Genomic DNA, 121,912 nt, shown 5'->3' on the forward strand with positions numbered 1-121,912 from the left:
GGTGGAGGAGTTTTCCCGCTACTGCCAAAACAAATCGCCACAAACATATGGCTTGAAACAATACAAATGCAATACACGACAGGTCGGGAGGTCAGGGTCCCCGATGAGTCTTAGGAGGCTGAAATCAAGATATCCATGGGGGCTCCTAGAGGCTCTGGGGAGAAGTCCATTCCCTGTCTTTGACAGCTTCTGGAGGATGCCCATATTCCTTCGCATTCCAAAGCCCCTTCCTCCATCTGCACAGGCGGTGTAGTATCTCAAAATCTCTCTCCTCTCCCTCTCTCTCTCCTTCTCCCTCTTTCTCCCTCTCTTTCACTCTCTCTCCCTTCCTCCCTCCTTCCCTCTCTCCCTCTCTTTCTCTCCCTCCCTCCCTCCTCTCCCTCTCTCACACATACACACATACAAACACACACACATTTGCTCCATGGATGGATGGATGGATAGGTAGGTGGATTGGTGGGTGGGTAAGATATAGATGGATCAATGGATGAATAAACAGGTAAGTAGATGTGTGTATTATGCTTTGATAGAGAGAGAGAGAGATTGCTCTCATTCTCTAGATACATTTCTCTCATTCTCTCTATCCTCAATTTCTCTCTCTCCCCCACCTCTCCCTCCCCTTTCCTCTCTGACCCTCCCTCCGCTCCCTTAAAAGGACTTTGTGATTCCATTAGACCTACTCAGATAATCCGCAATAATCTCCTATCTCAAAATCTTTAACTTCACTGCACTTGCAAAGCCCCCTTGGCAGTGTAAGGTATATATGTACAGCTTTCCAGGAGTGGGATATGGACAACCTGGTGGGAATTAGGGGGAATTTCATTATTCTACCTACTGAAGGTGGGGTCTGGGGTCCTGGTGCGTGACTGAGGATGGCAAGATGCCAGTCACCCTTCAAATCCAAAAGAGGTGACCAAGGCTATGAACTCTGGACCACAGAGATCCTCCAGGATGAGGGCAGGTAGCAGGCGTGAGGGGAGAAAAAAGGGAAGGAAATGCACAATTGGAGCCACATGGCTTGCAGAAGCCTAACCCCTTGTGACTTTCCCAGCAAAGAGGAAATTGAGAGATACTCAAGAAGTCATCTGAGGGTGTAATAGGAAAGAACAAATCTGACTCCATATTAGACCTGTTCCTTTTACTTTAACCTTTGTGTCCTGTTGTTTTCCCTGAAAGAATGTTACCTAGAGCCTGAAATTCATCCCCCAGCCTGCATAGTCTCAAGCCTCTGACCTTTAAGAGTATAACACGTTTCCATTCACATAGAGATAAAAAGTTGCAGAACAGAGAATTACATTTGTTTTGTTGGAACCTTACAGGAACATCGGTGACCTGACCTATGCAGACAAAGGACTCCTGTACCAAGAAGGCTGCGACAACCAACCTGCCCTGCCCCACTTCCCCTGGCCTTTAAAAATGCTCTGCTGGGTATTCCCATTGTGGCTCAGTGGTAGCAAACGTAACTAGTATCCTTGAGGACTCTGGGGTTCGATCCCCCAGGCCTCACTTAGTGTGTTAAAGGATCCAGCGTTGCTGTGAGCTGTGGGATAGGTTGCAGATGCAGCTCAGATCCTGCGTTGTTGTGGCAAAGGCTGGCTGCTATAGCTTGGATTCAACTCCTAGCCTGGGAACTTCCATGTGCCCTGGGTTCCGCCTGTGGAAAGTAACATAATGTCTTTTCTATCAAAGGAAATCTTGGTTACTCCATTTTGCTCAGGTTTCACCTTCCTGCGACCCCCCCCACCCCTCCCCTTTCCCTCTTCTCCCAATAACAATTTGTTTCAAATTAGCCAGCCGGGAAGAATGTGCACCCTGACCTGACCAATGGGAAGGGGACAGGTACATCACCTGCGTTAGGGATAAATAGGGGAGGGTCCTTTGTTCGGGGCGCACACTTTTTGGAGTGGCTGTGCCCTTCTGCAGAAGTAAAGAGCCTTGTCGAGATTTCTCCTTGTCCATGTGTCTCACTTTCTGACACTGACGACCCAGCCCGAGCTAGAGTTATTGGAATTTCCAACAGGCCTTAAAAAAAAAAAAAAAAAAAAAAAAAAAGACAATAAACATGCTTTGCTGAAACCCTTTGGGAAGTTCCGGGTTTGGCAGTGGCGGGGGGAGGTGCATGAGGGCCCTTCCCCTCCAGCCCCCGCCCAAGTCTCCTTGCACAGCCCTGCAATAAACCTCTCTCTGCTCCCAACTCCCCTGTTTTGTATAGTTTGGCCGCACTGAGCAACAGGCACATGATCTGAGTTCGGTAACAGAGAAGCCCGGCCCCAGAGCATCCCTGGGTTCATGCTTAATGAGGGTGTTGGAGGAAGGGCGGCTCCTGGGAAGCCCTCCCTACCCAACTGGACCGTGTTCCTCTCTCGTTCCCTCTAAACCCTCCCCTGGCTCCCTGTGACCTTCGGGATGAAGTCCAGTCTCATTAATACGACACTCAAGACCTCACTGAGTCTTATACTGGTGCCCTTCTTCCTTATTGCCCCCCCTCACAAGTCCCAGTCATCCCAAATGAACCTGCAGTGCACACTGTCGCTGACCTGTCCAGCCATCCTTCAGCTACTGGAGCACCATCCCCCCGCTGCTGCGGGTGTTGCCTGCTAACAGTTCACAGCTTCCCCTTCTCCAGAGAACGTTCCAGTTCAATGCCTGCATAAACCCTCAGGCCCATCCTGCAGCCAATAAGCAATGGGCACAGGGGTCAAAAGCCAGCGTTCACCCCAAGGTGACTTCAACTTAGTGGTGTTATTCAGGCTCCGGGTGTTGGAAATTACAGTAACTCTGGCTCCGGTTGTCAGTGTTGGAAAGTGAGACACATGGACAAGGAGAAATCTCGACAAGGCTCTTTACTTCTGCAGAAGGGCACAGCCACTCCAAAAAGTGTGCGCCCCGAACAAAGGACCCTCCCCTATTTATCCCTAACGCAGGTGATGTACCTGTCCCCTTCCCATTGGTCAGGTCAGGGTGCACATTCTTCCCGGCTGGCTAATTTGAAACAAATTGTTATTGGGAGAAGAGGGAAAGGGGAGGGGTGGGGGGGTCGCAGGAAGGTGAAACCTGAGCAAAATGGAGTAACCAAGATTTCCTTTGATAGAAAAGACATTATGTTACTTTCCACACTACCCTTCCTCATCCTCTGCTAAATGTCCTCTCTCAATAAACCCTGAAACAAACATCCTCAGGGCAGAGTCTGTTTCCAGGGGGACCTAAGAATCCCTCCCAGCCATTAAACTCTAAGCTGTCTCTTGACCTCAGGTTGCACATGGGTACTCACTCCATATTGTAGGCTTCCTTCCCATGTCAATATCACCTCCTCTTCCGTGCCTTCCTTTGTCAATCTCACCGCCTCTAGGAAGCCTTCCCACAAAAATATCACCTCCCCCAGGGAGCCTTCCCATGTAAAATCACCTCCTCCAGGAAGCCTTCCCATAGAAATATCACCTCCAGAAAGCCCTCCCTGACCTCTCCTTCAGGATTAGGGACTTCTTCTATGCTTTCCTAATCCCAACACTTAATATGATCTTTGCTTGTTTCTGGATTTGGGGGTGGGGGTATGCTTGCTTTTGGTTTTTTCTGGGGTTTTTGGCCGCACCTGCTGCATACGGAAGTTCTCAAGCTAGGGGTCAAATCAGGGCTGCAGCTGTCAGCCTACACCACAGCCACAGCAACGCCAGATCCGAGCCACATCTGCGACCTACACCACAGCTCATGGCAACACCAGATCCTTAACCCACTGAACGAGGCCAGGGATTGAACCTGCAGCCTCATGGATGCTAGTTGGATTTGTTTCCTCTGGGCCACAACAGGAACTCCTGAAAAAACTAAAAATCTTAAAAAAAAAAAAAAAGAAAGAAAGAAAGAACCAATGAGGAAAAAGAAGAAGGAACTGAAGAATCTCCTGACATCCCCCCCTAAGCCCTCAGAACCAAGACCAAGAATGTAAGGGGATGGCCGATGGGCAGCCACTGCCCTCCCCCTGGAAGGAAGGAACACGAGTTCTGCAAGGGGCAGCACTTGCTGAGGGGCAGAGTCCCAGCTTGCTGGGAAGGATGCATAGTTATCCAGGCTCCTAAGACCCCTGGCAAGTGGAGAGGGGGGGTTGTTGAAATTCCCCTAGAACCACACCCAGGTCAAAGATTCCCCAGGATGGCTACACAACTCAGTGCATAGCCATCCTCAGGCTGCTTTATTACAGCGAAAAGATACAAAGCAAAGACACAGAGGAAACCAAAAATGAGGAAAGGGTTGAAATACATACAAGCTTCCAGCGGAGAGGTTCCCAGGAGAATGGAAGAAGCAGCCCCCATCCATCAATTCCTTTTGCTGCGCTGATCTCGGTATGAGACTCCGACCCCAACCATCCTCTCCCGTTGTGTGATTTTTTTCCTTTCCCCTATAATTTTCCCTGCCATGCCACCCCTCCCCCAAATTGTGTGACCTTCCTTTCATTGTCCTTGCCACAAGTTCCCACCATGACCCTTTACAAGAGTAACATCTCAGGCGTTCCCGTCGTGGCTCAGTGGCTAACGAATCCGACTAGGAACCATGAGGTTGAGGGTTTGATCCCTGGTCTTGCCCAGTGGGTTAAGGATCCGGCGTTGCCGTGAACTGTGGTGTAGGTTGCAGACGCAGCTCAGATCCTGCGTTGCTGTGGCTGTGGTGTAGGCTGGCGGCTATAGCTCCGATGCAACCCTTAGCCTAGGAACCTCCATATGCCGCGGGAGCAGCCCTGAAATGACAAAAAGAAAAACACTAAAGTCTCCTCACAGTTGGAGCTGCTACTCTCTTGAGCTCAGCCCTTTGGTTCCGGAGGCCCTAATAAATCTCTCTTCTTGACTGACTTGGCCTTGGGCGTTCTTCCTTCGAGCAAACCTAACACCAGGGTGGCCTGGAACCAGAGGGGCAGGGCGGGAGGGATCACAAGAGAGCTCCAGAAAATTTAGGGAAACAATGGAAATGTTCCGTATCTTGAGTGTGGCCAAGGTTGCCAAACTCATCCAATTTTTACACTGAGAAACGAAGCAGTTTGTTGTATGTAAGTCACCCTCTCGTAAAATGGATAAGCTTGGCTCCAAAATAAAAGAGGACCCAGCATTCCATCAAATTATTTTCTTGTGCGTGCCACATGAAAGGACCCAGTTGTGTTATTGTGCAGGCAATATATAAAGGGACCAGTTTATTTTATGCTATATAAAAGGGAACAAAAGATGGGCATTTTGAGTTTCTCCAGGGAGGTGTGGGCTCTTTTACATTTAAACATTTGGGTTTTTTCGTTTTGTTTTTTTTTTTTTTTGCTTTTCAGGGCCACACCGGCGGCATATGGAGGTTCCCAGGCTAGGGGTTATTTCAGAGCTACAGCTGCCAGCCTACACCACAGCCACAGCAACACCAGATCCGAGCCGCATCTGCGATCTACACCCGACAGCTCACAGCAACACTGGATCCTTAACCCACTGAGTGAGGCCAGGGATTGAACCCACGACCTCATGTTTCCTAGTCGGATTCGTTTCCACTGCACCATGATGGGAACTCCTAAACATTTGTTTAAATGGATAGCTTATCTTATTCCACAATAATAAATACATTTGACCTTAAGAAGCTTAGGAATGATCTAAATCTATACTTCCTTCAAAATTAAAATGAAACCAAAAAAAAAAAAAAAACTAGTACAGTTCACATTTCCTAACTGCACCCTGACAGATAAGAAATGTTTCTTAGAATAATGCCATTTGCAGCAATATGGGTGGACCTAGAGATTATCATACTAAGTGAAGTTAGTCAGAGAAAAACAAATGTCATATGATATCACTTGTGGAATCTCAAAAAATGATACAGAAAATTCCTTCGTGATTCAGCAGGTTAAGGACCCAGCATTGCCACAGCTCTGGCATGGGTTTGAACCCTAGCCCGGCGAACTCTGCATGCTGTAGTTGCTGCAAAAAAAAAAAAAAAAAAAAAAAAAAAATTAATTAAAAGAATATTTTAAATAAAGTGTTAAATGATATAAATTAACTTATTTACAAAGCAGAAATAGACTCACTGACATAGAAAACAAATTTATAGTTACCAAAGGGGATAGTGGGGGTAGGGGGGAGATAAATTAGAAGTTTAAGGGTTAACATATACACATCACTATATATAAAATAGATAAGCAACAAAGACCTACTGTATAACTTAAACTATATTCAACATCTTGTCATAACCTATAATGGAAAAGAATCTGAAAAAGGATATATAAACATATTATATAAGTGAATCACTTTACTGTACACTTGAAACTAACACAACGTTGCAGATTAACTATACCTCAATATTTTAATTTTTTTTTTTTTTTTTTTTTTTTGCTTTTTAGGGCTACACCATATGGAAGTTCCCAGGCTAGGGGTCGAATCGGAGCTACAGCTGCAGGCCTACACCACGCAACACGGGATCCCTTACCTTCGGGATATTTGAGGGACATAAGCCACCCGTGTCCTTGCATGGCCCTGCAATAAATCTTTCTCTGCTCCAAACTCTGACGTTTTGGTTTGTTTGGCCTCACTGTGCATCAGGCACACAGACTTGCACTAACAGAAATGGCCCAAATAAAAGACAGTATATTCTGTGAGCTTGGACTATATTGGCAGATAGAACTAGTTTCACTGTATTGTTTGCTAGGGTTGCCAAATCCCAGTCTAGGTGGCTTAAATAACAGATACACATTTTCTCACATGAAAAAAGTAGAAGTCCACAATCCAAGCATCGGTAGGGCTGGTTCCCTCCAAGACCCTTCTCCTTGGCTCGTAGACGGCTGTCTTCTCCCTGTGTCCTCATGTGGTCGCCCCTCTTTGTGTCTGAGTCCCAATCTCTTCTTTTAAAGACAGAGTCCTAGGGCGTTCCCGCTGTGGTACAGTGGGTTAAGAATCTGACTGCAGGAGTTTCCATCGTGGCGCAGTGGTTAACGAATCCGACTAGGAACCATGAGGTTTCGGGTTTGGTCCCTGCCCTGCTCAGTGGGTTAACGATCCGGCGTTGCCGTGAGCTGTGGCGTAGGTTGCAGACACGGCTCGGATCCTGTGTTGCTGTGGCTCTGGCGTAGGCCAGTGGCTACAGCTCTGATTAGACCCCTAGCCTGGGAACCTCCATATGCCGCGGGAGCGGCCCAAAGAAATAGCAAAAAAAAAAAAAAAAAAAGACCAAAAAAAAAGAATCTGACTGCAGAGGCTCAGGTGGCTGCAAAGGTGCAGGTTCCATCCCCAGCCCAGCACAGTAGGTTAAAGGATCCAGCATTGATGCAGCTGTGGCCTTGGTCACAGCTGTGGCTCAGATTCAATCCTGGCCGGGGAACTTCCATATGCCATGGAGCAGCCATAAAGAATAAAAATTTTTTAAAAATGAAGACACAGTCCTATTGGATCAGGGCCCACCCTAATGACCTCATTTAACTTAATCACCTCTGCAAAGACCTTATCTCCAAAATGCAGTCACATTCTGAGGTACTAGGGGTGAGGACTTCAACATATACATGGGGGAGGGGCACGGTTCAGCCAATCACACTTGCCTTCCATTCCAACCAGTTAGCATGTGAAAGATGATAGCCTTTTTGACCCCCAGTGTTCTCATCTAGGAAAATATATATGTCTACTTTTGGAAGCAACCTAAATGCCCATCAACAGGAGAAATCGATAAGGAAGAAGTGGGACATAGATACAATGGAATACTACTCAGCCATAAAAAAGAATGAAATAATGCTGCTGACAGCAACATGGATAGAACTAAAAATTCCCATACTAAGTGAAGTCAGTCAGAGAAAGATAAACATCATATGATACCGCTTATATGTGGCATCTGATAAAAATGATACATATGAATTTATTTACAAAACAGAAAGAGACCCACAGACACAAAAAACAGGTTTATGGGAAGAGGAGGGAGGGATAAATTCGAAGCTTGGGATTAACAGAGCCACACTACTGTTTCTAACATAGATTAACAACTAGGACCTGCTATATAGCGCAGGAACTATATTCAATATCTTATAATAACCTATAATGGAAAAGAATCTGAAAAAGAGGAGATATATAGATACAGATGCAGATAGATATAATGGAATCACTTTGCGGTACCCCTGAAACATTGTAGATCTACCATTCTGCAATAAAATAATTAATTAATTAAAACATGTGTATGTGTCTATTTCAAATCGTTATTATGAGGACTCAGTGAAATAACACACCAAAAGCACTTGGAGTAACAAGTAAATAGTAAACACACATCAGCTCTTATTACTATTACAATTCACTACACACATTTACATCCAAGTACATACATATTGTTTTTACAGGACATGGCAGAAGGGTTCTCCCTCATTACGGCTGCGGCCCCCACATGTGGGAGAACAAAATAGAAAGCAACAAAAGAGCCTTATCCTATCACCCCAGCAGAGCTGGCAAAGGAGATGGTCAAAAGCCAGTCTTGTGGAGTTCCCGTCGTGGCGCAGTCGTTAACAAATCCGACTAGGAACCATGAGGTTGCGGGTTCGGTCCCTGCCCTTACTCAGTGGGTTAACGATCCGGCGTTGCCGTGAGCTGTGGCGTAGGTTACAGATGCGGCTCAGATCCTGCGTTGCTGTGGCCCTGGCGTAGGGCAGTGGCTACAGCTCCGATTGGACCCCTAGCCTGGGAACCTCCATATGCCGCGGGAGCGGCCCAAAGAAATAGCAAAAAAAAAAAAGCCAGGCTTGTGACCTCTTAGCTCAAGGGGCTGCAACTTTTTCTATAAAGGTGCTGGTAGCGCATATTTTCCACTTTGGAAGCCACAGGGTCTCGGCTGCAATTTTTGCCATTATAGCGGGAAAACAGCCACAGATGGTAAATGAGTGTGACTGCGTACTAAGAAAGTTTTATCTGTGGACATTGAAATTCACATTCCATATACTTTTCATGTATCTTGAAATATTGTTCTTCTTTTGATTTTCTTCAACCATTTAAAAATGTAAAAACCGTTCATCGAAGCACTAGTCCCAACAGCCAAAAGGTGGAAACAGCCCAAATGTCTATCGATAGATGAATGGATATGCAAAATACAGAATATCTGTTACCAAACCAAACCAGGGTCCAGGCCATGGTGTGACTATATTATGTATAATTTTCCACCATTTAAAAAATTATAAATGTTTTTAACCTTCGGTAGCCTCCCACAGTATCCATTGATGGTCTGCAAGAAGTCTTTGTGAGAGGAGTTCTCGTCCTGGCGCAGCGGAAACGGATCCGACTAGGAACCATGAGGTTGAGGATTCCATCCCTGGCCTCGCTCAGTGGATTAAGGATCTGGTGTTGCCATGAGCTGTGGTGCAGGTGGCAGACGAGGCTTAGATCCTGTGTTGCTGTGGCTGTGGTGTAGGGCCAGCAACTGTGGCTCCGATTCGACCCCTAGTCTAGGAACCTCCATATGCCGTGGGTACAGCCCTTAAAAAAAGCAAAAAAAAAGTCTCTGTGAGAATTAGAAAATGAGCGCCCACCCCCCGCCCCCTGCCACAGCTGCAACCCCACTCCCACAGTGTATGGCTTAGCTTAGGATGAGCTTCTATCTCTCCTTGTCCCCCTAACCAAGCACTGTTGTGCAGAATATAAGTATATACAGAAGTCCTGGCTTTTCACTAAGGTCAGAAAAAAATCCCAAATTTTTACCATGTTCTATCCCTGACGACCTCTTACTTCTCTCTCTACTTCAGACCACTCCAGCTTTATGACAATTTCTATTTTTTTTTTTCTTTTTGCTTTTCAGAGCACATAGAAGTTCCCAGGCTAGTCAAAAAAAAAAAAAAAGGGAGTTCCCGTCGTGGCGCAGTGGTTAACGAATCCGACTGGGAACCATGAGGTTGCGGGTTCGGTCCCTGCCCTTGCTCAGCGGGTTAACGATCCGGCGTTGCCGTGAGCTGTGGTGTAGGTTGCAGATGCGGCTCGGATCCTGTGTTGCTGTGGCTCTGGCGTAGGGCAGTGGCTACAGCTCTGATTAGACCCCTAGCCTGGGAACCTCCATATGCTGCGGGAGCGGCCCAAAGAAATAGCAAAAAGACAAAAAAAAAAAAGAAGTTCCCAGGCTAGGGATCAAATGCGAGCTACAGCTGTCGGCCTACGCCACAGTAACAGCAATGTGGAATCCAAGCTGCATCTGCAACCTACACCACATCTCACCGCAATGCCAGATCCCTGACCCACTAAGTGAGGCCAGGGATTGAACCCACGTCCTCATGGATACTAGTCGGATACGTTTCCACTGTGCCACAACAGAAACTCCATATGACAATTTCTTGATTTTACTAGCTCCATAAAATGGTTTTTAAACAGAAAAAGAAAATCTGTTCCTTGTCTCACTTCATTGCCCAAAATTCCATTATTAGAGAGTCATTTCTTTTGCTAAATAATTTCTCTTCCAGAAAATACAGGGTACTGACTCAACAGCCTCCTCAGAGCCTTGGCACCTGCTATTCCCTCTGCCTTAACACACATTTTCTCCTCCCCCCTTTTCCCTGGGCACTCTCTCCATTCACTCAAGGTCTCAGCTCAAATGTCCAAGATGGCTTCTCTGACCACATAGTCAATAATAACCACCCACCACCATCAAGATACTCTCTACCTTGCTCCTCTACACTAATTTTCGCCATGAAACTAATTCTAAGTAAACTCAAGCTGAGCCCGCATATTTGCTCAGCTTTTTCTTCTGCCCTTTCCTGCTTCCAGAGGTCAGTGCAGCCAGATCAAGAGGAGGATGCAAATTACATAAGTCCCTGTGGGTCATCCTAAGGATTCAATCTGCTGCCTGGACTATATGACTTGGGTTGTGCTTTTGCAGAATAGATTGGAAATGGGAGAGACTGGAGACCAAGTGATGATACTAATGAATGGAAATCTGCCAGGTCAAGTGTGAAATGGCCACACTGATTAAAACCTCAAATTGTCCACTGATTAAGTCTCCTTAATCCATGGCTCCCCACCTCCTGCAATTTAAGGCTCAAAGTTGTAAGCCTGACTTGGAGCCTGCGCTTTCAGTCTGGTCCCAGAACAATCTATGCGGAAAGCTTAGAGCCAAATGAGCGGTGGCCACTAGAGAGCAGCACACAGCTTCAAACTGATGAGTTTGGAGGCAGCGGGGAAAATATTTCATGGGACCTGAGACACTCCCCCGCAACTCAAACAGGAGTGCTGGCTCCCTGAGAACAGACTTTCCTCAAGTCAACAGTCCCCATGAAATGTGATGGGACCCCAAAATGAAAATCCACTGCAGAAGGAAACTTTGAGAAGTGATGGGTATGTTTACGGCCTTGATGGTGGTGATGGTCTCACAAGTGGATGTGTATCCCCAAACTTATCGCTATGTATACACTCAATATGTACAATTTGTATGTTTCAGTCTTACCTCAAAAAACTGTTTTTAAAAAGAAAGAAAATCTGCCCTATGCCTGACTTCATTGTCATTCCACCATTAGAGAGTCATTTCTTTGGCTCACTCATTTCTCTTCTAGAAGATACCAAGTACTAACTCAACAGCCCAAACCTAGCCCTCTGGAAGGGATTAAAGAATTAAGAAGAGGCTTTGTGCTACAGTAAAAGGCTTTGAGTAGAGCCCACTCCATCTACAATAGGTTTCTCTGCCTTTGCAACAGTATAGGCCCATGTTTACCCTTCAGAGACTTAGATCCAAACTCTCCCTCTAGCTTCCTCCAGCTCTGTGTTTCTACCTCTTGCCCCATCCTGGCTACATGAGGCTATGACTGCTTGTGTCCAACAAGACTCTGAAATGACTCTATAAGTCCCTTCTCTGTGCTTTTGGGTGAATGAATGGGAGATACCACTGGGCAGTGTGAGGATGCTACAAAGCCATAAGCATCAGGGGCCCTTTATGGTGCCCAAATATGGGCTCATATATATAGGCTTGTGAACAAACTCAGGTGCACAGATACACCTTTCTTTCTCTCTCTCCCTCTCTTTCTCTCTCTCTCTCTACTTCTTTCACCAAGCTGGGATCCAAGTATCAGCCCAGCAGTTTGGGACACTACTGATACTGTCCACCAGAGGGCAAGCTTGGCTTTACTTTGGTGCTATCTGCGTTGGAAAGCGCTCTCGCGTGTTTGAGAGTGTGTTGGGGGGGTGGAGAGAGAGAGAGAAAGAGATGTTTATAAAGAGAGAAAGAGATGTTTATAAAGGCCCCTGTTTGATTCAATGCCATATCTGCCTGGCTGTGTTTGAAATATGTCCACCAATATCACCTGTGGATGCCTTCGTCAGAGTTAGTAAGTCCCAGGGCAGGGTATGTGAGTGAATCTATTTGAGGGTTTGTGTCTGTCAGTCTGTCTGTTTGGGGTACAGTCTGTCTGTTTTGGGTACTGTCTGTTGTGTGTTTGGGGTGTGTTTCTGTGCCTGGTTAAGCAGATAAATGTCCCCATATCTATAGAAATGACCTTTATAGTTGCACCTGGGAATTGCCAGTTGGGTGTTTGCATCTGTACGTGTTTCTGTTCATATTTCAGTCTGTTTCCTTGTTTGGGGAGGGGAGGATTTGGGTCTGGGGTCTGTTGCCTGTTGCAATGGGGAGAGTATTTCTGTGTCTGGGCATCTCCAGAGCTGTCTGCTTGCTGTTGTGTGTGGGCAGATACTTTTTTTGTCTGTCTGTCTGTATCCCACTGTGCGTCTGCTTGCCGGTCTCTATTAGTGTGTATTTGCCAGGGGTGGGACTGGGTCTCTTCATGACTCTCTGGGCATCTGCTTGACCTGTTGCGTGGGGGTACCTTCCTAAGGGCCTTTGCGACCCTCGGGTATCTTATGGGTTAAATTGCATCCCTCCCCCTTTTAAAGTCCCCTTGTTGGAGTCCTAACTCCCAGGACCTCAGAATGTGACTTTGTTTGGAATTAAGGTCTTGGCAGATCTGATGAGTTCATTGGAGGCTGTGCCGGAGGGGGGTGGGGGGCAATCCTCAGAAGAGGCAGAAATCTGGACCCAGACACACATGCAGCCAGGACGCCACATGAACACTAGAGCTTTCCTACCATGAGCCAAGAAACTCCCAGGAGGTGAGAGACAGAGACACCCGGAACAATTTCCTCTCCAGCATCTTCAGAGGAAGCACAGCCCCCCTGGTGACACCTTGATCTTGGACTTCCAGCCTCCAGAGCTGTGAGCCAATACATTTCTATTGTTTAATTAAGCCACTCAGTTTGTGGCACTTGGTTACAGCAGCCTGGGCAAGCTAATGCAGTGTGCGTGTGGGGTGGGGGAGAGAGTTAGGGCATTGAGAGGATACCCTATGTTCCTTTGAATCTCTCTGTGCCAGTATATTCTGGTGAGAGCTGTTCCCTCGGACCCAGCTCTCCAGCCATCAGCGGGCCACTCCAGGGCACACCTGAGACCCCTCAGCATCTCCAGAAAGAGGTGGTTTCCTCCAGCAGGTGTCTGCCTGGTCCCTCTGGAGAGTCACGTAAGAAGGAGGGTCCAATAACTTCTCCAGCCCTTCCTGTCTCTTGCCCCCTCTAAGCAGAGTGAGCTCCTTGCAGTTTCCAGAACCCACCAAACTCACCCTCAAGTGCACTTTCCCCTAAACCCACCCTTCTGAATTGAAGTATAGTTGATTTACCACCTTGTGTTAGTTTCAGGTGTACAGCAAAGTGATTCAGTTATACATATTTTTTTCAGATTCTTTTCCATTACAGGTTATTACAAGATAGTGAATAGAGGTCCCGGTACTATATACTAGGTCCTTGTTGTTTATCTATTTTAGATTCAGTAGGGTGTATCTATTAATCCCAAACTCCTAATTTATCCCTCCCCCTCCCCCATTTTTTGTTTGGTAACCATAAATTTGTTTTTCTATGTCTGTGAGTCTGTTTCTTTTTTGTAAATAAGTCCATTTGCATTATTTTTTAGATTCCACATACATGGTATCATACGATATTTGTCTTTGTCTGAGTTACTTCACTTAATGTGATAATCTCTAGGTCCATCCATGTTGCTGCAGGCAGCATTATTTTATTCATTTTTATGGCTAACATACCATTGTATGTATCACCACACCTTTATCCATTTATCCATCTGTCACTGGACATTTAGGTTGCTTCTATGTCTTGGCTGTTGTAAATACTGCTGCTATGAACATTGGGGTGCATGTATCTTTTCAAATTAATTTTCTTCTTTTCCGGGAAGGGGAAGGGAGTGGGGTGATTGGGGAGCTTGGGGTTAATAGATACAAACTCTTGCCTTTGGAATGAATTAGCAATGAGATCCTGCTGTGTAGCACTGGGAACTATACCTAGTCACTTATGATGGAGCATGATAATGTGCAAAAATAGAATGTGTACATGCATGTGTAACTGGGTCACCATGCCGTACAGTAGAAAAAAAATTATATTGGGGAAATAACTATTAAAATTTTTTTTCTTCTTTTCCCTATATATACCCAGGAGTGGGGTATTAGGATCATATAGCAGTTAAGGAATTTCTCTACTGTTATGTCAATTTATGTTCCTACCCACAGTTTAGGAAAGTTCCCTTTTCTCCACATCCTCCCCAGCATGTATCATTTGTAGATTTTTTTTTTTTTTTTTTGGCCATTCTGACAGGTGTGAGGTGATACTTATTGCAGTTTTGATTTGCATTTCTCTAACTAGTAGTGCCTTTTTTTTTTTTTTTTTTTTTTGGCTTTTTAGGGCCGCATCTGCGGCATATAGAGGTTCCCAGGCTAGGGGTCTAATTGGAATTACATCTGCTGGCCTACACTACAACCACAACCACATCAGATCCAAGCCGCGTCTTCGACCTACACCACAGCTCACGGCAACACCAATCCTTAACCCACTGAGTGAGGCCAGGGACCTCGTGGTTCCTAGCCGGATTCATTTCCACTGCACCATGATGGGAATTCCCAATTAGTGCCACTGAGCATCTTTTCATGTACCTGTTGGCATCTGTATATCTTCTTTGGAGAAATGTCTAAGTCTTCTGCCTTTTTTTCTTTTATTGTCACCTCATGCCTTACAGAGTTCCCAGGGCAGGGATCAGATCTGAGCCGAAGTTGCAACCTATGCCTCAGCCATGGCAAAGCAGGATCCTTAACCCACTGCACAGGCTGGCTAGCGAAACTTCATCCCAGCACTCTGGAGGCTGCTGATCCCATTGCACCACAGTGGGGAATTCCATGCGTTTTTTTGTTTGTTTGTTTGTTTGTTTGTTTCCTTATCCACAGCATATGGAGGTTCCCAGGCTAGGGGTCCAATTGGAGCTGTAGCTGCCGGCCTATACCACAGCCATAGCCACAGCAACGCTGGATCAGAGCCGCATTTGAAACCTACACCACAGCTCATGGCAGTGCCAGATCCTTAACCCAGTGAGTGAGGCCAGGGATTGAACCCGCACCCTCATGGATGCTAGTCAGGTTTGTTAACCGATGAGCCATGATAAGAACTCCCCATGCCCATTTTTTGATTATGTTGTTTTTTTGATAGAGTTGTGTGAACCCTTCGTATGTTTTGGAAATTAAGCCCTTGTCAGTCTCATCATTTGCACATACTTTCTCCCAGTCCATAGGTTATCTTTCATTTTATTTATGGTTTTGCTGTACAAAAGCTTATTAAGTTTGATTAGGTTCCATTTGTTGGCTTTTGCTTTTCTTTCTTTTGCCTTGAGAGATTGATCTAAGAAAATACTGCTACAATTAAGTCAGAGAATGTTTTGCCGAAGTTCTCTTCTAAGAGTTTTATCGTGTCAGATCTTATATGTCACTCTTTCAACCATTTTGAGTTTAGTTTTGTGTATGGCGTGAGGGCATGTTCTAACTTCAGTGATTAACAGCAGACTGTCCAGCTGTCTGCAGCTCTTTCTCCTAAGAGGTATTCCTGCAGATTTACCGAAGAAGCAAATTCTTGGCTTTTGAACTTCAAAAGCCTAATTAAAGATCCTGGATCTTGGAGTTCCCTGGTGGCTCAGTGGGGTAAGGATCCAGCATTGTCACTGCTGTGGCTCAGGTCACTGCCCTGGTGTGCATTTGATCCCTGGCCTGGGAACTTTGGCATGCCATGGGCACGGCAGAAAAAAAGAAAGAGAGAAAGAGAGAAAGAGAGAGAAAGAAAGAAAGAAAGAAAGAAAGAAAGAAAGAAAGAAAGAAAGAAAGAAAGAAAGAAAGGAAGGAAGGAAGGAAGGAAGGAAGGAAGGAAGGAAGGAAGGAAGGAAGGAAGGAAGGAAGGAAGAGAAAAGATTGATTCTGAACTTTGGCTTTTGAGCCCCCCAAAATCGAAGCTCTCAAGGACTCTAGATAACTAAAGTCTGGCCAAAGTGGTGACCAGGGGCTGGGGGGGAGAGGGGAAAGGGAAGTTGTTGCTCAATAGGGGACAATTTCCCTTTTGCAAGATGAAAATTTCTGGAGAGTGATTGCACAACAGTGTAAATATACATCCCGCCGCCAAACTGCACATGTAAAACTGGTTAGGATGGTAAATTTGATGTCATGTGGGTTTTGCCACAATTTTTAAAAAATAATGCTATCAGTCAAAAGAAAGCCTGGCTCTCTATACAGATGAGCATTCAGGATGAGTCAACTTTTCTTGCAGCAAAATAGATCAAGGTTCCCCAGTGTGAACAGGAAGAGCTGGGCGGGAAAGAAGATGGTTAAACTCAGAGATGGGTCCAGACCTACGTTCCTGAATTCTGCAATCCCACCTCTCATCTAAAGGGCTTCAGGGTGATGTGAGAAAAAGAAGGCTCCCGGGAACCCCCACCCCCACCCTGGGCCCCAGGATAAAGCAGGCTGGGCGGGGTTTCTCCATATCCATCGTAAAGCAGCATCCTTTGAGTAGGACTGGCTGCAAAGGACTGTGCACACCCAATCGGCACCCCACCCATTGTGCCCCAGGACTGACAAGGTCCATACAGGTCGGCGGCTCCAGTATGCCTGTGGTTCTCTGGCCACCAGAGCGTGTACTGCCTACATACAAGCAGGTTTCAAGCAACACCTAATGGAAGTTGATGGATAAATACCCCAGTTCCCTCGCCCTCCTCAACTCCAAAGCTTGTTCTACGTTAACTTCCAGGTCCTGAATAAGAAGTCCCCATGGCCCACAGCTGTCACCTGTTCATCAGTGCTCCCTCTATCCCCCTCCCCTTCCCATCTCTCTTCCCCGCCCCCTCCCCTCTGGTTCCTTAGATCACCTCCCAGGTAGATTTTGCACCCCTCAATCCTTGTCTCAGGCTCTCCTTCTGGAGCAGCACCACTGAAGACAGGGACCACGTCATTTAGCATCCAAACCAGGATGCTCTGGAGAATGAGAAGGAAAAATGATTCATAACTAGACCAGGGCAACAGCCAGGACTGCCCCAGGGAAACCAGAATGTATGGTCATTCCACTCGGCATTCACGAAAAAACAGCCAGATGCCTGGTCCGTGCCAAGAGGGACACGGATGATGCAGAAACAGCAAAGTTGAAGCAGAAGCTGTGGCATCTCAGCAGGGGGCAGTGGTGTCTCCAACACTCACGTCAAAGCCCCTGGAATTTGAATGTGACCTTGGAGAGAACTGACTCCAGAGACCCAGATGCAACTGAGATGAAGTTTCTATACCATTTAGCAGAACTGGAGGCGCTCCAAATAGGAATTATGTTCTATTATAGAAAAAGCGAATGAGACTTTCGTTTTTGCAATCTGAAATCTGTTGACGTACAATTATTTTCTGCTCTGTGGGCGTCCCATTTCCTTCTTCAGGTCTTATTTTACTTTTATTTTATTTTTATTTTTTGGCCACTCCGCAGCATACAGAGCTCCCAGACTAGGGATCAGGTCCCAGCCGCAGCTGTGACCTTTGCTGGGCTGGGGATTGAACCTCTATCCTAGTATTGCAGAGACGCCACTGATCCCTTGTGCCACAGTGGGAACTCCAGGTCTTATTTTATTTTGTTTTATTTTATTTTTATTTTTGTTTTTTTCTTTTTGTCTTTTTAGGGCCGCACCCATGGCAAATGGAGGTTCTCAGGCTAGGGGTCCAATTGGAGCTATAGCTGCAAGCCTAGGCCACAGCCACCGCAACACAGGATCCAAGCCACGTCTGTGACCTACATCATAGCTCACGGCAAAGCCAGATCCTTAACCCACTGACCGAGGCCAGAAATCAAATCCGCGTCCTCGTGGATGCTAGTCAGGTTCGTTAACCGCTGAGCCACCTGATGGGAACTCCCAGGTGTTATTTTAAATGGTAGAGGACGGTGATACAGCTGGAAGGCAGGAATTGGCCAGGGAGTTTTGTCTGTGTCCCAATGCCCCTTCCCACCTTTAGCCTTCTAGGGCTTTCTAAATGATACCAGTCTGTCCAATTATCATTTTATTAAAAGCTATTGCCTTGAGTCCCGCCTTCTCAAGGGGACCCAGAAGGAAATCAGTGTGTTATAAATTAATTGCACCAGGGCAACATCCCAGGAGCCCTGCCACCTGCACACTGACTCTCTACCATTCATCCTGGGCTCTCAGCCCACCAGGACCTGTCAAAGCCACTGGCCCTGCTGCCTGTTCATCCTGGGCTCAGAGCCGAGAGTAGTTTCTCATCTCTTTGCCAATGTGCCAAAGCTCAGCAGTACTCAGAATAATCTTCTTCCACATAATTGGAGGGGAACCAGCCAACCTGGAAAGAGACAGGGAAGTGGTCAGGGCAGCCTCTGCATCTTCTCCTGCTGTTCCTTGTTTCTTCCTACCTCAGGACCTTTGCACCTGCCATACCTTCTACTGCAGAAAGTACCTCCCCCAGATATACCCTCAGCTGACCGCTCTCACCTCCTACAGTCCTTTACGTCTGTATCACCTTATTCTTAAGAACTTCACAACTATCTTATTAAAAATTGTAATATCACCCACCCCAACACTCCTTATCCCTCTTTCCTCCTTTCCATAAAACTTCTCACCACCTAATCGATGATTTATGTTACTTCCTTATAGGCTTGTCTGTCTCCTCTCCCTTCACTACAATAGGGCAAGGATTTTTGTCTATCTTATTGATCACTAAGTTCCAACAGCCTAGAATCGTTCCTGGAATGCCATAGATATTTAATAAATATTTACTGAAAGGAGAGAAGGATGGATGGATGGATGGATGGATGGATGGATGGATGGATGGATGGAATGAGGGATGGATGATGGATAGAATGATGGATGGAATTATAGATAGATGGATAGAATGATGATAGATGGATGACTGGATAGACAGGTGAATACTTTACAGCCCAGACCTTCCTAAATACTCCCAAAAGGCTCCCTCAAGTGTCCTCCATCACACACTGAATTTACCCTTCATGGTTCCTAAAACCATTCACCTGAGTCATTATCCAGGTCACTTTTCACGTATCTTTTCCTCTGGTAGAATTTAGGCTCCTAACCAGTGGCCTTATCTTCATTTAACAAATATTTTTTGAGAAACCCATACACCCCAGGCAATATTCTAGATACAAGGAATTCATTAGCACATGACACAAAGACCCTCTGCCTTTGAGAGACAAAAATAAGAACCAGGCAGAAACAAACTTTTTTGAGAAAACTTGAGCTCTCTCCTGAAAGTCCAAATTCAGGCAGACAGAAGAACCCAAAAGGCAAAGGCAGTGGGTCCCAGTTCTGCCTCTTGATATGATTCAGTTGAGCACCCACGATGCAACAGTCACTGCCCTGGGCACTGGTGATATGGCAGTGAACAAGATAGATGAATCCTTCCCTTCATGTTCCCTAAACATGCCAATCACTCTCTCACCCCAGGGCCTTTGCACATGCTGGTTTCTCTGCCTGGAATAATTTCCCACACCCCCACCCCCACCCCCCGCCCCCATGACCTTGTACGCAGCTCACTTATCTCATCCCTCAGTGATCAGCTTGGTCTCTTAGAAGGCATCCTGTCCTGCTCCCAGGGTGGCTCAGGAGTTCCCCTCAGGGCTCCCAGGGTGCCTTATGATTTCCCTTCTCAATCTTGACTGCTTACTATTGCAACTGCATGTGTACGAGTCTATGCTTCTCACTAAACTATGAGTTTCACGAGAGCAGTGATTGTGTTGGGCTCATCTTTGCCTCCCTGGCACCTGGCTCAATGCCCGGCACATAGTAGGTGCTCAATACTTAAATGCAAGGTGCAAAGGAGACAGTTCGGGGGGGTGGGGGGATGCGCTGGGGTTGTGGGATGGGAATCCTATAAAATTTGATTGTGATGATCTTTGTACAACTATAAATGTAATAAATTCATTGAGTAATAAAAAATAAAAAATAATAAATGCAAGGTGCATAAATGAAATCTGCCCCTCATCCCTTCCAACTAGAGACACCCTCCCCAGGACCATTGCCCACCTTCTTCACGCCATCAAGACGCCCAGTTCACCCCACGCCCTTTCCCTGGGGCTCCCAAACTCCACCCTGACTCACCCGGCCATAAATCTCCCCTCGCCACCAGCCCTGCTGCCCCTTCTTGTTCAGGATCTTGATGATGTCACCCTCCTTCAGGGACAGTTCCGATCGGTCCCGGGCGCAGAAGTCATAACGGGCTTTGGCTGTTCCAAAGTACTTGGTGCTTCCCGCTGTGTGGGGGGACAGCAGATGTGGGAAGGGGGTACAAAGCAGACACCCACCCACTGTCTGGGGATGGGGGCGAGGGTGGGCAGGGAATGCTCCCAGGAGGGTACACCAGGACGAAGGGCCCCTCGATGCTCCTTTATGCTGAGTGTGAGGCACCCCGTGTTCGGAGGGGGGCACACCTGTATTCCCAGAATCATCCTTCCAGCCCAACCAACATCCACATTTAGAAAATAATACCATTTATCATCTCTTAAATGTTTTGCATCTATTCACAGTAAAAGAAACAGAAGAATCATGTGGGGTTTTCCATTCTAGATAACATTCATTATATTAAGAATGTCCAAGGATTGCAAAAGAGAGAATCAGAGAAAGAAAAGCAAGGGGGAAAAAGGACACAGAAAACGTTTCAAATGTAATAAATGTCACAATATAAAGTGACATTATAGAATATAAAATTCTGGTTCCTGGTGTCCTCAGATTCCTAAATATGAAAGGAACCCCATACTCCAAGTCAATGGATATGCAAACCTCTCAAGTGCAAAGGGAAAGACTGAAAGTGGAAAAATGTTCAGACGGTTTCACCGAGAAGACTTCTCTACACCCACTGGCAGGAACGCCTGCGGTTTCCCCACACTTTCCCTCCACAGTGGGAGGAAGCTGGCACTGCAGACCCCATCTGGAGACCTCCTACCTGGAGGTTTGCTGATGGCTCTCCTCTCAGGCTCCTTGAAGGGGAACTGCAGGGTGGTGTCCAGTGACTTGAAGCAATCTTTCAGGGAGTTCTGTTGGTAGAATTCAACCAGCTCCTGGAAAGAGAACAGCAGGAAAGATGCTCTTCCAGGACAGCTTATTGGGTGGGGGGGTGGGGGGGGTGCTGTAGAACTGGAAGGAGTTACATCCATCTCATCACAGGAAACAGGTCCTTCCTTGTGGCCTCTCTGGCAATAGACTTCTTGAATGCTCCCTGTGATGTGGAGCTCATTTCCCTCCTGGTCAGCCAGGACCATTTTATAGGGAAGAAGTTACATGGTCTCAAGACACTTCCCCTAATAGCCAGTTCACTTCATTATATATTTATCAAAGAATCATAGTTCCCATCATGGCTCAGGGGAAATGAATCTAACTAGCATCCATGAGGATGCAGGTTCGATCCCTGGCCTCACTCAATGAGTTAAGGATCCATCGTTGCCCTGAGCTGTGGTGTAGGTCACAGATGTGGCTCGGATCCCACATTGCTGTGGCTGTAGTGTAGGCCAGCAGCTGTAGCTCCGAATGACCCCTAGCCTGGGAATCTCCATATGCCAGGAGTGCGGCCCTAAAAAAAAGAAAGAGACTTTAAGGAGATGAATGCAATGTGTGAGCCCTCTGGGAAAAACAGCTATAAAAGACATAATCAGGGCAATCAGGGAGCTTGGAAAACAGGCTGTATATTAGATAATAATTTTGTAGCAATATTCAACTTTCTGGCTGTGATAATGAGGCGAGAGAATGTTTTGGCTCTTCAGATACTCATGCTAAAGTGTTTACAGGAAAGATCTGGCTGCCTGCAAATTACTCCTAAATAGTGAAGAATAAATGCATGACTGGAGCAGGGGAGAGGTAGAAAGAGAGAGAAAGCAAAAGAGGCGGAACATTAACAATTAGTAAATCCAGGTGAAAGGTCTACAAATATTCATAACACTATTCTAGTAACCTTTCAGAATTTTTCAGAAATAAAAAAATGAAGGGGGGAGACAGGATTAAGATGGCAGAATAGAAGGACTGGAGCTCAACTTCTCTCCTAAAAACAAAATTCACAACTAAAGACGGAGCAATCTCCACCCAAATGGACCGGAAACCCATACCCTACTCCAGAAGGAAAAGAGGAGGCCACATCAAGAGGTAGGAGGGGTGATTTTGTGATATAAACAACCCCATACCTCCCGGGTGGGAAGCTCCACAGACTGAAAACTAACCGGCTCACAGAGACTCACCTACAGGAGTGAGAATTCTGAGCCCCACATCAAACCCTCACATGCTGGGATCTGGCACTGGGAGAAAGAGTCCCTGGAGCATTTGGCATTGAAGGCCAGCGGGGCTTGTGCGCAGGAGCTCCACAGGACTGGGGGAAACAGAGACCCCATTCTTAAAAGGCACACACAGACTTTCACGTGCACTAGGTCCCAGGGCAGAGCGAGGTCTCCACAGGAACCTAGGTCAAACCTGACTGCAGTTCTTGGAGGACATCCTGGGAAAACAGGGGTGAATGTGGCTTGTTGTGAGGGAAGGACATTGAAGGCAAAGCTCTCGGGAATATTCAGCAACTGTGCCTTTCTCTGGAGGGGGCCATTTTGGGAAAATCTGGCCCCACCCGTCAGTCAGCTGAGAAGCCCCAGGGCAAACAACAATCCAGCTGGGATCACAGCCCCACCCCTCAGTAAACAGGCTACCTAAAGACCCCTCAGGCACATAGCTGCCCCTAATCCCATCCAGAGACTAAGCCCCACCCACCAGAGGGATTAGAATCGGCTCCACCTACCAGTGGGCAGGCATCAGCCCCTCCCATCAGGAAGCCTACAACAAGCCCCCATACCGACTTCAGCCACAAGGGGGACAGACACCAGAAGTAAGAGAGGCTACAGCTCTGTTATCTATAAAAAGGTCACCACACCAAAAACCTATAAAAATGAAAAGACAGAGGACTATAACTCAGATGAGGGAGAAAGGGAAAACCCCAGAAAATCAGCTAAGCAAGGAGGAGATTCTCGGCCTCCAGGAAAAAGACTTTAGACTGTTGATGCTGAAGATGATACAGAGACATTGGAAATAAACTGGAGTTAAAGATGGATAACTTACAGGAAACACTGACCAAAGAGATACAAGATATAAAACTTAAACAAGAAGAGATGCAAAATACAACAACGGAAATAAAAAATTCACTAGAAGCAGCTACCAGCAGAATACAGGAGGCAGAAGAACGAATAAGTGAGGTGGAGGACAGATTAGAAGAAATTACAGATGCAGAACAGAAAAGAGAAAAAATATTGAAAACAAATGAAGAGAGTCTCAGAGAACTCTGGGACAGTGTTAAACGCACCAACATCCATATTATAGGGGTGCCAGAAGGAGAAAAGAGAGAGAAGGGGACAGAAAAAATATTCCAAGAGATAATAGCCGAAAATTTCCCTAACATGGGAAAGGAGTCACTCACTCAAATCCAGGAAGCACGAGTACCATATAAAATAAACCCAAGGAGGAATACACCAAGACACATATTAATCAAACTGACCAAAATGAAAGACAAAGAGAAAATCTTGAAAGTAGCTAGGGAAAAGAAACAAGTAACATACAAGGGAACCCCAATAAGGTTACCGGCAGATTTTTCAGCAGAAATTCTGCAGGCCAGAAGGGAGTGGCATGATATACTTAACGTGATGAAAGGAAAAAACCTCCAACCAAGATTACTCTACCCAGCAAGGCTCTCATTCAGATTTGAAGGAGAAATCAAAACCTTCTCAGATAAGCAAAAGCTGAGAGAATTCAGCAACACTAAACCAGCCTTACAACAAATACTAAAGGAACTTCTCTAGGCGGGAAAGAAAAGACAGCAACAGGAAACAAAAATGCCACAAATGACAAGGCTCACCAGTAAAGGTTTATATACAGTAAAGATACGAAAATCATCCATGCACAATTATACCATCAAAATCAGAAATCATGAGAAGAGGTGGGTACAAATGTGGGACACTGGAGATGAACTTGCAATTAAGAGAACAACAACTTAAAACAATCTCATATACATATAGACTCTTACATCAAAACTTCAGAATAACTGCAAACCAAAAATCTACAGTTGGTACACAAACAAGGAATCTCTGGAGAAGAAATATATCTCATAGTAAATAAGTGCATAATCCACCATGAAGGGGGCCATTTGACATCATTCTTGGAATGCTGAAGTCTTACATCTGATTCTGATTTCCTCTCCATCAAAGAACTTATGATAATTATAATTAAACAATGTGACAGTACAATTAAATAATACAGTTCTACAATTGTATTATTAATGACCACTTCTCTCCATGGTACAATGTAAGGTCTATAATGTCTTGTTTATCACATCACCTAGAATGGTGTAATGCCTATATTGAGGAATCAATAAGATGTAACAAATTGTGAGGACATATTTATACAGTTACATTGTCTTTTAACCAATTTATGCATTTTATATTTTACTTATTTTCAGAGGGTGTATTATTTTTGTTATTCTTACCAGTTAAGTCATTCTTTTTATTATGCTATATAAAATATTTAATGGTATATAAGGCTTTCTTCTTTATAAATTTTAGTTGCATAATGTAACAATTTTAATATAATGCTAATTTTTAAAGAAAAATTGAAATGTAATAGATAAAACTAAGTAGTAAAGATGAAAACCATAAAAATGGGATAACGTATAGAATAAATTTCCTATTTGTCTCAGCATATTTTCCATTCCACTTCTCCAGTGGGAGTCACTTAATCTGTTTCTTAAGATCCATGATATAATAATCTGTGTGAATGTAATTGTGTTTAAATGTATGTATTTTATTCTGTAAAAAATAAAAATAAAATTTCAGAAAAAAAGAAATTAAAAATAAATAAATAAATAAATAAATAATAATGAAGGAGGACATTTTTTTCAAAAATAAATAATATATCCCATTTCTGGGTATATATCCAGAAAAGATGAAAATGCTAATTTGAAAAGATACATGCACCCCAATGTTCATAGCAGCACTTTTTACAATAGCCAAGACATGCAGGCAACCTAAATGTCCACCAACAGATGAATGGATACAGAAGATGGGGTGCGTATATACAATGAAATATTACTCAGCCATAAAAAAGAATAAAATAATGTCATCTGCAACAACATGGGTGGACCTAGAGATGATCATACTACGTGAAGTAAGTCAGCTATTGAAAGACAAATGCCCTATGATATCACTTATATGTGGAATCTTTTTAAAAATGATACAAATGAACTTATTTACAAAATGGAACTAGATTCACAGACAAAGAAAACAAACTTATGGTTACCACAGGGGAAAGGGGGGGAAGGGATAAATTAAGAGTTGGGGATTAACAGATCACACTACTACGTACAAAATAGATAACCAACAAGGAACTACCGTATAGCACAGGGAATTATATTCAATACCTTGTAATAAGCTATAATGGAAAAGAATCTGAAAAAAAAAGAGTACGTGTGTGTGGGGGTGTATATACATATATATGTGTGTGTATGTGTGTATACATATATATAATATATAACTTAATCACTTTGCTGTATACCTGAAACTAACACAGCATTGGAAATCAACTTTACATCCTTAAAAAACTTAAAAAAAATTTTAAGTTTGATGAAGAAAAAGATTCGTAGAATGAACGAACAGTCCCTAACCTTCTGGGCACTCAAGGATCCAATGGATCAAGTGAAGGATCAAGTGAAGTCTGAGATATCTTCCTTAAAAAAAAAAAATGCAGATATATGCACAATTCTGGATTTTCCTTCAGAAGACTCAAAGCTCCTTAAGGATCTGCAGACCATGAGTGAGATCCAAGTGCCTTAGACCAATGGGCTTAAAATGTCTAACAGGTAACCTGAAATTACGGGGCACCAAACAGAAGCCAAAACATTTAAAGATGTTTGGATTCTCCATGAAATGGTCATTGAGCAGGTTAAGCAGAGCTGAGTCTTGATGCTTGACAAAAATAGAGGCTCTGGGAGTTCTCTAGTGAGCTCAGCAGGTTAAGGATCTAGTGTTGTCACTGCAGTGGCTCAAATTGCTGCTGTGGTGCAGGTTCGATCCCTGGCCCGGAAATTTCCACATGCCGAGGGCATGGCTGAATAAAAATAGGGACTCTGCCATTCTGTGATATGAGAATTAAATTTCAGTTTTCCCCATCTGTGAGATGGGAACTCAAGAGTGAGTTGAGGGGATTAACAGGAATCCTATTTATATGTGGTACTCAGTAAGTGCTTATAAATACTCACTTCTATTATGTTTATTATTATTATTATTATTATTATTATTATTATTATTGCTGGGCATTAGGAAAATGAGTTTAAAGCCAATTGCTCCTGGAATTCCCATAGTGGCTTAGCAGTATCCATAGTATCCATGAGGATGTGGGTTCAATATCTGGCCTCCCTCAGTGGGTTAAAGATCCAGTGTTGCCGTGAGCTGTGGTGTAGGTCACAGACATGGCTCAGAGCTGGCATTGCTGTGGCTGTGGTGTAGGCTGGCGGCTGCAGCTCCAATTTGACCCCTAGCCTGGGAACTTCCACATGGCACAGGTATGGCCTTATAGAGCAAAATAAATGAATAAATAAATAAAGTCAATTGCTCCTTAGTGTTCTTGGAGGGGCTGTCCTGAAATATAGGAAAGGGGGTGGTGGTCCTCAAGATAGAGCTTCAGGAAGGGTCCTGCCTAGATTCTAGAAGGCTGAGGTGATGGGTAGATCAGCCCTTACCGTAAGCCCTCGGAAAGCCTTCTTTTCTGTAATCCGGTAGAGTCCTTCTCCCGTCATGATTTTAATATGCTTGACTTCAACATTATACCTGGAAACAGGGAAGAGAGTGAGTTGGTCATGGGGCCCTGGGTATGGAAATTCAGGGCCATCTCCTGTCACCTCTCAGCCTCAGGCTACACACCACCCCCAACCATGGAAGAAGCATTCTTGGCTACTTCAAGGAGGGGGTGACCCCTGGAGCCCAACTGGATCCCTTTTCTGGAGCCTTTGCTGCTCTAAGCCTTAATTTCTTCCTCTGTATAACAAGCAACATCGTCCTTGACTCACAGGATCATTGAGTCAAGAGAATGTCGTAAAGAAAGCACTGTTCTAGAATAGATAGGACAAAACCTCCACTTGCACCACCAAGGAGCACCACAGACTCTAAAGGACACTGGAGAAGGAACCCACTTCCACCAATATGGTGCACCACGGACTAGTAAGGACACGGAAGAAACATGCAGTGACAGAACCATCTGCCAATCTGACCTAGATAATAAGAATAATAATGATAAAAAATCTCCTTCTCCAAGTCCCCCACCCCCAGAAATGCTGGGAAAAAACAGTGAACTCTCAAAAAAAGTAAGGGAAATCCCCAGAGGCCAAAAATGAGGGATGAAACTAAAAAGTAGGCAGGAAGCATCAACTGCCACCCTATAGGCTTTGCTGATCTTGGTAACCAAGGAGAACATGTCTTGATCACACAGAGACATCAGATGAGTTAGTGGGTCCTTGCAGGGTGGAGAGTTGGCACTGAGACCTGACCATGCTCCATAAGGCTGGATTGTCAAAAACTACATCCTCAGGGAAAGGGGTGGTCTTGAAGAATTCCACCCATCAGCAAAGCAGGGGCCATAAGAAAGCTTGTTTGTCTCAGACCCAACACAGAAAAGTCACTGCTGAGAATTCATAATCTCAGTCCTGCCCTCATATGGATTTAGGGTTTAAAATTAAACTACCTGTGTAATTGGGAACGAAGGAAGTAACCTAGAATAACTTTACCCGAAAAAGAAATCTACTTGTTGATTGCCAATGGAAAATCTCTGGAGACCCAGGCAGCAAAGATACCTGCTGGGAAAGCCCCACTTAAGATCACAAGGCAAAATTACAAAACCAACAAGGAAATGAGCCACCATGAGCAAGAAGCTTCACCCAAGAAACAGAGATGCAGGAGAGCCAGGGTCTGCAAGACTTGGGTGCAGGTTGCATTTCTGCCTCTTCCTGGAGTATGCAGAATACTCCAGGCTTGGAGCCTTGCTAAGAAGCATATCTCTTTCCTATGGGTTGTCGGTCAATTAAAAGGAATAAGAAAGATTAAAAACATGCAGCACGAGCTCAAAAAAATGTGACTATCGTGACTGTACATTCCCTTCTTCCTAAAGCATCAGCAGTGCCCAGGTCACAAGGGAAGATGAGTCAGAAAAGGAGGAATTACTTAATGCTGATGGCAAATTCTGCAGCATCCTTCACCCTCTGCCGCACCAAGAACGTCCCATCCGAGCGGTTGGTGAGGATGCTTTCTGCCCCAGCACGCTCCATGGGGCCAGCATACCTGTCAAGATACACCAAGGAGAGGAGATTGCCTTATTGAGGCTGCTTTCTCCCCCCAACCCCTGTGACTTTTATACTTATTTATTTATTTGCTTTTTAGGGCCACACCTGTAGCATATGGAAGTTCCCAGGCTAAGGGTCGAATCGGTGCTACAGCTGCCAGCCTACACCACAGCCACAGCAACTCAGGATCCAAGCCACGTCTGTGACCTACACCACAGCTCACAGCAACGCTGGTTCCCTGACCCACTGAGTGAGGCCAGGGGTTGAACTTGCATCCTCAGAGATACTAGTCAGATTCGTTTCCACTGCACCACCAACAGGAACTCCAAATCCCTATGATTTTTAAAGTTAATGTCAGCCTTGGTCCAGCAGCCCTTAGACACCAAGGTAAACCCTGGGTGGTGAGGTGGTGGCCAGAATCCCAAAGTATGCAGTGGCCATTGGACTTCTGTAAGTCACACCAAAATTTCATACCTGAATTGCAGGAGACGGCTCTTTGCCTGTGACTGTGTTTTAGAGTGATGCAATGAGAAATATATATTTGGTCTTTGTGTGCCTCTCCCTCGTTTCCTGGCATATAACTCTTAACACCTCTGGCATCTCCTAAGTGATCAGTGTCTTTGTGTATGCTGATGAGATGACGGGGTTAGGCGGGTGGCTGAGGGCTCCTCAATAGCCTTAGGATGGGGGCTGGTGACCAGAAGAACCTTTAGCCCCACCCTACCCCAATGTCTGGGGAGGGAAGAGCGGCTGGAGGTGAGTTGATCACTAATGGCCAGTGATGTAATCAGTCTTGCTTATGCAGTGATGCCTCATCCAAACCCCAACCAAATGGTCTTGGAGAGCTTCTAGGTTGGTGAACACAGGGAGGTGGTACCCAGAGAGGGGGCAGAAGCTCTGCCACCTTTCCTACACCTTGCCCGGTGCACCTCTTCCATCTGGCTGTTCCTGAGCAGGATCCTTTTATAATAAACTGGTCATTTAGTAGGTAAACTGTCTATCTAAGTTCTGTGAGTTTGTATGAGCAAATTATCCAACCCAAAGAGATGGTTGTGAGAATGTCCCCTTTACAGCCAATGGGTCAGAAGTAGGGGTGACCTGGGCTTGTGATTAGCATCTGAAGTGGAGGATTGTCCCTTGGGAGTGAGCTCTTAACTTATAGGATCTGACACTGACTCCAGATAGAGTGTCTGAACTGAATTGAATTGTACCACACCCAGGTGGTGTCTGGAGAATTGGAGAATTGTTTGGTGTGGGGAAAAAAAAAAAGAAAACATATTTGGTTCAGAATTGTTGAAAGTATAGTGTTAGTGGGTTTTTTTGTTTTTTTGGGTTTTTTTAATCAGGGATTGGGTGGTGGGAGGATGAACAGTGGAGCAGAGGATTTTTATGTTTCTATTTTTTTATTTTTTGGCCATGCCCCAGCATGGGGAAGTGCCTAGGCCAGGGATCAAACCCGCGCCACAGCAGTGACAACTCAGGATCCTTAACTTGCTAAGCCACAAGAGAATTCCCAGTTGTTGGGTTTTTTTTTTTTTTTTTTTCTTTTACTCTGAAATTCAGCATTCCTGGTCAGGCATTTACCAGTGTCCACGGTTGCCCATCTCTGTGGTCACCAGGATGGAAATAGGGTGAGGGAGGAAATCAAGACATTAGCCTCAGGTGCAAAATTCAAAGGGCAAGCCACAAAACTCAGTCATCGAGATAAATAATAAGTTGTATTTGAACGCACTATTTCTAAAAATCGAAACAGGAAGTTCCCATTGTGGCTCAGCAGTAAGGAGCCTGACTAGCATCCATGAGGAAGCAGGTTCCATCCCTGGCCTCACTCAGTGAGTTAAAGGATCGGCATTGCCATGAGCCGTGGTGTGCATTGCATACATGGCTCGTGTGGCTGCGGCAGGGGCATAGGCCAATAGCTGCAGCTCCGATTCAACTCCTAGCCAGGGAACTTCCATATGCCGCAGATGCAGCCCTAAAAAAAAAAAAAAAAAAAGCAAAATGACTGCAAAAGCAGCTGTAGGGAGTTCCTGTCGTGGCGCAGTGGTTAACGAATCCGACTAGGAACCATGAGGTTGCGGGTTCGGTCCCTGCCCTTGCTCAGTGGGTTAACGATCCGGTGTTGCCGTGAGCTGTGGTGTAGGTTGCAGACGCGGCTCGGATCCCGCGTTGCTGTGGCTCTGGCATAGGCCGGTGGCTACAGCTCCGATTCAACCCCTAGCCTGGGAACCTCCATATGCTGCGGGAGCGGCCCAAGAAACAGCAAAAAGACAAAAAAAAAAAAAAAAAAAAGCAGCTGTAAAAAGGAATGAAGCTCTGACACCAGCGGCAATGTAGCCAGACCTTAAAAACATGATACTGAGTGAAAGAAGCCAGACACAAAAGGCCACGTGGTGTGTGATTCCATTCATATGAAGGGTCCAGAACAGGCAAATCCACAGAAAGTAGATTAGTGGTTGTCAGGGCTGGGGAAGGGGAAGAGGTCGTGATTGCTAATGGGGGATGGGGTTTCTTTTTGGGGGTGATGAAAATGTTCTGGGGCTAGATAGAGGTGGTGGTTGGTGAAGGTATTAAATGCATTTAATATAGATGTGAATGTAAATATATTTATTCTGGAAATATAAACATATATAACATAAATAATATATATACTATATAGATAGTATGTAATTATATGATATAAAACGTGAATATGAATATATTTATGGCATAAATTTAAATATATATTAAATATACATTACATATAGATAAAACATAATTATAAATGATATGTAAATGTGAATATGAATGTGTTTATGCTATTAATGTAAATATATAATAAAGTATATTAATTACATACTATGCAATTATAGATAATATAAAATGTGAATATGAATATATTTATGGCATAAATTTAAAGGTATAATGTAAATAATATATACTAACTATAGATAATATGTGATATATAAATATAAATTATTTATGATATATGAAAATGTATGCGATAAATGTAAATACATAACATGTCAACAATATATATTATTTATACACTATATAATTACAGATAATATATAAATGTGAATCTGAATACACATGCTATGTGTGAACATAAATAATATGTTGTTATAGATAATATCTACTATAGATAATATATCAATATAAATATGAATAATGCTATAAATGTAAATACATAATATAATATGTATTAATTTTATATAATATATAATCATATGATAGGTCAGCATGAATATGTAATAGAAGCATCAACATTAACATAAGTGCCACCTTAAATGGTTAATTTTCTGTTATGTGAATGTCTCTTCAATTTTAAAAATAAATTTTAAAAAAATCCATGATGAACAAAATGTCAACATTTTAAATAAAAACAAGATCTGACTCCTATTTCACCACAATTCACCTTTCCCTACTCCCAGCCCAGTCGTATCTTTTTTTTTTTTTTTTTTTGGTCATATCTTGTCTTTATTTACAGTTTTGAGATTTTGCTCATCATGGATTTCTTTTGGCTTGCTTTTGATTTATTTTAAATATTGCATTAAAATAGTATGGATCTCGCTACCTGAGTTTGGGGCGCCCCCTTAAAGGTTGCACCCAAAGTTAAGGTCTTACTCTCCTCATCCCTGTCCAGCCCTGGTGACCACATCCCACAGGGCAGGGGCGGAGTGATTACAGCCTCAAGAGACCATGGCTTAAATCCTGCCTCTGCCCCTTAGTCCCTCTGTGACCTCAGGAACTGATTTGTTACTCTGACCCCAATTTCCTCTTCTGAAAAGAGGAGATAAAATTCCTCAATACCGAGGGACATTTTTGACAAATGACAATAATACATTTGGAGCCCCACATACTTTGTAGGACGTGAATGTTTATCATGCCCATTGGTTACTAATACTCTCCACAGGCAGTCAGGTCAGGCTTTGCAGGCAGGCAGACTTGGGTTCAAATCCCACCTCCTCATGTTCTCACTGTGTGACACTGAACAAATCACTTGCCCTCTCTGAGCCTCGGTTTCCTCCTTTGCAGAAAAGGAGTAAGAACAGCAGGTACTTCAAAGCATAATTGAGAGAACTGAACGTATCCTTAAAGCGCTGGCACATGGTTATAAAAACACCACCACGTTAGGTCAAGCCCAAGACGCCAACAATTGTAAACTGCACCGTGCTTTCACAAGCTATTATGAAATAAAAATTGCTACCCATAAAATTAGGCAGAAGACTGAGACTCCACTAATTATAAGAGCCATTCCAATGCCAGAGATGTTGAAACGTGAGGAGGGGGATGATAGGCACTTTAGAATGGATCGAAATGAGGTCATAACAGCTAACGCTAATAACAACAGATAATAAAGTGCTTTTTGTGTGCCAGGAACGGAACTAAGCATTTTATAGGTCATGGCTATGGAAGCCTAACAGCCCTATGAAATAGAAACTATTGTAAATCTGTTTTCAAGGAGTTCTCATCATGGTGAGTGGAAATGAGTCTGACTAGGAACTATGAGGTTGTGGGTTCGATCCCTGGCCTCACTCAGTGGGTTAAGGATCTGGTGTTGCCGTGAGCTGTGGTGTAGGTCATAGACACGGCTCGGATCCCGAGTTGCTGTGTCTGTGGTGTAGGCCGGTGGCTGTGGCTCCGATTCGACCCCTAGCCTGGGAACCTCCATGTGCCGTGGATTCGGCCCTAGAAAGCAAAAAAAAAAAAAAAAAATCTCTTTTCCAGAGAGGAAAGCTGAAGCATAGAGAAGTTGAGTTATTGGCCCAAGGTCACACAACAGGGAAATGTTGGAGTCCGGATTTGGCCCCAGGTCAGTGGGCTCTGAAGCAACATTGTAAACCCCCACCCCTCATTGCTCTATAAGCAGTAGGTGCTCAAAAAAGCAGGGGGAGGGAACTGCCATTAGCATCATCATCATCATTTGCCTTCCAAGTGAAACCACAATCTCCCAAAGTCAAGGACCCTCCTTTGTCTGCTCTGTCCTTAGCAGCCCCCAGCAGAGGGCTGAGCCCAGCAGTCAAGGCTCAAGGTTTGAAGAATGAATAACTTATTGGCTTGTAGCCCCCACTTCCACCCCCAAGGCCCATCCCAGGCATCTGCCCCAGAGCACCCCAAGCTGAAAATAAGAAATGTGGTTCTACTCACCAAAGATGAACAGACAGGTCCTGGGGGGGACCCTGGGGACATAGATAGAGATCGACACTTAGGGCAAAGGGTCCAGCATGGCAACAGAGGTCAGGGCCCTACATTCATTCATTCATTCATTCATTCCGCTATCACTGATTAGGCGCCTACTATACTCTTCATTGGACATACATACGGCCCCAGAATCCAGGAGGAGAGAGCGGTTCACCCTCAAATGAACCAGCTTTAAAGAGACAGCTAAATGTGCAGAAAGAAATTGAAGATATGCCCAGAGCTTGGCTTCTGAATGCCATGGCCCACCGAAAGGACCCGGGCTCCTTGGGTAAATGGTTGATTCCAAGATTGGGGCAGAAAAACTGCAAGGGAAGTCTGATATCGCGCTAGAAAGTAAGGAAGGGCTCAAAAGATGGGGACATGTCAAAAGGAAAGGCTAATCTGAAAGGCCCACTGGCCAAGGCTAAGACAATTTTTTTACAGACTTTATTTTTTTTAATTTTTATTTTTTGGCCATGCCCACAGCATGAGGAAGTTCTGGGGCCAGGGATCAAACCCGCACCACAGTGGTGACCCAAGTCACAGCAGGAATAATGCCAAGCCCTTAACCCACTGAGCCACCAGGGAACGTCCAAGGCTGGGACAAATTTTATTTTATTCTTTTTTTTTTTTTCTGTCTTTTTAGGGCTGCACCTAAGGCATATGGAAGTTTCCAAGCTAGCGGTCAATTCAGAGCTGCAGCTGCTGGCCTACACCACAGCCAGGGCAACGTGGGATCTGAGCCGTGTCTGACACCTACACCACAGCTCACAGCAACGCCAGATCCTTAACCCACTAAGCAAGGCCAGGGATCAAACCTGAGTCCTCATGGATACTAGTCAGGTTTGCTACCTCTGAACCACGATGGGAACTCCCTGGGACACTTTTTAAATAAAAATCCAGGAACATGAAGTTCCCAGGTGGTGCAGTGGATTAGGAATCCAGCTTTGTCACTGCTGCGGCAGAGGTTTGTTCCCTGGCCCCGGAACTTCTGAATGCCGTGGGCGAGGCAAAATCCAGACCATTTCCTGAGATAGATAACATACAGATACAGAGATAGATACATAGATGATTATTAGATATATAGATGATTGACAGATACATAGGTACATACATAATACACAAATACATGGCAACCACAGTTTTTCCTTACAATAGAATATCAACTAATAACTTTTCAGGGAATGATGGAAACTCCCAATGTAATTCCATAGTGGAGAGATCTGGACAACCCCAAACCAAAAAAAAAAAAAAAAAGTCTAAGATATTTCAGGGACAATTAGTAAAAGTATAAATACATAGTCTAAATATATAAGAGTATAACCTCTATGTTGAAGTTCATGTATTTAAAACTCATGCTCTGGTTATATAAGAGAAGGTTCTCCTTTTGGGAAGTATTCAGAGAGGAGGGGGAAATATGTCTGTAAGCTTAGACGTCTCAGGAAAAATAAATACTAGACATTTCAAAATTAAAATATGTCGAGGAGTTCCCGTCGTGGCGCAGTGGTTAACGAATCCGACTAGGAACCATGAGGTTGCGGGTTCGGTCCCTGCCCTTGCTCAGTGGGTTAACGATCCGGCGTTGCCGTGAGCTGTGGTGTAGGTTGCAGACGAGGCTCGGATCCCGAGTTGCTGTGGCTCTGGCGTAGGCCGGTGGCTACAGCTCCGATTCAACCCCTAGCCTGGGAACCTCCATATGCCGCGGGCGCGGCCCAAGAAATAGCAACAACAACAACAACGAAAAGACAAAAGACAAAAAAAAAAAAAAATGTCGAGAAAAAAAGCAAATGATAGAACACAGGGGACAAAATGTTAACACTTGGTGTATCTGAGTAAAGCATAATTGGGAGTTCTTTGCATTATTCTCACGACTTTTCTGGAAGTCTGGAATTATAGCAAATGAAAGCGACAAAAACGGGAGATGAGCTTCCCAGCAGATGCCAGTGATGGGGTCATGAGGGAGGATGAGAGAGGGCTGAGGTTTGGGGAGGGTGGGAAAAACTTGGAGTCAGCATAAAGACTGAGGGAGGGAGCGCCCCTGGGGCACAACGGGTTGAGGGTTTGGTGGTGCTGCTGTGGCTCTGATTACTACTGTGGTGCAAGAGCCAGCCCTGACCTGGAATATCCACTTGCCGTGGACGTGGCCAAAAACGGATGGGGGCGGGGCAGAGGGATGGGCAGATTGGCTCACAGGATCTGAGCCAGGAGGCAGGGGTGGAGGTGGGGGAAGAGGAGGATGACCCTGTACAGGACTCCATTCGGTGCTTGTGAAGGAAGCCAGGGGCTGGCCAGGCTTCTTGACCCCTGCTGCTCTCTTCATGCGGAGGAAGATGGTCGCACGAGAACCAAGGAGACAAGGATGGGCCATCCTTCTCCAGGTGGCTTCCCCTCCAGGCTCAGTCATCAAGGTAGGTAATAACCTGCCAGGATGAGCAACCTCCTCCCATTTTTAAGAGGGTCTCCCCAGAGCTGCCTGCCCTCATAGGACTCTCTGTGGACCCCCTTGCCCTCGCTCCAATCAGACTTGAGGCACTCACGTGCACGTAGGGCTTGACCCTGTTACAGGGAAACCAGCCAACTTCGTTGGTAGACGTATTCCTGCCCTAAAAAGATGGGAGGGAAAGATGTTAAGAGGTTACAGGCATCCACGATGCATGTGTGTGTCCGTCTGTCACCCAGTGGTCACTCTGCTTGTCCATTTGTCTCTCTGCAGCCTGAATGACAAGAGGTACCCACACTAGTATCAACTTCCTGGAAAGACCACCAGCTCAAAAGGCCCAGGCCAGCCCCAGAAATCCCCATGGCCATCCCCCTCCCCAGAGGGGCTTCCATTGCCAAAGTCCAGGGCGCCCAGGAGCCCATGCCCAAGGGCACCCACACCCTGGCCCCACGCTCGGGCCCTTCCCCATCACTCCCATGGCCCCAGCCTGTACCTCCCACCAGTTCTGTTCAGCCTCGGCCTTGGTGAGCTCCACGATGTCCCCAGGGCTGAGGCGTAGAAAGGGTCCGATGGCTCCGGGCGGTGGGGGCAGCCCGTAGTACTCCTGACACACCTCCATCTTGGGCAGGCCTGGAGGGAAGGGACGACGTGATATGGCGTGGCTGGCAGTGGAGGACTTTCAAACCTGAGCCTCACCCACCAAGATAGTGAAAATTTTAAAATCAGACAATACTGAGTGATGGTGGTGAGAATGTAGAGCACTGGAAGTTGCCCAGATTCTTGGATTCTTTTTTTGGTTTGTTTTCAACTTAAAAATGTTTTTGGAGTTCCCGTCGTGGCTCAGTGGTTAATGAACCCAACTAGCATCCATGAGGATACCGGTTCGATCCCTGGCCTGGCTCAGTGGGTTAAGGATCTGGCGTTGCCGTGAGCTGTGGTGTAGGTCACAGGTGTGGCTCAGATCTGGCATTGCTGTGGCTGTGGTGTAGGCCGGCAGCTATAGCTCCAAATCGACCCCTAGCCCAAGAACCTCCATGTGTTGCGGGTGTGGCCCAAAAAGACATTTAAAAAAAAAAAGTTTTTAACATGAAAATAATTTAAAGAGGGAGGGTAGCCACCACTCAACAGCCCATTCCTACACAGCTGGAAAGAATCCACTTTGGAAAACTGTTTGGTGATCTCCACAGAAGTATCCACTCCTGTATATATCAGCAAGGGAAATGAAAACATAGGTCCACAGAGAGACCAAGACAAGAATGTTCTCAGCAGCTCTACTCACAAGAGCCCCCAAACTGGCAACAAACCCAATGTGCTCAGTAAAATGGACAAACACAGCACAAAGCAATCATACTGTGGAATACAATACAGCAACGAAAAAGAACGTGTCATGGTGTCAAGTAACCATGCTAACATGCAATGAGACTACATGCTGTACAATTGGCTTATAGGAAGTTCAAGAACAGGCAAAACTAATTGATAGATCAGATAGTGGTTCCCTCTGGGAGGCAGGATGGACTAGCAGTAAGAACATCCAATAAGACTTTCTGTGATAATAGAAATGTTCTATGCATTGATCTGAGTGGCAGTCACATGGGTAGAAATTCAGTGAGCCTACACTTAAGATTTATTCTTTGTGGAGTTCTCATCCTGGCGCAATGGAAACGAATCTGACTAGGAACCATGAGGTTGCGGGGTTCAATCCCTGGCCTTGCTCTGTGGGTTAAGGATCTAGTGTTGCCGTGGGCTGTGGTGTAGGTCACAGATGCAGCTCGGATCTGGCACTGCTGTGGCTCTGGCATAGGCCAGCAGCTGTAGCTCCGATTAGACCCCTAGCCTGGGAACTTCCATATGCCGCGGGTGCGGCCCTGAAAAGACAAAAAGACCAAAAAAAAAAACTGATTTATGGTATACATTTTCTATCTCAATAGAATGTGTGTGTGTGTGTGTGTGTGTGTGTGTGTGTGTATACACATGGCCAGTATATATATATATATATACATACACACTCATATATATTTATATACATACATATATATAAAATGGATATGTGCAAATATATATACACACACACATACATACATATGAGTTTACACATATACTGGATATGTGTAAGTGGATATACAGTGGAGATATATATATATATATATATATATATATATATATATATATACACTCATCTATGTTTCCTCCTATTGGGAACATTCAGGTTGTTTCTGGGTTTTGACAAAGTTGATACATGCATTCTGTATGATGCTGATTTTGTACATATGTATTATTGTGATATATAGATATAGTACATATCATATACATACACCCACTATTGAAGACATTTGAGTCATTTCTAATTTTTTTTTTTTTGGCTGCACCCATGGTGTATGGAAGTTCCTGGGCCAGGGATTTAATTTGAGCCACAGCTGTAAAATTGAATCCTTTAACTCACTGTGCCAGGCCAGGGATCAAACCCTTGCCTCTGCAGAGGCATGAGCTGCAGCAGCCAGATTCTTAACCCACTGCACCACAGCAGGAACTCCTGTTTCTAATTTTTGACTATTGCAAATAAAGTTGATGTATCTACCTATAGATAGAGAACTATAGTTATCTATAGATACCTATTCCTATGCCAGGACATATATATATATATAGAGAGAGAGAGAGAGAGAGAGGAAACTGAATTTTTACACTGATTCTGTATGACTGAGCAAAGAGTTTCTTTTTCTTGGCTACACCAAGTTCTTTAACAATGCTTTGACCTCCTGCTTCCTAGCCTTCACACATGCCATTCCCTCTGCCTGGAACACTGGCTCCTCCTCTGAGAAGCCTTTCCTGAAGGCTCAGGTTCATCAGGTCCCCCTATTTGATGCTCCGGAAAACCCTCCATTTTGCCCACCTCAACTGTAATGACAGCCTAAGTTTGTCTCCTGCCACCAGCCAGGGAGCTTCACAAGGACAAGAAGCATGCTGTTTTTAGTCACAATTTGCCCAGATAATACACACAGTAAATGCTAAATAAAAATCACCCATCACAACTGGGATCCCACAAACACTATTAAAATACACATGAATCCACCCTTTCCCCTCTGCCCTGGGGCTAAAAAGACTTCTGGATTGGTCCAACTGCATCTCCCATTCTCCACTGTCTAGGTGGACCACCCTTTGCTGAAACCACCCCATCATGATAGGATAAACTGGGAATTGGGGATTAACAGGTACACACTACATAACATAGATAAATGACAGGACCTACTGTATAGCACAAAGAACTATACTAAATATCTTGTAATAACCTATAATGGAAAATAACCTGAAAGAAAAAAAATATGTATATATAACTGAATCACTCTGCTGTACACATGAATCATTGTAAATCAACAATACTTCAAACTGCATATGTGTGTGAGTTTGAGTGTGTGGGGGGGGGGGTGGAGGGAGAGAGAGGATGGGAAGAGAAAGAGCATCTGAACAAGGATTGCTATGTTCCACGCACGCCCTTCACAGCGTGTGGGCAAAGCAAGCAAAGAATTTCAGTTCCTCATTTATAAATTCCTTTCGGGTTTCTAAGACTGGCGCAAATGCTGTATAAGCAGGACATTAAGGGGTCATTAAAATCATTGTTGAGATCTGTCCCTGAGCGGGAGTGCTTTCTGCCCCACACAGCGCCCCCTGCTGACTCACCCAGCTCATTCCTCTTTTTGTCCTGAGCCCGGCGATGTGTCTTATCCTGGAGGGAGAGACCAAGAAGAAAGCAAGCGTGGCTACCTGCGCCCTGCCTGGGAGCTCATCAGCCCTTATCTGAGCACCTAGCAAAGGGCCATGCCCACTGCCAGGGTCTCCTGGGTCCAGCCTTCCTTACCCTGAACCCCCATGATTTTCCAGGCATAGAAAGGAGCATGGGGATCTTACCTTCTTCATAGTTCCTGCAAAATCTGCAAGAGGGTAAAGGAAGTAACTAGTGAGAATGGAGCATCCCTCTCGAAGAAGCAAGCCCACCTCCCACACTCAGTCCCCTGGTACCTTGCCCATGTCGACCACACGGAGGCACCCTCCCCAGACACTCCTTGTGTGCCGGTGCCCGGCACCGTTGACAGCGGTAGCCCTGATAGAAGGTGCCTCTTGGGTGCAGGAAGGAGAGAAAGGAGAGAATCAGTGATGTTGAATGGACACAGCCTCGTTTTGCCAACAATATGATGGGCCCCTTTGGGTTCTCTTGGGAGCAGGAGAGAGATGGAGAAGCTGAAGGTCAAAGGAGAGCCTCCCATCTCCCAACTCAGAGGCATGACAGCCAGGGGAGCAGCTCCACCAAAGCAGTAGAGCTGACCGACCCCAGAGCCCAGGTTCATCCTCCCAGACTCCCACCTCAGCAGCATCTGGCAGGCCTTGCAGGACGTGGTGTCCTCAAAGGAAAACATCTGGAAGTCGTGGCCGTTAGCAGTGGCATTCTCGGGGTAGATGTTGGAGCTGAGGAGGGAAGATAAATCCATGCAATGAGGAACAGCATTCAGCCATAAAAGGGAATGAAATACCCACACATGGTGGAGCAAGACTGCATTCCTTTTTTACGGCTGAATACTATTCCACTGCAGGACTATGCCCTGTTGTGTTTCTCCATTCATCCACTGATGGGCATTTGGGTTGGTGCCACCTTTTTTGGCTATTGTGAATAGTGCTGCTGTGAATGTGGGTGGAGACAGAAATTGGATTGGTGGTTGCCAGGGGCTAGAAGGGGGTGGTGAATGAGAGTGACCCCTTCATGGGTGTAGGGTCTCCCTTAGGGGGATGAAAATGCTATGGAACTGGGTAGAGGTGGTGGTTGCCCAACATTGTGACTGTACTAAAAACCACTGAACTGTACCCTTTAAAATGGCTAAAGTGTTACGTGAATTTCATCTCAAGACAAAGAAGGAAGATGAAGACAAGGAGGAAAGATTTCAAAGATGGTGGCCGAAAGTGATACAGAACCTTGGCATTCTGGTGGTGGGGTCAGCCTTGAGAGACTGCCCCTCCCATTTCCCAGATGAGGAAACTGAGGTTCCGAGTGGTCCCATGGCAGAAGTGAGACTAGAGCACAGAATTGCCTCGCAGATCCTCTATCACCCACGTGACAGAGTCCTCTGAGGATAGAAAGATGGGGGTCTCACATGGCCATCTCGAACTGTTCCATCCACTTCTTCTTTAATTCCCGTGTCTTGAAGAACAGCTCATAGCCCTGGGCACCTTGGTCCTCGATCAGGAGGAACATGTGAGTCCACTGCAGGGAAGCAGGGTTCAGAATGAAGGCACCTGCCCTGCAGAGGGTGGGACCACATGGGCACTGACCCTACCTCTGTGGGGAGAAAATATTCAAGCCAACAATAGCCTGTCTGCTCCCAGGAGGCCATGCATTGGTTCCGGGTGTAAAGGGCTGCCCAGGAGAAGCATACACTTCCACAAATTTATCATCTGTCTCTCTGTCTCTGTCTCTGTCTCTCTCTCTCTCTCTCTCTCTCTCTCTCTCACACACACACACACACACACACACACACACACACACACACACACGGAGAGGCAATCCAAATCCAAAGGCCAAGTGGAGAGCTCAAGCTGCCCTGAGCATCCCCAGCGTTGGCGTCTCATCCCCCGCCCCCGTTTTGGCCTCACCTTTTTGTTGTCCCGCTCTCCGGAGGAGTCGTCTCGAACCTGGAAGCTGTGCAGGTTCACAAAGTCCTTGAGGTCGTAGGAATCCCCTCGGCGCTTACAGATGAGCAGAGCTTTGTCGAGCAGGAAGGCGTACCTGTAAGCAGCTGGGTCAGGTGCCTCTGCCTGGCTCCTCCCCAAGTCCCCCATCAGCTCTCCGCCTGATCCCCTCCACCTTCCTGGCCCTGCTCTGCTGTCCATCTAGGACTCCTGCCCTTCTCCTCCTCTGTGGCCAAGTTGGCCCCCTGCACCCATCCAACCCAACATCTTCCATAAGATGCCTGCAGGTCCTGCCACCTGCCTTTCTTGGCTCCACCCACACACATCCAAGCAGGCTCTGCCCTGCTTCTTTCTCTAGCTAAGCCCCACCCACCCGTCTATCTGGAGAGCTGACCCAGCCCCTGCCCAGGCTCCGCCCCCAAATCCTTTTGGCCCCACCCACCTGTCCATCTTGGAGCGCCGCTCCACCGACGTGATCTTGAGCTCGCCATCGATCTTCGGCCGGCCATAGTGGGCCAGAGACTGGTCCTACACACAGTAGGCAGGGTGTCTGGCAAAGGGCCACCAAGAAGGAGACCAAACCCTCCCTCCACGTGGCCACACCCCTGGCCCTCCGCCCTCCGCCCCTCACCAGGTTCTCAATGGACAGCTGGAAGTTGGTGATCTGCCGCAGGGTTTCGTTGTCCCGCTTGACCTCGTTCACACACTGCGCCAGGTCCTAGGGATGGGGCAGAAGTGAGCTTAGGACCTCCCCTCCCCCGAACTTGGCCCAGTCCCTTACCAGGTACCTGGCAACAGGGGATCAGCCCTCACCAGGGGCTGGGAGGGAAATGTCACTGTCCCAAAGGAGATGCTGTGAGTAACTCACTGGTCCCACAGTTGTGTCGCTGTGAGGTGGGGAGAGGGGTTGCCTGTGGACATGACCATGCCTGGGTGGCACCTCACTAACTTGAATGTGCATGTGTCTCTGTGTTATGGTCGCCGTGTGTGACCACTCACCCTCATGGCATCCAGGGCCAGCCGCAAGTTCTCCTTCTCCATCGTATCCTGCGTGTGTTTCACCAGCTCCTGAGGGACCCACAGATGCACATGTCACCTGTGCCCACTCTCTCCTTCTGGGGGGTGGGGTGTGCTTCCAAACAAGCCTGGCCCACCCGCTCCTTCCTTCCTCCTTCTTCTGTCCTTAGAGGCTGGGACATGGGCCCAATGACCCCAATGACGCCTCCCAGAGAATCCCAGAGGCCCACCTCCAGAAGCCCTTCAAGGAGACAGATGCCATAATTCCATGCTTGACCCCTCCCCTCTTGTGCACCTGGAGAAGGAGGTGGTATTTGAGCACCCGCTGCATGGGCACCATCAGCAAGTCCCGTAAGGTAAACCTCCCATTGTTCGCGCGCTGAGAACATTCCTGGGGGATAGGAGATGGGGTGAGCGAGAAGAGGTAGAGGCAGGTTTGGCTTTTTCTAGAACTTGGAGCATCCTATCTCCCCCAAGGAAATAAGGAAGAATGCCACAGGATGAGGGGTGGTTTAAGACGCAGCTGGAAGGCTGCCTGGGGTGGAGGTTCTGGAGTCCTCAGCTAAGTGGGGTTAGGGAGGGTCCCCACCCTGAGGAGCAAAGAGGCTGGCTGGATGGCACACACAAGCCGCCCCTCATCATTCCTGCCCTGTCTGTGCTTCCACTAGACACATGGGTCAAGACTGGGGTTCCGCCCAGGATCAGGGCACAGCCAGAGTTTGATCAAGACTCAGAACCTCAGTTCGGCACTCGGGCTCAGCGCAGAGTCAGGGTTCGGCTGGGGTCAGCGCTCAGCGCTCTGGTCCAGCTCCTCCTACTCCTTTTCTCCCACTTGCTGGTCACTACCTCCAGCCCCAGACCTTGAGGGGGCAGACCCCTGGCAGGGCTGCAATCGAAAGGGACGCCATCTCCAGCACAGTCTCCTCCCTCCTGTCCCCAGAGCCTGGGAAGGAGTGGGAGAGCCCCCCAACCCTAAGATGTAGCCCAGCCCCCACCTCCAGCTTCATCTGCACATCCTCCCGGGCTGTGGCTACTCGATCCAGGTGCTTGCTGGCTGACTCCACCTGGCTGCAGTAGCGGCCGTAGACGAGGAATCTGTGGGAAGAGGACAGATGGCCGGGAAATGGTGGCTGACACCAAAGCCAAGCAGATCTGAGTGTCAGTCCTAGCCCCACCTCCTCCCAACCAGATGACACTGAGCTTCAGTCTCCTCATTTGTAAAATGGGCATAACAATGATCCCGCCACCCTCGCATGGGGTTGATGGCAGCATTTAATGAGAGAATACACAAGAAGCTCTTGGCGCAACCCCTGGTGTATCATGTCTGCTCAATGTTCATTTATTAAGCATTTATTGAGCGCCCACTGTGTGCCAGGCCCCATGTTAAACACTTTAAGCATTCAATCCTCACTACATCCATAGGAGCTAGGGTGCCTGTATCATGCTGATCTTATAGATGTGGAAGCAGAAGCACAGAGAGGTTAAGTAACTTCCCAAGGCCACACAGCTCCCAAGAGAAAGAGCTGGGAATTTAACCAGAGATGGGCAGCCCCTTGCCCATGAGCAAAGAAGAAAAAGTTTCCGCTCTGCCCAGTGGTCTCTGAAGGGAGGGCTTCCCAAACACCCAGCTTAGGCAAGGCAGGGTGACCACCAGAGGTCTGGGCTGGCCAGCTGGGTCTCACCTCTCCTTGTATTTGATGAAGACCTGGTAGAGGGTGGGTGCGGAGGGGCTGGCCAGGGCTTCCTTCATCTCCTTTAGGAAGTGGGTGTGCACGAGAAGCAGGTCCTACTCGGAGGGAGGGGTGAGGGTTGGGGCAGGAGCCTTGGGTACAGGATGTTGGGAAGGAGAAGGGTCCCCCCACCCAGGGTCATTCATCTCCCAACCCCCATACACCAGGGACAGGTGAGGCCAGCTGATCATCCCCACTGGATGGAAGCCCAGGAGATCGGGGACAGGCCCGCTCACCTCAATGTTGATGAAGATGATCTCAATGTCTTGAGGTTTAAGGAATCGTTGCAAGGGCTTCATAAAGTGCTGTGGGGGAAGGGGAGTGGGGGAGAGACGGATGATGCAGGAAAGTGAGGCTCCTCTCTCCAGCCCAGCCCCAGAGAGGTAGGGAGGAGGAGACAGAGATGGAAAGAGACAAGCAGAAACACAGAGACTGGGAGCGGAGAGAGGGATGCATAGAGAGAAAGAGAAAGATGGAGGCAAGGAAATAGATAAGGAGAGAAGAGATAGATACACAAAAACCTATACAGGGGAGTTCTCGCTGTGATGAAGTGGGGTAAGAATCTGACTGTAGGAGTTCCCATCGTGGTGGCTCAGCAGTTAACCAACCCAACTAGCATCCATGAGGACACGGGTTCAATCCCTGGCCTTGCTCAGTGGGTTAAGGATCTGGCATTGCTGTGAGCTGTGTCGTGGGTTGCAGACTCAGCTCAGATCCCTCATTGCTGTGGCTGTGGCATAGGCTGGCAGCTATGGCTCCTATTGGACCCCTAGCCTGGGAACCTCCATGTGCCAGGGGTGTGGCCCTAAAAAGACAAAAAAAAAAAGGATCCAACTGCAGTGACGTGGGTCGCTACAGAGGCTGGAGTTCCATCCCCATCCCCGAAAAATGGATAAAAAGATCTAGCATTGCTGCAGCTGTGGCTCGGATTCTATCCCTGGTCTGGGAACGTCTATATGCCTTGGAGTGCAGACATTAAAAAAAAAAAAAAGCTATTCAGGGCTATTTGGGGCAGAATTATTTACCATAGCCCCAAAGTGGAAACAACCCGAATGTCCATTAATGGATGAATGAATAATAAATAAACAGTGAAACACTGACACTCGACACAACATGAATGAACCTTGAAAATATGAGGCTCTGGGAGAGAAACCCAGACACAATAGACCACCTAGTGTGTGAGTCCATTCATATGAAATGTCCAGAATAAGTTAATCCATAGAGACAGAAAGTAGATTAGTGGTTGACAGGGGCTGGGGGAGGATGGAGGCTTAGGGGGTGATGGCTAAGGGGTATGGGGTTTCTTTGGGGGATGATGAAAACGTCCTAAATTTAAGCAGTGGTGATGGCTGCACACCCTTGTAAATGACCCCTCACTCCAAAAGGCTGTAGATGCTGAATGAATCAAGTGTATGGTATATTGATGAAATCGCAATAAAACCGTTTAAAAGAGAGATGACCAAAGCAAAAAAAAAGAGGAACTGGAAAGTCAGAGACACTAAGAGACAGACGGACAGAGATGAGGATACAGGAAAAGATAAAAAACAGGGATAAAGAGACACCAAGGGAGAGAAAGATAACCAGAAGTAATAGGGGAAGACAGAGGGAAAGAGAGACAGACAAAGACGGAGAAAACCAGAGACGAAGAGAGACAAAGAAACACAACGCAGCAGGGATGGGCAAGAGCCCCAGACCCGCTTGGCACAGATGCCGCCTCCCCACTCTGCGCATGCGTCTGGCAGAGGCCGGGTGAGAGCATTGCACCTGCTGGATGGATCCCAGCGTGTCCGTGTACTTCTCCTCCGTCTGCTGAATCTCCCGCAGACAGCAGCACCGCTTGTCATACTCTGTCATCTTGGGCTGAGAATGGGGAGGAAAGGCAGATGTTGGGGGTCCAGGGCCGCGCCCCGCCCAGGCACCGGTCCCGGCCCAGTCCTGCGCCCCCTACACACCGGCATGGGCACCGGCTCCGAGCGCATGAGGTCCTCGTAGATCTCATCACCCTCGGCCTCCTCGTTCTCCACGCAGTCGTACAGGTCCTCATCCTCCTCCACGGTGTCGCTGCAGGATGCAGAGTCAGGCAGGGCCAGGGAACCCCCAGACCAGGGTGCCCTCATGTCCCCCAGGGCAAGGCCACCTCCCCTCAGGAGGACAGGGCCATGTCCCCTCAGCCCCCACCTCCAGGGCGGGTGGTGGCCCCAGACACTCACTCAATCTGGTCCGACAGGCCACTGTAGATGTCTTCATCACCCACACTGTCCTCCTCTGTGGGGAAGGGCCTGGAGGAGCCAGGGTGGTGTGAGCCAGAGGCCCGCGGGCCAGGTGGGAAGGGGGCTTCAAAGAGGAGGGGGATTGGGACTCAATGGGTCCAAAGCTGCCTCAATGGCTACTCACATGATCCCCTTGTTCTGAGCAATCGGGGTCCAGGACAGAGCCGACAGGGTGCAGATGACCTGTGACAAAGACCGCAGCTGCTCTGTATACCCCACAGCCACCCACATGCCAGAACACAGCCTCGAAGCACCTGACTTTGAGGCAAGACCCCATGCCCCTGGAAGCCTAATTCAAGATTTTCCCGTCCTCTCATCCCCCCATGTCAGCATGTTAAAGTTTCCTTAACTGAGCACCCACCACTTGATCCCCTTGTTCTGTTTAATCCTCATAACCATTCCCAGAGGACTGGGATGGTATTATTTCTATGAGGAACCTAGTGCTCAGAGAAGGAGAACCACATATCAAAGGTCACACAGCAAGTGGTGAGCAAGGACTCAAACTCAGTTCCACGTGTCCTAAGCCAGTCTCTTTGCACCTGGTGTACAGCTTGGTCTGGCCCATCAGTCCTTTCCCAACAGCCCTTGGCTTGCCCAGTATAGACGTTCATTGAAATGAACTGAAATCCAATCTCTGGGCTCTAGGTGTCCAGCTCACAGGCAGTTTAGACCCAGCTCACCTTCCCAAAATCCTGCACATCGAAGAGGTCAAAGGCTTCAAAGAGTTCACTCCGCTTGAGGCCAAACTTCTCATAGCAGGTAGACAAGAAAGTACGGATATTCTTAAGGCACAGGAACTGTGGGGAGAGACATGAGAGTGGAAGAAACATAATGGGACAGGGAAGAAGCTGACCCCTGGCCATCTGACCTGGGGCTGGCACAGAAGAGGAAAGAAAGATCAAGCTGTACCTGAAGCCAGATCTACCCCCGAATTTTTTTTTTTTTTTTTGTCTTTTTGCTATTTCTTTGGGCCGCTTCTGCGGCATATAGAGGTTCCCAGGCTAGGGGTCGAATCAGAGTTGTAGCCACTGGCCTACACCAGAGCCACAGCAACTCGGGATCCGAGCCACGTCTGCAACCTACACCACAGCTCACGGCAACGCTGGATCCTTAACCCACTGAGCAAGGGCAGGGACCGAACCCGCAACCTCATGGTTCCTAGTCGGATTCGTTAACCACTGTGCCACGACGGGAACTCCCCAGAATTTTTTTGATTGCGGTAAAATTTGTAAGATATAAAGTTAACCATTAACAGATAAGAAAATGTGATATATACATACAATGGAAAGTTACCGAGCCATTAAAAAGGAATGAAATTTTGATTTATGCTACAACAGAGATAAACCCTGGAAACATTGTGCTAAATGAAATAAGCCAGACACAGAAGGATGAATATTTTACAATTCCATTTACATGAGGGCCCTAGAATAGGCAAATCCGCAGGTATAGAAAGTGGAATGGTGGGTACCAAGGGCTGAGGGAAGGGAATAGGGTGTTAGTGTTTAATGGAGACAGAGTTTCTGGTGAGGATTATGAAAACATTTTGGATAGAGTGGTAATAACACAACATCGTGTATGTATTTAATGCCACTGAATTGCACCCTTACAAATGATTTAAATTGCAAATAATATCATTTGATTTATATATATATAATTCATCTACTTTCACATAAAATTGTATTTATAATTATAAAATATATTTATATCATTTCATTTATATGTAATGATAAAGATTATGTACTGTTTGTCACAATAAAAAAATTTAACCATTAATCTTTATTTTTCTTTTTATGGCCGCACCTGTGCATATGGAAGTTCCTGGGCTAGGGTTCAAATTGCAGCTGCAGCTGCAGTCTACCCTGCAGCCACAGCAACAACGGATCTGAGCCGCATCTTTGACCTATGCTGAAGCTTGTGACAACACCAGATCCTTACCCCACTGAGGGAGGCTAGGGATCGAACCCCCATCCTCACAAACACTATGTCGCATTTTTAACCCACTGAGCCACAAAGGAATTCCCCATTAGCTATTTTAAAGCATACGATTCAGTGACATTTAATATCTTCCCAGTATCGTGTGCCCATCACCTAGAGCCAAGATAATTTATCACCTGAAAGGAAATCCTGCACCCATTAACTAGTCCTTCTGCAAACCCCCACCCTCCTCCTTTCACCCTGGCAAACATTAGTCTGCTTCTGTCTCTATGGATTTACCTATGCCCACCAACTGATTTTGGATACACAAAGTGAGGTGTAGACAACAACAGAATATATTCAGCCATAAAAATGGGTGAAACACTTGACGCTTGTGATACTTGTGGCGTAGATCAGCGGCTACAGCATCCACTACAGAGTGGATGACCCTCAAAAATATGTTGCTCCTTGACAGAATCTAGACACAAGGGAGTTCCTGTCGTGGTTCCATGGTTAACGAACCCGACTAGCATCCATGAGGATGCAGGTTTGATCCCTGGCTTCGCTCAGTGGGTTAAGGATCTGGTGTTGCCGTGAGCTGTGTTGTGGGTCACAGACGTAGCTCAGATCGCGCATTGCTGTGGCTCTGGCGTAGGCTGGAGGCTACAAACTCCAATTCGACCCCTAGCCTGGAAACATTCATATGCTGCTGGTGCGGTGCTAAAAGACAAAGAAGAGAAAAAAAAGACAGACACAAAAAGGTTACATATTGTGTGGTTCCATTTTATGTGAAATATCCCTGAACTTTCCAATATCATGAGCCAAGACATTCCTTTTTCATTTAAACCAGTTTGGGTCTGGTCGCTGTCATTTGCAGCCAGAAGATATTAGGTGACGGAGTTCCCTAGTGACCTAGAGGTTAAAGACCCAGCATTGTCACTGCTGTGGCTTGGGTCACTGCTGTGGCGAGGGTCACTGCTGTGGCAAGGGTTTGATCCCTGGCCTGGCAACCTCCACATGCCTTGGGCACAGCTTAAAAAAAAAAACAAAACACACACACACAAAAGATATTGGGTGATGCCTCAGTCAAACATACATCTGGCTTTGAAGTGTTCGGTTCTAATATAAACAAGCGCTCATGTACTTGCATTTGCCCATCATCAGCTCAGCCAAATGTCCCAATGAATTCAGTTCTCTCTAAGATCCCCCAGATCCAAAAGAATTCTAACCAACCTCCTCACCACCAGCTTCCCCCAGCACATGGAGCTGCCCTTTCCCATGGCCCTCAGAAGTCTCAATAAAATTGATGTGGATCAAGACTCCCGAAGCACAGCTCTGATTCAACCCCTAGCCTGGGAACCTGCAAATGCTGCAGATGCAGCCCTAAAAAAAGGCAAAAAAAAAAAAAAAAAAAAAAAAGACTCTGACTATAGTGGTTCTGGTCGCTGTGGAAGTGCAGGTTCCCTCCCCAACTCGGCGCAGTGGGTGAAAGGATCCAGTGTGGGTCACAGCTGTGGCTCTGATTCAATCCCTGGCCAGGGAATTTCCATATGCCATGGGTGCCACCATTAAAAAAAAGAATGAATATTTAGGAGTTCCCTGGTGGCTCAATAGGTTAAGGATCCAGTGTTATCACTGCCATGGGGCAGGTTCAATCCCTGGTCCAAGAACTTCTGCCTGCTGTGGGCATGGCCACAAATCAAAAAACAAACATCAAAAAAAAAAAGAATAAATTCTGACTTTTATTAGGTGATTTTTAAAAATCCGTATAGGATGATCATGTATATTTTGTTCTTGATTCTATTTAATACGAGTTATATTAATAGAATCCCCAATATTGAATCTTTGACTCCTTCCGAATGACTCTAAATTTTTTTCTCTACATTTAAAATAAAGCAGATGGGAAAAAAAAAAAAAAAAAAACAAAGCACACGGAGTTCCCATTGCGGCTCAGCAGTAACCAAGAAGACGCCGGTTCAATCTCTGGCCTCACTAAGTGGGTTAACGATCTGACATTGCTGTGACCTGTGGTGTAGGCCACAGACTCAGCTTGGATCTGGGATTGCTGTTGGCTGTGGTGTAGGCTGACAGCTATAACTCCAATTCAACCCCTAGCCTGGGAACTTCCATACACTGAGGGTGCAGCGCTAGAAAGACAAAAATTTAAATATAAATAAATAAATAAAGGATAAACGAGTCACACATTATCTACATGCTCTAAAATGTCAGTGTAAGACCCTGGCTCTATTTTTACACAGTGTTTCAATTCCCATACATCTAAAATTTATAGAATTTATGAGGCTATTCTGCCTCAATACTTGTGCTTTTGCTGGCATGCCTATGGCCATGTTTAAGTCAAATCAGAAATTATTAAAATGATGAATAAAGTGAACTTACTTTTTTTTTTTAGTGCTGCACTAGCAGCATGTGGAAGTTCCCAGGCTAGGGGTCTAATCAGAGCTACATCTGCCAGCCTACACCATAGCCACAGCAACGTGGGATCTGAGCCACATCTGTGACCTACACCACAGCTCATGGCAACGCTGGATCCTTAACCCACTGAGTGAGGCCAAAGATCGAACCTGCAACCTCACGGTGCCTAGTCAGATTCGTTTCTTCTGAGCCACAACGGGAACTCTGGGAACTTATTTTTAAATTAAAAAAAAATATATATATATATATAATGTATGTGTATATATGTGTGTGTGTATATATACACACACACAAACACATACATACATATATATGAGAGATACTAAGGAATTCTTGCAAAAATTCATTCTTATCCTTTACAAGATGGAATTGATGGGAGTTCCCGTCATGGCACATTGGAAATGAATCCAATTAGTATCCATGAGGATGCGGGTTCGATCCCTGGCCTCGCTCAGTGGGTTGGGGATCTGGTATTGCCATGAACTGTGGTGTAGGTCGCAGACGAAGCTCAGATCCTGAGTTTCTGTGGGAGCAGTAATTCTGATTGGACTCCTAGCCTGGGAACTTCCATATGCCAAGGGTACAGCCCTAAATATATATATATATATATATATATATATATATATATATATATATATATGTATATAGAAGAAGAAGGAATTGATGAAGAAAGTGAGGCAGGGACAAACAGCTGGAAGGCAAACTCAGGCAGCTGCGTTTATGAACAACTTCAATGTACACTGTGTATCTCAAACTTTCATCTTCAGACTATCCTCTCAGTTATGGCCACATACACCACCTACCTAAGCCATTATGTGTGGTACATGGACTTTAAATTAACTTTAACATAAATAAAGAGAACTTTCCACCCTACTCTCAAAGGAAAACAAGATCAAGTGCTACAAACAGAAGCCAGTGTAAAATAAATATGACGTAACAGCATTATACAATTTTATCTGGATCTTGCTGCCTGCCCAAGGCCTTTTCTCTCTGTCAAAAAGAGATGAGCAACAATTAGAGATACATAAAAGACATAGTAACAATTCAGCATCCATTCCTGATGAAAGAATGAGAAAAAAGAACCCTTGGCAAAGTAGGAATGGAAAGGAACTTCTGTAACCTGATAAAAAGCATCACCAAAAAAACCTTAAAGCTTTGTCTTCAGTATAAAGTGGAACAATATACTTAAGAGTATAATGTTGCAAAGATTTTCTTTGAAATCAGAACGAAGGCAAGGGTGTCAAATGTTCATGCCTATTGACACTGCACTGAAGATCTTAGCCTGTGCTGTAAAACAAGACGAAGAAATGAAAGACAGAAGAGAAACAAATATAATCGGAGTTCCTGTCGTGGCTCAGTGGAAACGAATCTGACTAGTATCCATGAGGATGCGGGTTTGATCCCTGGCTTTGCTCAATGGGCTAAGAAACCAGTGTTGCCGTGAGCTGTGGTGTAGGTCATAGATGTGGCTCGGATCTGGCATGGCTGTGGCTGTGGCACTGGCCAGCAGCCACGGCTCCAATATGATCCCTAGCCTGGGAACCCTCACACCTTTTTAGGATGTGGCCCTAAAAAGACAAAACAAACAAAAATTCAGTCGTCATTTTTGCAGATGATATGCTTGCCAACACAGAAACCCCCAAAGAATATACAGATGAACAACTGGAATTAATAAAATAGCAATGTTACTGAATACAAAATCAACACACAAAGTTTATTGTATGTTGGAACATCAGCAAACGCGCTTTTTTTTTTTAAGATCACATTTGCAAAATTTTAGAATAAGTAAAACTAACCTATGGTGATAGAAATCAAATCAGTGGCTGCTTCTGGAGTGGAGAGGGTGGTAAAGATTGACTCAGAAAGGCCACAAGTGATGGGAAAGTTCTGTGTCTAGATAAGAGTGTGGGTTGCACAAGGGTACACATTTGCTAGAACTGATTGAATGGTAAATTGAAGAACTGAGCACTTCCCTGTATGAAAATTGGACTTCAATTTTTTTTTCCAGCCAAGTTCGCTGCATGGGAAAGTCCTGGGCCAGGGATCAAACCCACACCACAACAGTGACACAAACCGCAACAGGGACAACACCAGGTCCTCAGCCACTGGGCCACCAGGGAACTCCTGGACTTTGATTTTAAAAGAATAGCATTTCCCATCACCTAAAAATATAAAGCAAACAAACCAACACATCTAACAAAAGAAGCTGGTTAATATCTAACACATCTAACAAAAGAAGTACAAATCTTTATGGAGTAAATTATAAAAGTTTATGGAAAGATATGAAGGAAGATCTAAACAGAGTGAAATATATACTAATTCTTATCTATGGACTCAATATTGTTTAAATGTTAGTCCTCTCCAAAACTGAGCTATCAAGTCAATGCAATTTCTATTAAAAATCCCAGAATGATTTTTCATTGAATATCTTTAGTGTGACCATTACTGAACTCCAGAGTTTTCTCTCAAACCTCCTATCTTCAACCCCAGGAGGCAAGAGAACAATCCTGGGGTGGGATGGTGACGAACAGGATGGAGAATAAACCCCTAGAGGGCTCCTAATCCAAAAGGATATGAGAAGATGCTTCTAATTGCTGTGTGTCTTTGGGAAAGTCACCTCCCCTCTCTGAATGTGCTTTCTCAACTATAAAATGGACCGTCATGATGCCTGCTATGTCCTGTTGTAATTCAATGGGATAATGCATGAAAAGGCCTTGGGATGGTGTGAGCCCTCAATATCTAGAAGTGACCACTGTCTTCCTCCCTATCACCATCACCGTAATCACACCCATCATTACCACTATCATTACCATCATGATTATCACAGTATTATTGTTATCACCTCTACATCGTCATCACCATCATCTTTATACTCATCATCAATATCACATCATAATCACCATAACCACCACCATCATCATTACAATCATCATCTTCATCATCGTCAACATTACCATCACTATCACCGTCATCACCACCATCACCATCTAAATCATCATCAACACCATCATAATCACCATTACCATCACCATCATCATTACCACTGTCATTTTCATCATTATCACCATCACCACCACCATCATTATCATCACCATCACCATCATTACCATCTCATCACTACCATGGTAATAACCATTATCATCTTAGCTCCAGCTAGAAAGCCCAAGAGCATTCACTGACCCATCAATTTTCAGAACTGGAAAAGACCTCGGATATCAACTAGTCTCTAATGTTCATCACCTAGAGAAAGGAAGAAAACCCAGAGAGGAAGAAGAAGGACTTATTCATGGTCACAAAGCAAAGTGGGTATCTCTCACCACCTTCTAGGCTTTAGTTCTATTCCTTCTGCCTACCTGTGGCACAGGTCACTGGCAATCCACCAGAATTCCTGCTTTCTCTTCCATAATATGGAATTGCTATTGGAAAGTTGCCCGCCCAGACAAGAACTATATTTTCCATCCCTCCTTGCAGCTAATTCTATCCAATGGAATGTGAGTATTTGCCATGTGCATCATTTTCAGAGCAATGAATTTAATAAGTGGGATTGTGGCATTCCCACTGTGGTGCAGTGGGTTAAGGATCCAGGGCTGTCCCAGCTGTGGCTTGGATTTGATCCATAGCACAGGAACATCCACATGCCACTGGTTTGGCTGAAAAAGGAAAAAAAAAAAGTGGGATTGCCTTCTCCATCCCCTTTCTCCCTCTTGTCTGCTAGCTGGAGAGAAATGATGCTGAGATTCTAAAGGCTAGCAAAGCCACAAACGAAAATAGCCTCTAAATCACCACATAGGAAAAAAAACTTCCCGCATGGTACCAGGAGGAACACTGGACTATTATGTAAAAAGAAGTAAATTCCTATTGTATTAAGTCACTGAAAAGGCCTATTTGTTACAGCAGCTAGTGTTATCCTAATACAGTAGCCTTAAGGATCAGAGCCAGCTGTAGTCTGTCTGATCCTCAGAGGCCCTGAGGCAGGAGATAAATGGGCTCCAGGCTAGACATTTACAATCAGCCTCCTGTTTATACATTGAGATAGAAATAGCAACAGGAACAGGATAAATAACTGGACTTTGTCTCCAGTGGACACTTTTTTTTTTTTTTTGCTTTTTTAGGGCCGTACCTGCGGCATATGGAGATTCCCAGGCTAGAGGTCGAATCGGAGCTACAGCTGCCAGCCTACACCACAGTCACAGCAACGCCAGATCCCAAGCCACATCTGCCACCTACACCACAGCTCACGGCCAGTGCCAGATCCTTAACTCACTGAGTGAGGCCAGGGCTTGAACCCATAACTTCATGGTTCCTAGTCAGTTTCATTTCCACTGTGCCACGATGGGAACTCCCCATGGACACTTTTAAACAATGGAAGTGGCAGGGCAGAGAGGGGCTAAGCCCTGTTTGGGCAAAAAAAATCAAGAAATCACATACTTCCCATCCGTGATGTCAGGGAGACCCCAACTACACATGTGCAAAAGGACCCCCTAGGGTCAGAAAGGGAGGGAGCCACCCCATAATAAGTGGTGTCTATCTTCCATTTCATCCCTTGCCCTGGAATCCATATTGACTAAGAGATGTGCACATATATTGGGGCGGGCCCTGGGTTCAGTCAGGTGAAAGAGGAAGCAAGATAATCAGCCAAAAGGAAAATAAAGACCCAGAAGAAAGGCCCCATCTACGTGATTTAAATGACCCCTTTGGCATGCTCCCCACTAGCAGGGGTGTCCGCACTCCTCTCTGAATGTGCTGTTTTGCTCCTAAACTGCTTCCCTGTGTGGTCTCCCACTTGTGCTGTGCTTGCACTAATAAACCTGGTTCCTGTTTTTACAGTTTCTGCCTACTTGAAACATTCTTATGGGGGCAAGAATCCCGGCAACTCTGCTTTTAGTCTCTAGTCCCTAGTGGCCTAGCAGCTGGGACTCCTGGTTTTCACCCAGCGTACCCATGTTCAATTCTGAGCCGAAACTCGAGATCTCACTTGCTTCAAGCCATCACTCACTGCTGTCTCCCAGAGAGCAGCCCCCCGCCTGCCCACTTGAGCTATTCTTGCCAATTATTCCACTAATTACACACAGGGAGATAAACAAAAGCCTGGTATCTGGGTTAAAATTTCCTCTTACATCCGCCTAGGGAACTCCTATTCATCCTTCGAAGTCTATCTCCAACATCTCTTCCTCTAGGAAACCTCCCCCAATTTCTTCGCCTAAACAGAAGTCCTCAATCTCACTCCCCCACCCCAGATCCCCTTAATACAATGTCTCTCCTCACCCCAGGCTTGACGACAAGGTCTATGACCCACTCTGTGCCCTCCCCCAGATGAAAGCAGTACTCGGGGCTGAGTCATCTCTGGAGTCTGCCTGTGGTAGCAATAGTGCCCAGTAAGTGTTTATTGAATGACTAAACAACATGAGGGTAGCCAGAGGAGAGTCTGGACCTCTTTTCCTGCCCAGGGTTGGGTTTTCAGAACAACAGCTGGATGCACTGCCCTTTCATGACCATCAGCTTCTTCATTTGCAGCTGGGGAAACACGTGCTTCACCCACCAGTGGGCAAAAACCAAACAGGTTCAAGGCTGACAGCAGCAGGGCCACTTGTGCTCTACGCTCTCCATCGCCACCCAGCGACTCACCTCAGGACCCCAGGAAGAGTTTCAACACACCCCATGTTTTTGTAATCAAGTTAGAATATGTTTATGGATTATTTCCTCCAAACCGGGAATGCATTCCAGTGTTTTGCAAGTATTGATTTCATTACTCCTCCCCTTCTAATCAATAAAGAGGTCCTTCGGATTCACCATCCAAACTCTCTCTCAATTGCAAGCCGTGCCTCAACATTCTGATTGTCAAATCCTCAGGCAGCCTCCACCATCTCTCACCTTTGTGACTGTATCAGCCTCCTCGATGGTCCCGCTGATGGGTGTTTCATTCCTCCCAGCCTCACTGCACACAGCAAATCCGACCATGGAACCTCGCCATGGTTACTCATCAACCTCAAAATAAGACCTAACCTCAACTGCAAAATCTGACCCCCATGGAATTCTATAAGAACTATCCTTTTTCTTTTCTTTCTTTTTTTTTTTTTTTTTTTTTTTTTTTGTCTTTTTAGGGCTGCGCCTGCGGTGTATGGAGGTTCCCAGGCTAGGGGGTCCCACCGGAGCTGTAGCTGCTGGCCTACGCCACAGCCACAGCAACTGGGGATCCGAGCCACGTCTGCAACCTACACCACAGCTCATGGCAACACTGGATCCTTAACCCACTGAGCAAAGCCGGGGATCAAACCCACGTCCTCATGGATACTAGTCCGTTTCATTAACCACTGAGTCCCGACAGGAACTCCACAAATAACCTTTTTCTCATGCTATCTCCCCCACCTCTTCCCCTAACCAGGTAAAAATGGTGGCCACACCCTAAATGCAACAGGTTTTACATTTTCCTCCCCCTATGCCTTGTTCGTGTTGTACCCTCTGGCCTGAATGCCCCTTGTGATCATTAAAAATATTTTTCAGCTTCAGCATCTAGAAGTGGAGTCTAGTTTCCCCATCTTCTGTGTCTGGGCTGGTCTTGCAATCGACTTTGGCCAATCAGAGGCAGCAGAGGTCACACTGTGAGTTTTGAACTTAGGCATCCCAGACACATGGCAACCTCTGCCCTTGCTTTCTTGGAACACTGTTGTCAAATTAAAGATCTCAGGTTAACCACCGGGAGGATGACAGGCCACTTAGTGCAGAGACCAGCATGCTGCATGCTGTCAACTCCCTTTAGGGTCTATGGCACCTCCATCTGTCCAGTTTGGAGATGCTAGTGGATTCTCCCTCACTTTTTCTCTTTTCCCTTTTTTTTTTTTTTTTTTTTCTTTTTAGGGCCGCGCCCGTGGCATATGAAGTTTCCCAAGCTAAGGGCTGAATTGGAGCTGTAGCCACTGGCCTACGCCACAGACACAGCAACGCAGGATCCGAGCTGCATCTATGATCTACACTGCAGCTCATGACAACGCCAGATCCTTAACCCACTGAGCGAGGCTGGGGATTGAACCTGCAGCCTCATGGATGCTAGTCAGATTCATTCACTGCTGAACCACGATGGGAACAACTCCTTTCTTTTTAAATAATAGGCTTTCTTTCGCAGAGCATTTTAGCTTCGTGGGAAAATTAAATGGAAGGTAGAGAGAGATGTTTTATATGCTCCTCTCCCCCCAGTGCATGCACAGCCTCCTCCATTATCCACCTCCCCCACCAGAGAGGGTACATTGTTATAATCAATGAACCTACAATGACACGTCATTATCACCCAGGGTCCACAGTTGACATGAGGGTTCACTCTTGTTGCACATTCTATGGATTTGCACAAATGTGTAATGACGTGTATCCACCATGACAGTATCAGAGTATTTTCACTGCCCTAAAAATCCTCTGGGCTTCACCCACTCATTCCTCCCTCCACCCTGAGTCCTGGCAACTCGTAACCTTTTAACTGCTTCCAGAGTTCTGCCTTTTCCAGAATGTCATAAAGTCAGAATCAGACAGTGCATCGCCTTTCAGATTGGCTTCTTCCACTTCATAATAGGCATGTAAGGTCTTCCCATGGCTTGAGAGTTCACTTCTTTCTGACAATAGTCTATTGTCGGGATGTACCAAAGTTTATCCATGCACCCACTGAAAGACACCTTGTTGGCTCCCAAGTTTTGGCAATTATGGATAAAGATGTTCTAAACATCCAGGTTCCGTATGGGACAGTAAGTTTTCAACTCCTCTGGGTAAATGTATTTCCTTTTGAATTAAAGGTTATCATTACATTTCAAACCCACATGCAATCGTCACTCTAAAACACACGCCTTTCTTTCCCTCCCCACTGGTAGCTCCTATCCAGAAATGGGTCTGCGTTGCTCCTATCTGTATCCTCATTCTCTTACTACGGATGCACGTAGCCACAGACAATGTACGGTGTGCTTCTGCATTGTCCCACGCCCCTTGCCTTGCTTTCCCATATCATCTCACCCTCCCTGCCGCTCTACAGCTTCATTTTGCAACGTTGACTCTCAACAGTCTCCGTGAAACCAACACTGCCTGTGTGAACCAGCCCCTGACCTTCAGAGGCCCCAGCCCTTGGTGAGAGGCACCATTTATTGAGAACTGAGCCCTTTCCGAAGCTGATACTGAGATGCCCAGTTTTGTTTGAGCTCTAGGAGATGGATTCTAATAACGCCTGTCCTCCCAGTTATCCAAATCCAACATGTTGGCGTGGCCTTAACTATGTCTCTCTTATTCCACTTCTATCAGCAAAATCTTACTGGTTCCATGGGGATGTTTCTCTATTTCTTTCTTACTCTATTTCCAATCCACTCCAAAATCCTATTGGTATATACTCAAAATATACCCAGAATCCCATTCCCTCCTCTCTACCTCCAGTGGCCCGAGCCACTGTCACCACTCCTTGATGATGGCAATGGCCTCCCGACTGGACTCCTTGCTTCTGCCCCTGGGCTCCCAAAATTTATTTGCAACATAACTGCCAGAAAAACCCTCCCAAGACACTCCACTTGGATGCAAACCCACATTCTCTCCATAGCTCCTAAGACCTGCACGACCTTCCCGCATCATCTCTCTGCCCTCACCACCTCCCCATCCTCCCCTCATCCACTGGGCCCTCCTCTCTGTTCCTAGAACATGTCAGGCATGATTCAGCCCCAGGACCTTTGCACAGGCTATTCTCTTCCTCTTAGAATATCCATCCCCCAATTAACTTGGTGCCTTGCTTCCTTGTCACTTCGAGGGTTTGGATGAAATGTTGCTTCTCAGGGAGACCTCCCCAACCACTCTATTTAAAATTGTAGGTTAAGGATCTGGCATTGTTACTGTGACCTGTGGCTCAGGTCACTGCTGTGGCGTGGATTCCATCCCTGGCCTGGAAACTTCTATCTGCCACAGGTGTGGCCTAAAAAAAAAATTAACACACATACACTCCATTTATTTATTTTGTTATTGTCTGTCTATATTCCCCACCCCAATCCTCCCCAACACACCAGGATATCAGCTCCACGAGGGCAGGACTCCCCATGTATCTAGCTCACTGCTGTGGCCTCAACACCTAGTATGCCTGGCACACAGTAGGTGTTCAATAAAAGTCAGTGACTGAATGAATCCCCATTTAACAGATGGGACAACTGAGGCTCAGATAGGACATAGCCCCACCCCAAGGCAGCAGAGGTAGAAATGGGAAGCCAGACCCAGCTAGCTCCCAAGCTCTGTACCATCCCACCTCTTCATCTTTTTTTTTTTTTTTTTTTTTTTTTTGGTCTTTTTAGGGCTGCACCCACAGCACATGGAAGTTCCCAGGCTAGGGGTCAAACTGGAGCTGCAGCTGCTGGCCTACACCACAGCTCACAGCACCACGAGGTCAGGGACTGAACACACATCCTCATGGATACTAGTCAGGTTCATTACCACTGAGACACAACGGGTCTACCTCTTCAAACCACACCAGGCTGCCTCGTGGTGCCACATAGCAGTTGGCACTGGGGGCGGGGGGTGGGGTTTAACACGTGCCACTCTGCAGCCCAGCAGCCTTTGCGGGGGTCGCAGGCTGACTCCAGACAGGACTGGCAGGTCACCAGGAGCAGCAGAATAGATGGTCCCATCTGGCCAGAGGGAGGAAGTTCACTGCTGACCTCAGGAAGATCAGCTGAGCCTGAAGACTGCTTCCCCCCAGTCATGTGACACCTCAAAGGGGGAAAGGGGGGTATGACTCATCAGCCCTCTGGGCTGGAGTAGGGCCAGCTGAACAAAGGGGCTCCCTCTGACAGCAGGAGTGTCTGAGGTTAGACCACTAGAAGGACTTCCCGGTAGCCTGAAGTGTGGGCGAAGGTGGCAAAGGACAGGAGTCCCTTTGAACAAATGAAGGTGGGGGCTTGGGACAGTATTTCCTCCCTATTAGTGGAGGGGGCAACCCCCCAGCTCCCCTCCTCCTTCCACCAGAGCCTCAGAGTTGGGCTGGCATCTTGCCCACATGCAAATCAGCACCCAGACACTTCCCCTTTGCCTGCAGGTCCCCCATTGTCACAACCCCTGCCCCAGACAAAGAAAGAACTGGAAAGGTTGGTGAGTTCACCATCCTTCTTCTGGGAACCAGTGTGGTGGGACAGAGGCCACTTTGGGTGGCAGAGAGGGGCCGGGGGAGGGGCGGACGGAAGGTGGAGGGGCACGACAGAGGAGAGGGAACCCAGAGCAGAGCACACCACTGCAGCAACCCCACCCCACCCCGTACCCCGCCCCAGGGAGCCCGCCGGAAACAGGAAATGCCTGTTACCAGGGCTTGCTCAGGGAGATCTAGAAAGTGGAGGCCCTCAGCATGCAGCCCTTGCAGCCCCTTCGTCTTGAGGTTGCAAGACTTCATCCTACAGACCAGAGAGGGTGGGCATGCTGTGCACCGTTTTCAAAAGCTGCCACAGAGACACAGAGTATGAACTCCTCTTCCGGCCCTTCAAAGTCCTCCCTGCCACCTCTCACCTCCCACCCTAACACACACTCAAAATCTCACCACCAGTTGAGGTGTGTGTGTGTGTGTTGGGCCGGAGGCGGGGGGAATCAAATAGATAAGGTTTGACTCCCAGCCCAACCACCACAAGCCGAGGGATCTTGGATGGGTCGTGACACCTTCTGGTGCCTCTGTTTCCTCATCATCACAACGGGAATATAAATACCCAATGAATCTCCACTCCAGCCCCTGGCCCACCAGGCAGGGTCAGGCATTCATTCAGCAAACATGTATCTAGTGCCTACTGTGTGCCAAGCTCTGGGACCTGGCGGTGGCCAAGACAGGCAGATCCCTGTCCCCACAGAGCTAGTGGCGAGGCAGATGCTGAGCAGCGAGGCACAAGAATAACTGATGAAAACTGTGGTGAGCCAGTGTGTGAAAAAGCAAAAGCCCTGTGAGATCTGGTTAAACCAAGGCTAAGAGACGATGCAAAGAAAAGAAACATTCCCAGAAACTCTGGCACACAGCTGGTGGGGGTGTCAAATAGCACAACAACTTTGGGAAAAGAGTTTGGCCATTTCTTAACAAGTTAAGTGTGAGCCACCCATGGGACCGCACCATCCCCAGGCATTTACCCAAGAGAAATGAAAGCAAGTGTTCACAGGAATGTTCAGAGCAGCTTTATCTGCCAAAAAGTGGAGGTAACCAGGGAGCTGCCTGGTGGCTCAATGGGTTAAGGACCTGGCATTGTCACAGCTATGAGACAGGTTCGATCCCTGGCCCAGAAACTTCCACAGGTTGTGGGCATAGCCAAAAAAAAAAAAAAAAAAAAAAAAAAAAGTGGAGGCAACCCAAACACTGGTGGACAGGAGAATGGATGAGCAAACTGCCGTATGCCCATGTGATGGAATACTATTCAGCCATAATAAGGAATAAAGAACTCTGACACGCAACTGTTGGAAGAATCGCAGAAGGATTATGCTGAGTGAAAGAAGCAGGGTCAGAGAGTACATACCATCTAAAACTCGAGCAGATGTGTCATAGGGAAGAATAAATTTGACTCCAGATCTGTTTCTTTTCCTTTGGCCGCCCCATGGCCTATGGCATTCCCAGGTCAGGGCTTAGATCCAAGCCATAGTTACAACTTCAGCTGTAGGTGCAGCAGCTCAGGATCCTTAACCCATTGTGCCAGGCTGGGGCTCAAATCTGTGTCGCAGCTCCCAAGACACCACAGACCCTGTTTGTGCCACAGTGGGAACGCCTCTGTTTCTTTTCCTTTAACTTTTGTATTCTTTTGCTTTTGCTACATGTGAAGAATGTTGCTTCAAGTCTGAAATAGACAGGAGCCCCCCTTTTCAAGGCTCTGACCTTTAAAGGTATAACCCTTTTCCATTCATACAGGGATAAAAAGTTGCAGAAGAGAGGAAAATCTTTGTCTTGTTGGAGGCATAGGAGCGTGGTGATCTGACCTGCACCAACACCTACAAGAACAAAGGATTCTGGCACCAAGAAGTTTGCAGCACACAACCCCCCGCCCCTGCCTTTGGCATAAAAGAAACTTGCATTCTAACTTGGGGAAGATGGTTCTTTGGGACACTAGTCCACGCCCTTCTCGGTCTGCTGGTGTTTTGAATAAAGAGGCTATTCTTTGCTTCAACAATTTCTCTCTTGATTTACTGGCCTGTCGTGTGGCGAGTGAGTTTGGATCTGGTAACAGATGTGAACTAATCTATAGGGATAAAAAGGGATTGCTTGGGGACAGCAGGTGGGGGTTAGAAGAGAGCGACTACAAAAGGGCAGGGGGAAACCTCTGGGGAGGTGGAAATACTCACTGTCTTCATTGTGGGGCTGTTGTCACAAGTCATGTATGTTAACATTTATCAAACTGTGTGATTTTTTTTGGCTGCACCCACGGTGGGTGAAAGTTTCCAGCCAGGGATCGAACCCCAGCCACAGCAGTGACAACACCAGATCCTTAGCCCACTGAGCCACCAGGGAACTCTACAGATTGTATATTTTAAATGTCATCACTGTATGTTAATATGGCTGTTTTTTTAAAAAGCCATTGGGAGACCAGATTCCTGCTGTGTTTTTCCCTAAAACTAGAAGCTTTAAGAAGAAATTTTAGGGGAGTTCCCATCGTGGCTCAGTGGTTAAGGAATCCGACTAGGAACCATGAGGTTGCAGGTTCAATCCCTGGCCTTGCTCGGCGGGTTAAGGATCTGGCATTGCCGTGAGCTGTGGTGTAGGTCGCAGATGCGGCTCGGATCCCGTGTTGCTGTGGCTCTGGTGTAGGCTGGTGGCTACAGCTCCGATTGGACCCCTAGCCTGGGAACCTCCACATGCCTAGAGCGGCCCTAGAAAAGGAAAAAAAAAGAACTTTTAGGGAATGAGAGGGCGGGCAAGAAGGAATATTGTAAGCAACCACTGGCTAGTAATGCAAAACATACTCTCCTGTCTCATGTTTGTTCCTACCCATGACGAAACAAAATCAGAGACAACTATATGCTTTTTCTGTCCGAATAAATCTTCAGAGTGTGAGTATTGTCAGGGGGAGTGTTCCAGGCAAAGGGCATGCAAGTGGGCTCTGATCATTCAGCCACCCCTTCCTTGATTTAGCAAATATTTATTGAGCCTCTCTTATGCTCCAGGTACTGGTCCAAGTGCTGGGCATACAGCTGGGAATGAAAGAGACGCACATCCCTGCCCGGGCGAGGCTGACATTCTAGCAGGAGTAAAACAACGAATGTGGTAGGTGCATATGTATTTAACTTGTTAGAAGGTGGTAAATGTTAAGGGAGAAAAATAAGATAAAAGGATGGAGCCTACCGGGGGGGCAGGGGTGCAATTCTAAATGAGGGGGCCATCGAAGGCTCATTGAGAGAGTGGTATCTGAGTAAAAACTTGAAGGAGAGAATGACCCAGACTGGTAAGGTGTCTGGAGAAAAAACATTCCAAGCAGAGGAAACAACCAGTGCACAGGCCCTGAGGCTGGCCTCTGCCTGGTGCTTGGGAGGAACAGGTTGGCAGCCAGTGTGGCTGGAACAGAGTGAGAAAGGGGAAGTAGGAGCGAGGGACCCACAGGTGCTATGGGATGCTGATTTACCAAAACAGGGGCCATGTGATCAAAATGAGGGCAAGTGTCATGGGAGCATCCTACCAACCTGCCACATGTCTCAGAGTCTTGGAGAGGGACGTGCAAATGATTGTGGCCTTTTGAAGCATTTATTCCAACCCCACCTCTTTCCCACCCCACCCTACCCCACCGCTCAATCACAGCTTGATTGCAAGCTTTCGGCAATGTCAGATCCTTAACCCACTGAGTGAGGCCATGTATTGAACCTTCATCTTCATGGATACCAGTCAGGTTCTTAACCCACTGGACCACAATGGGAACTCCAAAAGTATAGCTGATATATAATGTGCCTTTTATATATTCCTTTTCTTTTTTTTCTTGGTCAAACTAATTTTTTTTAATTTTTTATTAGAGTGTAGTTGATTTACAATGTTGTGCCAGTTTCTGCTGTACAGCAACATGACCCATTCATATACACACACACGCACACACATATATATATGTATACATATGTGTGTGTGTGTTTCTTTTCTTATATTATCTTCCATCATGGTCTATCCCAAGAGACTGGACACAGTTCCCTGTGCTCTACAGCAGGACCTCATTGCTCATCCATTCTAAATGTAATAGTTCGCATCTGCTAACCCCAAACTCCCCGTCCATCCCACTCCCTCCCCTCTCCCCCTTGGCAACCACAAGTCTGTTCAAAGAGGCAATATTCTTAAAATGCTTGTAGTCACAGATTTGGGGGCCTGGCACCTGGGTTCAAATCACAGCATAGCTACTTAGTCACCTGGGCAACTTAGTTTAATTTTCCATGTTACAATTTCCTCATCTGTAAAGTTAGGTTAATAACAGGTAACGGGCTGTGTTTTCCAAAGATATTCACAAGAACATCACCCATCCAGCATGCTCCTCAGCAGTGTGATCTGTCACACCCCCATCAGCAGGTGGAGTCTGATTCCCCTCCCCTTGAATCTAGGTTGGTCTTAGCGACTCGCTTGTCACTGAGAATGCAGCCAAGTGACACCATCTGCTTTCTAAGCAGGTCAGAAGAAACCCTCCAGCTTCCACCTTGATCTCTTGAGAAACACTTGCTTTCTCTCCACACTCCTTCTCAAAAACCCAGTCACCATATTGCGAGGAAGCCCAAGCCACACAGAGACATCACATCCAGGCATCAGCCCCAGTGGAGCACACCTCAAATCATCCCAGCCCGGGCACCCAACGGCAAATGAATAAGCCTCCTGATGATTCCAGCCCCCAGACATTCCAGATTTCTCATCACAGAGCTGACAAGCCATCATCACCATGCCCCGTCTGAACTCTCCCAACTCACAGAATTTATCAGAAAGATAACATAGGTTTTGTCTTAGCCTCACAGGGTCCTGCTCAGTCACATTACCTGACTAAGTTTGGGCTGTGTTTTTTTTCCCCAGAAACAGAAAACCAAAACCTAAAGGTACCTACTCCATGAGTTTTTTTGTTTTTTTGGTTGGTGGGTTTTTCTTTCTTTTTTTCTTTTTACGGCTGCACATGCTGCATATGAAGTTTCCAGGCTTGGGGTTGAATCAGAGCTGCAGCTGCAGCCTATGCCTCAGCTTGCAGCCATGCCAGATCCTTAACCCATTGATCAAGGCCAGGAATTGAACCCCCATCTTCACGGATACTGCGTCAGGTTCTTAACCCACTGAGGCACAATGGGAACTCCCACCCACTCCATGACTTTGATGTGGAAATCAAATGAATTTCTAAGTAGTGAGTATGTAAAACAACACTTGCAAGTAGTGAAGTATTTAATAAGTGGGACTTGTTTATGTTGTTATTCATGATACTTTTTTCTTTTTGGGGAGTTCCTGGGCCAGGGATTGAACCCAAGCCTTAGCAGGAACCTGAGCTGCTGCAGAGACAATGCCGGATTCTTAACCCCCTGTGCCACAGTGGGAACTCTAATACTTTCTGAATCTATTCCCATCCACATCATTAAAAATGTTCTTTTCAAGGCATTCCTGTCGTGGTGCAGCAGAAACGAATCTGACTAGGAACCATGGGGTGGCGGGTTCCATCCCTGGCCTTGCTCAGTAGGTTGGGGATCTGACGTTGCTGTGAGCTGTGGTGTAGGTTGAAGACGTGGCTCGGATCCTGCATTGCTGTGGCTGTGGCGTAGGCCGGCTATAGTTCTGATTGGACCCCTAGCCTGGGAACCTCCATATGCTGCGGGTGCAGCCCTAAGAAAAGGCACCCCCAAAAAATGTTCCTTTCAAAGTATGAGACCTGGCTGTAGATGAACTTTGCTCTTTTGGCCTCTTGACCGTACACCCTTCTGACTGTCCTCCTAAGTCCCTGGATTTTCTTCTGACATCTTTGCTGCTTCTTCCTCCTCTCTTTAATCTCTCCAGCTGCTGCACGCTAGGACCCAACCCTCAGTCTCCTTTCCTCTCTCTCCTCCCAGAAAGATCTCATTCACCCCCATGAATGCATTTGCCTGTCCCTATTTATTTATTTTTTTAGGCAAGCAATAGATTTATGAGGATAAGACGCTTGTGAGAGATGCAATCAAGCAGGCACGGAAGCTCTGCTTTTTTTGTTTGTTTGTTTGTTTTGTATTTTTAGGGCTGCACCCGCGGCATATGGAGCTTCCCAGGCTCGGGGGCTAATTGGAGCTACAGCTGCTGGCCTACACCATAGCCAAAGCAACGTGGGATCCGAGCCACCTCTGCAACCTACACCACAGCTCACGGCAATGCCAGATCCTTAGCCCACTGAGCAAGGCCAGGGATCGAACCCAAAACCTCATGGATCCCGGTTGGATTCGTTTCCGCTGCGCCATGATGGGAACTCCTTGCCTATCACTTATAGGTACTGCTTTCAGTACTTTGCAACTTGATGACTAGGAACTGATTAAATTCTTATAAGAGCCCTGCAAGGGACTATCCTAAAGCCATTTGAAGGAGGAGGAAACCAAGTCACAGAGAGGTTCAGCAATTCATCCAAGATCCCACAGTGGGGATTGGCCTCCAGACCCCCAAGCCACCGGAGCCCAGGCTCCTCAAAAAGTTTCCCAGGAGTTCCCACGTTGCTTAGCAGGTTAAGAACCTGACTAGGGAGTTCCCGTCGTGGTGCAGTGGTTAACGAATCCGACTAGGAACCATGAGGTTGCGGGTTCGGTCCCTGCCCTTGCTCAGTGGGTTAACGATCCGGCGTTGCCGTGAGCTTCGGTGCAGATTGCAGACACGGCTCGGATCCTGCGTTGCTATGGCTCTGGCGTAGACCAGTGGCTACAGCTCTGATTCGACCCCTAGCCTGGGAACCTCCATATGCCTCAGGAGCGGCCCAAAGAAATAGCAAAAGGACAAAAAAAAAAAAAAAAGAAGAAGAAGAAGAACCTGACTAGGATCCATGAGGATGCGGGTCCCATCCATGGCCTTGCTCAGTGGGTTAAGGATCCAGCGTTGCTGTGAGCTGTGGTGTAGGCTGACAGCTACAGCTCTGATTAGACCCCTAGCCCGGGAACTTCCCTGTGCTTCGGGGGGCAGCCATAAAAAGAAAACAAAAGGGTTTCCTAGTCTCAGCATGACTGATGTTTGGGCAGCTGTCCTGGGCATAAAATGGCATTTAGCAGCATCTTTGGTCTCTACCCACTCGATACCAGAAGCACACCATTCGCTCTAGTAGTGATAATAAAAAATGTCCCCAGGCATTTCCAGATGTCCCCTGGGAGACAGAGCCACTCCACCCCAACCCCACCCCCAGTTATGAACCAGTGCGCTCTAACCACCAGGCTGGGCTGCCTTCCATCAGCAGAGTCACATGGCCCAATCAGAACTCCCCCAAACCCATTCCTCCTTGCCCCTGCCATCCCACCTCAGCAAATGATATCCCCACTCATGCAGATCCCTATGCTACAGACTTAAGACATCGAATGGCCTCCCTCCATTTGCTCCCAGCCCTCACCCTCATCCAATCTCACAGCAAGTGTGATCAGCCCAACCATCAAAATGCAAGCCAGGGAGTTCCCATCGTGGCTCAGCGGAAATGAATCTGATGAGCATCCAAGAGGAAGCAGGTTCGATCTCTGGCCTTCCTCAGTGGGTTAAGGATCTAGAGTTGCAGGTGAGCTGTGACACAGCTCAGATCCAGCATTGCTGTGGCTGTGGCACAGGCCGATTTGACCCATAGCCAGGGAACCTCCATAGGCCACCAGTTCAGCCCTAAAAAGACCAAAAAAAAAAAATTGCGAGCCAGGCCCATTCCCACCATCACATCTCCCGGGGACACTTTCATCAACCTCCTCCTCCCAGCGACCCTTGCTGCCGCCTCTCTTCCCCTAAGAGCCCAGGCCCCACAAAGCAGCTTCAAACCCTCCAAGGACCCTTCCTTCCATTTAAATTCCTCACACATCCCCAGAGCCACTCCGGCGAAGGGGCTCCCTCCTAAACTTCATTTCCCTCCACCCTCTCTTCCCTCACTCGCCTTCGGCCAGCAGATCTTTCGTTCCCATCCTCCTGCCACAAGACCCTGACGTGGTCTTTGCCCTCTGTGCCCCCATTCTTCCCAGAGCTGGCTTCGCAACCTTCAGCTCTCAGCTTTCCTTGACCACCCCCCAGAAGCCTGCCCCATTTGTTCGCCTCCATCCTGACCCCTGGTTTCTTGTCTGCAGCATTTGCTGCAATGTTTGTTTGTTTTTTTCTTTTTTTGGCCACGTCCGTGGCAAGCAGAAGTTCCCAGGCCTGGAATCGAACCCACACCACAGCTGTGACAGTGCCGAATCCTTGACCACTAGGTCACCAGGGACCTCCACAATGTGGAGGTTTTTTTTGTTTGTTTTGCTTTTTTACGGCCTTACCCATGGCATGCGGAGGTTCCCAGGCTAGGGGTCCAATCAGAGCTACAGTGGCAGGCAGGCCTATACCACAGCCACAGCCATGCAGGATCCAAGCTGCATCTGCGACCTACACCACAGCTCACGGCAACACCGGATCCTCAACCCACTGAGCGAGGCCAGGGATCGAACCCGCCACCTCATGGTCCTTAGTCGGATTCGTTTCCACTCCACCACGATGGGAATTCCTTGTTTGTTTGTTGGGGTATTTTTTGGCTGGTAAGTCTCTGCAGCGGTTGAATGGGGGACTCCAAATAGATACATCTACATCAGATCCCTGATGTCAGAATGTGACATTATTTAAAATTAAAAAAAAAGAAGAAGACTTTGCAAGACATCATTAAGGATGTCAGGATGAGGAGATCATTCTGGAGTATGAGACCCCAAGACAATGCAGACACAGAGGACACAGCACAGTGAAGATAAAGGCAGAGGCTGGAACTGGGCAGCCTCTAGCCAAGAAACGCAGGGCACCAGCAGAACCTGGGAGAGGCAAAGAAGGGACTGTCCCCTCCAGCCTGGAGATGGAGCAAGAGGCTGCCAACACTTCCCGACACTTTTGATTTCAACCCTCTGCCCTCCAGAACTGCGAGACAATATAGCTGTTGTTTGAAGCCACCCAGTTTTTGAGACATTGTTACAGCAGCCACAGGAAACAACCCAGGCAGCCTTCTCTCCCACGAGGCTGTGAACTCAGGACAGCAGAGGGGAAAGCTGGGGTGTTCTTTCCCATCACCCCAGCCATCAGCCTAGCACCTGTTGCTGATAATAAAATAAATGAATATCTAATGTGAAAAAGCTCTCATTCTCACCTTCACTCCAGCCAGCAGGTATTCATTTCTCTTTGGGTTTCCTCCCCACCCCACCCGACACAGGAAGTTCACTCCCTCCAAAACAATAGTTCTGTCGCCCAGGGGCAAGTGGCCGCTCCTCCACCCCCACAGGGGACTTTCGGGATTGGCTGGGAACGATTCACTGTCATGACTCCAAGGGGGAAGCGTGCTACTGGCAGAAAGTGGGTGGAGGTCAAGGATGCCTCTAAACATCCTCCAAGGTGCAGAGCAGCCCGCAGGGCGAAGAATGAAATGAAGTGAACATTTGACAGATATTTACTGAGCACCTACTATGCACCGGGTGCTGTTTTCAGCACGGGGGAAACAGTTGTGAAAAGACAAAAAGCTTTGCCCTGATAGTCCGGTGGGGTAAGCAGGTTTTACGCAAATAAGTAAAAACTGCGGTTAAGTCAGAGAGTGCTATGTGCTAGGGAGGAAAATAAAAAAGGAAAAGAATGGAAGGTGTGGGGGGCAGGGGGTGTGATTTTACAAATGGAAACAAGGGCAATCTCTGATAAGAAACCTACAGGAGATAAGAGAACAACTAGGGTGTGTATGTGAGGGAAGAGGGGTTCAGTGGAGAAAGAACTGCCTGTACAAATGCCCTGGGGTTCGATTGCCCCTGGTGGGTTCTAGGAACAGTGGGGAAGCCCACATGGCTGGAGTTGAGTGAGGGAGGGGGAAAGAGGACAGAGATGAGGGGCTGAGAGGTGGGAAGAAGCCAAAGGCACAGGTTCTTCTGGGTCTAGATGAAGACTTTTTTTTTTAATCTTGTTTTTTTCTTTTTTAAATTATAGTTGTGTGAACCGGAGTTTGGCCCCTGCCATCTGCCTCTACGTGGATTAAATCATGTACCACTGCAGTTGTCGACCCGCAGCAGCCCCTGAGCAGACCAAGAGTGAGGTACTCTGTGCTCTGGGAAAACTGGAAGAACGGGTCTTCAGAGTTAGATGTTTTTAGGAGACGCTTTTATGAGCCCAATTCTTGCATCTTCTCATATCTAGAAAAATGCTGAACTCCTTCAATGATGGCTGATGTCTGTGCCTAGTGGTCACCTTCATGAGACCAGCAGCAAACGACTGTAAAAGGTATGCATGGCTGCATGCACCTCCTCCATCGCCTTTATGAGTTAGATCTTGATATGTCCCCCTTTCCTCTTTGGGGCAATATATCAGCGCTCTCTGAAATACTGCCTCCTGGGCTGCAGTTAAGTGGACAGAACAAAAGATGTCTGTGAATACAGTCACTCCCAAGAATGGGCCAGCAAGCCCCGAGGGAACTCAGGAAAGAAGCAAAGACCAGTCCATAGGTGAGGTGCTGGAGGGACTCCAGTAAGCCCAGACCTTTGCATCTTCCCATAGAAACTGGTTTTCTGTAAATCTGGTTTTCTGTAAATCTTTTGTTCCTACCACCTTCCCTTTGTTGCAAAATTCCTGTATGCTGGCACCCCCACTCATCTGCTCGGGAGCGGTTTCTCACGGCTACCCGAGATGCCATCTCCCGGGCTTATGTCCTAATTTTGCCCCAAATAAAACTTGCCTCTGAACGTTCAGGTTGTATGATTTTTTTTAAGCTGAAAGTTGATTTACAATGTTTCAGATGTTCAGCATCAAGTGATTCACTTCTATCTATATCTACGTAGACATAGATAAGAGATATATACTCTCTTTCAGAATCTTTTCCATTATAGGTTATTAGAAGATACTGAATATAGGTTCCTGTGCTATACAGTAGGTCTTTTTTATCTATTTTATATACAGTAGTGTGTATATGTTCATCCCAAACTCCTAATTTACCCCTATTTTTTAAGTAAGTTTGTATCTTTATTTATTTATGTATTTATTTAATTATTTTGCTTTTTAGGGCCGCACCTGTGGCATATGGAAGTTCCCAAGCTAGGGGTCAAATAGGAGCTACAGCTGCTGGCCTCTGCCACAGCAACTTGTGACTGTAGCTGAATCTGTGACCTACACCACGGCTTATGGCAACGGGGGATCCCTGACCCACTGAGCCAGGCCAGGGATCAAACCCAAATCTTCATGGATGCTAATTGGATTGTTTTGCTTGCCACAATGGGAACTCCCTGTATCATTATTTTAGATTCCACATGTAAGTGATATCTTATGATGCAAGACTTTGTCTTCTGCTCCAGGAAGAGCCATGGGAGTGTTGGGAGCAAGGAGAGGGACAGGGGTTTCCAGAATCCCTGGAGAGAATCCTGAAGGGTGACATTTCCAGTACTGGGCCCAGAGAAGAAGTCAGTGATCAGAACAGAACGGAATGGAAAAAGCGCAGCACCAAATGTTGACCCTCCCAGGCTTCCATACCTGTCAACTCTAGAAGGCATGTTCAAACTCCACCAAACCCAACCCAACCCTACACACTTGGCTAAGGCTGGCTAGCACCCAGGCTCTGTCCGATCCCCAGCTGAATCCTGCCCCCAGAGCTCTGGTCCAGGTCCTCCTCATTCCTCATTCCACCAAGGTTTCCTCCAAGCCAGCCCCCTCCAGACTTGCATCTCCAAAGGGAGCTAGGATCACCCTGGGATCCTGTGGCACCGTCTCCTCCATATCCACCCAACCCCTTTCCTCATCCTCCCTGGTGCACAGCAAAACTACATTCCCCGTCAGCCTTCAGTTGGATGGGACCATGTGACCAAGTTCTGGCCAATGGAAGAAGAATGGAGATGATGGCTCCACTTCTGGGCCTGGCCCAGGAAAACCTCCCATGGTTTCCCTCCTCCTAACTCCCTCTTTGTCTTCTGGTTGAAGAGAGGACTCCAAGCACTTCAGGGAGGGTGGGGCCTTGAGATGGAAAGAGCCCAGGACTGAAGGGGCTTTGTAAGAAGGGCTACCACCTAAATCCCGCATTTGACCCCAACTGGACTGTGATATGAGCGAGGAGGAAACGCTTTAGTCATTGAAGTGATGCACTTTGTTACACAATGTGCAGCTAACATTTTGCACCCTGAGCTACAGGCAGGTCAGACCCACTGAAATCAAATTAACAAAAAGAACAACTCCCATTGATTCAGTGCTTGCTACATATCAATTGGACATCAATCACTGTGATAGGAATTTAATGTACCTAATCATATTGAAACCTCACACAACCCTGAGATAAAGGTGCTGTCCACATACACTTTATAAATAAGACAATGAGATCTCAGATAGATTAAGTAATTTTTTTTCTCCAAGATCACAAAGCTAGTAAGTACCTGATTTAAAATTCAAAGCAGCCTAACATATAAAGAGTTCCTAAAAATCAATAAGAAAAAAAGGCCAGCAGTCCTAGAAGAGGGGGGAAAAATGGACAAGTGATATGAACAAATATTATTTTTCAGAAAGAAATTATAAATAGCTCTTAAACATAGAAAAGAGGTTCGAGCTCACAGAATAAAGGAAATGTAAATCGAGCCATCATGAGCTCCATTTAGCACCCAAATTGGCAAAATCCCAAAAGCTTAACAACATTTGGCAAGGCAATGGAGAAACCAGCACTCTCAGACATTGCCAGGAATAGTGTAATTGGAACAATGCATATGGGAACAATCCCAAACAGTATGGCAAGATCTACCAAAAAACACAGACTCATCTGCTTGGAGCCAGCAAACTCTTCTGAGAATTTATCCCATGGATATATTTGCTCATGTGTATGACCACAGTAATAACGTTGATATGTAGTGAGATTATTTTTTAGGCTTTTTTTCCTTTTTTTTTTTTTTTTTTGCTTTTTAGGGCCACACCTGCAGCATAGGGAAGTTCCCAGGCTAGGGGTCGAATCAGAGCTATAGCGGCCAGCCTACACCACAGCCACAGCAATGCAGGAGCCAAGCCACGTCTGTGACCTACACCACAGCTCACCCAGCGCCGGATCCTTAACCTACTGAGCGAGGCCAGAGATTGAACCCACATCCTCACGGATCCCACTTGTGTTCGTTAACCACTGAAACACGAAGCAAACTCCTTTTTTTAGGTTCATTATAGTAACTCATCCTTCACAACCGTGATTTCAGACAGGGATTTTGTTTGTTTGTTTGTCTTTGTTTTGCTTGTTAGGGTCGAACGTGTGGCATATGGAAGTTCCCATGCTAGGGGTTGAATCAGTGCTGCAGCTGCCGGCCTACCCCCACAGCCACAGCAATGCAGGATCTAAGCCACATTCCCAAGCTACACAACAGCTCGTGGCAGTGCTGGATCCTAAACCAACTGATCGAGACCAGGGATCGAACCCTCATTCTCATGGATACTAGTTGGATTTGTTACCGCTTAGCCACAATGGGAACTCCAAGATAGGGATTTATTATCCCCATTTTACAGATGAGGAAATGCAAGCAGAGAGGTTAAGTAACATACCCAAGGTCACACAGCAGAGGAACTATAAAAACATTCATGGACCAGGTTATTAATTGCAATAATTTTGTCAGAACAAAAGCCTCATGCAGTTGAAGTGTCCATCAGTAGGGGTGCTGATAAAATAAATGATTGATTGCACAGCCTTGCAATGGAATAGAATTTTTGTTTGTTTGTTTGTTTTTGTCTTTTTGCATTTTCTAGGGCCGCTTCCCACAGCATATGAAGGTTCCCAGACTAGGGGTCCAATCGGAGCTGTAGCCGCCAGCCTACGCCAGAGCCACAGCAACTTGGGATCCGAGCCGCATGTTCAGCCTACACCACAGCTCACGGCAATGCCAGATCATTAACCCACTGAGCAAGGCCAGGGATCGAATCCACAGCCTCATGGATCCTAATTGGATTGGTTAACGACTGTGCCACAACGGGAACTCCATGGAATAGATTCCTTAAAATCAGGAATCCTGGGACCAGGCCACCTGGGTTCAAATTCCCAACTGTCACTTTCAAGCTGGTTGCACTGAGGTAAGCTACTTAACTTTTCTGTGCCTCATTTTTGTCACATGAAATATGAGAATAATATTGATATCTACCTCACAGGTTGTTATGAAGATTAAATGAGTTAATGTATAGAAAGTATTTAGGGGGGGTTCTCTTGTTGCACAGCAGGTTAAGGATCTGGTATTGTCACTGCAGTGGCCTGGGTAGCTACCATGGCACAGGTTGGATCCCTGGCTCAGAAATTTCCATATGTCACAGACAAGGCAAAAAAGAAAAAAGATTAAAAAAAGGAAAGCATTTAGATGAGGGATCAGCAAACTTTTCTACAAAGATCTGGGTAGAAAATATCTTCAGCTTCTCAGGCCAGACACTCTCTGTGGCAATTACTCAACTGTATAGTTACAACTGGAAATCAGCATGTTATATAATACATAAATGAAAGGACGTGGCTGTGTGCCAATAAAATTATAAAATATGCTGTAGATGGCAAAAAGCACATGAAAAGATGCTCAGCATCACTAATTACTAGAGAAATGCAAATCAAAACTACAATGAGTTACCACCTCACACCAGTCAGAATGGCCATCATTAAAAAGTTTACAAAAGGGAGTTCCCCTTGTGGCTCAGCAGTAACAAACCCGACTAGCATCCAGGAAGATTCGTATTCAATCCCTGGCCTTGCTCAGTGGGTTAAAGATCTGACCTTGCTGTGAGCTATGGTATAGGTTGCAGACTCAGCTCAGGTCCTGCATTGCTGTGGCTGTGGCATAGGACAGTAGCTGCAGCTCCAATTCAGTCCCTAGCCTGGGAACTTCCACTTACCTCATGTGTGGCCCTAAAAAGCAAAAACAAAACAAAACAAAACAAAAACCAAACAATTGGAGTTCCCTTGTGGCTCAGCAGGTTAAGGATCTGGGATTGTCACTGCAGCCTCGTGGGTCGCTTCTCTGATGCAGGTTCAATCCCTAGCTCAGGAACTTCCATATGTCATGGGCATGGCCAAAAATAAATAAATAAATAATAAAATAAAGAGTCTCTTTTTAAAAAAGTTTAGGAGTTCCTGTTGTGGCTCAGTGGGTTAAGAAGCCAACATAATGTCCTTGAGGATATAGGTTTGAGCCCTGGCCTCACTCAGTGGGTTAAAGATCCGGTGTTGCCACAAGCTGCAGTGTAGATCAAAGATGCAGCTCCAATTTGACCCCTAGCTCAGGAACTTCCATATACCAGAGGTACAGCCATAAAAAGAAAATAAATAAATTTTAAAAATTATTTTTAAAGTTTATAAACAATAACTGCTGGAGAGGGTGTGGAGAAAATGGAACTTTCTTACACTGTTGGTGGGAATGTAAGTTGGTGAAACCACTATGAAAACAGTATGAAAGTTTCTTAAAAAACTAAATATAAAGATATCATATGACCAAACAGTCCCACTCTTGGGCACACATGTGGAGAAAACCATAACTTTGAAAATATACATGCATCCTGATATTCATTGCAGCACTATTTACAATAGCCAAGATGTGGAAGCAACCTAAATGTCCATCAACAGAGGAATGGGTAAAGAAGATGTGGTATGTAAATACAATGGAATATTATTCAGCCATAAAAAAGAAGGAAATCATGCTATTTGCAGCAACCTGGATGGACCTGGGAATTATAATACTAAGTGAAGTAAGTCAAATAAAGAAAGACAAATATCATATGATATCACTTATATGTGGAACCTAATAAAAATTATACAAAAGAACTTATTTACAAAACAGAAACAAACTGCCAGATTTCAAAATCAAGCTTATGGTCACCATAGGGGAAAAGAGGGGAGGCAGGGATACATTAGGATGATGGGAGTAACAGATGCACACTACTGTAGATTAAACAGATAATTAGCAAGGACCTACTTACAACACAGACTCAGTAGTCTGCAATAATCTATATGGGAAAAAAGAATGGATATATGTATATGAATATCTGATTCACTTTGCTATACACCTGAAACGAACACAACATTGTAAGTCAACTATACTCCAATAAAATTAAAAACAAACAAACAGAAAACACACTGGGGTCCAGATTCAGTCCTCCCACTGTAGTTTGCCAGCCCCTGGTTAGAAAAACGCCAGGCACAGAGCACAATATAAATGGTTTGGTAAATAAATGGACAATCTGCAATATTGTGCAGGCATCTTTTTTAAAAAAAAATGAGAACATTCTCTATGTATTGATTTGGAAAGATTTCCAAGACAATGATTAAAGCGAGGAAAGCAGAGTAAAAAGCAGCGGGTGGTCCGTGCCATCTTTCACATAAGAGAGAACCATTGTTAATAAGCACCTAAATTCCTATTTGCATAAGGAAATGCCGGAAGGATATACAGTCAACTTAAAAAAAAAAAAAAAGTAGTCACTTAAGGGGGAAGGTTAGGAGAGGGCTAGAGGTTATATTTTCCCCTCTGCATCTTTTGGTGCGTTTTGATCTTTGAACGATACACATGTATTCGTTAACCAAAGAGTTAAATATCTTAAGATTCTACCAGGCTGTCCCCTAGCACCGGCTTTCTCAACCTCAGGACCGTTGACACTGGGGCCGGGTAATTCTCTGTTGCATATGAAATTGTCAGGTGTTGAGCAGCATCCCTGACCCTTATCCCTAGAGGCCAGCAGCTTCAAGATGTGACCATTCAGAGTGTCTCCAGACGTGGCCATCGCCAAAGGTGCGCTGGGAGGCAAAACCCCACTCCCATTAAGAACTACTGCCCTGGAGTTCCCATCTTGGCACAGCGGAAAGGAACCTGACTAGTATCCATGAGGACGTGAGTTCGATCTCTGGCCTCACTCAGTGGATTTAGGATCCCGCGTTGCTGTGAGCTGTGGTGTAGATCGGAGATGCCAGCTCAGATATCCCGTTGCTGTGGCTGCGGTGTAGGCCAGCAGCCATAGCTCTGATTCCACTTGTAGCCTGGAATCTTCCATATGCTGGGGGTGTGAACTTAAAAAGACAAAAAAAAACCCAAAAGAAAAAACCACTCCTACAGGCTGTGCTAGGCTGCCAATCCTCCTGCTCTCTCTCATCTTTCTGAGCAAGACTTTTTTGAGAGATTTAGAGTTTATCCAACATGTGTTGAGGAGTATTGAAGTATTACAACTGTCCTTCCCCCAAAGGTACTGGGGATTTTAGTTTGTTTATTTATTTATTTTTTTTCAGCCTCCCTGGACATGGTCAGGGATCAGATTTGAGTTGCATTTGCAACCTACACTGCATCTGCAACAACGGATCTTTTAACCCACTCTACCGGGCCAGGGTTTGAACCTGCGTCCTTGTGCTCCAGAGATGCCACCTATCCCGTTGTGCCACAGCAGGAACTCCAAAGGTGCCATTTTTATCCACAGTTCACAGATGGGGAAACTGACACTCAGAGAGGTGAAACCAGGAAGTGGTGCTTGCAGGGCTTTGAACTCCAGTCTGGCTCCTCCAAGCCACCAACACCTCCCTACCCCGACCCCAGCCCAACCCTCCTCTCCCACCCTCTCCCTTTCCTGCCTAAACCAGTGGTGCAGGGGACCAAAGCCCAGAGAGGTTAAGTAACATGCCTGGGGTCATACGGTATAGGAGCTGAAAAAAGATTCATCCTCTTGGCTCCAGGGACCGCCCCCCTCTCGAGTCTAATCAGCTTGCCGGTCCTGGTGGATCTTTCCCACAATGACTGTCACATTCATCCCTTCCTCTCAGCATCCTCAGCCTTAAAATTTCATCTCTGCAACTCGGAATGTGAGCTCCCAGAGAGAGTAAAGGTGTCTGGTCATCACTGTGGTGGCCTATGATGACACACCCTCTCTCTGGGTCTCAGATCTCAGAGGGACGGTCCAGCTTTTGGAGACTCACTTCAATCTGACCTCACCCATGAACCATTCCCCTCCCGCACCCAGCCAGGGCACTCCCTGCCCCAAAGCACGATGTGGGCTCCAGCCACTTGCACCTCAGGGCCTTTGCACGGCAGTGCTCTCGCTGGGAGCCAATCTTTTATCAGATTCACATGCCTCGTTCCCTCACTTTGCCCAGGTCTCTGCTCAAATGTTACCTCATCTCCTACGCAAAAGTACAACCCACACTCCCGAGCCCCCTTCTCCAGACCAAGTACCACCTCTGACAATGTATATGTTTTCTTATCTGCCCACTGTCAGTGTTTCCCATTAGAAGGCAGGCTCCTTTTTTTTTTTTTTAAATGGCCGCACCAGCAGCATATGTAAGTTCCCAGGCCAGGGACGGAATCTGAGCCACAGCTTCAACATATGTTGCAGTTGAGGCAATGACGGATCCTTTAACCCACTGCGCTGGAGCTGAGGGTTGAACCCACACCTCTGCAGTGACTCCAGCTGCTGCAGTCAAATTCTCTCTCTCTCTCTTTTTTTTTTTTTTTTTTTTTTTTTTTGGTCTTTGTCTTTCGTCTTTCGTCTTTTTAGGGCCGCACCCGTGGCATATGGAGCTTACCAGGCTAGGGGTCTAATCGGAGCTGTAGCTGCCGGCCTACGCCAGAGCCACAGCAATGCAGGATCCAAGCCACATCTGCAACCTACACCACAGCTCATGGCAATGCCAGATCCTTAACCCAGTGAGAAAGGCCAGGGATCGAACCCGCAACCTCATGGTTCCTAGTTGGATTCATTTCTGCTGCGTCACAATGGGAACTCCCCAAATTCTTAATCCACTGTGCCACAGCGGGAACTCCTAAAATGCAGGCTCTTTGACAGCAGGGGTTTGTGTGTGTCTCTTCCCCACTGTCTCAGCACCAAGAAGAAGCCTGGCCATACATCCTAATTCTTGATGAATGAATGAATATGCTCCTCCTACCCTCTACCCAGGAAACAACTGAGCAAAAGCAGAGTGTATGTCTCCCACCCCCATCAGAGGCATCCTTCCTTGTCTCTCTCTGCCCTTCTATATCTCATTGGCAGTTCCTGGCCTGAGCTTAAATGTGTTGAAGGCCAGGGACTTGCAAACCTAGACAGGCTATTCTTCCGGTACCTCCCTCTCACTTAACATGACTAGCTTTTAGCTTCCCTCTTGTCTCACTGTGAATGGGGCACAGGGCTGAGCTTCGAAAGGAGACAAAAATGCTCAGGGCAGGAAGGAATAGAGCTCCCAGACTCCCAGATTTCCCAGGGAGGATCAGGGAACACCCCTGCCCTGTGCAGGGCTTGACACAGCTAGGCGCTGGAAGCCAGAGCAATAAGAAAACTCCTATGCACTCTTCAAAACCCAACACAAATGTCCCCTCTTGGATAAAGCCCAACTCCTCCAGGCAATGTCTTTCTTGCCTTTGCTCCAGGGCTCCCAGCCCAAAGATTTCTCCCTCCACCCTGGTCCTGACAATACAGGGCTGGGCGATGCCTGTCTCCCTCAGTCTGGGAATACCTTGTGGGCCAGATCTGGGCCTGGATCCTCAGTGAACAGGACCTTCAGCTGTTCTCCTAGAGACTAAGGCCACACCCCCTTGCACTTCATCAGAGAGCCAGCTGTAGGAAAGATGCAGGCAGGGCTGGAAATTCATCCTTAAATCTACCCACTTTTGCATTAGCTGCTCTTGAAGTCTCACTGGATCTTGACTGCCTGCGGGCCTCGGGACCTCAGGTCTGCTGGCTACTTCCTTATGTGTGGAAGCCAGAAGGAACCAAGCAAACATAGGCAAATCTGGGATGGCCTGTGGCCAGAGCAGCTGGCCAGGGCGGGGGGGTGGGGGGAGGTGGTCCTGGGGTTCACTCATGTTTTCAGGAAGCCTGTCTGGGCTCAGGGAGGGTGGACAGCCCACCACTCCCACCTATGGCCCTGTGCCAGGAAACACCCCCAAGGTCCCCCATGGGCTCACTCCTTGATCACACTTCCCCTCCCCCCCTCCGCACGTGGCATCTCAGCCCAGAGAGGAGGCAAGGGCACCCGCCTCCCATCTCCAGAAAGTTCCCCCCCACCAACCCACAGAGGCTCCAGGACAAGCTTTCCATCCCAGGGTAGGGCCTGAGGGCTGGATGGCAAGTGTCGCCTCAGACCTCCAGGACAGGCTGGACACCCCCAACTCCCAGCCATCAGCAGACGTCACTTCTACCCAGCACTCAGGAGGCCATAGGGAACCAGAGAAGGTACAGAGAGCAAATCCAGTTGCCTCCCCCACCCAACCGCATTCAAATAGGGATTTGAATATATTTCCTGAGCCGGGGCGGTCACAGTCAAATCCACCTCCCCCTGGACCCAGGGCCCTGGTAAAAATCCCTACAGAGAAAAAGCAGCTATTACTAGGCTCCCCTAAACCCCAGGACCCGCTCTCCGGGCTCAGGACCAGGTCTTGTCCCAGTGTGCCCCTGGGGGTGGGCAGAGCTAGGAAGACCACAGCCCCCCACCCGCCCTGCACTGCCCCGGGCCCAGGCAGGAAGCCAAGGGGAAGATGTGAGGGGAAGGAAGGGGCCCAGGAGGAGGAGACACATGTGGGGGAAGGAATCGGAGGAGGCACCTCCCCCATAGCCAGAATCTTGGGGTGGGGGGTGGTCAAAAGAGTCAAAAACCTCAGACCCCCTATGGCTACCCAGGAGGTTTCTAGACCCCCACACAGCCCCATCTAGGGGTTCAATCCCCAGTAGAGTCAGCCTGCGGCTTGGGGACATTAACCGCCACTTTGCCAGTTCTCAGCCTAGATGTAGGCTAAACTGGGACCCTATTAACCCATTCCCGTGACCCTGGGGTGGACCACCCCACAATCTCTCCACCACATCCCCATACTCTGTGCTAGGCCCAGAGGTGCAGTGGGTTAAGTCCCAGGATGCCAGGCCTGGGTGGGTGCCTCCCACCTCCCACCCTCTGTCAGGCCGGCCAGTGGCGGGCTCACCTGGGACATCTGGGGGCGTAGGTTGACCTCCCGCAGGTTGATGGCGTGGGGCAGCAGGTTGTTGAGCAGCTGGCACAGAAGGACGCCATCCCGGAGAGCCTGTGCCAGCTCGCACACCTGGGCCCCCTCCCAGGTCACGCGGTGGCTGGGCGGCAGCACCCGGCACTGGATTAGCCAGTGGGTACACTGGCGCCACAGCTCCATGGCTGCTGGCTTGCCCAGCCGGCCCGCGCACCCTCGCGGCCTCCTCCGCCCGCCCGCCTGCCCGCCTGCCTCTGCTAGCTAGCTACCACTTCCTCTTCTTTGCCTGTAACTGTCGCCCTGAGAGGGGGTGGAGGAGGAGGAGCCGTGGGGTGCGTGGGGGTGGGGGCGGGGGGGAGCACCTGCAGCCCAGCCTAGCCCAGCCTCTTTCTAGCAGGACCTGGCCTCCTTCCCCCACCAACTCAACACCTGGGCACCTGGGCTGGAAACAGAGTGACTAGACCGAGGCCTGCTGCCTTCCTCTCTACCTAACCCAAAGGCAGGACTACCTCGGAAACAGACTCAAAGTCTGCCTTCTTCTCACCCCTCCCTCATCCACCTCCACCAGGGTGCAGCCCCCATCCTTTGCTACCCTGGCCTGGGATGGCCTCCATCCCCATCCCCCAGCTCTGTTCCAGCCAAATGGGCCTCCTCAAGTGTTCATCCAACACACCAGGTCGCCTCAGAATCTTGCCCTAGAATCCTGCCACAGGGCCTTTGCACATGCTGGTCATCTGCTATAGGCAACTTCATAGCCAGCTCCCTCACCTCCTGCAAGTCTTTGCTCAAGGTCATCTTCTTAGTGAAGCCTTCCCAAACCTCTCCATTTCAAGTCACAGCCTTTTTCCCACCCCAACACACCCTGTCCCACTTCCCCCCATTAGGCTCTGATCACCATCCTACTAACCTGATATTTAATTATAATTATTTCTTTATGATATATTTAGAAATTTGTGTCTCTTATGTTGGGCTCCCCCCCCCAGCACCTGGCACATATACACACTCTATAATTTTTTTTTTTTTTTGTCCTTTTGCTATTTCTTTGGGCCGCTCCCGCGGCATATGGAGGTTCCCAGGCTAGGGGTCGAATCGGAGCTGTAGCCACTGGCCTACGCCAGAGCCACAGCAACGCGGGATCCGAGCCGCGTCTGCGACCTACACCACAGCTCACGGCAACGCCAAATCGTTAACCCACTGAGCAAGGGCAGGGACCGACCCGCAACCTCATGGTTCCTAGTTGGATTCGTTAACCACTGCGCCACGACAGGAACTCCCACTCTATAAATATTTGTTGAATGAATGAATGAATGAGTAGTTGAAAACAGCATTGGCTCTACCTTTGACATGTATCCCAAATCCATTCATTTATCCCCATGGCCCTGGCCACCTGTCATCTCTCTCCTTATAGACTTTGATAGAGTCATCACTCATTTAGCAAATATTTACTGTCTTTGTAACCCTTGTTGTTGCCTGAAATCATGGTTTATGAGGTTTCTCTCCCCCCCACCTTCACTTCCCTGGAGGTGAGTAATCCCTGCGAACAGCTCTTTAGGGAGACACACCCCTTGGATTATCTTTTTTAATTATTGTAACCACGAGGGGGCGCTAGACCCCTTCACTGGACATACCCCTACTCTGTACCAAAATCAGACAAGAGTGGGTCAAGGAAAAGACACGAGTCAGCCTGTTTTGAGACTGGAGTCTCTTCCACATTGACAAGGGGGAAAGCCCAGTCTGGAAATTCCCAGATTTTCGGTCCTACAGGCACCAAAACTTTCATCCCCAAGCATCGATGGCTCTTTATTCAATTTCCTCATCTGTAAAATGACAGTAATCTTCACCGTTTACAATTATGGTAGGGATCAGAGATGGGGCTGCCAGTTTCAGAGGAGGACAGGATAGCGTTCCAGGGCTCTGGGCTTGATTCCCACCTCGACCAATGACCAATCACAAGCCGTGTCAAACTTGGGCAAACGACTTCGTTGCCGCATACCTCAATTTCTGCATCCAGAAAGTGGGGGCGGTGAAAATAGTACCCATCTCATTGAGAGGTCTATGTTAAAATGCAATGCATTGACGAAAGTCAACAAGCGTAACAGTCTTGGCATACAGTAAGCACTTAATGAATGTTAGCAGCCACTGTGGCTTTCAATTCTGTTACTGACTTCAGTAAACTTGACCAGAGCGTCCTCTTTCTGGTTCCGGATCCCTCCCACCTTTCTCATGCTAGTCTCCAGGCAGCATGATGGAAGCCCCCTTCCACTCCTTCCCTCCACCCAGGAAACCACCCGAATGTTTACCCCCCACGTCCCGCCAGAGTTTTGATCAATTCCAACTTCCGATTACTGGGAGAAGCTGTCGTGTTTTCCCGCATCTCTCTCCACAAAACACGAACCCTCAATGGGGTTCCTTCCCGGAAACCCGGGGGCGGCGGTCAGGAGGAAGCGCACCCCGTTACGTCACGGCCACTGTCACTCCCTGCCGGGCGAGAGGGCCGGTAGGGGCCGCCCCGCCCCTACCCGGAAGGGCTAGAAGACAATCCCCATGCCCTGTCCCCAGGGGTCGGGGGTGCTTACGGCCAGCTCGAGGCCCTAAACGGAATCAAGGGGCCGGGTCGTAAGGGGCGGAACTGAAAGAGGGCCTAGGAAATGAGTGGGCGTGGCCACTCAGAGGAGGACAGGGCAAGTTCCGAGAGGGCGGGGCCCACTGGTAGATACTTAAGGAGTTCCCAAGGGGGCGTGGTCTATGGGAAGGTGGTTTTTCCTCCCAAGGGGGCGTGGTTAACGCCAAGACGTTTCTGAGGAGGAGGAGCAAGAACAAAGGGGCGGGGCGATAGCCCCGGAGGTACAGCTGAAGAAGGGGCGGGGCCTGCTGGGGTAGTGTTTTTAAGTAGGCGGGACCAGGTGATGGGGCTCGGTTCCCTTCGGGCGCGGCTGGTGAAGGCTGGACCTGGCTGGGGCAGGGAGGGAGGGGAGGGGAGCCTCAGAGCTTCAGGCTTCCGCCTGGCCTCAGGTTCTTGGGAGCTCCGCGGGTCCCGGCCCAGGTAAGTGAGGGGCCCCAGGCAGATCCAGGATCGGCTTATTACTGGGGTTGGGAGCCCTCTTTTTTGCAGGTGGGACCACCGGCTCGCAGGAAGGATCTGGGTGTCTGTCCACGCGCGTCCGGGAATGTAAAAGGGGTCACCTGATTGGGTGGCTGTACTTCACGCGTGTCCATGTACCTGGGCATCCTCCTCCAAGCGTGTTTCCTGTGCAACATGGAGTGCCTCCTTGCTTCCACTTTTGCCCCAGCGATCTTTTTAAAGCACAAATCAGATGGTGCCCCTCGTTCAGGTCAAACCCTTTCGTAGCTCCCCTTCCATCCTGCTGAGGTGAAAATTCGAAGTCCTCCAGTCCCTGCATCATCTCACCCATTGCCGACCTCACTGCTCTCCACTTAGCTCCTGGCTCAGAGCACTCAGCCACACCAGCCTCCCTGCTGACATAAAATGTAAAAAGCAGGCCCCAGGCCTTTGCAGGTACTCTACCCTCCACCTGGACTGCTTTCTCTCCACGTCTTGGCATAACTGTCTCTCCTCCACTGAGATCTCAGCTCCCTTGTCACCTGGTGGGCTGCCTATTTAAGGCAGCCAAACTTGTCCTGCCTTCCTTATCACACCTCCCTGTTTCATCATCTTCATTGTTTACCCTTAGACATTATTTTCTTCATTCATTGTGTCTCTGTTTGTTGTGTGTCTTGGCCACCAGATGGGCCTTGGTCTCATTCATTCCTGTTTCTCCAGGGTCTGGCATGCTGTATGCCTTCAACCAGTCGGTGTTTGCTCACATCTGAGTCCTCTGTCCAACTGTCTCTGTCCGAGTGGCTGTCCCTTTCTTTACATGTATGTGATCCCTAGAGCATGAATAATCCCCTACCTCTTTTCCCCAGGTGTGCTTCTTACCATCCACCTCTCCTGATTCTGCCCTCTTCCTCTCTCCCCTGCCCAGATATCCAGAAATTATTCCAAAGGATGCAGGGCAGGAGGATGACTTAATTGGCCTGTGGCTGACCTGAGCCCATGCTGAGCTCCCCCTGAACTAACCAGAGATTTGTCAGTGACCCACCGCCACATCCACTAAGGGGCACATAAGACAGACGAAGCTGGAGTCCAGGAGACTCTTAAGATGAAGGCCAGGCCTGGCCCTGCTGACAAACAGGAAGTGCACAGGCATCCAGGAGACACACCTGGCGTTCAGGTATGCGGCGCCTGGAGCCAGGGCTCTGCTCAGCTCCCCGCCCCTTAAGCCACCTTGGGCCAGTCTGGGAACTTCCTGCCCATTTCAGGCCCTCAGCCCAGCTGACTCAAGTCACAAGAATCCTGGTGCTATTTCCCTGCAGACCCTGCCAGACCCTGGAGACCTTGTGGGCAGGGAAGCAAGAAGTAAACCCCAGCTTCTCTTCCATCCAGGGCATTTTTCTCCAGCAGAACCTTGAGACACACAGGTCTGAGGTCTGAGTGATGATCAACGGGGTCCTAAACTGTCTGAGATTGACCACAATAATAATGAAATGGATTGGCTCCAAAATAAAAAAATCTGCAAATGCCTACTTGCTGTTCGCTGACATTTCTACAAAAATGTGAACTTTTAATGTCCTTAAAAAATGGCATTACATTGGAAAGCCATGTATGAGTTAGGTTTTTTTCCCAATGATTAAAAAAAAAAATTTGGCCGAGCCCAAGGCATGCAGAAGTTCCCAGGGCCAGGGTTGGAACCCACGCCACAGCAGTGACAATGCTGGATCCTTAACCACTAGGCTGCCAGGGAACTCCTGGGTTAGATTTCTGTGCAACCTAAGAATCCTTGAGGAGTTCCTGTTGTGGCTCAGCAGGTTAAGAACCCAACTAGTATCCATGAGGATGTGGGTTTGATCCCTGGCCTCTCTTAGCGGGTTAAGGATCTGGCATTGCTGTGAGCTGTGGTGTAGATCGAAAACTCAGCTTGGATCCCGATTTGCTGTGGCTATTGTGTAGGCCTGCCGTTGCAACTCCAATTCAACCCCTAGCCTGGGAACTTCCATATGCCACAGATGCGGCCCTGAAAAAAAAAAAAAAAAAAAAATCCTTGAGCATGCACATAGGTGGCTGAGATGCTATGGACTTTGGTAAATTAAATTTCTCCCACAGCCTGGAGTTTCTTTCACCCTAAGCACCACCTGACTTGATCCCTCAATTTTCTCCCAATCTGGGGAGTTCCTGCTGTAGTTCAGTGGGTGAATGATCCAGCTCCTCTCTGTGGAGGCCCCAGTTTGATCCCCGTCCAGTGCCTTGGGTTAAGGATCTTGCGTTGCTGCACCTGCAGCGTAGGTCACAGCCATACCTTGGATTCACTGCAGCTTGGATTCATTCCCGCCGGGAAATTCCATATGCCATGGGGGAAGCCAAAAAATTTTTTTTCTTCAAATAAAAAAAAAAAATGGTAAAATCTCCCAATCTTTATTGAGACCTTCCTGGGCCACCCTGTGGAAAACCTTAACTCTACCATTTGAATCTTCATATCCCATTCCTGGTGTCCTTTTCCCACTTAGGTCTCTCTGATCTACTCTGTGGCTATTCATCTATTTATTTATCTTCCTAATAACGTCTTCCCAGTTAGAACATCTCTAAGGGCAGGAATTCTGTTCTATTTCGTTCACTTCTAGCGAGTAGAATGAGTGCCAGGCACAGAATGGGTGCCCCAAGAATATTGGTTTGTGAATTCTTTTTTTTTTTTTTTCTTTTTTACCTAATGCTTTTATTTTTATTTATTTATTTATTTATTTATTTATTTATTTTGGTCTTTTTGCCATTTCTTGGGCCGCTCCTGCCGCATATGGAGGTTCCCAGGCTAGGGGTCGAATCAGAGCTGTAGCTGCCAGCCTACGCCAGAGCCATGGCAACATGGGATCTGAGCTGCGTCTGCGACCTACACCACAGCTCACGGCAACGCCGGATTGTTAACCCACTGAGCAAGGGCAGGGATCGAACCCGCAACCTCATGGTTCCTAGTCGGATTCATTAACCACTGCGCCACGACGGGAACTCCCGGTTTGTGAATTCTTTAATCAAATTTCTACAAAACAGAGCATATGTCATCTGCATTAAAAAATCTTTTTTTTAGTTTGTTTTGGGTTTTTTTTGTTTTTTGTTTTGTTTTGTTTTGTTTTGTCTGCAGTGTGCTGCAACTTGATGTGGAGTCTCAGTTCCCAGACCAGGGACTGAACCCACACTGCAGTGGTGAAGGCACTGAATCCTAACCCCTAGACCACCAGGGAACTCCCTGAATTAAAAATTGCATTGCAGAAGTTCTCTCATGGCTCAGCAGGTTAAGGATCTTGTGTTGTTACTGCTGTAGCTGTGGTTACAGCTGTGGCAAGGGTTCAATCCCTGGTGGAACTTCCACATGCTGCAGGAGAGTCTTAAAAAAAAAAAAAAAAAAAAGGCAGAAAAAATTGCATTACATTTTAAAGCGATGTGAAAGTCTCCTCCCTTTGCAAGAATCCCAGTAAATGCATGACTCGTTCCATGAAACCATAGCCTATTCTAAATTAAAGTTACTTGGAGTTCCTGCTATGGTGCACCAGGATCTGTGGTATCTCTGCAGCGTCAGGACACCGGTTTGATCCCCCAGCCTGGCACAGTGGGTTAAAGCATCTGGCATTGCTGCAGCTGTGGTGTAGATTGCAACTTCGGCTTGGATCTGATCCCAGCCGGGGAACTCCATATGCTGCAGGGCAGCCGAAAACAAAAAAATTAAAAAGTTACTCATAACTCAGTTTTAAACTGATCAGATAGATAGATAGATAGAATCTGAGTATAAGTAACTGCTTTAAAATATAATATATATTTACACATATAGAGAGAGTTGTCTGTTAAGACTTGATAGGATGTGGGCTGCTGTCTTCAAAACTATGAGAGATGTGGAAAGGGCTGACCCAGCCACTCAGAAAGAAAGAATAATTATTCCTATTTTACAGATGAGGAAGACTGAGACCTGCTGGAAGTACAAAGCACAGCCCCTGCACCCTCTGCCCCCAAGAGCTCCATGCAGGTGCCAGAGGATGGAGAGGACCTGGCTGGTCAATCCTGGTACCATGGCCCCCTGTCCCGCCAGGTACCCCTGCCTCCTACAGCACCTCTGTACCATCTGATGGGAGTTTTTCCCACCTTGGACTTAGTGGGGACTCCAGGGACCCAGATGAGGGGCTTAGGGTCAAGGTCTATTGGAAGGGGTGGCTGGGAAGCGAGGGACTATCTTGAAGCTTGGTTGGTGTGGCAAGTCACTTCTTGGGTTTAAATTATCACTTCCTTTGAGATGGTGTTGAGGATGGTGACAGGGATTGAAGAGGGGCCTAACGACCATTCAAACCACCCCCTGGTTCTGCTGTCTCTCTCTCTGTGGATCCCAGGCATCCTGTGTCCCCCCTGGACCCCATCTCCCTCTTAATACAAGGCTCCTCACCTTCATCTCTAACTTAAGGGCCACCTTCAGGAGTCCCAGGACCCTGGCAATCCACTCAAATTATGGGAGGCAGGAGTTCTCATTGTGGCTCAGCAGTAAGAAACCCAACTAGTATCCATGAGGACACAGGTTCGATCCCTGGCCTCGCTCTGTGGGTTCTGGCGTTGCTGCGAGGTGTGGTGTAGGTCACAGATGCCATCCTGAGTTGCTGTGGCTGTGGTGTGAGCCAACAGCTATAGCTCCAACTGGACCCCTAGCCTGGGAACTTTCATATGCTGCATCTGTGGCCCTAAAAAAAAAAAAAAGAAAGAAAGAAAAAAAGAGGATGCAGTGAGTTCATACATTTTACACCCAAAACAGTGCCTAGCACATAATAAGGTGTGTACATGTGTCCATTGCACAAATTATCCAGTCCCCAGCCCCCAACACCAGCTCTGCTTTGCCCCTCTCTGATGTTATGATCCTAGGCTCCTGTTTTCACATCAGCCACCATGGCTGGTGTAAAATTGCTTGACTATTTTTATAAAGGTGGATTTAAAGGTCACAGTCTGTTTGGAAGGATCTAGCTAATGGCTTTTCTGGGAGCCACATTTCATAGCAAACTCAGCACATGTCCTCAAGTTGGAAGTTGCATTAGTCAGTGTCAGATAGTGGCTGTAACAAACATTCCCAAGACATCACCAGCCAGACTTGATAAACATTTAAGGGCTAGTTCATGTCACAGTCCAAGGTGTTTGAGGAGTGGGGATGCAGAGCTCCAAAATGAGTCAGATCCAAGTCCTGTCCATCTTGTACCTCCTCCATTCCCCAGGGCTTTGGGGACATCAGCTGACAAGGGACAGAACCTGTAGGATTGTACAGGAGGGTTTTATGGGCCAGGTCTGGAAATTCCCCAGAGCACTTCTTCCCTCATTCCATTGGCCAGATCTTTTCACATGATGACTCTAACTGCAAGGGAGCCAGGGAAATGTAGTCCAGAGGCTACATGAGAAAAGAAATGGTTTGGCACAAAACTATCCAGTATCCAGGGTGGCTTTTCTTGGGTAGGGGGAGTGATGGTGGGGAGTCATCATTAACTACTGATAACGGGCTCATGCCTAACCCGCCCCCCCCCTTCCTCCACCCCCAGAAGGCTGAGGCTCTTCTCCAGCAAGATGGTGACTTCTTAGTTCGGGCATCCGGTTCCCGAGGGGGCCACCCTGTGATCTCCTGCCGCTGGCGGGGCTCAGCCCTACACTTTGAGGTGCTCCGAGTGACCCTGCGTCCCCGGCCAGGCCGGCCCACAGCCCTCTTTCAGCTGGAGGATGAGCGTTTCCCAAGCCTGCCTGCCCTGGTGTGCAGCTATGTGACTGGCCAGCGTCCACTGTCCCAGGCCACGGGGGCTGTGGCCTCTAGGCCCGTGATGCGACAAGGACCAATTCGACGCAGCTTTAGTGAGGACAGCCTTTCAGAAAGCCTGGCCCAGACAGAGCCACTCAGGTACTCACAGGCTCCCTCTCTCCTAGATGACACCCAGTAACCCCCAGTGTTCTCTACCTGAGCATTATCCACAATTGGCGTTTGAGACCAGATTATTCTTTTGTTGTTGTTGTTTTCGCTTTTTCTGTTTTGGCTGCATATGGAAGTTCCTGGGCCAAGGATCAAATCCAAGCCAGAGCTATAACCTACACCACAGCTGCAGCAACACCAGATCCTTAACCCACTGCACCAAGCTTCATATTGAACCCATTTTCCTGCCACTGCAGAAACACCATTGATCTGGTTGAACCACAACAAAAACTCCACTTTTTAAAATTTAAAAGAAAGGAGTTCCTGTCATGATGCAGAGGAAAGGAATCCAACTAGGAACCATGAGATTGTGGGTTTGATCCCTGGCCTCGCTCAGTGGGTTGAGGATCTGGCGTTGCCGTGAGCCGTGGTATAGGTCGCAGACATGGCTCAGATCTGGCGTTGCTGTGCCTCGGCCAGCAGCTGTAGCTCCGATTGGACCCCTAGCCCGGGAACCTCCATATGCCATAGGTGCGGCCCTAAAGAAAAAAAAAAGTTTAAAAAAATTTTTTTGGCCACAGCATGAAATGGCTTGATTTGAGACTCAGTTCCAGACTAGGGATTGAACCTGGCCCACAGCAGTGAAAGTGCCGTGTCCTAAGCACTAGACCACTAGGGAGCTCCCTAGGCCAGATTATTCATGGTTATAAGGTGCTGTTTGCGCATCATAAGATGTTGAGCAGCGGAGTTCCCGTCGAGGCTCAGTGGTTAACGAATCCAACTAGGAACCATGAAGTTGCGGGTTCGATCTCTGGCCTTCCTCAGTGGGTTAACGATCCAGCGTTGCCGTGAGCTGTGGTGTAGGCTGCAGACGCGGCTCGGATTCCGCATTGCTGTGGCTCTGGTGCAGGCCGGTGCCTACAGCTCCGATTCGATCCCTAGCCTGGGAACCTCCATATGATGTGGAAGTGGCCCTAGAAAACGTAAAAAGACAAAAAAAAAAAAGATGTTGAGCAGCATCCCTGACCTCTGTCTACTAGATGTCAGTAGAATCCTCTTTACCCCACGCCCTAGTTGTGATGACCAAGAAATATCTCCTGACATTGTCAAGTGCCCCTGGGGGAATGACCAGCCCCCGGTTGGGATCCAAGGATGTAAGATTTTCTGAGCATTGTCGGGGGTGACCCTGCTCAGAGTAGGACTACACATCTCCCTCATCTCTGCTCCCCCAGGGCTAGGAAGCGGAGTGACAGTCAGCCTGTGGGTTTGGAGCATGTGGGGCACCCAACAGAAGACCACCCTGGACCAGGTAAGGGGCTTCCCAGGCAGCACAGAGCTCAGGGACGGCTCTGCCAGGCTATACCTAAGGAACCTTGGGCAGGGGACTTAACCTTTTGGAAAAAAGGGATGGTAATACTCTTCATGTTGTCACAGTAATTTAAAAACACACAGGAACTTTGTAAAAAAATTTAAAAAAAAATATGTGTTTATGGAGTTCCAGAGTTCCCTATTGGCTCAAGTTAAGGATCTGGCATTGTCACTGCTGCGGCTCAGGTCTCTGCTGTGGCACAGGTTCCATCCCTGGCCCCAGAACTTCTGCATGCTGTGGGTGTGGCCAAAAATAAGAAGAAGAAAATAAAATGTGGGTTTGTTATTATTCCAAGGAGCCCTATATGCTCTAACCATGGCTGACCTAATAACTCCTGCTACATCCCCTCTTCACGTCAATCACACAGTCTTTTTTACAGTTGCTGGAACCTGCCGAATATGTTCCGGCCTCAGGGCCTTTGCACTTGCTATTCTCACCACTGGAAAAAGCTCATTCCCTACCTTTACCTGACTGACTCCTTCTCATCTAACATGAGTTCATCAGAGCAGCCGACCCTGATAATCCTACATAAAGGAAGAGTCCCCTTTGTGTCCTGACTGCCTTGTCAGCCCTGCCCTCCACCCAAAGTCTCGTGACATGCCTGAGACTGTATGAAGTGCTGTGATAACATCAATGAACAAGAATGACACAGATCCCTGCGCTGGTGGAGCCAACATCCTTTTAGAGGAAGAAGGACCATGAACAACAAAAATTAGTCAATTATGTATGCTTTGGGGCAAAAACTAAAGTAGAACAGAGTAAGGAGTATGGAGACGGGAGTATTTATTTATTTATTTTTGCTTTTTAGGGCCACACCCACGGCATATGGAGGTTCCGAGGCTAGGGGCTGAATCAGAGCTGTAGCTGCTGGCTTATGCCACAGCTATAGCAATGCAGGAACCGAGGGGCAAGAACAAAGAATTCAAATTTAAAATTTAGCATTCAGAATTTGCAAAACTCCATATGGGCTAGAGGAGTTTTGGTGAAGTCGTTCAAGTCCAAAGCTGCGCCAGGTTAGGTGGGGTACCTGGTTATTGGCTGAACGAGTGAATGAACCTGGAGGTTGGTACCCCACAAAGCCCCAACCAGCTATTTTCTCTGTGGACCTCTTTTACCCTCTCTTGTGTGACCCCCAGGAGCCTCCACTGTGCCCGCATCTGCATTGCCTCGGACAGGAAGTGACCCTGTGTTGCTAAAGACCCCAGCTCTCCTGGGGTCCATTGCTGACAACCTGAGGGCCTCCGATGGGCAGCTTCATGCCAAGGCACCAACCAAGCCACCTCGAACACCTTCACTGATGCTGCCTGATGCCTCTGGACGCTCCCCAACGTACTGTGAGCTGGTGCCCCGAGTGCCTAGGGTCCATGGAACACCCCCTGGCCACAGCTGCCCAGAGCCAGAGGCACCATGGTGGGAGGCCAATGAAGAGGAAGAGGAGGAGGAGCAAAGATGTTTTGCAAGACCACAGGGTGAGGTCTCTTTCTGTCCCCCTGACAACCCCTCCTGCCTGCTGGGCCCCCAGAATCGGCCTCTGGAACCTAAAGCCCTGCGCATTCTCCGTGGCCTGTTCCTGGAGCACCATCCTGGGAGCACTGCCCTCCACCTGCTATTGGTGGACTGCCAGGTGGGTCCCCTACCAGGTAGGGCTGAAGCCAGGGCATGGCCCAGTCTCACCTCATACCCATTTACTCATTCTGCTCCTCTGAACTCCCTACTCTTACCCCTCCCCCACTGCCAGGAGACAGGCCTCCTGGGGGTGACCAAGGCTCAGCGGGGCGCCATGGGGGTTGCCTCTGGTCTGGAGCTGCTCACTCTTCCCCATGGACATCGCCTGAGGTTGGAACTGCTGGAAAGGTAAGGCAGCCACCTAAAATCCCTAGGGTCCTCAACCTCCCCCCCATTCACGGCCCCCCAGGGAGGAGGGGAGATGAGCTGTGTCACCTGCTCTCCCTCCTCACCCCCACATCGCAAACCCCGCCACTGCCTCCAAAACCTTGCCCTCCGCCTCTGCAGGCTCGAGACGCTGGCGTTGGCGGGGGCGCTGGCAGTGCTGGGCTGCGCGGGACCGCTGGAGGAGCGCGCCGCCGCCCTGAAGGGCCTGGTGGAGCTGGCTCTGGCGCTGCGGCCAGGGGCGGCGGGGGACCTGCCTGGACTGGCTGCGGTCATGGGCGCCTTGCTCATGCCCCAGGTGCGTAGGAAGCAGGGATGCGGGACGAGGCCAGAGAGCAAGTGAAGGGGAAGAGTGGAGAGAAGGCGGGCTCGGGTCTCTTCTTCCAGGTGTCGCGGTTGGAACGCACGTGGCGCCAGCTCCGGAGGAGCCACACGGAGGCTGCGCTGGCCTTCGAGCAGGAGCTGAAGCCTCTAATGCGGACGCTGGATGAGGGCACCGGTGAGTGGCATCTTTAGATAAGTGGTAACTCTAATCAGGACCTCAATCCGGTTCTAAGCCCCGCGGGGGTTTTAGTACCCCACTCCGCGCCTTAGGCCTGGTCCCTGTCTCCCATCCAGCTCTTTGCTAGGCTCTCTGGCCTCTGGGTCTCTTTCCAACCAAAATCCACCCCTTGTTTCTGTCCTTTGCTCCACCTCCGCCCTACATTCAGCTGGCTGTTTGGGTCCAAGGCCCCGCCCCCTCGCCCTAGCCCCCGCCCTCTGTGCGAAGCTAGGTCCAGGACCAGATCCCTAGGCCCCGCCCTCACTATCTCCTAGGCTCCGCCCCTTCCCTGGGCCCCTCCCCTGACTCGGTCCTGCTCAAGACTTCGTATCTGACCCAAACTCCACCCCTTGCTTTTGTCCTAGGGTGTTTCGGCCCAATGTATGGCGCACCCTCTTCACCCTAGGACCCACCCTCTGCCCCTAGCCCAGCCCAGACCCTTACCCCAACAGGACCTTGCGACCCGGGCGAGGTGGCGCTGCCGCACGTGGCACCCGTGGTGCGCCTGCTGGAGGGCGAGGAAGTCCCGGGGCCCTTGGACGAGAGCTGCGAGCGGCTGCTGCGCACCCTGGACCGGGCGCGTCAGACGGCCCGGGACGCGCCCAGATTCCGCGAGGCGACAGCCCGGCGCCTGCGAGGTGAGCGCCCCATCTGCGCCCGGCTGCCAGAGGATCCTGACTTTAAGAACACGCCGTATGCTGTAGCCCGGCACCCCCAAACCCACCGGCCCAGGGACTAGAGCCTCCCGCTACACCTCCCAAACTGAGGGCCCCACCCAAATTGAGACGGCCCCGCCCTGGGTGGGTGTTTCTCGACTCAAGCATGCTGCAATAGACCAGATGGTGCCGTCCGCCCCTAAAGGGCGGCCCTATCCCCCCAGAGCCACGCCCGCAGAGTCCCACTCTCTCACACTTGGGAAGGTCCTGCCCCCAGAGGATCTCGATCCCCCCAAAATGATTCAGTCCTTCAACCTGATGGTACTGCTCTCCCTCTGAGCTCAGAGCCACACCTCTCTGGGGCAGCCCAGCTTCCAGAATCTCCCACCTGGGTAGTTCCTGCCTTCACTTAGCACTCTTCTCCCTCCAACTAGGCCCAACTCCACCCCCACCCCCTGGGCGTTTGTCGCGTAGGGTAGCCTGGACCCCAAGTCCCGCCCCCCGGGGCAGCTCCATCTCCAGGCACAAGCCCTAAGGTGGGGCCACCAGGTCTTGCACCTGGAGCAGACTGCTCCCATGCACTCCTGGCAGAGCCCGCTTCCACTGGGCCCGTTAGCCACCCCCACCCCACTCCCTGCAGAGACCCAGGAGCCCCCTCCCCGCTAACCTTGCCCAGCAGTTCAGATAACCTGGGACAGAATCCCTCCTGGCCCCTGCTGGGTCAAAGTCCCAAGGGGACCAGGCAGTTATCAGAGGGTAAGGCAGGTGCCTGGCCACGCCTCCAGCTAACCTGGCTCCGCCCCCAGGATTCCAGCCCAACCCTGAGCTGAAAGAGGCCCTGACCACCGGTTTCTTGCGGAGGCTGCTCTGGGGAAGCAGAGGGGCTGGGGCACCGTGGGTCACACGTTTCGACAAGTTCCAGCACGTCCTCAGTGTCCTGTCGCAGCGCCTGGAGCCTGACCTTTGAAAGCACAGATCCACTTCTTCACGCGGCGATACCCAGTCTTCCAGGGATCCCCAGTGTCCTCAGGCAGCCAAATGCAGTGGGACCTGCACCCAGCCTCACAGAAGGGACGGGTCCTGGTTTGCAAGAACGCACCCTGCACCCTAAAACTGAGCACGAATCCTAAGGGAGGGCAGCCTACTTCCCCATATGAGAAGACCCGACATCTGGAGGTTCTGAACGCCCTTTCTCACCACCCCATGCCCACACCCCCCTCAACATATCCCACAAGTGGTGAATGTGAGGCTTTGAATGTTAAAGAGAACTCGCAGATCTGTAAGAGGCCAGAGTTTAAATCCATTTTAAATGCTGTGTGACTTCCAGCAGATCACTTGACCTCTCTCTCTATCCCCGCCTTCAACATAAAAGTGAGACTGTGTACTTTCCAGGGGTTGTCATGGGGATTAAAGCTCAGCGTTTGAATGAGATCATGGGTGGAAAATGCCTGGCACACAGTAGGGGCTCAACAGGTGTGACCTGTTCTCAGTGAGCTATAGCAGAACACCAAAGGGGTGACATCTGGCACCCTCCTCCCTATCAACACACCCAACCCCCCAGGAAGGGACAGGGGATGCCAACGTGTGCCCAAGTTCGCCTTCCCTTCCTCCTTCCTGGTGCCACCTGTCGGGAGGGTGGTGTTTGAATCTCCAGCCCCAGTATCAGAATCTCGTAATAGGACACAGACTGTAAGAGCTTTTCATAATTGTTTTATATAAAACAAAACGGCCCCAGCCGAGTGGCAGGAAGAAAAGATGGGAAACATGAGTATGTACATCGATGGTGGAAGGCACAGTGGGTCCCTTGAGTGGGGGCTCCGGGGCAGGGTGGGGGGAGGGCAGCAGGTTACACAGGTCTCAGCCGAAGCCACGGGGGCAGAAATAAAGTGCGTAGGTCCTGGGGCCCCCCGTGGCCCAGAAGCAGCAGCCAACAGCCCCCCCTCTTCCCGCCTCTGGCAGGGTTCAGTTGAGCGTGACACGGAGGTAGGAGGTGGGCACATAGCCCTCACCTCCCTGTTTCCGCCTGACCCGGGTCCAGCCGTCACCTTTGTCCTCTTCCATGAGACTAAGGTCCTCGCCCTCGGCCATGGAGATGGTGCCCTCGCTGGACCCTGTCATGGGGTGGGGGTGGCGGTGGGCTCAGATCTGCTCAAGGTGAACCTAAACAGAGCCTAGCCAAAAATGCTATCCCCGAAGCCACCGATGCGCCACCCAGGCTGTCCTTACCTTCAAAGTGGTAGATGGCCACACAGTGGCCTATGGGCGATGCGGGCTCCTCTTCAAAATCCTCATCAAACTCCGTGTAGATGGGAGCATCCTGACCCTCCTCTGCAGGGGGCTCTTCAGAGCTGGTTGGAGAGGGCAAAGCCGGTGAGGACAGGACCCCTCCCCATCACTCCTGGGCCTGGATGCAGACACACACTCTGGCCTCCCTGCTCACCTCTCCTTGTTATCCTGTGATCCGTTGTTGCTGCTGCTGCTGTCTGGCGGGGCGCTGGCTGGGGGGTCTGGGGGCCGAGTGTGCCGGCCCAGGGTGTCCCCTCGGTTGCTTAGGACCCGGCTCTCGGCTTCTGCCAGCCAAGCCTGGGAGGAAAGGACCCCACCGTCAGCTCCAGGGCAGGCCTCCAGGGTTAGCCCACTCTGGGCCCTGGAGGTTTCCTGCGATCAGCCATGCACACCCAAGGCGGTGATGAGAAACAGCTGGAGCACCCCCAGCACCTCCCTGTCCCCTAGGCAGTGACTCAGCCAGGCCGGCCGGCCCCGCCCCTCCCCAGGGTCTTCCCTGACCTCATACTTCTGTACTTCCAATTTCAGCCGTTCAATGTTGTTTAGGGTTTCTGTGATGCGGGGTTCCAAGCTGGCTGGGTCCCCCATCTGAGGTGTCTTCTCATATACGTCCTTCATTTTCTTTAGGGCTTCCCTAGGATGATACAGACAGAGGAGAAAAAAAATCTCATGTGATGCAACAAAAAATAATGGGCTCGGTGTCAAGGAGCTCAGCCAGGGCTTCACGGCCTGGGTTCAAGTCCCACGGTGGGCACTTCCTAGCTGTGGGAGTTTGCATGAAGTTGCTTGTCTTATTTATTTTTTGGCCAAGCCCGTGGCAGGTGGAAATTCTAGGCCAGGGATCAACCTGGAGTCACATCAGGGACCCGAGCCATGCAGTGACAATGCCAGATCCTTACCTCACTAGGCTACCAGGGAACCCCACAATATGCTTGCCTTAAAAATAAGAATAAGAATAATGGTGGAGTTCCCTGGTTGCCTAGTGGTTAAGGACTTGGTGTTGTCACTGTGCCTTGGGTCTCTGCTGTGACTCAGGGTTCGATCCCTGGCCTGGGAACTTCTGCGTACTGTGGGCGTAGTCAAGAATAAAGGAAACATGACATCTATATATCTATACCTATCTCATGAGAGTTGTGTAAAATTGGAAGAGTGCCTTTATTTATTGAGCTAGACATTGAGTGAGTACTACATACCATGAACCCCGCTGGGCATTCAACGATCAGGATCTCACTTCTGCTCAGTCTCTCAGGAAAACAGGAGTTCTAATAATCTATGTAAGGAGTTTAGAATAGTGCCTGGCATACCCTGACACTATAGATGCTAGGTGTTATTATTATTATAATCATTAGGCCTGGGTCCCTATTTCCTCCAGGTCTATATACACAGGAATGGCTACAAGCACAGACCTTTGGAATATGTTCAACCTGGGTTCAACTTCTTTCCAGTCCTAATACTTGACGTACATCACAGAGGAGGAAACTGAGGCCTGAAAACACCTAGAATTCAAGGCCAGTCCATCGTGACTCCAGAATATGCACCCGCAATCCCCACACCATAAAAACTCAGGAATGATAGGGTTCTTGCATGGAACTTTATACCAATAAAAGCTGTCCTGTACAAGAGGTTCTGGGCAAACGGCAAAATATAATTTGGCCGCCTGTCCACAAGTGGCAGACGTCATTCTTATTATGTAAGAGGACTGGGAAGAGAATCTTGTTGCTTGGAAAGACTGAGTAAAGATTTTCTTTTTTTTTTTAATCTGGCAGGTTTTTTTATTGTTAAGATTTTAAGTGTTTTAAGTTATTAAATGAATAACCATATGTGTTCTTCTTATAGACAATTTATGTAGTGAAACTACTAGACTTTTTTTGATATTGAACCATCTTTGCATTACTGGGCTAATACCCAACTGATCATGATTTTTTTTTTGGTCTTTTCATTAATATTTTTTATCGCAATAAAATAGACATCATAGGAGTTCCCGTTGTGGCTCAGCGGTTAAAGAATCTAACATCCATGAGGATGCAGGTTCGATCCCTGGCCTTGCTCAGTGGGTTAAGGATCTGGTGTTGCCATGAGCTGTGGTGCAGGTTGCAGATGTGGTTCACATCCTGCATTGCTGTGGCTGTGGTGTAGATTGGCAGCTACAGCTCCGATTTGACCCCTAGCCTGGAAACCTCCATATGCTGCGAGTGCGGCCCTAAAAAGCAAAAAAAAAAAAAAGACGTAATATAAAGTTTCTGGTTTGAGCTATTTATAAGCATACAGTTCCGTGGCATTAAATTCACTGATGCTGCTGTGCAATCATCACCACCACATGATGTATTATTATTTTTCAATATGCCATTGGAATTGCTTGGGTAGGATTTTGCATCTAAGATCATAAGTGAATTAAATATGCCCATAATTTTATTTTCTTGAGTTCTTGCTATCTCAATTTTTATTTATTTATTTTTGTCTTCTTGTCTTTTTAGTGCTGCACCTGAGGCATATGGAGATGCCTAGGCTAGGAGTCAAATCAGAGCTGTAGCTGCGGGGCTACACCACAGCCACAGCAACACGGGACCTGAGCCGCGTCTGCGACCTACACCCCAGCTCATGACAATGTCAGATCCTGAACCCACTGAGCGAGGCCAAGGATCAAATCCTCGTCCTCATGGATGCTAGTTAGGTTTGTTAACCACTGAGCCACGACAGGAACTCCACTAGCTCAATTTTGGAAGTGCAAGTGCACCAGCCTCGGCAACGAGCTAGCAGGTTTCACTCTTTCTGTTTGTTGGAATGACTTCTGTAAGATGGGAAGCAACTGTTTCTCATAAGCGTGGTAGGAATCACAGGTAAACCCATCAGGACCCCAGGGTTTGTTGGAGAGACCTTCGAGTAGCATTTTGATGAAATTTCATCTATTATTTCCCTTTGTCCCACGCTTTCACCTCACCTCTGGTCAATCTCCTTCTGAAGTTCACGGTTTCGTTCTTCCAGCTGCTGCTGAAGCCGCTTTCTCTGCTGCTCTGGGGGCAAGTGGCTGAAATCCTCGGTCACCACCGTCTGCAAGATGGAAGAAGACTTGAGTTTGGGAACACAGAGGCTGAGCTCGCGGGCTCTAAGACACTCCTAAGACACACCAAGTCCACCTTCCTCCCCACCCAAGGTTCTTGGGGGGCAAAGGCCATGCACAGAGCAAAGCAGGTCCAGGTGGGGGCCATGGATGGAGGGGGCCCAGCCAGCGGCAGGAAGCGAGCCCAGGGTCCCGCCACCCGGCCGCTGGGCGGGCTGGGGCCGCCCCCTCCTCCTTCCCAGGGGGCCTCACTTACCCCACGGCTGCCTCGAAGGCTGCGGAAGGATGCTAGCCGCGGTTTGACCGACTTACTGATCTCACTCAGTATGGCCAAAGGGTCGAGGCCGGAGCGGGGGGACGGGGGTCCATTAGGTAATGCCGAGGGCAGGGGGCCCCCCAGTGGGGAGAGGGGTGGGGGGCGTGGCTACCGGCCGGGGCCAGGGATGGCATGAGTCAGGAGGGGTGGGTGGATGTAGAAAACAAGGACGGATGAACGGACGGATGGACGGGTGGACACGATAAAGAAAAAAGGAAAAACAAAAAATAAAAAAAAACCAAATGGAGAAAAGAAAAAAAAAAGTAAGAAAACCACAACTTAAGATGCACAATCACACACAGAAAATGCATGCAAAGAGCAACATAAAAATCTGGGAGCTGGTGGGAGGGCGTTAGATTGTGAGCCAGAAGGCCGGCCCCCTCCCTCCCCCCATGTCTGCCAAGCCTCTTGCATCCTATGTCTCTGTCCACCAACACCCCCAGCTTTCCGGGCTCACAGTCTAGAAGGTGGAGGGAGAAGCAGGAAGAATCAAGGTCTTAGACAAATATGGGGCCACAGAAGTCAAGGGCAAGATTGAGAGAAGGCTCAAAGGCATGAAATACCAAAAGGGTTACAGCTGGGGTTTAAGCTGGGGGGTTTGCACGTATTGATTAAAGAGAGGTGCCAAAAAACATGTCAAGAGGGACCCAAAGTGGAATCAAAGGTAAGGTATAAACTAGCTGGGAGAGGAGGATGCCAGAGGTTTAAGCCACAAGTATCCAGGTATGTGCCTGCCGTTGAAAGCCAAAAATCCCAAGAGAAAACAGCCTGAGGCTGGGGGCCCAGAAAGCCATCAATGGAGTGGAGAGACTCGGGGGGTCTCCTGAGGTTGGGTGTCCCAAGCCTTCACCCAGCCCTGAATCTCCCAAGCAGGTCTTCTCCCAGCATCCTGAGAAGCAGCAGACAGACGCCACAGGCACCCCCTCCTTGCCCCCCCACTCAGCCTCGGGGGACTCCCAGGCCAATCGCCCGGCCGCCTTCCTTCCCTCCAGCCCGGGCCAGCAGCCAAGAGGAAAATTCCTGCCCGGGACTCAGCGTTCCGGTGGCTGGGGCTGACTCAGTTGGGGCCCCTGCTGTCCCCACTCACGCCCATCCCTTCCACCCCAAGGGCCCACGGCCCCCACCTTGTTCTTCTTGCCGAAGGGCCAGCGCTTAGCCCGGCTGCGGCTCGAGCCTCGGAGCTCTGGCCGGCCATCCGAGGGGGTACCCAGGCTGCTGTCTGAGGGCACGCGGTTCATGGGCTGGCTGAAGTCTTCAAATTCCACGTCGCCCGGGCGGGCAAAGCCTGACTTGTGCAACTCAATTAGGACCTGGGAGTCCTGGGGGATGGGATTGGGGTGGGGGCAGTCAGGGGCAAGACCGGATGCCTAGCCCCCGGGGCCCCTCCAGCCCCTCCTTCAACCTGCCACCCACTTTCTTGGCATCCACAGCTTCGGCGGCCACCTTCATGCCCTCCAAACACTTGGCGATGATGGGTACCACCTGCAGCTCAGCCTCCGACAGGAGCCCGTACCCAGCCCCCAGGTGGGTGGCCCGGCGTTCATCCATGTCTTGAAGCTTCTGCAGGGACAGGGGGTGAGGGCTTCTTAGAGGGTGCAGGCTTCTCAGAGGGTGCTGATGGAGGGGCTGGTGGCAGGGATTCACTCCACATGCATGATGGAGACCCACACTGGCCCCAGCCCCAAGCCCAGTCTGGCAAGGAAAACACAAACTCGAACAGAGAGGCTTCCAGCTCAATGTGGTAAGAGAAGAAACATGGAGCCAGGGAGATTTCAGAGGGGAATTTGAGGACTCCCCCAACCCTTGCCTAGGGAATGATGAAAGGCTTCTCAAAGGAGGTGAATATAAAGCCAGGGATCTGAAGGAAAAGCAGACCCAGCACAGATATTGCCAGGCCAAGGGTTGGGACAGAGCACAGAGCAGAAGGCTATAATAGAAGAAGGGAAATTCAAGATCTTCCTGAGGGGTAGTTGCTGGGGCTTGGAAGAATAAATAGAAGTTTCAAAAGGAAAGAAAGACAACCCGGGCAGAACGAATAGCTTGAGAAAAGGCAGAGTGCACTGTGACTCTTCATTTCTAATTCTCTTTCAATTTAGAGATTAGGGCATTGCAGCTGGGGTTTCAACAAATGTGTAGGAGTTGGTTAATTTTAGAGTTTGGGGAGGAGGTGGGGCTGTGGGTTTTGAATACTCACATCGAATATCTGGGGCATCTGGGAAAAATAGAAGTGAGCCTGGTCTCGGTTGAAGCGCTGGAGTTGGGCCGCATACTCATTTTTGCTTTCTTCTGCCATGTGACTCCGAAGGTGGGCTTGTTGCTTGGCCTGAGGAATATGAAAGCAGGGGTCACTGCCAGGTTCGGGCCCTGCCCCCCCCCCCCCCAAGCCTGCCTCAGACCGCACAAGCACCTTTTCCACATCAGCCTTGGTGGCGTTGATATCTTGGTCCAGCCGCTCAGCTGTCTGGGCTGCCTTCTCTGCCTCCCGGCAGTCCCGCTCAAATTTACGCTTACTCTGTGTAGAGGACAGGACCGGCATGAAGGAGCCACCAACTAAGGTTTCAGGGACAGGTGGGAAGTCACCCAGCACATGGAGGGGGAAACCCACAATGAAGGTGGGGGACCAGGCCAGACCAAGGGGGTACCTCCATGGATCAGCCACCCTCACCCCACTGCTCAGGGGTGCCCCTCTTCTCCCCATGCACAAACTCACATTCTCCAGCTGCTTGAAGCCACTTTCCAGCTGCTGCTGAGCCCGGCGGCCTTCTTGGAAGTGCTACAGAAAGAAGGGGGTAATAAGGCTCAGCCTGGTGGCCAGGGCCCTGGGGAAGTCCCAAGGAGGGCATCACCTACCATCTTTCTCTCCTGCTTCATCTCCTGCGAATACTTGGCCAGCTCGAGACATACTTGGACACTGAGGTTCTCAGCCACCAGCTCCCGCTGGCCTGCAAAATCATTCACCTCCTGGAGAAGCTGCACAAAGGACTGCTGCTGGCTGAACCTGGGGTGGGGGGAAGGGGGCAGGGGCTAGGGGTCAGGGCCCTTGGAAGCCATATGCCCCAGAAGAGTGTAAGCTCCAAAACATTCACCCAGAAGCAATGATAAATTCTAACCAATCTCCCTTATCCCCACCCGCTGAGGGGGAACTCAGAATTCTCAGGATTTTGAGGGGGGTTCAGAAGGGGGATATGATGCTTATATCACTTTTCACATTACCCTAGTGGTGTTAGTGGCAGCATCTAATAAACATTTTTGTATGAGATTTTTTTTCTTCTCTTTTTAGGGCTGTACCTGAGGCATATGGAAGTTCCCAGGCTAGGGGTCAAATTGGAGCTGCAGCTGCAGGCCTTACACCCCAGCCAGAGCAATGCAGGATCCAAGCCCCATCTGTGACCTACACCACAGCTCATGGCAACACAGGGCTTTAACCCACTGAGAAAGGTCAGGGATCTGACCCATATCCTCATGGATACTAGTCAGATTCTTAACCTGCTGAGCCACAACGGGAACTCTCAATGATAAGTATTAACATTCACACTCAGTGGGATAAAAACCAAGAACGCAATTAATGTAATTAATGTCAAATTAGTTCAGGTCAGAGGTTGCCTCTGGATAGGTGCCCAGAAAAGCTTCTGATTCTTAGAGCTTTGGGGATTCTGGAACTGGGGGCTTGGAATAAAGTGAAATGGGCTGGGCATTGTTTTAACACATTATCTTAATCTTCAAATGAGCCCCTACAAGGTCATTATCATTATGATCAGTATTGTGATCATCATCCCCAGTTCACAGTGAGGAAGACAGAGGCACAAAACTTAAGTCACTTGCTCAGAGTCATTCATTTAATAACTGTTGGAGCCTCTCCCATTTAATAGGCAAGAAAAATGGAGGCGGAGAACTGGAGTCAACTGCCCAAAGCAGTTCAGCTAGAAAGTAGTGGATTTTGAATTCCAACCCAGGTAATACGGTTCCTGGTTCCCAGCTCATACCTCTAAGTGGAACTGGGTGGAGAAGCCAGGAGTGCTTGGGTGGCCCAAATGGAGGGAGAGGAAAAGGATCCAATACCCCAGTCCTCCCAAATCTAACTCTGCCTCCCCTCTTCATTCTTACTTGGATTCAGGGTCATCTTTGGCAGGTCTCTTGGGCAGATATTTTTTCACCAGGCTCCTACGGAGAGAGGCAGGAAGACTGAGCCCCCAGCCCTCCAACCGCTCCCCCGAAGCCCAGGGCGCGGCCACCCTAGGGTCTCACCGCAGCTGCTTTGCATAAGCCTGCTCCACCTCCGTCCGCTCTTTCACGAACTTCACATATCTGTCCAACAGGTCCAGACCCCATTGCGTGTGCCGCTCAAGCACCTCAAACTGATCCTAGCGGGGGATTGGGAGGACCGGGATCAAGACTTTGGGACCCCACAGCCCGCTGACCTGGCCCAGGGGAGCCTCCAAGCTCTGAGCTCCCAGAAGGAGTGGCTTCCCGGCCCCGCCCCGGAGCGGCGTGGGGTGGGGGGAAGCAGGAAACCGGCGGGAACCCCCTCCCCTTCCCAGGAAGGGCCAGGGAACAGGGGCGGGGCCCCAGCCGGACTACAGTGTCCCCTCTCCAGACGTCCAACAGGGGTGTGGAATGGGGCAAGGCCACTCCCCCTGCCCCGGCTCCCCTAATCCCCCCCAGATTCCGGAAAATCCGGCCGGCCCGGCGTGAGTCAGGGCCAGAGGGACAGGGTTCCCCGCAGCTTGGGGGGCCCCCAGAACGGCCAGAGAGCAGGCACCAGGTTCTCCCGGTCGCCATGCTTCCGCGGGTCCCCCCCGAGGGGTGACTTGGTTTCCCTCACTGACTCCACTGCACCTCCAAAAGAAATCCCAGAGTTGGCACGAGGGGCTATCTAGTTACCCCAGGGCGCCCAGGAACCCAGGATTACCACCACCCCAGAAAGAGGAGGGGTCATATATCCCGGCTAGGAGAGGGGGAAAAATTCCTGGGGCTTCCAGAGCAAAGGTTTGAGGCGTTCGGGTGGCTTCCCCTCCCAGGGCCCGGGGCGGGCTGGGGGAGGGGGCTGCGAGGCCGATCCTCGCAGCCCCCTCCCCCCTACGGCGTCCCAAGCCCCTAGTAGTAGATTAGAGGAGACGAAAGGGCGGTCTGGACTTCCAGGTCCCACGTGGGGCTGTAAGTGGCCAGAGGGTCCCCTCCCCCGCCCAGGCCGGACAGGCGGACGGCGGGCAGGGACCCAGGGGCCGTAAGATAAGCCGCCGGCCCAGCCAGGGCGCTCAAAATAGGTGACCTCTCCCAGCCGCCCCGGCCTGGTCCTAGAACTTCTTTTGCCCTCCTGATTCAACCCCGTACCTCAGTTTCCCTACGCCGCTCCTGCAAGGTGGCCCTCTGCTCCCCGGAGTCCCGAAACGCCCTGGGAAACTCCGAATGAGGGCGGAGAGCGGGGTTTCCAGGGGTCGGTGGAAGGGAAAGCGCAGAATCCCCGCTGGGGTACTGCAGGGGGCAAAGCGGGGGTCTGGACCCCAGGAAGGGAAGAACTTGGAGCAGGGAGGATCGGACTCACCCACAGTTCGGTGCCCCAATCCATGCTGCTCTCGCCTATGCCGACGCAACCGCCGCACCCGGTCCCCGCCGCCCGACGCCCGCCGCCCGCCGTCCGCCGTAAGCGGCCGGGAGACTCAGCCCAGGGCGGTGAGCCCGGCCCCGCCCCGCTAAGGCCACGCCCACTCCAGACTCCGTCACGCCCCCATAGACTCAGCCACGCCCCCGCACGGAGCCCCCGCATAGCCCACGGAAGGTGGGGGCTCACAAGGAGGCGGGGCCCGAAGGACGCCCCGCCCCCTCTTAAAGGACCGTCGCCACCCGACGCCACTGGACCGACCCCTTTAAAGGACCCCCACCCATTTTCCAAATCCCCTGGGACCCTCTTGTCCTCCCAACCCTTGCCCCCGCCCTAGTCTGTTTTTCCTTTCCTCTTTTCTTTCAACTATTCCTTAAAGGGCCAAGACACTAAAATCCCAACTCACGAGGTCCTTCCTCGACCCCGTCGCAGGGAGAACTTGAGGTCACCCGGCTCTTGCGGGCCGGCCCGGCTCCAGACGGCTATGCTTGTCCCACTAATGGCCTAGTCCCTCCGGCCGCAGAGCGGATGGGAGGATTTCGATCCTGCCTAGGATGTGCCTCGGCCAAGACCGGGTCCATTAGCGCCCCCACCGCATCCTGCCTCTCTCTCCAAAGTCTGCGCCGGGAAACTGAGGACGGGTTGTCCTTGGGGCGCTGGGCCCAAGCCTTTCCCCATCTGCTGTCCGGTTCGGTTCGTACTTGCACCTGCCCATTTTCCAGTCGCATGCATTAAGGCCCAATCAGGTTTAAAAGTCTCCAAATCCTAGGATTCCGACAATGTCTCCTTTCTCCCCTCCAACCCCCTTGCCCTGGGGCTTGGAAGTCCGTCGCCTCTCATAAAAGTCTGTTCACACCTTGTTAATTCCTTTGAGGCACTGGGATAAAAGGGGAGAAATCTCTGCAGCAACCTCTTTCATCCTCTCCTGCTTTAGGTGCTTTCTCTTTGGCTACAGAGGTGACAGCCGCCCTGCTGGGGCTGGGGGCCCCGAGCCCCCAGGGCAGGTTAGGCTCTGAGTCCGCAGGCTCCCTGTACACAGGTGGGAAGCCCAGGAGGATAGCTCCAGGAGCCCACACTGGGACAGATGGCTCTACGGGGACCTGGCCCCACCTGCTGGTGGCTTGTGAGTTAGAAAACCTGAAATTGTAAAGTGGACCTGTGTTCCAGAGGTTAAAGGATCAGGAACTCAGTCAGGACCTCGGCCTGGGATCTGGGACTCAGTTGCTCAGCCTGAGAGTAGGGTCTCAACCTCTAACTGAAATTGGGATTGATCTCAAGTCCTCATCACAGTTGGGATAGGGTCTGGGATCAGAGCCTTAGCAGAAGGGTCAGCCACCCAAATGAAGGCCTCAGATTCAGACTGAGGTCCAGGGATCAGTCCTTATCTGAAGTCAGGGGTTAGTCCTAATCTGAGGTCAGAGCTCAGTCCAGGTGGAAGCTCAACCAGGTATAGGTTGAGGGTAAAAACGGGTGGGGGAGTCAGGGTTTCAGGCTGAGGTCAGGGCTCAGCCTGAGACAAGACTAGCCTGGAACCTGGGGGTGAGCCTCCAGTTGCCTCACTCCAGGATAGAAGCGTCCACCTAAGGCTGGGAATTCAGCCTGGGATCATAGGTCACCCAAGGGTCAAGATTTAGCTTGGGGCTAGGTTTTGGCCTCTCCGTGGATCAGGAAGATTAGGAGAGAAGATAGGCTTCAGCAAATGCATGTGTTTACCAAAAGCCTGAACTTTGGCTGGGAGCCACATCCCTGGGGTACAAAGGGGAAGTCCGTCCTTAGGGATACTGGGAAATGTAGTTTATTGAAGGCTCCCAATGAGCCGTCTGCTACCCCTCCGTTTTGGGTAATGTAGTTCTGAACTGGTCAGTCAGTTAAGGGTGGATGGAGGAATTCCCCTTTGGGGGCCGGATATCAGATCCATCACAATTGGTTGGAGGGTCTGTTTATCAAATTACATCAGGGACAATCCTTCTAGTGATTGGTGAGAGTGGAGGCGGGATTAACTGACATCAGCATTCCCATTCGGAACCGGTGCTGTCCATTTGGTGTCGTAAAGGGGGCGGCCTCGAGAGGAGAAGATCGATGATTGGTTGAGCGGGCCGAAAATGCCAAAGAGTCGGCCCCCACCGTACGGCGATTGGTTCACCGGTAGGCGGGCCTGGAGGCGTCAGAGGCGGTATCAGGGGAGGCGGTGGCTCCAGAGATGGCAGTGAGCGAGAGGAGGGGGCTCGCCCGCGGGAGACCCGCGGAGTGGGGCCAGCGGCTCTTTCTGCTGCTGCTGTTAGGAGGCTGCTCTGGGCGCATCCACCGGCTGACGCTGACGGTGAGTCCTGCCGCGCAGCAGTCTTGAGTGGGGGACGCAGCTTTAGCCTGGAGAAGCCCCTGGCTTGGAGTGGTCTCGTCCTACCTCCCCCGCTCCTTACACGGGATGGAGCGGTCCGGCGCCCCCCGCGTCCAGGCCCGAAGTGGCCTCGTCCGAGGATCCCCCTCAATCCTCCCTTTGGAGTTGCCTGGCCGGCTGTGAGGGGGTCGTGCCCCGCCCACGGCTTGGGGCGGGGCTTCATCTCCGGGGACCCAGGACTCAGAGCCCTGTAAATTCTGGGGATCCATTTGGGGGCGCCAGGGGCCCTTAACACCGCCCAGGGAAGTCCCTGGGGGTTCTAGACTGGAGTCCTCTGAGTACTTATCGAGATCTTGGAGGCTCAGTTGAAATCTCTGCACTCTAGGGGCTCAGCTGGAATCAAAAAATTTTCTGGGAGGTGAGGGCCAGGCACTCCAAGATTCGTAACTCTGCTCTCCGGGTGGTACTCATCCAGTGGAGGGACTTCCAGGGGTCCCAGACTTTCTCTTCCTAGACTCTGAAAAGTGGCCAGAGGATCCGGGGCCACTCTGTCCCTTCCTGAGATTGGGGTCACAGCCTCCAGGGGTGGCCCTCTCAGCCTCTTCTGTCACCCTTTGGACCCGTCCTAAATCTAGGCATACCAGGAGGTGACCACAGCCCTTGGGGAAACCTCGTGCCACAACTCTGGGGCTGGGCTAGTGGGAAGTCTCAGCTGCTTCTGTCTCCTTCATCGCCGGCAGGGGGAGAAGCGAGCCGACATCCAGCTGAACAGCTTTGGCTTCTACACCAACGGCTCTCTGGAGGTAGACCTGAGCCTCCTGCGGCTGGGCCTCCAGGAGACAGAAGAGAAAGCTCCGCTGGTGAGGGGCTTTGAGGAGTGCGGTACTGGAGGAGGGAGAGGTGCAGAAGTTTCTGGGCTTCTCCCCCACAACCCCCCCCCCCCAGCTCTGGATTCCCATCCTAGCTATGCCTCTCACCCGTGTGATCTTGGGCAAGTCCCTTGGCCTCTCTTTCCTCATCTATAACATGGGAATAATAATATTTCCTGCAATATGTGCTAGGCACTGAGCCGGAGAGGGGTGGGGAGGGGAGCATGCCAGTGAACAAGACAGCCCAGTTCCTTGAATCAAATGAGTAGCTAAGAGTTCCTATTGTGGCTCAGCACGTTTCGAATCTAGCTAGTATCCACAAGGATTTGGGTTCGATCCCTGGCCTCACTCAGTGGGTTAAGGATCTGTCATTACTGCATGCTATGGTGTAGGTCACAGACACAGCTCGTCTCTGGCATGGCTGTGGCTGTGGTGTAGACCAGCAGCTGCAGCTCCAATTTGACCCCTATATGCTGTGGGTGCAGCCCTAAAATAAGAGAGAGAGAGTAGTTAGTGTTTATTGTACCCGCTGTGAACCAGGTACCATGCAGATCAATTTCCATGGGTTGGTTCCTACACAGCTGCCTCTCGGGGATGCTGTGAGAAGATTACACCTGCCAACTCAGTTTTACAGGTGTTTACACAGACCCAGAGGTATGTGGCTTGCTTAGAGTCCCAGAGCCTGGTTGTAAATCCCTGTGTGCTGGACTCCAGAGCCCAAGGCAGGATACCACAAACATTCTATTTAATTTATTTTTTACCTCAGCAATTTAAATAGTGGGACAGAGGGCGAGCTAGGTCCAGAGGGCCAGCGCAGGTCTCCCTGAGGAAGTGACATCCCGTTTGGGTGGCACAGATCGCCAGGAGTTAAGGGGAAAGGGTTGGGGGGTTGGGGGTGGGGGTGATAAATGGGAAAAGCCAGTAAGTGGATGAACTTAAGCTGTTCAGGAAATCCAAGGTTACATTTCTGTTGCCACTGCTAGAGGTGACTTGGAGGTCCCTGCTGGCCTCCCTCACATCGTGTCCCCTTTTCTTGCCACCCGCCAGGTGGGGTTCAGTCTGACCCGAGTTCGATCTGGCAGTGTTCGCTCCTACTCAGTGAGTGGAGGCGGGGAGGGAATGAAAAGGGGCAGGGGCGGTGGGAGGGGAGAGTTGTCTGTCCACATCTGGAACCCAGAGACCCCTGTTCTTTGCCAGAGGGGGAAGCAGGGAGATGGGGATGGGGGAGGGAGGCAGGGTAAAGCGGGCCCATTGGGAGGCGGTAACCAAGGCTCCCTGCTACCCACTGTCCAGAGCCAGCACTCCCACGACTGCCCTCTCCATAGAAACAGCAGCAACCTCCTGGTTCTCTTCCTCATCAACACCAAGGATCTGCAGTGAGTTGGGGGGCTGGTGGCTCCCCCACAAGTCCACCATTTGTATTTCCCTGGTCACGATACCCACATGAGCTGAGCAGGTGGACTGAGAGCCAGCCAGAAGGAACGGTGACTCCCTTGTGAAGAAAGCCACTCACTTTTTCATTTTGCCTTCAAGCCTTCTGATTAAGGGGGGGGGGTGCTGGGGGGACCCTGGGAGTATTGGGGCAGAAGACCTGCTGCAGAGGGGTGGCCTGAGAATGAGTACCAGTTGTTTATACCTGTGGACCAGGCAGCAGCATCCTTTGGGCTTGCCAGGTGTTCACTCATTGATTCCTTATCCTGTTATTATCCCGATTCTAAAGATGGAAAACCTGAGAGTTCCCACTGGGTCTGACTAGGATCCATGAGGATGCCAGTTCGATCCCTGGCCTCAATCAGTGGGTTAAGAATCTGGCGTTGCCATGAGCTGTGGTATAGGTTGAAGATGTGGCTTGGATCTGGCGTTGCTGTGGCTGTGGCGTAGGCCGGTGGCTACAGCTCCGATTAGACCCCTAGCCTGGGAACCTCCACATGCCGCGGGTGCGACCCTACAAAGGAAAAAAGCAAAAAAACTGAGGCCTGAAAATTGGGATTTGAACCCAGACAGCCTGGCACCAAGGTCCAAAGATACCCTGTTGCCTCTCTCTATGTATATACAGTGTCCTCTCTGAGAGAGTATACCTCAGTAGAATGAGTGAACAGTGTCACAAGAAGTGACAGTCCCCAGTGCAGGCAGCACAAGGCTGTGGCCGCTGTCTTGATGGGTGGTGGCCACATGCTGAAACTTGGTGACCACTGATGGAGCTTGGCAGTGACCCCCAGAGAGGAGACCTAGAGAGCCCAAGTCCCTTGGCACAGCTGGTGTACGTGACCCCAGCCTCTAGCCCCCACCTGACCTCATCCCCCAGGGTCCAGGTGCGGAAGTATGGAGAGCAGAAGAAGCTGTTCATCTCTCCTGGGCTCCTTCCAGAAGTGCCCTCCAAACCAGGGCTCCCAAAATCAGAGCACCCGGATACCCCTAAGGTGGATGGTGGTGAGTCAGGGTGGCTGAGTGTGGGCAGGGAGGGTAGGGGGTGGCCAGGGCTGCTCCATGCATACCCCATCCCCATTGTTCGGCCGTTTGTCCATCTCCAAATTCATCCACCTGTCCCCTCCAGGGACCACCACTGCGCCCGACAAGGCCAAGGCAACACCCACAGTGTCCCAAGGAGACCAGCAGGTTTGGGGAAGCCCTGGCAGGAGGGAGGAAGGCACACCCCAGGGGGAGATGGCTGCTCCATGGAGGTGCTCTGTTCCCCCCAGGGCATCAATGGGAAGGACCAGGAACTGGTGTTGGGCCTGGGCCATCTCAACAACTCCTACAATTTCAGTGTGAGTGTCCCGGGGTGCCCGCAGCCCCTCCCCTCCTCAGAGTTAGGGGGACCCTCAACCTGAGGCCTCCTCTCCCCTCTGTCCCCATCCCTCCCACCCAGTTCCATGTGGTGATCGGCTCTAGGGCCGAGGAAGGCCAGTACAACCTCAACTTCCACAACTGCCACAACTCCGTGCCAGGCCAGGAGCAACCATTCGACATCACGGTGAGCGAAGGGGGAGGGTGGCAGGTTCACTGAGCACTGACTGTGGCCCCAGTACACTGTGCCCATTTGGCAGATTGGAAGCCTAAGGCTTGGAAATGGGGAATTGGTTAAAAAGAAAAAAGAAAGAGTTTCTGTTGTGGTTCAGTGTTAATGAACCCGACTAGTGTCCATGAGGATGTAGGTTCAATCCCTGGCCTCACTCAGTGGGTTAAGGATCCGGCCTTGCTGTGAGCTGTGGTGTAGCTCACAGACGCGGCTCCAGTTTGTTGCTGTGGCTGTGGTGTAGGCTGGCAGCTGTAGCTCCAATTCACCCCCTATCTTGGGAACTTCCATATGCTGCAGGTGCAGCCCTAAAAAAATACAGAAGAAAAAAAAAAAAAAAAAGAAATGAGTCGAAATGGGGAGTCCGCCAGCTGGAGAGGAGGAGCACCAGATGCTCACATGCAGGGTCCCGCAAGTCCAGAGGTAGCATGAAACCTCACTGTCCCCCCTCTGCCCCCTCCCCAGGTCATGATCCGGGAGAAGAACCCGGAGGGTTTCCTGTCGGCAGCGGAAATCCCCCTCTTCAAGCTGTACATGGTCATGTCCGCCTGCTTCCTGGCCGCCGGTGTCTTCTGGGTGTCTGTCCTCTGCAAGAACACGTAATGCCCTTGCCCCTGGGGGTCCCACACCTCCCCTCCTCACACCCACCCACCCCTTCCCCTGACCGATGCCCTCCTGCCCCTTCTGTCCCCCCATCTCCCTGCCAGGTACAACGTCTTCAAGATCCACTGGCTCATGGCAGCCCTGGCTTTCACCAAGAGCATCTCTCTCCTCTTCCACAGTGTGAGAGCCTCAGGCCGGGAACGGGCTAGGGTGGGCGGGAGTCTCTGGAGCCAGGAATAAGCCCCAGCAAGCTACTCCCCAGACCTCTGCAGACCCTGGGCTTGGGCATTCCATTTGTCTGTCCATTTTATCCTTGTGGCCGGCTGTCTCCCCAGTCCTTCTGTCCAACTGTGACGGCCCACCTTTCAGTCTGACTCTGCCGGGGTCCAGCTGCGAATGTCCACCTGGCTGCTTGTCTAACTGTCCATCCCTCTGACTGTGACCTTGCCTCTACCCTCTCGGCTGTGACTGTCCATTTCTGAGTCCATTTGCCATCCTGACCGTGACTGAGGGTTCAGTCCACTGCCTGGCTTGTCCCTGCTGCCAGTGCTTGGCTGCCTTTCCAAGCCACCACCATCCACCCAATCGTAACCACCATCCATCCACCCCTCCCCCCCATCCGTCTGTCTGACTGTCCATCCGTCCGTCCATCTCCAGATCAACTACTACTTCATCAACAGCCAGGGCCACCCCATCGAAGGCCTCGCTGTCATGCACTACATCACGCATCTGTGAGTGCTCCCCTCTGCCGGTAGCGGGAGGGGGGCAGGGGAGGGCTGGGCTCCCCCGGTTCACCTCACCTCCCCACCCGCCCCCTCCGCCAGGCTGAAGGGTGCCCTCCTCTTCATCACCATTGCCCTAATCGGCTCGGGCTGGGCCTTCGTCAAGTACGTCCTGTCCGACAAGGAGAAGAAGATCTTCGGGATCGTGATCCCACTGCAGGTGCATATGGATGCCCCCGAGGCAGGCAGGTGGGGTGGGTGAGCACACGCCAGGCACACCCACCCACCCATCCCTTCCTCACCCCCCAGGTCCTAGCCAACGTGGCCTACATCGTCATCGAGTCACGTGAGGAGGGCGCCAGCGACTATGGGATCTGGAAGGAGATCCTCTTCCTGGTGGATCTCATCTGCTGTGGCGCCATCCTCTTCCCCGTGGTCTGGTGAGCACCGCCCCCTGCCCCCCCCAAACTCCCTCCCCAGTGGACCGGGCGGAGCCGGTGCTGACTGCTCACCGTCCCCCCACCCCATCCCAGGTCCATCCGGCATCTCCAGGATGCTTCTGGCACTGATGGGAAAGGTGAGGCCAAGCCCACAGCCCTGGACCTGCCCTTGAGCCCTCTTGTTGACCCCGGATGCCCCTTCCGTCTCCTCTGACTGCCCTCTCCTGCCTGTCTACCCCCCTCCCCATCCCCTGGATGTCCCCTCCACACTATGCTCCAGGGACACTTCCCCAAGTGCCCTCCCTGGCCCCACCCTCCTCCACCCTGTCCACCCAGTCCTACCCCAGCCTCCTTCCCTTGACCCCCCACTCTGTGTCCACCCCTTAGTGGCAGTGAACCTGGCCAAGCTGAAGCTGTTCCGGCATTACTATGTTATGGTAGGAACCCTGTTCTCTCCCACAGGGGATGCTTTGGAGTGGGGACCAACCAGCCCATTGGCACGCTCACCCCTGCCTCTCCATCTGCAATCCCTCGGAGCCCCGTCCCTTGCCCTCTGCCCATAATCCCTGGGCGCTCACCCCAGGTATCCCTGATGTTCCTTGTGGTCCCACTACCCTGGTGGCTTCTCGGCCCTGTGCCCACCCGTGTCCTTGCAGGTCATCTGTTACATCTACTTTACGCGGATCATCGCCATCCTGCTGCAGGTAGCCGTGCCCTTCCAGTGGCAGTGGCTGTACCAGGTAAGCACTGACGCCTCATCTGGGGTCAGAGGGATGGCCGGAACGCGAAGGTGGAGGCAGGGGGCATGGGCCTGACCCTCCCACTCTCCCCCTCGGCCCCCAGTTCTTGGTGGAGGGCTCCACGCTCGCTTTCTTCGTGCTCACGGGCTACAAGTTCCAGCCGGCAAGGGATAACCCATACCTACAGCTGCCCCAAGAGGACGAGGAGGACGTGCAGATGGAGCAAGTGTGAGCCTTGGGGCTGGAGTGGGTGGGGCTTGGGCAGCTGGGGGGGGGCGGGGTCTAGGCAGCAGGGGGACCAGGGCTCAGGGTGTGGGGGGCGGGGCCAAGAGACTAGAGTGGGCGTGGTGGGGCTGAGTGGGTGGAGCCCCCCAGGCTGTCAGTATGGTGGGTGGGGCCGTTAGGCTCTATGGAGACTGTGGGAGGGGCGGGATGGGCAGGGCCTGGTGCCCCTCAGCTCCTGGACAGCCTCCCTGCTGTCTGCTTCTAGAATGACGGATTCTGGGTTCCGGGAAGGCCTGTCCAAAGTCAACAAAACGGCCAGCGGGCGAGAGTTGTTGTGATCAGGTCCCCTCTTCGGACGGTTCTTCACACTCCACCGTCCTCTTCTCACACATTCCTCACTCCTGCTTCTCCCAAAGCTAGTGCGGAGAGGAGGAGGGGGCGGGTGCTCACACGGCGCCCCGCTGCCGGGGACCCGAGTTCCTGGAGCCCGTTCGGAAGAAGACAGACAGCCCCCTTTCCCCCAAGTATTGAGCATCCTGTCCCCACCTGGGGACCACCCTCCACTTGCTGCTGTACAATAATGACCAATCTGTTTTGCTACCCTGGTGTCTTGCCTTTTGGCGGGGGGTGGAGAGCTAACACAGAGGTTACGTTTGAAATTTCGGGACCCGTCGGAGCCAGGAGGGCAGGGAGAGGTTGCAGTATCCATTGCTTTGCACTGTCCATAAATGGTAATTGAGCCACGGATGCATGCGGGCGCCCTATGCCAGGTCCTGAGGACCGAGCAGTGCCCAAGACCCACCCAGTCCCAACATCACAGGGCCCTGACCCAGCCTGGGGAATCAGGGGTGAGCAGAGGGTTGAGGGGAAGGACACAAGTCCAGATGAGACGACAACATTTGCAAAGGCTGAAAGGGGGGGAAAATGGTGAATGGATGACCCACAAGGGGTACTGGCTGAGTGCTGTATGCCACACCCTATTCTAAGGCCTCCGTGGTCTTTAACTCATTGAAAAGCATTCGAGGCACAGAAAGGCTGTGTAACTGACACAGGGTAACACAGCAAACAAGTTGTTGGAAGACTCAGGACTCAAAACGCCAGCAGTCTGGTTCCAGTGCTGCCCTTGACCACTGCATGCACTGCCCCTCTCACCTAGACGCTTTGTGACCAAGCCTCTTGGCCCTGCCCCCATTTGCTGTGTGACCCGGTTAAGTGGTTTAATCTGTTTCCTTGCATGTAAAACACGGACCCCACAGAGTTGAGTATCGCATGTGATAACGGGAGGCTGTGCCCTGCCACACAGTCTGACTTTTCACAGATTTCCCTGAAACTTGAGGGGTGACTTCAGGTTAGGGATGCACCTGTGCAAACCTGCGCACACACCTGTGGGCAGGCTCCCATGGTGCCCCACTTCGCCCTTTAATCTCTTGGAGCTCTGAGAAATACTCCTCCATAGGGGCCACAGGCCTGGGGCAGAGGGAGGGAATCAGGCTGGGGTCAAGGCTTCCTGAAAGAGGAAACGTATAACTGGGGCCAGACAAAGAAGGAAGTGGGAAGGCATTTTGCAGACTGAGGAAATTATGCAGCAAGATGATGCCCAGAATAGCTTGCAGGTTCTACTGTGGGTCTGGCTGGGGCCAGTGGGAGGGCAACAGCAGCTGGCAGAAGCCTAAAGACAGGCAGATACACTTGGATTTGATGCCGGGACCTACTGGGGCCAAGGAAGAGTTTAAAGCAGGGAGGGACATGGCCAAACAGGGGTGATGTTTTACGCCACATGCACGCTGGGGTGTGCAGAGTTGTGGCTCCCCCAAGTTGTCCCTGTCCTAATCCCCAGAACCTAAGACTGTTCCCTTACAAGAGGCACATGATTCAATTAAGAACCTTGGGGGTTGAGGGGAAAGAGTTCCTTGATGGCCCAGAGGTTAAGGATCAGCATTGTCAATACTGTGGTTGGGATTCCATCCCTGGCCTGGAAACTTCTGCATGCCCTAGATATGGCCAAAAAAAAATCTTAGAATGAGGGATGATTCTGGATTATTCGAGTGGATGCCATGTCATTACAAGACTTGCCATGTGCTGGGTGCTGGGCTGAACATTAGCCTTGCGTGATGCCACCTGCTGTCACCCCAAAACTCAGAAGGAGATTCTGTGGCTGTGAATGTCTAATTTACAGATGAGGAATCAAGGCTGGGAGAAGACAGAGCCTGGAATCAAAACCTCTGCAAATGGTATTCTTTCATTCTTTTTTATGGCTGAGTAATATTGCATCGCATATGTGTAAAAACATCTTTATCCATTCCTCTGTCAATGGACATTTAGCTTGCTTCCATGTTTTGGCTCTTCGGAAGATAGTGCTGCTTTGAACATTCAGATGCAAGTGTCTTTCAAATTAGGGTTTCTCCAGATATATGGCCAGGAAGTGGGAGTGCAGGATCATATGGTGATTCTATATTTTTTTAAGGAAACTCCATACAGTTATCACACTAAGTGAAGTAAGCCAGACTGAGAAAGACAAATATCATATGATATTGCTTATATGTAGAATCTAAAAAGAAAAAAAGGAACTATTTGTATTATGTAATACAAAACAGAAATAGACCCACAGACATAGAAAACAAACTTACGGTTGCCAAAGGGGAAAGGGGGGGAGGGATAAATTAGAAGTTTGGCATTGAGAGATACACACTATTTTACATAAAATATATAACCAACAAGGTCCTATTGTATAGCACAGGGAATTATGCTCAATATCTTGTAATAACCTATAATAGAAAAGAATCTGAAAAGGTATATATTTATATATATAGAGAGAAAGGGGAATAAGAAATATACACACATATACATGTTTCATATAAATATATATATATATACACACACACACATCACTTTGCTGCCCAGCTGGAACAAACACAATATTGTAAATCAACTATATTTCAATTTTAAAAATAAATACATAAAAAATAAAAAGTGAAAAAAATGGCTTTCTTCTTTCTTTCTTTCTTTCTTTTTTTTTTTTTTTTTTTTTTGGCTGCACCCTTGGCATACAGAAGTTTCTGGGCCAGGGATTGAATCCAGTAAAGTGGCATTGTTATAGAAAAAAACCTCTGGCCCTTGGTCCTCCAAGGCGGGGGTCCCTGGTGCCCAGGCCTCTGCTTACGTATATGCGAGGGTGAGGGGAAGGAGCCAGAGGGCAGATGGATTGGTTTGACCGGGTCAAGGTTACCTACAAGTTAATAAATAATGAGCTGGGAGAAGGGGGGGCAGGTGGTTGGGGGCCTGGATGTGGGTCGTGGAGGGAAATTCCCAGAAAGCATGTGGCAAGGACCCCATCCTGGAATGGCCATAGGCCGGGGAGGCTGGGGGGGGAGGGGTCCCTGCTGCTCCCAGGCTTGGCCACGCCCGTGTGAGGCAAGGGTGGGGTTGGGGTGCAGCCAGGAGATAACAAGACAGGCAGCCCTGGGCTCCCCTTGCCTAGAAATCATGCCCACTTCCCTTCCTTTCTTCTCTCCTGCACTCCAGCTAGTGTTCCCAGATAAAATGCAGAATGCCTGGCTAAACTTGAATTTCAGATAAACAACAGATTATTTCATTGATCTAAAAATGTCGCAGAGGAGTTCCCATTGTAATTCAGTGGGTTAAGAACCCGACTAGTATTCATGAAGATGCGGATTCAATCCCTGGCCTTGCTCATTGGGTCAAGGATCCAGCATTGCCACAAGCTGTAGTGGAGGAGGGAGATGTAGCTTGGATCCAGTGTGGCTGTGGCTGTGAGGTAGGCCAGCAGCTGCAGCTGTGATTCAACCCCTAGCCTGGGAATTTCCACATGCTGCAGGTGCAGGCCTAAAAAGACAAAAAAAAAAAAAAAAAAAAAAAAAGTCTCAGACATCCCACTTAGGACCAGCTCAGGCAGCCTCACACTCCCTCCATCCATACCATGAACGCCTCCTTCCTCCCTCCTCTGTCCACTTATTTTGCCCCCCCACCCCCCTTCCCCAAACTTCTGATCACAAATGTCCATTTCCCAGGAAAAAACCCTGGGGAATTCCTCCTCTCGCTCCTCCCCACCCCAGGAGACATTTCTCCACGTTCCCCTCCATTCCTCGGGTCACTCCCTCCAGATCAGGGCCAGGACTCTTCCCAGACTCCCACTGCCATGCAAATAAGCCTTCCCTGCAAGCCCAGGGCTCCGAGACATCTGGGTTCCCTGAATTGTCAAACAGCAGGAACTACCATCAGGCCCATTGCTCAGATGGACCCACTGAGGGGCTGAGGGAAAAGGAGTCAGCCTCTCAAGTCTAGCAGGAATTCCTTCTCCAGGCTCTCAAATCACAGAGCTCCAATGCTTAAGGCTATAATGAAACCAGGAAATGGGGTGGATATTTTGGCAGGAGGACAGAGGAGGAAGATAAGATATGGGGGGTTGGGGGGTCCTGGCAGGTGTGCCCCCATCCCAGTTTCAGAAGTTGAACCCTGATTCTGGAGAGTAATCAGGTATTTGCCTCACCCTCCTCCTTGTCTTCCAAAGAAAGGGTGTCGCAATCAGAGCAGACAGAGGCCAGGTTTGTTCTATTTCTCCACACCTCCCCCCACTCGGGGCGGGGGGCATCGCCAGGAACAAGCGTGGTTTACAGGAAATCAGAGCAAATTCCCCATTAACCCCTTCCAGGGAGCTTTGGAAACCAGCTCTCCAGGATCTGGATTCCCCCCTCCTACCCCTTCCATCACCGCCCCCCCCCCCATGCTCAACTGAAAGTCAAATCAAAATCCAATTAAAACGACACTGAGGCAAAAATCCAAACTTTTGCCCCCCCAAGGGGAAATTGGCAGTTTTGTGCAGGGCTGGCAAGTATGCAAATCAATATAATTATGGACAGGAACCGAATGATATCTAGCGAGATTACTGTTGATCCAGAGTTATCCCATTGCGGCAAGAACCCTTTGAAGTGGCTGCTGTTATAACCCCACTTTACATGAGGAAACCGAGGGGCAAGTGGTTATCAGTAACTTGCTCAAAGTTTACCACTGAACAATCTGGAGGGAGCATGCTCTGTAACAATAACCATCTGTCTGTCCATTAAGAAGTGGCTGCTTGCTTCCACAATGTAATGTGAGGCCATTGCCTGTGAGAACAAGGAAGCTCTCTGTGCACTGATATGAAATGATATCTGAGGTATATTGTTTATGAAAAAGCAGGTATAACCCAGGAAGAATAGTGTGTAGAGCTTGCTAATATGTGTTTTTAAAATGTGTGAACATTTGTAAACCTGAGATTTGGTTCCATGGTCCTGTCTGAGACCTGGATGGTTAGCAACAGGAGTGAGAAGAAGATTGTTTTTCCCTGTATGTGCACTTTTTTTTGTTTGTTTGTTTTGTTTTGCTTTTTAGGGCCACACCTGCAGCATATGGACATTCCCAGGCTAGGGGCTGAATCAGAGCTATGACTGCCAGCCTACGCCACAGTCACAACAATGCAGGATTTGAGCTACATCTGCGACCTACACCACAGCTCACAGCAACGCTGAATCCTTAACCCCCTGAGTGAGGCCAGGGGTCGAACCTGCAACCTCATGGCTCCTAGACGGATTCCACTGCACCACCATGGAAACACCTGTGGATGCACTTTTACCTTTTAGATGTTGAACCGTATGAATATAATACCTGTTCATATGCAAAAAATTACATACAATTTTTAATAATAATAATAATATCCTAAGAAGATGTTGATGCAACATAAAAGCTAGCAATAGGACCTCCCTTGATTATGACTTTTATAAAAAAAATCATAGCTACTCAGGCCTCCTGGCAAGAGTAGGTGAAGGGAGCTCCAGGCTCTCCATGCCCTAGAAAGCATTCTCATATGGATAGTGAACTCCTATATATTCGTCAAAGCCCAGCTGAAATGTCCCCTCCTCCAAGAAGATTTCCCTGACCCTCCAAGAAGCTGAGTTCTTCTCCACCAGGGAAGACACTCCATGGGGCTAGGAGTGTTGGTGCTGGACT

General features: G+C 49.1%; 4 protein-coding genes across 13 annotated transcripts; 2 read left to right on the plus strand and 2 right to left on the minus strand.

The window, feature by feature from the left end:
• Positions 18,319–82,535, minus strand: VAV1 (vav guanine nucleotide exchange factor 1). Of its 2 annotated transcripts, NM_001267833.1 has the most exon segments (27): positions 18,319–18,628; positions 20,401–20,552; positions 21,242–21,356; positions 27,050–27,137; positions 28,524–28,640; positions 33,773–33,804; positions 36,343–36,408; positions 36,739–36,875; positions 39,918–39,963; positions 40,146–40,168; positions 40,257–40,354; positions 40,599–40,700; positions 41,381–41,490; positions 41,880–42,012; positions 42,358–42,443; positions 42,547–42,633; positions 42,915–42,983; positions 43,228–43,323; positions 43,928–44,027; positions 44,615–44,718; positions 44,899–44,967; positions 46,427–46,522; positions 46,615–46,723; positions 46,873–46,941; positions 47,057–47,115; positions 47,613–47,729; positions 82,255–82,528. In NM_001267833.1, coding segments are annotated over 27 exon segments (2,538 nt in total). In that variant the 5' UTR covers positions 82,459–82,528; the 3' UTR covers positions 18,319–18,574.
• SH2D3A (SH2 domain containing 3A) lies at positions 85,178–97,128 on the plus strand. 7 transcript variants are annotated; one of them, XM_021083977.1, is made up of 12 exons: positions 85,187–85,318; positions 85,625–85,792; positions 86,057–86,510; positions 89,269–89,405; positions 90,883–91,232; positions 92,474–92,550; positions 93,747–94,234; positions 94,349–94,464; positions 94,624–94,798; positions 94,888–94,999; positions 95,494–95,679; positions 96,504–97,128. In XM_021083977.1, exons 4-12 carry the CDS (start codon positions 89,337–89,339, stop codon positions 96,662–96,664), a joined length of 1,734 nt encoding a protein of 577 aa, XP_020939636.1. In that variant the 5' UTR covers positions 85,187–85,318; positions 85,625–85,792; positions 86,057–86,510; positions 89,269–89,336; the 3' UTR covers positions 96,665–97,128. The 7 variants fall into 7 exon arrangements, with proteins under 7 accessions (XP_020939638.1, XP_020939640.1, XP_020939636.1 ...); XM_021083975.1 differs by lacking the exon at positions 85,625–85,792 and having other exon boundaries at positions 86,262–86,510; XM_021083976.1 differs by lacking the exon at positions 85,187–85,318 and having other exon boundaries at positions 85,326–85,792.
• On the minus strand, positions 97,386–107,032 carry TRIP10 (thyroid hormone receptor interactor 10). Of its 2 annotated transcripts, XM_005654730.3 has the most exons (15): positions 106,900–107,032; positions 105,603–105,718; positions 105,462–105,518; positions 104,208–104,355; positions 104,068–104,130; positions 103,765–103,869; positions 103,552–103,680; positions 102,771–102,917; positions 102,482–102,676; positions 101,298–101,465; positions 100,922–101,031; positions 98,485–98,617; positions 98,138–98,280; positions 97,924–98,045; positions 97,386–97,808 (listed from the first exon to the last, which is right to left on the minus strand). In XM_005654730.3, the coding sequence occupies exons 1-15, from the start codon at positions 106,921–106,923 to the stop codon at positions 97,660–97,662; spliced, it is 1,809 nt and encodes a 602-aa protein (XP_005654787.1). In that variant the 5' UTR covers positions 106,924–107,032; the 3' UTR covers positions 97,386–97,659. The 2 variants fall into 2 exon arrangements, with proteins under 2 accessions (XP_005654787.1, XP_003123174.3); XM_003123126.6 differs by lacking the exon at positions 101,298–101,465.
• Positions 109,105–118,510, plus strand: GPR108 (G protein-coupled receptor 108). 2 transcript variants are annotated; one of them, XM_021083983.1, is made up of 18 exons: positions 109,105–109,276; positions 110,035–110,154; positions 111,211–111,261; positions 111,457–111,539; positions 112,469–112,593; positions 112,718–112,779; positions 112,863–112,931; positions 113,033–113,137; positions 113,645–113,778; positions 113,887–113,962; positions 114,440–114,513; positions 114,607–114,724; positions 114,814–114,944; positions 115,038–115,081; positions 115,332–115,381; positions 115,601–115,684; positions 115,788–115,912; positions 116,175–116,509. In XM_021083983.1, the coding sequence occupies exons 1-18, from the start codon at positions 109,157–109,159 to the stop codon at positions 116,245–116,247; spliced, it is 1,644 nt and encodes a 547-aa protein (XP_020939642.1). In that variant the 5' UTR covers positions 109,105–109,156; the 3' UTR covers positions 116,248–116,509. The 2 variants fall into 2 exon arrangements, with proteins under 2 accessions (XP_020939642.1, XP_020939641.1); XM_021083982.1 differs by having other exon boundaries at positions 109,107–109,276; positions 116,330–118,510.

The sequence above is a fragment of the Sus scrofa genome, chromosome 2 (genome assembly GCF_000003025.6).
Source record: "Sus scrofa isolate TJ Tabasco breed Duroc chromosome 2, Sscrofa11.1, whole genome shotgun sequence".
Classification (NCBI taxonomy): Eukaryota; Metazoa; Chordata; class Mammalia; order Artiodactyla; family Suidae; genus Sus; species Sus scrofa.

Coding starts and splice junctions, on each gene's coding strand:
- TRIP10 (XM_005654730.3), bottom strand. CDS start 106,923: ATGGATTGGGGCACCGAACTGTGG. Junction 104,131..104,207: donor TGAAGCAGGAGAGAAAGATG/GTAGGTGATGCC, acceptor TTCTTTCTGTAG/CACTTCCAAGAAGGCCGCCG. Junction 103,870..104,067: donor GCTTCAAGCAGCTGGAGAAT/GTGAGTTTGTGC, acceptor TCCTCTACACAG/AGTAAGCGTAAATTTGAGCG.
- VAV1 (XM_021079171.1), bottom strand. CDS start 82,458: ATGGAGCTGTGGCGCCAGTGTACCCACTGGCTAATCCAGTGCCGGGTG. Junction 47,116..82,254: donor TACGCCCCCAGATGTCCCAG/GTGAGCCCGCCA, acceptor TCTTTGTCACAG/GTCATCTGCACCCTGTCGGC. Junction 41,491..41,879: donor GAGAGCGGGACAACAAAAAG/GTGAGGCCAAAA, acceptor GCTTCCCTGCAG/TGGACTCACATGTTCCTCCT.
- SH2D3A (XM_021083979.1), top strand. CDS start 89,337: ATGCAGGTGCCAGAGGATGGAGAGGACCTGGCTGGTCAATCCTGGTAC. Junction 95,000..95,493: donor GACGCTGGATGAGGGCACCG/GTGAGTGGCATC, acceptor TTACCCCAACAG/GACCTTGCGACCCGGGCGAG. Junction 95,680..96,503: donor GACAGCCCGGCGCCTGCGAG/GTGAGCGCCCCA, acceptor CTCCGCCCCCAG/GATTCCAGCCCAACCCTGAG.
- GPR108 (XM_021083982.1), top strand. CDS start 109,157: ATGGCAGTGAGCGAGAGGAGGGGGCTCGCCCGCGGGAGACCCGCGGAG. Junction 112,780..112,862: donor TGTCCCAAGGAGACCAGCAG/GTTTGGGGAAGC, acceptor TGTTCCCCCCAG/GGCATCAATGGGAAGGACCA. Junction 115,913..116,329: donor GACGTGCAGATGGAGCAAGT/GTGAGCCTTGGG, acceptor TCCCAAAGCTAG/TGCGGAGAGGAGGAGGGGGC.